At 53.6% G+C, this 142,249-nt stretch overlaps 1 non-coding gene across 1 annotated transcript; it reads right to left on the reverse strand.

Annotated features, from left to right (window-relative positions):
• Positions 1 to 36,415: 36,415 nt before the first annotated feature.
• TRNAK-CUU lies at positions 36,416 to 36,495 on the reverse strand. The gene has a single exon. It is a non-coding gene; the product is annotated as a tRNA-Lys (tRNA).
• Between the last annotated feature and the right edge of the window lie 105,754 nt (positions 36,496 to 142,249).

Consider the following 142,249-nt stretch of genomic DNA (forward strand, 5'->3'; position numbering starts at 1 on the left):
CAGCGTTCCCACATGGCTCAGCTCTGCTCCAAGCTCTTGGGTCTTCTCCACTTAGCTGAAGATCCAAGGCAGAGCCACAGACTTTTCCAGAATCAACAGCAGAGCCTCCGAAATGGTTTTGCATTCACTCACAGAGAAAGTAGATTCTTTGGGATTTTAAAATTGCCAACATGAAATCAATTCCTAATTTACTAAAAAATTAGGAAAGAACAAGGAAGGCTGTTCAGAAAGACGACTCTGGACCATTGCCAGGTCTTTACAGTATCTTATGAGTCATCAAAGAATGACTGCATTACCACCAAATGGGTGTATCGTCAGACTCAACTCATGATGTCTGCATCATAATAACGTAAAGTAATAATTTAAGTATAAATATTTTATTATTTATGATCTATACTGTTGACTTCAAAAATGAATTGTATGTATATATGTATTTTATTTGTGCTTTTGTTAAAGTAAAATGTACATTGTTTTACCAACAAAAATCCCCTCCTCTACCCCACTCTACTTTCTAAACTGCTCCTCGGAGGCAATCAGTTCAGTCATTTAAGCTGTTTTTTTCCATTATTTATTTCCATATTTCTACATGCTCATGCTGTCACGTCCTAATTTTACTTACACAGGCATCATTCGTATTTTCTGCTGGTGCATTTCTGGCTGATTAACATGGGTTACAAGTCCCAGAGTGAGCTCTCAGCATCAGGCCCAGGTCTGTGACCTGCAGTTACTTTTGCACCCTGAGGATTTGAATCTCTTGTAACTGTCTCCATCCTTTCCTCCTTTCCCATCCTCCCAATAGAATTACTTCACCAAGTTTAGTTAAACCAACAAACAGTATTTACATTAATCTATGGAATTATAATTCACTGAAGAGCCAAGTATTTTCTTAAGAAAGAATACTTTTTTTATATATATATACACCTTTTTACTTTTTTCTGGAACTAACAATTCCTTCATTTTTCCCCTTTGCACTCACATGATAATGTATATATTTATATAACTGTATGGTATGTGTGTATATGTCCTTTGTTTAAATCTTTCAGGGTCATCAACAGTTTTTGCCAGTGCTCATATAAAGCCGACAGTGGATCAGTTCTGTTTTCCCACTGTCCTGTGAGCCAATTTGGAATCTTTTTAAGCCTGGTGCACAGCGCGACCCGGGGACGGGGTGCTCGTATGCTAAACATGTTCGCCGTCGTCCTTTCCTGCATGAGGTTTCTCTTCCCATCCCGCGGACACCAGCCTTGTCCTGTGACTTCCTTTGTCCAATGAGAGGTGAGTGGCAGGGGCTTAGTTGTGTCACTTCTGAGGATAAATTTTAGAACCAAGTGTGGCTTGATGTGATCTCTTTAGTCTCTGCCAGGAAGCGAGTACTCTGTCAAGTCAGATCTGACTGAAGACATCAGGACAGACCCATAGGCCAGCAGCTGCAGATGTGGCATGGCCAGCAGGCATGGATGTGGCATGGCCAGCAGCCACGGACGTGTCATGGTCAGCCACCACAGACATGTCCTGGCCAGCAGCCACGACACCCATCCCTCCTGTCCCCTACACCTGCCTTGTTTCGGCGCCTTTCTATATTGGCCATTCCGTTTCCTAGTTGGCTTGTTCTGACTTGTTTACTTATTCACTCCCTTTTTGTTGTTTGGTTTAATCCCTTATTTTGATGATGTATAAACCATGTTAGCTTCCTGAGAAATGGTCATGCAGGTAAATTTTTGAGTTCTTGCATAATCAAAAATGTCTTTATTCTATCCTCACACTTTTTTGCTAGTTTGGCTGGGTATAGAGATCCACACTGAGTATCATTTTCCCTCAGAATTTTGAAGGTGCTGCTTCATCATTTTCTAATATTTTGTACAGTTATTGAGAAGTTTGAGTATTCCTTTGGATAGGATTTTAATTTTCTTCCCTCAAAAATTTTAAGAACTTTCTTTATTCCAGTGATTGAAGTTTGGCACAGATGTAACTTTTTTCATTTAGTTTTAATTCATTTTTCTGTATTCTAGAAAAATTCTGGATTCTGTATTCTTTCAATTCTGGAGCTCATGTCCTTACCTTCTAGGGAATGAAAACAAATACTTCATTTTGCTAGTTTTCTCCCCTCCATTTTCTATTTCTGTAATTATATTAATCAGGTGTTAGATATTCTGGATCGATCCTGACATTTCATCTTTCAGTCCTATTTTCTGACTCATTATTTAAAAAATAATTCCCCAATATTCCTTCATTTTATTTTCTGATCTTTCTATTGAATTTTCTATTTTAGATATTGTTCTAGTTTGCTAATGCTGCCAGAATGCAAAACAACAGAAATGGATTGGCTTTTATAAAGGGGGTTTATTTGGTTACAAAGTTACAGTCTCAAGGCCATAAAGTGTTCAAGGTAAGTCATTAACAATCCGGTACCTTCACTGGAGGATGGCCAATGGTGTCTGGAAAACCTCTGTTAGCTGGGAAGGCACATGGTTGGTGTCTGTTCTGGGGTTCTGGTTTCAAAATGGCTTTCTCCCAGGACGTTCCTCTCTGGGCTGCAGTTCCTCAAAAATGTCACTCTTAGTTGCTCTTGGGGTGTTTGTCTTCTCTTCGCTTCTCTGGAGCAAGAGTCTGCTTTCAACAGCCATCTTCAAACTGTCTCACATCTGTAGCTACTCTCAGCTTCTGTGCATTCTTCAAAGTGTCCCTCTTGGCTGTAGCAAGCTTACTCCTTCTGTCTGAGCTTATGTAGGGCTCTAGTAAACTAATCAAGGCCCATGCTGAATGGGCGGGGCCACACCTCCATGGAAATTATCCAATGAAAGATCTTGCCCACAGTTGTGTGATCACATCTCCACGGAAACATCCAATCAAAAGTCTCCAACACAATCAACACCAACATGTCTCCTGCCCACACACTGCACCAAAGATAATGGTGTTTTGGCGGACACAATACATCCAAACCAGCACAGATATGCTGTCTAATTCAAAGGAATAATTTATGGAAGAATACAGAGGAAATGAATTTGAGTAGCTAAATCCAAGATATATAGCTTTAAAACTTGTTTGAACCTTGAAATCACTGAGTTTAGTATCTCCCATCCTCCCTCCAAGTATCACTTCCAATTTGACTGATGAAGATGCTGGTTTCTAAAAAGGAAAAGGACTTATCTGATTTAATACAGCAAGTCTACCTGCAGGTCATTTGTCTTTCCACCACAATGTTAAGCCTTTTTACCTTGCCTTTGTTAAAGTGCTGTTTCAATTCAAATAAAGGGCACTTTTATAATCAGCTTCTAGATGGAAGGCGACAGTAAGATTGGTTGGGGCACCGTTAGAAAGCAGGCAGTTGACGTAATGTCAAGTAGCACTGCTCAGAGCTAGAGACCTGAAAATCTAGTGCATCCTCTGACCCTAGACTTACACTGTGATTTTTGACAAGTTTTTCATCTTTCTAGACCCTGGTTTCCTCTTCTACAAACCGAGGAGGTTGGAGTAGGTCATTGCTTTCCAAACTGTATTCCTCAGAGCCCCAGGGTCCCACGAGGCGCCTTGGGCCAGGGATCACTTGGGGAAGGCGTCTGGTACAGGGGGAGGGCGGTGGGTTCTGGGACCTCACTCTACCTTTGCCTGAACAGGCCCTCTTGGATCTGTTTTATATATTCGATTTTCAGGTAAGCTTTTATTTAAAAAAAAAAAAGTTCTGTGGATAAATGTATGAGAACTACTGGACCACACCTCTTTGGTTTTTCTTTCAGCAATGTGCTTTTCTGCCCCTTTGATTAGAGATGCTCTTTCAGAGACTCCCTTAGCCTCAGATTTACATCCCATCAAACTCTCTGGAGTTCCTATAAATTAGGATGCACATCCAGATAATCACCATTCTGGAATTCTAAGCACTTAAGTACAAGTCAATCCTTATATAACTCCTTTCAAAACAATTGCCTCGCTGTAGACATGGGTGCTCAATATGTATTATCGAATGCCCATACAACAAGAAACTCGATCCTGACATCTTCCAGATTGAGTAGTACTGACCATTAAAACCAGAATCTTGGCAGTGGCTCTGCTGGCAGGATCTTGCTTCTGTCCGTGGTGAGTCCATCTCTGGCTCTCATGCCAGCCAGAGGCGGACCCCTGCCTTCCCTTCCCTGTGGCAAGCTCGTGGCTCTGGAAGGGGACACAGACAGTGTGGAGGCCCTGACCTTGGGAAGGAAACTGGTTCTCTCCTATTTCCAGCCACATTTGCTAACCATCAGGGAAACAATAGATCCAGGCCACACACTGGCATCAAATTATGAGAGCAGGAGTGAGCTCCCACTGGGGCCTGGGATTACAGGAGCCAAGGTCAGGGGTGGATCCTGCTGCAGGCCGGGACACATCTGCTCGGAGCCCGGTGCCCCGGGGGCCTGAGCAGAGAACAGCACTGGGATCTAACACTGGGATTCTAACACTGGATGACCTTCCTAGAAAGCCGTTAGAGACTACATGCTCACACCTTCTCGTTGCATATGTGGAACATCTAAAACCCAGGGAGGGGACAACCCTCTTCCACGGTCACCCACGAGCCAATATTTTAAGTTTCCCCACCTACATTCGTGCACTCATCAGCCACGTCTGAACAGGGACTGGGGACGTAAATTTTAGGCTGTAGACAAGGAGCAAGGTTTCCTTGGGGACCAGCCTTGCGAGGGAAGGTGAGGAGATTTTTCTACCTTGGGCCACTGCTGGACGGGCGGAAGCCAGTGCTCCTTTAGCCAAATCCAGAACAAACACACCACACTGGGAGACCCTAGACCTCGACCAGACTTGGGATTCAGAAGTAGCTGGCGGGTTTGGGGGCACCCTCCTTTCTCTGGTTCTCAGCCGACACCTGTCCGGGCCCCTTGTTAACTCCATCTAGGGTTAAAAATGCTGCCACTGCCAACACAGTACCAACCCACAGCCCGTGGGCATCTCGGCACTGGAGCATTTATACTGTGTGTATAACTGGAGAAAGCTGGCCGCCTGCAGTGGTGGGGGCAGGAGTAGGTGGGGGGCACACACATATCGTTCACTGCCATAGATATTCTTGTAATTAATGAGCATCCACAGAGAGACGAAGGTCCATTTCCAGCCCCACAGCCACAGGCTTGGGTTTCGTGACAATGCAGATCGGGCACAGGTCAAATACAGCCACTGCCAGCCCACAGGGCCGGCTCCTGAGGGTGACCATCCCCGTCCTCTACCGTTGTTGCTGGAGAGCCATTTGCCCTTGAAACCTCCACACTGTCCCCGAGTGACAATTGCATTTCTCTCTGACCCCACCCCTAGCCCAAAGATCTGCTGAAGCCGTGGGTGCCATCTGAGGAGGCGGAGGGTGACAGGGAGCCCCATCCATCCATCCATCCATCGGCAATAATTGCCACAGGCTCTGGCGATGCCCTTTGTCTGCTGGTTTTCTGGGGCATGCGGGCTTCGGGCCTGGGGTATTTGCACTGCTTTTAAAATCCATCCCCTTGTTTACTCTCCTGCCCTCACCAGGCTGTTTGCTACATTCGCAGGGGCCTGGCCCTGAGTCAACCTGCATTAAGACCCAACATCAAAATGTCATAATGCGAATAAGCAGAATTCGGCCGGGCCAGGCCTCTGGCTGCTCTGCCGGGTCCTGTTTAGTCTGAGGGTGATGAAGAGCTCTCAGATGACCTGATTTCACTGTCACCAGCTCTGCAGCTGGCCCGCCCTCCCTGCCGTCCGCCCCATCCCAGGCCTGAATGCTTTCTGGGAATTAACTCTGCGTTTGGTCAATACTGGGGCTAAATCGCAGTGGAATAATTGGTCCTTTTCCCTCCGGCTTCCGATGTGCAGCGGCCAGGCCGGGTGTGGAGGGCCGCGGGTGGGTGGGAGGATGGGGAGGTCTGGAGCTGCCTTTGGAGGACGTGAGCGCCGGGAATGTATGAGGCCCTTGCAGCAGATTTCTCCCTGGCCAAATGCTCTGAGTCACAGCATCTTATCGGAGGGCTACACTGACGGAAGCAGCTGAGCGGACTCAAAGGGGACTTATCACGGGAACAAGGCTCCCAGTGTCCACGGCTCCCAGTGCACGTGGGACCCCCCGCGCCTCCAGGAAACTCGCTGGGGGCGGCGGCAGGAGGAGGCCTGGCTGGAGGGCGGCCGGGGGGACGGGCTGCCCGCCTTCTGGTGGCCCTGGAGGGACAGACCAGGTCCACAGCAGAGATGACAGCGTTTCTAAACCCAGAACTGTCCAGCGAGCGGAGGGGGTCGGTCAGTTGGGGGTATTTACCTGCTGCAGTTTACCACACGCTGCTGTGTCCCAGGCCTCATGCTGGGCACGCCAGTCAGCTTTTCTCTGAGCTCCACAAGGTCTCCACAGAGGACGATGGATGAGGAAACTGAGACTTAGAAATGTAAAGGGACTGATAGTTAAGGCGACAAAGCAAATACATGCCAAGCCAGGGCTTGAACCCAGATAATGTCTTTCCACCGACCTTTTGTGCAAGAGCAGGAGAACTTGGCATCACGTGTGGCTTAGATCTTGCCCCAGATGGAGGATGGACCAGAATTTTTGTGAGACTCGAGGATTGCAAGTTCAGATTTCTTGTTCCTAAAAAACATGGAGAGAAGACCCTCAGGAAGAGAAGGGACTTTTGGAGGGCTGACGCCCCTCCTGCTCGCCCGACTCTCTGCAGCCTCCCTCTCCATCCTCTGGACGGCTTCTCCCACACAGCCCTGGAGCCTCTCTGGAGCACACCCTGACTGGGCAGGGCCCCCTGGGCTCCTGGCCTCTTGGGCTGAGGTCCGGCCCCCTGAGGACTGGCCAGAGCCCTAGTCACCTTGAGCCCTGCCCGGCAGCAGGTAGAGGCTGTGGACGCAGACGCAGCTTCTGAGGATGAATCGGATGGCACGCCCCCACGCCCACCTGGAGGAGACCTGGCACCTGGGGACAGTTCTGGTTCAGCGTGGGCTCTGGCTGTGACCTCAGGCCACGTGGCTGTTCCAGAACCTCTGCCTCCTCTTCTCCCGAATGAGGCTCTTACATGCATCTCACAGAGTTTTGGTCGGGGTCATGCGAGCCCATGCGTGTAAAAGGCCTCATGGGCTGGGAAGTGCGGGTGGTTGTGAGGCTCACCCTGAAGTGACAGAAACGAACTTGAACTAACTTAGGCAAGCTAAGGGGTGGTCAGCTGATTCTAACGTGTGTGGGAGGTCAGCGGGGGTCTGCGGGCCCCCAGCCTCAGGACGGACCGGGACCCAGAATCGCCGTCCTCAGGAAGCCCGGGCAGCGTTTCCTTCTCTCCATCTCCCCTCTGCCTTCTGTTTCTTTCTCTTTCCCTGGAAACTTGCCCCCTCCGTCTGCCAGTGCATGTGGCAGAAGAGATGGCTGTCCCCAAGCCCCCTCTCTTTTCCTCTCTCAATTCCAGATTCCAGGGAAGGAATGTGATTTGGCTCCATTTGTTTGGGGAATGACTCCCGGTCCAGGCATCGGTGGCCAGGGGGATGGAGACACCTCACACGGGGGTGCTTTGTGGGAGGGGTAGCTCTCGCTGCGGTGGCGTGGACGGGAGCTCTGGAGAAGGGCTGCGGAGGCCCACGGTCCCCGGGCCCGAGAGCCATCAGTATCCATCATGCATGTCCTGGTATCTAATGCTGCCTAACAAACTGCCCCCACATTTCGAGGCTTGACGCAGAAACCGTTTTTGACACTCATGCATTCTTTGGGTCAGGGGCTCTCAGGGCACAGGAAGGACGGCTTGCTCCTGCCCCCAGGCCTGGGGTCTTAGCTGGAAGACGCCAAGGCCCAGGGCTTGTTCGGTCCCAGGCCTGGAGGTAGACACGGCCGCTGGCCGGGGGCCCCACTTCCCCCTGACCCAAGCTGCTCCCTGTAGACTGTCCATGTGAGCTCCTAAGGCTCCCCGAGACCAGGGGGGCTGGGTCCAGGCTGGGGTGACTTGCCTTTTGACCCAGCCTTGAAGGTCACACAGCGTCCCCTCTGCCAAGCCGGGCTCATGTTCAAAGGGAGGGAGATTAAACCAGGCCTTTTGAAGAGAGGAGAGGCAAGGCTCTAGAAAAACAGAGACACAGCTGTGGCCTTTTTGGGAAAATGTCCTCTGCCACATTATCATCGTCATTCCCATTGTACTCTAATACTGTTGGCTTAAACCAGAGGCCTCCCCAACTTCTTTCGTTCACAGCCCCTCAAGGCCAAAAACACACCCACAGTCCCGTTTATTAAGTAGTCGGATCCAAACAACTTCATAAGTATTTATGCCCAAACAAATAAGCTATTTGAAAAAATAATACCCATAAACTGAAAGAAATTATTTTTATTTCATTCTTATATAAATACAATTACTTTAACAGGATGTATGAGCCTGTTAGGCCCTGCACAATTTCTTGAATCAGATTGGGTGCCCCCACCCACGTTTCCTGTCCCATGCTGATTTTTCACAGTTCGTGCTCATTTATCACTGCAACCACCAAAACCCAGCTCTGCAAAGATAATGATGTCATTGAAAGAAATGTGACGTGGTTCAAAGCTGAAACAGCGAACATCACATTTGCAGTTTGTGTGTTGTCCCAGAGATGTCACATTCTGCCCCCAATGTAAAACACTCCTCTGTGCCCCGGTGAGTGTGCTGTGGGTCCCCCAGGCACCAGGGCACACTCTTTGGGAACCACAGGGGGCCAAGAGTAGATCCAGAATTAGGGACTGATTCATATGCCAGAGGGGTGTTTCCCCAGACCTCAACCTCCTGACAAGGGCATCCAGGCGTCACAGTTTCAGCAGATGCTGAATCTGGGTGGCTCTGAGTCCTGGGTGGTTAAGCCGATGTGTCCAGACTGGCCCATTTTAAGGAATCTCTTTGGCTTTCTGCCATGGTAACCGGAGGGCCAGCAGTTGCGCCTCTCTTTCAGGACATGGAGGGGTGCCACAGAGACTGTCATACACACAGACTGGGGTGATGGCATCCCATGGGAAGGGCCCTGAAGCACGTGTGTGCTGGGACTTGTCCAAGCCTGGCCGCCCCGGCAGAGGAAGGCAGTGCGGGGCCCCGTGGCCAGCTCCCGTGGGTATTCTCACCGCCACCCGACGGCCCTGCCCAGCCCAAGCCAGACGCTGCATTATACTGTGGACATTTCAGCGCCCCCATCTCCAAACCAAAACACTTTCTACAAACCCTGGGGTTAAATGAATCTAGAACATGGACATTTCCTCCAAAGCAACTTCTTACTTAGTTCAAAACTTTAGGCGGGAGCTCAGAAGGTCATTTGAGAGCTTTCAGTTTCTTTAAATAGAGTACTGAGGTAGTAAGAAGACTGTTTTCTAGATGGTTACCTAGTGAATTTCAAATGAAAGAAGAAATAGACAAGCAACTGGAGAGTTCATCACCTTACCCAATTAAAAAAAAATGGCCCAATTTCTCTCTTCCAATTCTCAACCGAGACAATAGGGGACACGTGGTGTGACTGAGAAATTGGGCCAGTTAAAAATAGAAGGTGCCCTCCACCCACTTCATCAGCACGCTGAAGTATCCTTGTTGATTGCCATTAATTTATCTCTGCCGCAGACACTGAGGGGCCGGGAAACAGACAGGAGCAGGCTGGGGGGGCTGCCGGCCCCCTGTCTTCCCGGCTCCATGGGGGCCCCCGGCCCGGCAGCAGCCCGGACAGGACAGGTGGGCACCTGGACGCAGGGAGCGCTCCTCTCCGGGGGTGGCCCGTGTCGTGGGAAAGCTTCGGCCTCTCCTCCCTTCCAGGAGGGGTGCCCGCTGTTTTATACTTGGGAACCCCAGTTCCCGGCCTCATATTCACACATGTCGCGTTTACCTTTGTAGGCACCGAGCTCTGGAGAGGGTCTAACCCATCTGTCTGCAGAGCTGGCAGGTGGCGGAGGGCGGCTGCCACATGGAGGAGAGGCCAGAGGGGGTGGCACGGGGCATGGAGGTCTGGCCGAGTCCTCCTCTCGTGCCTTTTTCCACAGCATGGACCGAGCTGCCTCCTGCTTGTCTCACCTGCAGTTTGCCCTGCATGACTCCCAATCCTGGCTCCCCATGGTGCCCACTGCACGCAGGGTGCTCATGTGGTGACTGGGCGGTGGGGACAAGTGAGCTGCGGGTGAGGCCCAGCCCCGAGCCGGTTCACCCAGGGCTGCCCCCTTGGTGTGTCCGGCTGAGGGCTGTGGGAGGTGAGCACCCACAGGTGCCGGGGCATCCTGCCAGCCGCTGGCCCCACCTGCTCTCCAGGTGTGCGTCCCAGTCCCAGTTGCGTGCGGGGCTGCTCGGCCCTGGGACGCCCCTCGTCCCCACCCGGGGCTCTTCTGGGCGGCTGCTCTGTGGGCGGCTGGCAGAGGAGGGCTTTGGGCAAGAGGCTTTGCAGAGCTGTGAGTTGGCAGTTTTTGAGATACAGATGCCAGCCATCAGCTTCCTCCACTGCCTGGAAATGAGGCTAGACCAGCGACTGTTAGAGTCAGTATCTGGGGTGGGCTGGAGGTTATTCTGTGTGGTATTTTTTTACCCACTGGGGTGGATAACAGAATCTTGAGGGTATCACTGGGAGATTCTGAGAACTTTCTCTTTTTTTACCTGCTCTTTCTAGGCTTCTGTCCCTCTGCGTGTTCCTAAACCCAACCCAGAACTGCTCTTCTTCCCTCCCTCCCCCTCCCCCTCCTCCCCTCCCCTCCCCCTCCTCCCCTCCCCTCCCCCTCACCCCTCCCCTCCCCTCCCCCTCCTCTCCCCCTCCCCTCCCCTTCCCCTCTCCTCCCCCCTCCCCTCCCCCTCCCTCTCCCCTCCCCTTCCCTTCTCTTCTGCCACAGCCCTCAGGTAAAAATAGACCCGGATGCCAGAATTAGAGAGTTCTAGTCTGTTCTCTGCCCTTATAGATGAGGAAACTGAGGCCCAGAGTTCTAGCCTCCCCCCGGGACAGGCCCAGGAGCCCATGTTTACAGGCCAGAGCACGGGGTGTAATGGGCCTGCAAGGGGAGGGTACAGATGACAGGGAGAACGTGAGCTCTTTTAGGCTGTCCGGAGAGAGAACTACTCAGAGAAGGAAAAACCCTTGTCCTGGGTCTTGCAGGGTCAGTGGGAGTGCAGCAGACGGGTGAGAGGGGCGCGGCATTCCGGGGGGAGGGGTCCCCGTCGTTTCCACTCCTCCCTGATGCCGTCAGGAGATTGCATGTGGCTGTCCGTGCTTTGCACACTGGTAAACGTGAAGGGCCGGGGGCGGACCAGCCAATCGGCCTGTGGCTTCGCTAGAGGCCCCTGCATGGGGACGCAGCCCCCTACCTGCGCTGTCACCACAGCTGAGGCGGAGGAGAGCTTGTGTCCATTTACCAGGCCACGCAGCCTTCGCTGGCGGAGGCGATCCCTTGATTCCTGACACGCAGATCATATGGTGCAAATGTTATTTCCACCTTTACCTCTCCTTTCATAATGTCAGCAAAAGACCCAACATTCCTCCACCCCTGCCCCAGCCTGCCTCAGTCCATTCCAATCAAAAAGGTGATCAAAACCCCATCTCAAAAGCCTGCGGGAATCCAGCCGCACCGGCTCTCTCTGCATCACTGCCTGCGCTCCCACCGTGGCAGTCAGGGGTGGGTCCAGCTCCCACCGCGGCAGTCGGGGGGGGTTCAGCTCCCTGGATCAGGCACTGGCTGCCCCCCCCCCAAGTGTCTCCATAAAGGCAGGGCCCGGGGCAGGGCACAGAAGCAGCCGTTAGGGTAGGCATGTGCGAGCACCGCAGAAAGGGGGGCTCAGGTGGGAGAATTGTGGGTGGGGGGAGAACGCAGAGCCCCAGAGGGCACATGTCCCAGTGGGCTTGGTAGGCAGCCCAGGGACCCAGCGACCTGGGGGCTTGCCTGTGTGGCTTGGGACATAACGGCGGCTTCAGCCTGGCACCGTGGGGTGAGTGTGGGGGTGAGGGGGGTGGATTCGGAATTACCAAGATCAGATCATTTAGTTAATTTTGTTTCAGTCTCCTTCCTGGTAAAATGAGGCTGATCAAACTCACTTGAGAGGGCAGTGGAGATCAAGCAATAAAATGAAATAAAGATGCAGGCATGATGATGGCCAGCACACAGCGCGTGCCAGGTATGTCCAGCAACCAGCATATGCTGGGCACCTGCTAAGAGCCTTCCACCTGGGACTGACAGTCCCTTTTCACTGCTGTTCAGCCTTAAGTCATTCATTCACTCAACAAACACTTCTGGAGACAAACTATATGTCAGGTGCTGAGACGTGTTCTGGGGATGGGGCATGAGTGAGCCAGGAGCTGCCGTTTGGGGCTCACACAGTGTGTAAATGAAGGTGCCCTTTGCACCTGGTTTTGGAGGTGGAATGACCTTGGAAAGAAACAACCTCCAACCACAGGGGAACAGCCCAGCAGGGGATGGTTTGGCCACACCAAGGTGCATTACTGTGTAGCGATGTAGAAAATGGTTCCATGATACGATATTGACGGAGACAAACAGGCAGTAAAATTGGAAGGATGTGTACGTGGATAAAGATGGGAGGAAATGTAGATGAAAAGAAAAACTGTGGTTGTGGGGTTACTAAACTTTTCATTATTGTCATTTTTTGCTTGTTTTTGTTTTACCATCAATACATCTCAGGACAAACAAATGAAAACCCACAAGCCTGCACTTGGGCTCTTTAACCCTCTTTCCCCTCCTTGCCTTGGTCAAAGAGCCACAACTGCAGGAATGATGCACAAATGTTCCCACGGGGTCCTCGAGCCCAGGCCCGTGCCACGGTGGGGCAGGCGCAGCGAGCAGCTGGAGCGGCCGCCCTGTGGCGCTGGACCCCTTGCCGGGGCGCCCACCCCGAGCGTCTCTCCATTTTTGTTGTAACCGAGTCCACTCCATGTGGCAACTCGGACTACCTCAGCCCCGTCAGGGGCTCTGAGATGTAGTTTCCTGTTTCTTGGATAACTAAAAACTGGGAAAGCAAATTAATTCTAACTGTACAGTTTGTTTAATAGGCTCTTCCCAAAACTTAGGCTCTTTGGAGGAAAGAGAAAAACGGGGGTGCCTGTGACTGAAAAATTAAGTCACTGCTCTCAACTCTGTGAAAGGCCCCGACTTTCCTTCTTGAAAGCGTTTGGCAAGAAGCTCGCTCGAGGCTGATGAGGACAGGGCTCTGTCAGCGTCCTCAGGGGCCATTTGAAGGAAAAGATCCAGAAATGTCTTGGTCCAAAGCTGCAGGGGCTGAGAGAAGCTTTGTCCTGACCCCTGACGGGGCAGCTCAGGAAATTCCGGGGCCTCAAAGGTTGCTAACATTTTTACCTGATTTGTCTCCAGATTCAAAGTCCTGTGAATGGCTTGTTTGTCTAACTCGGCACTGCCCGAGTCAATCTTTCATGGGCCGCCCTAGTAAAGATCACCTTGGGTCAAAGATCAGAGGCCATCATGGTTCTCAAATACCAACCCATTTTGTGAGATTTCCAAAGTGGACAATTACCCAGAAATTAGTGAGGGACTAAAGTAAGTATTTTAAAAGACTAATTGGGAAAAAATGAGTAAAGCATGTTTAATAACGTTTCCAGTCTTGTCTTGAGGCGCTCCTCAGGGAATTTTCGGTTCCGCTCGAGCCTGATGTGGTAACACGGGCTGAGAGAAGGCGTCTGGGGCCATGTCGTGCTCCCTCGTGCCATCCCCGCTGCACAGCGACGTGCCCGTTATCGTGCTCCTCTTCCTGCGTGTGCATGTGTGTGTGTGTGTGTTTGCACACAGCCGGCTCTTAAACATGTGTGAGTCCAGGCAGAGACAAACAGCATCACAACAAAAAGTTTTCCCAGAGTGATCAATTTGGTGCTAATACTGAGGTAACAACCTAGAGGGACTTGCCAAAAACTGCGTCGTTTTGTGGCTCATTCCTGGCTTCTCGGGGCGGGGAGGGGGGGGGGGATCTATTCATTTTAATTGAATAAAAAAATCAGTGCTCATAGGAGCAAACAAAACAGACATCAGGGCCTTACAGTCATACAGAAGGTCGGGACGGGGATGTGAGCTTGGGATCGCAGGCGTGACGGGTGCGCACGGCGGGGCGGTGGGCACGGAGCAGGCTGGCTGCGTGATAACAGTGACGTGTGGGTGGTTCCCTGGGGACACGGCACAGCAGCTCATGGGCTTTGCCTCCCGGAGGGCCAGGTGGCTCCTTTTGGGGAAAGGAACCACGTTCATCACGGGAAGGAGATGGCGTTTACACTGCTGCTGCTTCCGTGTGTGACTCCGAATAGACACGTCATCAAGATGCATCCTCTTTGCCTTTAAAGTCAATTTTTGGTGAGTTTCAGCATTTCTATGGCGAATGTTTAGGGCAAGGGTTAAAAAGGAAATCCATCTGTGAATATTTATTTTGCTTGTCCTTTGTTAACCGAGGATTCTCAGGAACTTCCTGGTTTAAAGGAAAAACTTCTATTCACGTGATTGAGGCAGTTTCTGCATCAGGGCTCCTCTCTGGGTGGAAAAGCCCTTAGCTGGGAAGAATTAGGGGACCCCTTCCCAGGGGTCCTGCCCCCCTTCCCTAGTCTGTATATTGAGTCACAAAGTGCAGGCCTGGCCCTGCAGGGCCGAATGGATGGAAGGGAGGAAAGCAGCTGTGGGAGCCCCCCGGGGGCCTGGACGAGAAGGGTGCCCTGTCCATGTCCTGTCTTTACGAGGTGATGCTGGGAAGTGTGCATTCCCACATCCTGTTTAAGGGAAGCAGCACAGAGAGGCCAAGCGACTTCCCCAAGGCCGCTCAGCTGAGGGCCCAGCTGGGGTCCAAGCCAGGCATCTGTGTCTGCTGCTTCTAGGGGTCACATCTCCCAGAAGCCCTGAAATGATCTTCCAGGAAGAAGGGGTCCCTGAAACCCACCGAGTGGGGGGAGGATTGGGGCTCACACTCCAGAAGGGGGTGGGGTGGAGGGACCGCCAGCTGCCCCGGCTGTCTCTCAGATCAGGTGACGCCTGATCCTTTCTCAGCTTGATTTGACCTGGAACTGGGGAGCAGATGGGCCCAGGCGGCCCGGGGGCCTGAGGCCACCGAGCAGACGAAGGGGTCCTGGCTGAAACCACCCCCATGTCGATGGCCCGGGGCTGGGGCCGCTTTGGGGAAGGAGCTGCAGCCCTCAGTTTGGGACTTACAGATCCTCAGACAGGAATTCAGCTGCCAGGCTGGGAGGCCAGAGGGCATGTCCTTTTGGAGAGCAGTGGATCCAGGGAGACCCAGGGCAAAGCTGCGGAGATAAGGCAGATGTCAACAGATGCATTATACACAGCATGGCCTGGATGCTGGAAGAGATAGTGCAGAAGATAAACAAGGGCCCAGGAAGTGTGCCTAATGGACTGCAGGCTAATTCAACAACAAAGATGGGGTGGTGCGAGGCGTCAGGGCTGTTTGAAATGCCCTCTGATGGGATGAACACGGGACCCTGCTCACAGGTTGTTTTACTATTTGCGTGTTGGATGAATGAATGATTCAGACTTAGGCATTCGTTCATTCACCATTCACTTCCTGGAGTTGGGACCCTCAACCCCGGTGTACTCAGGACAGAGGGATCTCTGGGACCTGGGACTCACATCCCAGGCAAACCAGACATGCCAGTCCCCTGCTGATGGAGGATCTAGGAGGGAGTGGGGGGCCCCGGGACCCCACTGGAGGGCAATCAGGCTCAGGCTCTGCTCCCAGTGGGTCCACAGGGTGGGTGGACAGACCCACAGCAGGTGGGTGCACAGGAGCAAGGCCACAGGGTCAGAAGCACCAGCCCTGGCTTTTAGGAGGAAATGAGGTGTGGGAGGTTGGGGGGTGGGAGTGGAGGGGCACGAGTGGGTGGCCTGTGGATGAGAGAAGGGGAATTGTGAGGCTGGAGAGGTATTTGGGGGCCAGTTGAGAAGTCGTGGGCTGTGTTTGGAAACATGAAATTTGTCACACAGGCAATAGGGAGCCATGGAAGCTTTTTAAACAAGGAGAGAGGTAGAATCAGATATTACAAAGTGTTTCATCTGCTCGACAAGTGTCTGCCAAGCCCCTACTGCGTGTCAGGCACTGTGGCAAGGGCCAAGGATAAAGAAACAAAAGGAACGAATGGGTGAATGACTGGTGAGCTGCCAAAAACAAAAAAACATTTCTTTAATTGTCCCTTTGCAAGGAGGGTCCTTGAAAACCAGAGAAGAGCTGACATAACGTTTGATGCCACGGCCTCTGTCGGAAAAGCGTTGTGCAGCAAGCAAAACTAACGAGACATCTGCCAGCGCTGGCCCCAGCCCCTGCCCCCTTATCTGTTTTTCTTTTTCCAAAGGACCTTGAGGACTGTCGTTGATTCCACTACAAAACGTTACACAACTTCCCCCCGAAGGCGCGTCTCCACCTTGGGGGATGAATAGGTCCTTTCTTCTCCGGAGGCCGGGCTCACAGGAGGGGCCCTGCAGGGCACAGCCGGCCTCGGTCTGGTTTTGGGGTAACTTTTTCCATGAAACAAAGTCTGCGTGGCAGGTACTGTGGGTGGCGAGGGCCCCCCGAGGCTGAGAGGGCCAGGAGCCGTGCGCCCACCCGCCGTGGCCACCCCGCGCGGACAGTGTCTCCCTACACACGGAGCTGTGGGGCCGCCTGTGACAGCAGACCCTCCCCGCAGCGCCCACTCGGCCACTGGGCTCTGAAAGCGGGATTGTCCCTCCCCGAGCCCTGCCATCCTGCATTCCTCAGGCTGACCATTGTCTGCAGAAAGAGGCCATTGTCGGCAGCTGACATATCTGCTGACCCAGGCGCATGAAACAAGCAGCGCTCTGGGGAGAAAGAAATCCACCCAGACAGCAAAACCTGCGCCTGGCCTGAGGGAAGGGCTTAGCGGGGCTGTCCGGGGCTGTCCAGGGCCTGATCCCGGTGTCCTGTGCAGGAGGAAAAGCCCAACATCACCGCCTGGCCTTGCTTTGTCTCTGGCTGGAAGGACGGCATCTGTGCGTTGACGTCTGGAGCACTGGGAGGCCTTGCGCGGGGTCACGCAGCCGGCACTGCAGGAGAAGGGGAACCGTGCTCCCCAGCAGCAGCCCCTGTGCATGCCCGGCCCGGGCCCTGCTGGTTGCTTCTTGGTCTGGCGTGCGGGCCCATGGGCAGGCGGCTGGCACGGCCAGGTTGCAGTGCCAGCTCCTGGGGTGTGGAAGGTGCCTCTGCCACGTCCCCACCCCGCTGCCCTGGTGCCCTCTTCCACACAGCCCAACCTCTCCATCCAGGTCCAAAGGGCAGTGCCTGGCAGAGCGGCGAACCCAGCATCCTGCTCACTGGTCCTGGCCCTGGTGTTCCGGCCAGTGCATCTGCATACACGAGCTGTTAAAGACTTTGAGTTTCACCCCTGGGGACAGGCCCTGAGACCTGCTGACCGTGTGTGGGGCAAGCCTGGGCACCCCTGCTACTTACAGTGTGGTCCTGGGGCCAGCAGCCTCGGTTCACCCGGAAGGACACTATCTCAGGCCCCATCCGGGCCTGCTGGGCCAGAATTGACATTTTTTGGACAAGATCCTCTGGCTCTATTACACCTCAAAGTTAGAGAAGCCTTGGTCTAAATCAGTGCTTCTCAACCGAGGCTGCACATTGTAATCACTTGGGAGCTTTTAAAATTTTCCAAGGCCAGGCACCATTTCTGGCCAAGTGTGTCAGGGTTGCCGAGGGAGGGGCATCAGGATTTCCTAAAGCTCCCCAGGTGAGTCCAGAGTGTCTCTGGGTTTGAGGCAAACCCAGGTTTGAAGTTGCCTCCTCTGTCTCCAGCCTTCATGTTGTGCTCGTGTGGCCACCAGACCCTCCTTTACTTTGATTCTGCTCCAGTTTCCTGAGCATCTTCTTTGTTCCTGGCACCATGAGGGTTGCCGAGGCCTTGTCAGTGAGGCGGCACACGCTCCTGTCTGCCATGCCTTTCTGGTTGAAAGGAGCTCCTACTCATCCTTCAAAACCCGGTTTTGAGCCTCCTTCTCTGTGGCACACTCCTGGCCTCCTGATGCAGGGTAAACTGCTGCTTTTGAGCTCCCATTGCCCTCTGTGGTTTCCCATCGACCCACTCTGTTGAGGTGGGATCACCCGTTTGCCAGTTACTGGACTGGGACCACTGAGGACTGGGCCTGTGTCTTACCTGGCACACACTAGCTGCTCGATGAATGATGACTGATTATGACTAGATGGGTGAATGACGGGATGGAGAGAAGGATGAGTGAAGATCAGCCCCTGCCCTTCAAAAACTAAGATTCTAACAAGAGACCACCACTCACAAAATGACAATATGACAACCCATGACTGGGGCTGTCTGCGGTTTCACCCAGTTCCGTGGGAGCCAAGCAGGTGGAGGGGCTCCGTCCGAGCCTGCCGTCCTGGGCCCCCTAGGGCCAGAGCTGGTCTGTGCTCTACTCGTTTTTGGCCTCTCTAGTCCACACCCCACGGATCCCACTCCTGCAGCCCTCTCTGGCTCCTTTCCTGGTTGTACTGGGACACAAGATCTTCCAGTTGTTGGCCTGTAAGGACTATTTCTAGATGGGGTTTGCTGCTGTGACTAGCAGGGCAGGTCCTTGTACTGCCAGGCCCCCTTGAACGGTCAGGGCCCTGACGGCCGGAGGCCAGCCCTGGTCATCCTGGCTAGGCTTGTCAATCCCCTTGCTTCTGAGAATTTATAAAGCCAGGGGTCCTGGAGGGTGGAGACAGGTTGGTTAATCAGATTCGTGGCCCCAGAGGCTGGGGGTCAGGGGGGCCGAGGGACAGCAGGTGGAAGCAGGGGATCTGGGACAACGCCCAGAGAGAAGGCTAACTCCTGCAGCTGAGTTTTTAAACCCTCCTGGTGGCCGATCAGGGAGAGGCTGGTTTGGGGAGGCCTGAGAGGGGCCTGGTCATTTGCGGGGGCAGAAGGAGCGGGTAGCGGGGCGCTGTCAGCTGCCGGTCTGGCTGAAATCCCTCCGGAGTCGGCGGTCCATGGAGCCCATTCCAGGGCCGGCTCCTGGGGAAGCCCTGCGGCCTTGCTGCAGGCAGGTTCTCCGGAATCCGGCGACGTCTGCAGGGAAGGGCTCCATCTCCCAGTCTGTTCTCATTTTCCTGAACAGGCCAGGGGTTCATTTGCTGTGTCAAAGAAATCCATTCTAGTCTTGTCAATACAGCTCTCTATTCCCAACCGCTGCACACAGACATCTCATGTGTCAGGAAGTCAAGAAGATTTTCTCAAGTGAAAATCCCCCTAGAAATCGTCAAATCCTGACAAACATGATCCCCAAAGGTTTGTTTCAGAAAATAGCCTTGAGGACTGAACGGCAGGGATTTGGAAGGTGGGCCAGGGGACCACCAGCTTTCAGGAGAGGCGGGAAGTCCAGAGGTCTCGGATGTGTGTCACTCTTTATCTCTCCACTGGGGGCTGGCGAGGGGCACAGGGGCTCCCAGGGATGGGCAAGGCGGGTTGCCAGAGAGCTGGCAGGGGGTGGCCGGTGAGTCCCGCAGGGACCTGTGCCCCTCAGCATGGCGCTGGGTGGGCCTAGTTCCCGGAGGTCCCCAGCCTGAGTGGGGAGCGGGAGCCCGGGCTGGATCAGAGGCGAAGCCCAGGGAATGGCCCTGTCCACCGGCCGAGGGGGCTGGGGACACCTTTTACTGGCCACTGCACCTATTACTTGGTTAGGGTCACACCCTCAGGTGCTGGGGAAGAGAGTCCACATGTCCTTTTGGGAGAAGCAATTTAATCCGACAGGGGCCTCGAAGGTTTTGTAAATCCGGACAGGCAGGAGGACATTCCAGAAGGGGCGAGTGTCCACGCTTACCACGTGCGTGTCGTTCACCCTTCCATGTTTGTGGGTCTGAACTCACACATGTCCCCACAACCCCGTGTGGTTCCAGTTTATAAGAAAAATTTGCCGAAGGCCAAAGCACTCAAGTGGCAGAACCAGGAGCAGACCAGGACGCCCCGACGGGTTCTGAACATCCCCTCTGTGGCCTCCCTGGGGAGGGGCACCGACAGCCCATATTCACGAATAATGAACTCAGAAGACGTCAGCAGGCGAAGTGTTCAAGGCCACAGACAGGGTCCCAGAAACGGGTCACGGTGGGAATAAACTGGGAAAGGGGCCGCAAGGCCACCAGGAGGGCTGGGGTGGATTGGACCGGGCTCCTTCCAGCTCCAAGCCAGTGGCCTGTGGAGGGACCGTCCCCTCCCGATGGAGGAGTCAGGCCCACGCAGCTGCCCCCCGGGAGAAGCACCCTGTACTCTCTGACACCCCAGACTTTCACTGATCCCCCCCATCTCTTCTCATCGTACTCTCCTTCCCCTGCCGTCTCCTGCTCTGGCCACCTCCCTCTGTCACACGGCTTCATCACATACACCATCCGTGGACTCTTTCTTCCTTTTCTCTCCCTCCATGGTCCTTGCCATCACGGAGCTTTTGGTGGGGAGCTTGTTCTGGAAGGGCCAGATTGCGAGGGTTGGAGGCCCTGCAGCTCCTGTGGGCTCTGTTGGAGCTACTCAAGCCTGCCGAGCTCTTGCAGAAATTGCCGAAAATAACACACGAGCAAGTGAACTCAGCGAATGTGTGCAAGGAAACTGCATTTACCAAAACAGGCCGATGGTGGAGGGGGACCCCGTTGCTGGGACCAGTTGTGGTGTCTGTTGTCACTCTGCTTCTCCCGCTTTAGTCTGCTTGGGGGCTCCGCTCGGTGCGGAGGGGCTGCGCTGACCCATTCCTCATGCCAGGATGCACTGCCGCCCCGCCCCGTGCCAGCCTCCCCTTCTCATCTGTTTATTTGTTTCAAGTCCCCACCCCAACCCAGTCCCCTCCCCTCATAAGCAGCCACTCTGATGGATTTGCTTTGGACCCTTGATGTCACAGGCTTTGCTGTCAAGTCTGTTGCTTTCTGGGTGTGCTTGGGGGTGATATGAACAGCACTGCTGTCACTGTTCTGTTTCTTACTCTCCTTTTCACGTTGCACTGTGTTTTTAAGGCCTCATGCTGGGTGTATTGCTTCTAAATGCCGCACAGAGTTTCAGGACAAGCATCACTGTTCTTTCCTGACCCGTTCTCCTGGCGATCCGCTGAGTTTGCTGCTGGCCTCCAGCTCCCAGAAACACCCCCCAAGCCTCCTGGGATGCAGGGTGTGAGGGTGCGCCTGCAGCCTCTCCCGCTGGGTGCAGACTGGCACGGCCTGCTCCCCTGGCCTGGGCTGTGAGTCTGCCTGTGACCCCCCTTCTGGACTGGGAGCCCCTGAGGTCAGAGTCAGGTCCCCCGTCCTCACCCTGGAGCCACAGCCGGGGTGTCTGCCGCCCTGCAGAGCTGATGATGTCGGGGGAAGGACCTGCTTTCTAGAGAAGGATGCGACCATGCCTCCTTTTGTCCTTCCCAGGGCTGGCGGAGCACTGAGGAGGTCCCGGGGGTGCCCACCGCAGGAGCCCTCCAGCCGCCCACTGCTCTGGCAGAGCCTGTCGGGCTGAGAGCTGACTGTCTTGTCACCTCGGGGAGGGTTGGGGGAAACCTGCTCCAGGGCAAGACACTCCACGATGCTGAGACTGGAAAGGGCCCTCAGGAGACTTTATTGGCAACAGTATCTGGAGCAGCTCCTGGCAGAGGTCACCTCACACGGGCATGGCAGTGCCACCCGAGGGTCCTGAAATTCCACTTGGACCAAGTGGCTTTGAATTCAGCAAAGATCCACATTACTTCTCTCCTACATCTGCACACAGGCGTGGCAGTGTCAGCCGGGAAATTCCACTTGGACCAGGGGCTTTAAAGTCAGCAAAGACCTGCAGTGTTTCTCTCCCACATCTGACTTCAGAATGTGAAAACCATCTCGTAGATTTAGGGACCAACCCTCATCATTATCAATCGCCCACCAAGCAGGCTGAGTTGCAGGGAGGCCCCGGAGGGAAAGGGGACCTGCTGTCCGAGCCACGTTATTTTTCTCTAATTATTGGAGCGTCTCTTACTCGATGCACTGCTTTCAGTGGGTGGCCTGTCCTTCCCATCTGATACTTGAGGATGCTGTCACTGGTGCGGGGCCACTTGGAAGTCGGCAGTGGAGTCTGGACCCGAGGCCAGCACCTGTGCTGATGTCACTGTGCCCCAACGGAGGTTCCCTCATTCATTCACTCATTCATTCATTCACCCCCTCCTCGGGGCCAGGCTGTGTTCCATGTGTGGGGACTGACACAGGAAAAGCTCCTTTACTTGAAGAGGCCACAGATCAGAGAAAGCTGAAGCTGTGGTGGGACAGCCCTGCCTTGGAGATGTGTGTGAAGTGAGCCCAGAAGGGAAGGAAAGGATTCTCGCGGGGCCGCCAGGAAAGTTGGGGATTTAAACGGGCTTGTGGAGTCTCTGTGGCGCTGGAGGGGGAGTGGACCGGGTGGAGAGGGGACCCAAGGGGGGCAAGGAGACTGTGGGGGTGGGGGCCCGAACCATGTCCCCACAGAAGACTCAAGCTTGGCCCTGCAGGTACGGGCCCATCTGTCAAGAGGACCTGAAAGATGTGGCTGGGGGACGAGGGGGACTTCAGCTTGCACGGCTGAAGCCCTCATCAGCTAAGGACGCTGGACACAGGGAGAGAAGCCACAGAGAACGGCCAGAAGTCAGCAGAGCCCCGGAGAGCAGTCGCCACCTGCGTTCCATGGGACAGAAAAGCCAAGGGCCACGGACTGCTGGCAGCCAGCCCCGGAATGCCACAGTCCTTTGGAGAAAGCATCTTCTTGATGTCACCTTGATTTGGGACGTCTCCTAGCGTCCAAACCATAAGCCAATAAATTCCTGTCGTTTAAGCCACCCTGTTGTGTGGTATTTGCTGCAGCAGCTGGGGAACTAAGGCACGGAGAGAGGGAAGAGGACTTGCGGAGGCCGGCTGGAGAGCTGGTGGTGGGGTGGGGTGGGCGGGTGTGCACGGTCTGTGCCCACGGAGCTGCCCCAGGAGCTGAGGCTGGTCACGCAGGCCGAGGACCCGCAGCTAGGAGCTCGGGCCTGGTGCCGGGGGACGCCAAGCACCACACGGGGCTTTCGTGTAGGGACCAGGGTGAGGAGAGCAACGAACTCGCGCGAGGTGCAAAATGTAAGGGGGTGCCCCAACCCTCAGGGGTCAAGATAAATAACATCACAACGAATGCAAAACACCCACGATGAGCAACATGCTGCACAAAGGCACGACCCGGCTCTGCACATGCAAGACCCACCTCACCCCAAACTCCTGCTTTTGTTAAAAACCCTAATTCCTGCTTCCCACCACGGACCTCTTGACCCCGTCCTTCCAGAGGAGGATCCCACTCGTCTCTCAGTGCCCCCGGTGGTTTTTAAGCTTTCGTTTCTTCTTAGACTTGCCCATTGTTAAATATCACCTGAGGGTGTGAGGGGAAAGCACAGGTTACTGAGTCACCCCCAGACCTGCGCCCACATCTGCAGCAGAGGGGCCTGGGAGCCTGGAGCTTTGACACGGGGTCATCAGGACAAGCAGGGAGACCGTGGTGAATGGGAGGGGTCCCAGCTTTGGGGAGAACCTCCGGCAGGCCCAGTCAATAGGCGCCCTTTGGCCTCAGTTCTGACACTTCAGTTTCCAAATGGGGACACGCCCCGGCTGTTTCAAGCTGCACCCACACTCCAGCCCTGTAAGTATTCACGGAGACTGTAAGGAGCCCTAAGTCCTGGCCTGGGGTCCGGGGCCTCCACACCTGGCCCCTCCCGTCGCTGCACCCCTGGGCTGCTGGCCAGCCCCTCCCCATCCCCCAGCAGGGTTCCCACTCGGGGCCTCTCCCCAGGCAGGTTTCTCTCCAGTACCCCTGCCTCCACTCTGCTCTCCCCTTCGTCTTGGAGGAAGCCACCTCCCCTGGATGCTGCAGCCATGGTGACCCTCAAGTCGGTGGGTTTATCGCTCCCCGGGGCACTCCACTCACAGCACGGTGCTTTCACGTACTCCTGAGGGGTTTTCGCTCCCTGCCAGCCACCCCCTTCCTCCTGCACCCGGAGGGTCCTGGGCTGTGCATCTGGAAACCGGGCTCCCAGTCTCAGCGCCTCCTCTTCTGAGCCGGGGTGACCTTGGGCAAACTCCCGTCCTTCAGTTACGGGGCAGACGAGTCCCCTCAGTGGGTCCTGTGGGAGACCAAGGCCACGGCAGGGTGGGGGTGAGCATCCCGGGAACACGTGGCCGTCGTCCATTGCGGGGTCAGCGTTTAGGGGAGACTGGGCACTATGTCCACGTCCCTCGGCCCGGGTGGCTGCTGTCCAGGGCCCGGCCGAGCACCCGCCTAAGGCCATGCCTCCCAGGCCTCACCTCTGCTTCTCAGCAGCTGGCCGGGGGTGATTCCAACCCTCAGATTGTTCTGGGCGGATGAGTTCTGAGGGGCCTTATTTACCTCTCAATCCGTCATAAAATAAGAAACTTTCCCGAGTTTGAAAGGGAGGTTGAGAGAGTTTATTTTAAGTCCTCTTAAATTCAGTCCCTGGCATTCCAAGGAGAGCCTGGGAAACACGCTTTCACAGAAGATGTCTGGCACTGTGTTTTCTAAACTGCCTGCAGTGCTAGCACCGTCCGAGGAGACACTGTCCTCTCCCCAGCCGAGTGTGGACAGAGCCCACAGGGCCCAGGGCGGGGTGCGGGAGCTGGGACCCCACTCGTGGGTGCGCGTCTGCAGGGGCCGGTGTGAGCTGCGCGCTTGGTTCCCGGCCGCCCGGAGCGAGGAGGCTTGTTCTTTGTGTCTGGAGCCTGTGATGACACGGAGCGGAAACCCGCTGCAGTGGGGTTAGGGGTGGGGTGAGAGGTCAGGCCTCCCCCCGCTCTTCCACGGGGCACTGAGAGAGCAGCACCGGCCTCCGCCTCGGGAGGAGGCCGCAGGGCCTAGGGTCAGAGGGCGGCTGCCTCCAAAGGTGGGCCGGGAAAGACGGGGGCCCCTCCCAAGGGCTCCTGAGTGACCCCTAAACTCAGGGCGTTTCACTCCCTCAGGAAGTTGGATGTGCCTTCACTTCAAGAACTCCAAAATTATCATTGTGAAATTTATATGAAAAAGTTGCTTTATCCCAGGGTAGCTTTCAAAGATTTAGGATTTGTCGGGAGGGGCCAGAAGCATTCTTGGCTGTCCTCCTCAGCTGAGAATTCAGAGCCTCTAGGGGAGAGAAGACACATGTCTTCCTTTTTGAGGAAAAACAATTCATTAAAAAGGTCTTTGTATGAGTTTGAACACCTCAAAGATAGGGCCCTATCCATCCTTGTTTCACATTTGTATTTTCCCATGGGAATATTTCCTTTCTAGGCAGGAGGAAAAAAGTAACTTGAAAGTTGGAAGTAAAATATGAAAAATATCATGGTCAGTGAAGAATGCAGTATAACCATAAGGACAGAAAGAAAAACAGAGTCTACCAAAGACAGACAGCGAGGTAAAAAAAAAAAAAAAAGTCAGACAGAAAGAAATTCAGAGACAGAGAGAAGGAAAAATCATGCCTGGGAACAAGAAAAAAGTGGGTTCGCGCAAACAGAGGCAGCCCGCTTACCTGATATTGCCATCAGCTGGTTTAAAATACGACAAAACCCCCAAACGCGAGACCCCCAGCTAGAGGGGGCAAGGGGCCTGCCCGCATGGTAGCCGTAGCAGCTCAACAACAATGTCTCGTTCTTCACTGGGACGTGAGAAAAACTTCTCACTTTAGTTGTGCATCTGCTAAACTTTCCAGTTGTCAGAGCAAATCGAGCACAGAAGACAGATGTGATGACACCTGCAGACAGGTGTGCCTTCCGAGCGCAGGTCCGTGTCCCCGCCCCGGGGCAGAGCGAGGGGGAAGGAGTGCCTTAGACAAGCGGTGGTCTCTGTGGGAAGGACCAAGACCGAGGGGCTTCCCCCGCCGAGATGCTGCTTGGGGACTGGAATGACGGCGGACACAGGCATCCTTAGATAAGTATAGCAGGTGCCGATTATCCGTCGGCGAGAACTGGCCCGTATCCCACAAAGGAGCCTAGAACATGTTTCTAGATTACTGAAAAATGCACACAAAGAGGATGTGGAGAAGGCACTGTGCTCCTGCAGGCTTCACTTAGGGAACTGCCACTTCTCGCAGGCTGACTCTAAAAGGCCTGGTGTAAAGGCCACCTCTTCCAGGAAGCCCTCCCCAACTGTCCCTATCTCAGCCACCTTTCTCTCCACAGCTGCCTGACTGGAAAGTCCTTGAGGTGTCGTTGGCTCATGTCTTCCTTCCCCATCTGGTTTGGGGGCCCCTGGCAGGGACCCCGGTCCTGTCTGGGGCCCTGCTGAGTTATAAGAGGTCCTCTGTCAAGAGCCTTTGACTGACAGTGGCCCCAGCAACTCTGAATTGAATCTGTCTCCTGGGTGCCTGTTTGCCTTGAGAGTAGGATAGGAATCTCAGAGGGGCCAACACCACTCAGCACGCCATTCCGCTAGGCTTCGTTTCTCATTGTTCACAGCAAGGCTTCCTGGAGGGAGGGAGCCGGCACCGAGTACACCTGGCAGCACCCTGACGGACCGCCAGCCACACCTTGAGCTGCTGTGGACTTGGAGGCTGAAGTAACTCGTCCGAGATGACACTGCGAGGGGTAGAGCTGCAACCGCCACCTGGTCCAGATCTGCAACAGTCACAAGACAAGGTCAGCGGTGGTGCATTTCCACGTTGCACTTGGAGTGACGCTGAGAATCGGGCACGGCGGGGATTAGTCTACACACACGAGGCAACGGAGCCCAGAGAGGACAGACATGCCCCAAGGCACTGAGTAGGGAAGTGGCAGAAAGGGAGGTGCTGGAACTGGATCTAGCCCCTTCGTCTCCCTGGCTCGGCACCTGTTCCGACGAGCTGACTGTTCCAGGCCTACCTCCTCGAGGACTGGCCCCGGAGGAGCTGGCTCAGGCCAAATTTCCAGGCCTCGTTCAAGGTCATGGCAGCTGGTGAATGCAAGGGCTGCATTCCGGAGGAGACTCCGGAGGGAAATGTGCCGAAGGGCTCACGGTTCCATCTGCAATAGGACTTGATTCCCAAGAGGCACCTGTGCACCTGTGTCCTCTGTAAATGTCACACCTACTAGCCCCGCCTCACATCAGCTCGGGAACAAAGCAGGGCAAAGGTAAACAAATACGTAAGAAATCCAGACAGCAGGAAGCCAGGTCTCCGATAGGAGGCTCTTTGTCGGTTGCAGCCCCCACGCAAATGGCTGGTACTATTCTGACGTGTAATTCTGGAGCAACCAGCTGTTTGACATTTCCCAATTAAAAGTATTGGGCTGGGATTCTTGCCCATTAAAAATGTAACACCACCCATAAAATCCCATTTTTTTTTCATTTTCATTTTTTAAGAACACAGATTAGGCCAATTGAGTCGTTTAACTGACTTTCTTATTTTCCTCTTTTTTTTTTTTTTTTCTCTTAAGCAAAGCAAGCAGGACACAGGAACCAATAGGCCCCTTACAAAGATTTGCTTTTGCCCCTGGAGCACATACCCACCGAAGGAACGGCCACAAACAAGTTTCTTTGCAATTTTTACAACCAAGGATTTGCCAAACTTTCACAGGCCTCCCATAAACCTCTGCTTGCACATGGTAAACTTATGAACACTTTATTTCTGTGCTCCACTTCCCGTCTGGATGAGGCGCTCAGTGGGCCTGGGGTGGGCTCTGTGGCCTCGGGGTCCCCCGATGCTCTGTGGCTGTCTGGCCAGCCCAGGTTGCCTAATGAGGCCTTGTTTGCTGTAATGGACTGAGCCAGTCTGGTTGATGGGCCTCTATTTCCTTTCCCTGGAAAAACGAGGACTCCAAAGAGCGGCTTCTGGACTTTCTGGAAGGACACTCAGCTAAGTGTGGCCCCTTGAGAAAGATGGAGAAAATGTTTGCTTTCTAGACTTGTGGTTTTTCTTAAGAGCAGCCCACAATGATGGGCTCCCTATGAGCAGGCCGGTTCCACCCAGCTCTGCTAGCAACCCGAAGCTGTGAATCCCTTGTCTGATTTTAATGCTGCTTTGCAAACTCAACCCACAAATTTTCAAAAGATTTCAGGGTCCACTGCCCCTGGGATGAAGCTGACAGTCCGGGGCCCGCTTTCGGTGGGAGTGGCATGTGGGAGCTGTGAGATCCGGGCTGCAGAGTGTCCAAGACGGAGTTAAGGAGAGCATATAACCCTTAGGGCCTCTGTGAAGATGGGAGGGGACAACAATATGACTCCCCAAAGCACGGCTGCTCGTCTCTTGTACCCCCTTCCCCCCCCCCCCCCGCCCCCACCCCTAGCTTACCCTTTTCTTTCCCCATCAATTGCTGAGCTCAACCTCTAAGCCAGGCCCTGGGGTAGACCCTGGGCTACAGAATAGACTCTCACAAGATCCCCTCTTCAAGGAGCTCACTCCTGCTGGGGACGGACAAGTGAATTAATGATTATGGTGCAATTCACAGTGTGCAGCCTGCAAGGTCCTTCCGGCTCCAGCCCGCACGGTCCCAGCTTTGTGTCTGCAGGGTGATTCACAGCCATCGGCCTCCTTGCCAGCGATGCCTGCCAGCTGTTCGGGAAGGGAGCGCGCTTGCAAAGAAGAGAGAAAAACTCTCTGTCCCTCGGGCACCCAGGCACGGTCTCCGAGGAGAAGGAGCTGGAAACAGACAGCAGTCGTTCTTCTCCTGTGCCTGGGCCAGAGTCCATGAGGAAGCACGAGAAGGTGGTCCAGAGGGAGGGATGAGGGGAATCTGCAGGGGACAACAGAGCAGGGAAGGCAGGAAGGCAGAGGGGTTTGTGTGTGGGCCACTCACTCTCAGGTGGTCAGAAGGAAGAGGGGAGAACCCAGTTCCTACAGAGCAGAAAGGTTCAAGCAGATTGGGGCTGTCAGACACTCGGCTTCTGGGTCTTCGGAAGGGCCCTCTGGGCGTCCGTGCAGCCAGGGGTCTTCCGCTGGCCTGGGTCATGCCGGGGCGGGCAGCAGGGGCAGGGGCTGGGACTCACAAGGCCGGCTCTCCACGCAGACTCGCTGGGCAGTGCACGGGCCCAGAGGCCTTGGCCAGCGGATACCACTTATCAGCCTCCCGTCCCGCTCCCCCCGGTGCTCGGCCAGGCACAAAAGCCTCTTGTTTGGCTGGGCGCGCAGGGACACACACCATCCTCTCTTCTCTTTGTCCCTAACGTAACCTGTTTGATCTTGAGGGTGGTTTTGTTTCGGCCTCTCAAGGGGTGTGGGGGAGGGGAAGGGGCATTTCTCACTTTGAAGAGCAGCATGAAAAGGGTTAAGCATGGGAATGACGCCCAGGAAGGAAGCTCATCTTGGGTCTTCATCTTGTCCAAAAAGAGCCAATGCATATATTATATGCATCTATGTATGGGATTCATCTATTCTTTGGAATGAAGTGTTTTTTTTTAATCATTGATATTAATGATATAATAATATTACATTTGTTTGCATTCGTTTATATATATCTTTCCTGCTTTTCAACATAATAGCAAAACAAGTTTACAATTAATAAATATATACTAAGAGAAAATAAGCATAGAAAAAAATAAGATGATATCAGACACAAGGTTAATAGACAAAATTCCTCTTCAAGGGCTTGGACAGTGGCTAGATTTGGGCCAGGACTCAGTTCTGAGCTTCCTAGCAGCCACAGTAATGAGGGAAACATTTATGTGGCTCACGGCATCAAAAAAGCAAACTCTTGTCTCAAGAGAAACAAAGCTGCCTCACTAAAAGAAGGTACTGTGTGACATATTGAAAAGCATTATCATTGAAATCCAAAAAGATTTGGATATTAGGGGATATGGCCCTTTGGGAACTCCTGGGCTCGCCAATAGCCCTAGAGCATTTCCCAGGCCGTGTTCTGCGAAGCCCTGGCTCTGTGAGACGATGGGGTGTCCCCTGGAACAGCGCGAGTGGCTGGGTGAGCACGGAGGGCGGGGGCTCGATTCCCAGCCTTGGGGATGCACAATGTGCTCTTCCACTGGGCGCTCAGACAGTCCTGCAAAGATGACGCCGGCTTAATTTTGTTCTAACAATCATTTCCTAGACTTTTCTGACTAAGAACCAGAACTTGGGGGAATTTCTGTTACCAGGTGGCAGGATGGCTCGTCCCGGGACACCGTTTGGGAAATGCTGCCCTTCTCCTTGGGACGGTTTTCCACGAGGAGACCCCGGTTCTAGCACTTCAGGGGAGTCACCGGTGACCAGTCTCCTGCCCTCCCTCGGGGCCTGGGCTCCCCTCAGGGAGAGCAAAGAGGCTCAGCCGGGGGCTGCCCTTGCCCCCTACCCCGCCTCGGAGGACAAAGGACTCGCTCCAGAGCGGAGCATCACAAGAGGAACGGCCGCCCAGGCTCAGTGGCCGCTCCCGTCGTCTTGCCCGTGCCAGCACGCCGTGCTCCCTGTGCTTACAAAGGCTCCTGGGCGCCGGGTGGGAGAGAGAAGGGCGAGTCAGCAATGCTGCCCTGCCCGTGGGCACCGGCCACGACGGTACAGCATGGCACATGCATCTACCTCTGGTTTCTCGGAGGGGACAGAAGGTCGTGGGTTCCAGGAGGGCTGCTTGGAGGAAGTGACACATTAACTGAGATTTTAAGGGTTGGCAGGAGTTGTATGACAGATCAGGTGTGGGGGTCCCATTTGGGGCCTGGGTGGAACAAACGGAAGGTGCAAGACACATCTGAGGGAGCGGCTGGGGAGACAGCAGGCTCTGCCAGCGAGTTTGGGTTTTCTTGTTCAGGGAGCAGGGGCGGGGGTGGGAGGCACGGAGGGAACCCAGGGTGGTGGCAGGACTGTCCCTTTAGCGAGAGCCTCCTGGTAACGACGGCCTGTGGATGGGTGGGCTGGGAGCCCCAGCGGTGAGGACCCAGCGGGGCAGGGGCTGTGGGGAGGAGACAAAGCCCTGCCCCTCGGCTCCCTCCAGGGGGATGACGGGGAGACACGATGAGCCCCATGCTCACGGGGACCAGCGCTTCCCTGGCTGGACGTCGGGACAAGTGAAGGGCGCTGCTCTCTTTGTGGGTGACCTGGCCGGGCCGAGAGGGGGATGTGTCGCCAGCAGCGTCTCTCCCCACCTTGCCTGCTCCGTGGACAGTGCACTGGGCTGCAGGAGACGCTGTGGCCACCACAGCTGTGTCCCAGGTCACGGCCGGAGGGTTTCTGGTGTACCAGAGGGAGCACGGAAGCTTGGGTACCTGTGGGCAGGGCTGGTTCATGGAGCAGGGGAGGCAAGCGGACATGAGAGGAGGGAGGGCGGGAGGAGAGAGGGGAGGGAGGGAAGAGAGAGTGGGGAGAGAACCCCTTTCCCGAGCAGCGTCTTCCTGGAGTTCCTGCCGGGAGGGTGGGGCCCCCTACACTGGGGCACCTCAGACACGCCCCGGGGGTAGCTCTGGGGCCTGAGGACTAAGGGGGTCACGGAAGGGTGATGAGGGTCCTGTTTCTTTATCAGGTGCTTCGACGTGGCCCCGAGCCCACCCCAGGCAGGGTGGGAGGTGGGTGCCTTGTGGGCCCCTGAGCGTCGCCCGAGCCGGGGTCCCCCACCCTGACACCTCCCAGCTCCTCCCCCCGCGAAGGGCACCCGCAACCTGTCGGTGTCCACGGGTCCTGCACCCGGGAGCCTCCCGACCCCGTATCTGGGCTATGGCCATCTCTGCCCACTCACTGCCCTCGGACCCCCACGCCACAGCCAGACACCCACTCCGGCCTTTCTGTCCCTTTCTCCGCCCGTCTCGGGCTCCGTCAGTGTTTGATGAATGAGTATGCGAGTGAGCGAGGGCCTTCCCTTCCCGCAGCTTCTTCCCGCAGCAGCTGGGTCCTCGGGGAGGCCCTGCTACGGGGCCCTGGGTCCGAGCTCGGGTCCGCGGTTCCACAGATGCCTCTCAGGGTCAGCCCGCCGGGAATCCGGGGGGAGCAGCTGTTTTGCCGAAGGAGGCAAGGGCTCCGGTTGCTGGAATTCCACGACGACCTTAGCCAAGGCCTGGCGGTGCTTTGGGAGGCTGGGATACAACTGGAATTTAAAAAAGAAAAACAGTTACTTTGGAGAAAGTAAGATACGCTTGCTAGAAAAGTTTTAGAAATGCAGATAAGCAAGAAGAACTAAATGAGTAAATTGCCGTCAGTCGCGGCAGAGCGAGACTGAGTCCGGGCCGTGCGTCACGTGGGGTCTTTCTCCGTGGGTCTTCTCCACGGGGTCCTTAGTGCAGCCCCGACCCGGGGGAGAGCCGGGCGGAAACTGTGCTGCCTCTGACCGCGCCTTGGGAGCCAGTGTGCTTCCTTCCTACCAGATTCCACTGCTGGAGGGGGTGACGGGGTCCACCCCTGGGGAAAAGTGGGGAGCAGAGACCCCACCTCTCAGGGGGAGCCCTGGGAGGGGACAGACACTGCCGTGGCCCAATGAAACACTGCGCTTACTTTACAACATGGAGGGCAGCCAACGTTATTTTAATTGGGAGTCCTTTATCGTTACACTAAAGTGAAAAAAAAGAAAAAAGTCTTGGTCAAACGATGCGTGACCGCCTGGTCCTGGACGCGGTGCTCAGGCTCCCGGTGCCCTAGCAGGACCCGTGTGATCTGGCGCTCACAGCCTCCCGGCGGGCTCACCTCCTGTTTCACAGCCGTGGAAACTGACGTCTGGGGTTTCGGGGGGGAGTAGAGAAGGATTTCCCCGGGGTCAGCTACTGACAGAGCTGCGGTTAGAGCCACCCAACTTGCTTTGATTCCAGCGTTTTCTCCTCTACTCCAGGTCGTGCCACTTGTAGTGGGCAAGATCCGTGTGGGGCCACATCCCACTCCCAGGAAGCCGTGAAGCTGCCCGGGGATGCTGAGCTTCCTCTTTGATGCTGTGATGTTCACGTGGCCCTTGGCCCCTGACTCCAGAGTGGTTGGCATTGCCCCGTGTGGAGGACCTGGGCCGTCAGCTGGAGGGACGCTGGTGGGGGGCTGGGGAGGGGCAGACGTGCTGGCCCAGCATCTGGGGATGCTGCTGATCACCTGGGTTAGCAGGCAGCTGAGAGCCCGTGGAGTTTCCCAGGCAGCCTTGGCGGGCGCTCACTTCTCAGGGGGGGTGTCAGGAGTGACCACCCCAGATGCCTCGGGCAGATCAGCCAGGGGTCTGTGCTCTTCAGGCCTCTGCAGGCCGTTGGCAGTCTTGTTCTCGGGGACCCTGCCCCACATCGTATCAGACACGTAGTAATGGACTTACATTCCACATTATGTGTGCGTATTTTTTTTGCTCTAAAAATGTTTGGAAGAACTTCTATAACATTGCCTTTGAAATTATTTGGATTTGGGTAACAAGTAATTATAGTAAGGTTTTTTCTTCTTATCCCTTTTGGAAATGCATGCAAAGTGAGAAAATGTAACCCACAAACTGTTTTCTAATCTAAAAGATATGTTCTCAAATGATAAGTTGAACAATTAATGAAGCGACATATGACATAATGTTACACTTTGACATCTAATTAAACATTTTTTGCACTTCAATTTTTCAGTTTTCTTATTATATTTTGGAGCCAATAATCTAATTTTTTTTTAGCTCTCAAACATTTTTGTAAGACCTGAGAAAGCTTGTAAGCTGGGCCCTGAGGCCTGACACCCAGGACGATCCCGGCTGTGATGAGGTGATGCTTTCCCTGTAAGAAGGGCCCTGAGGTCCCTGCGACTGTCCGAGGTCTGAGGCTGGAGCCAGGCAGTGGCCCTTCCCGCCCCGAGCTGCGCCTTGGTGGGCACGGCGGCTCCGCGGCTGCATGCTGCTCGGAGGTCACGAGGCAGCCTGGGCAGGGCCGTCAGCAAACCCTTCTGGAGGATGAAGGGTCTGAACCACCTGGGACAGAGAGCCCAGCGGTGGAAAAGGCCCCACAGAGAAGGCGGCAGGCCAGGACGGGAAGGGTTTTGCCTGAGTCCTGTCACGGAAGGGCTGAGGTGGGGGAGAGAAAGAAACTCACATTGTCAATAAATCAGACGAAGCCCCTGCATGCCCGGGGCACTTATAAGTTCCTTTGGCCCTGCGGCATCGATTCAAGGTGCGTATTAACTGTTTTCACAGTGTAGACAACAGGGGCCTGGAAAGATCAGTATCTGCCGTGGTGGCCCTGGAGGGGGGCCGGGTCTCCCCAGTCCCAAGTCTCTGCTTTGCCACCTGCCGTAGGGGAGGGACAGAGGCACCAGGGATGTGTGCAGGAGATCAGCAGCGTTTTGTGAGGTTGGGCCTGGAGGGCCGGCAGGATCAGGGGAATGGCAGGCGCAATATCCTTTAGGATTTTCCACTTGCAAAAGCCACAGTCCTCTAGTAAACTTCTAATATGAAAGAACCGGAGAGAAGTAAATCAAGGCTTAGGAAAAGCCAGTCTTGCCTTTGTCTGGAGTCCTGGAGCCAAGAACCAAGTTAGTTAAGTCGACCAATATGTACTGCGCTCCTACTGTGTGCAGGAGGCCCTGAGAGGTGACAACCTCTGTTCCTGCTACCAGAGGGGCCGCGGGGAGAGCTCCGGCCTGTGAGTCAGAAGCTCGGCGTTTACTAACCAGCTCCCTGCTCCCTGGCTGTGCACCCCTGGACAGGTGAGTGCACCTCTCTGGGCCACCATTAGCTCTTCCGTAAGGCAGAGGTGGTCACTCTCGCTCGACCCGCCGTGCAGTCAGGAGCTGGGATGCTCCTGAAGGCCGTGGGTGAGCGGCTGTGTGGGGGACCCCTCAGGCTTCCCTGGGGTCAGCCTCATTGAGGGCTGCAGAGCCCAGATCCCCAGGTGCACAGTGGAGGCCCCCGGCAACGGTGGGATGAGGGGCTGCACATCTTTTAATCCCCAGCAGAAACATACCCTGTCCTAACGCACAGTGGACCTCAGGGGGAATCTTCCCGCCTTGTGGTTCTCCAAGCACACAGACCACTGCTTTCCGGGTTCCAAGCTCTTGTTGCAGCACCAGGAGACTCTTCTTGAACGTGCTGAAGATGCCTCGTTAAGATCAGCTTTGTTTGCAACACGGCTTTTTGGCTCTTTCTGTAAAAACTGAATGACTCCTGCCCATACCTGATAAAAACACACAGAAAACAAGAAACAGAGGGAAACATCCTTAACATGATAAAGGGCATATACACAAAAAACCCTCAGCTGACACCACAATCAGTGGGAAAAGACTGAAAGTTTTCCTTCAAAGATGAGGAGCAAGGCAAGGATGTCTCCTGTCACTGCTATTATTCAACACTGTATGGATGTTCTAGCCAGAGCAATTGGGCAAGAAAAAAAATTAAAACCTCCAAATAGGAAAGAAAGGAGTAAAACTTTTTCTATTTGCTGATGACATGATCCTATATATAGAAAATCCTGAAAAATCCATAGTAAAACTATATGAGCTAATAAATAAATTCTGCAAAGTGGCAAGGTATAAGATCAACATGCAAAAATCAACGGAGTTTCTGTACACCTGTAATGAACAATCTGAAGAGGAAATCAAGAAAAAATCCATTTACAGTAGCAACTAAAAGAATATCCAGGACTAAACTTAACCAAGGGTGTAAAGGACTTCTACACGGAAAACTACAAAACATTGCTGAGAGAAGTTTAAAAATACCTAAATAAATAGAAGGGCATTCTGTGCTCCTGGATTAGAAGATTAAATATTGTCAAGATGTCAGTTCTACCCAAGCAATTTACAGATTCAACGCACTCCCAATAAAAGTTCCAACAGCCTGTTTTGCAGAAAGGGAAAAGCAAATCATCAAATTTGTATGAACAGGCAAAATCATCTTGGAAAGGAAGAACAAAGTTGAAGAACTCACACTTTCCAGCTTTAAACTTACTACAAAGCTGCAGGAAAATCAGAACAGCATGGTGCTGGCACAAGGACGAGCATATAACCTTGACAGCCACGGCCAACTGATTTCCGACGAGGGGGCCAGCTCCCCCAGTGGGGAAGGAAAGATCTCCTCAACAAATGGAGCTCAGACAACTGGAGAGCCACATGCGAAAGAATACAGTGGACGCCTACCCACGCCATGTACAAAAATTAACTCTGCGGGACACTGTTATCGAGTTCCGACTTGGCGGGCCTGGGCCAGGGGAACTGATCAGCCCCTAGGAAAGGTAGTGGGGCACGGGTGGTAGCGCCCTCCACGGCCCCCCGGGCCTGAGAAAGTGGAGCCGAATGCAGGCCCCATTTCCTCACCCCAAAGTACAACCGTTGGGGAGGGCTTGCCGGAGAAAACCCCCCCCCCCATGCCTTACCCGCACCCTCCACCCTCTTCGTTACCGGAGCAACTCCCGCCCCTTTTCAATCAACCTCCGCGCCCTCTCAGAACCAATCCAAGCCTTTAACCCCTACAGCTACCCCGCCCTCTAAACCGCCCGATATAAGCTTGTACTCTCCCCTAATAAACTCTCTTGGCTTCTTCACCCTAAAAGAACCGTGTCCCGCCTGTTCCTTCTCGCCGCCCTCCACACCTTGCACGCCTCCGCCGGGGACCAGGCCCAGTCCCCCGCCTCGCCTTCGCCTCCGGTACCCTCCGAGCAATCCCGAGAGCCTAGGATTTAGCAACCGGCCGCCACCCCCCCCAGACGAATCAACTGCGACCGCAACTGGCGCCCAACGTGGGGCTCGAACCCACGACCCTGAGATTAAGAGTCTCATGCTCTACCGACTGAGCTAGCCCAACGTGGGGCAGGTCCTCTCCATGCAGTGGTCCAGTAAAACCACCCGCTCGCCCGGACGCCTCTCCAACTCCCCTTCTCCTCGCCTGCAAGGTAAGGGCCACCTCTCCCTCGCCGCTCCTGGAGCCGCCTCTCCCTCGCCGCTCTGCGTCAGGGGCCGCCTCTCCCTCGCCGCTCCGGAGCCGCTCCTCCCTTCCCCAATTATCCCGGCTGCCTCTCGTCCTTTTCTTCTATGACCCCCATTCCTCCTAACGCTCTCCCTCTTTCCCTCCATTACTTTGCTGTAGTCCTTTGTGTGTTTGTTTCTTTGTTTGGCGCCGTGTGCCTCTTTGCAACCGCCCCCCCCCCAGACTGCTCCAAAATGGCGAACTTCCTCCTTCTTCTTCTACTGAGGGGAGGAAGTGCTCTAGTAATGACGTCAGCCCTAAGCCGGGCCGGAAACCGCATGCGCTTTACCCCGCCCTTTCACAGGGCGGAGCTAGTCCGCCATCTTATGCCTTAGGCCCCGCCCTTTCACAGGGCGGAGTTAGTCCGCCATCTTATGCCTTAGACCCCGCCCTTTCACAGGGCGGAGCTAGTCCGCCATCTTATGCCTTAGGCCCCGCCCTTTCACAGGGCGGAGTTAGTCCGCCATCTTATGCCTTAGACCCCGCCCTTTCACAGGAAGGAGCTAGTCCGCCATCTTGTGTCTTAACCACGCCTACCGCGCCACCATCTTGCGACGCTTGGGGCCTCCCACTTCCGCCTTCCCCTTCGACAAGCTCCCCCTCGGAGCTGCTACCGGCAGCTGCCGCCGCTCCTCCCACCCTGCCGACTAACAACCCCTGGCTGCCTTCTACACCTCAAGGCAACCCTTGGGGCAACGCTGCCCCTGCCCCCACCCCTGTGCCAGGCCCTCTGCAAGCGCGTCCTCCTTTCTCTCGTGCTTTTCGCTGCTTTCCTCTTAACCTTACCCCCACCCCACAGAAACCGTACGACTGGTATCCCATTGACTCAGATACTATCAAGCAGCTTCGCAGGGCCGTCAAGGAGGACGGGTTAGGTAGCCCATACGCTTCCCAAATACTGCAGGATCTCGCCATGGACTTTTGCCTCCCCCAAGACTGGGCCTCGCTTGCCCGTTCCATTCTTAACCCCGGCCAGTTTGTTGATTGGCGTGCTCACTTCCAGGCGGAAGCAGCTAAGCAAAGCGAGCAAGACGCAGCCACTGGAGTCTATCATCACCCCGAAGCCTACTTGGGCACGGGAGCGTTTATAAATGCATCTGCTTATATTAATGCACCTGCCACCTTTTGGCCTATCCTTCGGGGAATCGCCTTGCGAGCATTTGCCAACTGTTCCGCCTGTCGGCCTAATAAATTCACCAAGCTCTTCCAGGAGCCGAGTGAGCCTTTCGCCACCTTTGTCTCCAGAGTCGAAGAAACCTGCGCTCGAAAGGTAAGTGATCCCCAGGCCCAATATTACATGTGCCCATCCTCAAATCCTGGAAAATCGTACTGCAATTCCCCCAACGAGTACTACTGTGCATACTGGGGGTGTGAAACATTAGCCACTAATTGGAAGCCTCCTGTTCCTAATCATTACCTTACCTTAAAGTGGGCCCCTACAGGGTGCAAACTCCCTACAGTTAACTGGCTCGGCCAAGAAAGCGAGGGATCCTGCACACATCTTAATCTTACAGTGCAGCTCCCCACTGATCCCTCCTGGTTACTCGGTCGAACTTGGGGCTTCAGAATCTATGAGAAAGGAGCCGACCGAGGATCACTTATTTTCATAAAAAAGGAGGCTGTAAGCCAACCATGCCAAAATACTGCATTAAAAACACCCTCTGGCATAGGTCCCAACCAAGTCATTAACCCCCTTTTTCCACAGCTCTCCAGCCGCACCTCAGCTGCAAACAACGCATCGCCAACCCCACCACCCCAACCTTTTCTGCCCCCCTCTCGTTACTCCTCTCCCCTCCTCGACCTTATCCAAGCGGCCTTCACCTCAGTGAATTCCTCCAACCCCAATCTTACCTCCTCTTGTTGGCTTTTCCTCTCCACTTCCTCCCCCCTGTATGAGCCAGTTGCCTCCAACCTCTCTTTTTCAGAAAACACAGAGGACAGCCCCTTGGAATGCAATTGGAATACCTCTGCCGTCCCCCTAACCTTTCATTCAGTCTCCTTTACAGGAAAGTGCATCGCCCTCGCTCAAGTAACTCTCCCAACCTCACAGCTTGTGCCAACTACTCATCTCCCAGCAGCTATGCCAAGTTTCTTATTCCCCACAACTCCTCCCAATGGCTCTGCTCCTCTACAGGACTTACCCCCTGCCTTAATGTGCAAACCCTCAATACAACTAATGAAACTTGCCTCCTAATTGTCCTTATCCCTAGGGTCCTATACCACAGCGAGGAAGATTTCTTCCTCCGCCTGGAAAGAACTGCAGTTCCTGCCACTCTGCAAAAGCGAGAACCCATCACCGCCCTCACAATTACCTCCCTCCTAGGTCTTGCAGGCGCTGGCACCGGAATCGCTGCATTAGCCAGTCAAGGCTCCGCCCTAACTCACCTCCGGGCGGCTGTTGACGAGGACATTCGTCACCTACAAGACGCTATTTCCCATCTTAAAAATTCTGTCAATTCCCTCTCTGAGGTCGTGCTCCAAAACCGCCGAGGTCTCGACCTTCTCCTCCTCAAAGAAGGAGGCCTTTGCGCTGCCCTAGGAGAAGAGTGCTGTGTATATGCCAATTCCACAGGTCTCGCCGAAGACAGCCTGAAAAGGGTCCGAGAGGGACTGGAACAACGCAAAAGAGACCGTGAAGCCACCAGCTATTGGTCCCACATCTTTACCCCCCTCCTCCCTTACCTCCTCCCTCTCCTCAGCCCCCTACTAATGATTATTCTAGCTCTCACCCTAGGGCCCTGCATTATCCGCAGAATTGTCCAGCTTGCTAAGAACCAAGCCAATGCTGTCTTTTCATCATTTGTGCAAGTCCAGTATCAACAACTTGCCTCCACTGAAGAAGCTGACCCTCCGCAGCGTCGCCACCCTCATCCATCCCGCAAGCAGCGAGGCCCCTCTTGAATGCCCGGGCGCCACACCAACGTCGAGCTCCAGCCTCTCGAACTACCATCTACCCCTATCCCTTCCCCCACCTCCCCTTTCCCTCATCCCTTGGCGGATCTCTCCGGTAAGCTTCTTCCTCTAATTAGAAAAGAAGGGGGAAATGCGGGACACTGTTATCGAGTTCCGACTTGGCGGGCCTGGGCCAGGGGAACTGATCAGCCCCTAGGAAAGGTAGTGGGGCACGGGTGGTAGCGCCCTCCACGGCCCCCCGGGCCTGAGAAAGTGGAGCCGAATGCAGGCCCCATTTCCTCACCCCAAAGTACAACCGTTGGGGAGGGCTTGCCGGAGAAACCCTCCCCCCTCCCCGTGCCTTACCCGCACCCTCCACCCTCTTCGTTACCGGAGCAACTCCCGCCCCTTTTCAATCAACCTCTGCGCCCTCTCAGAACCAATCCAAGCCTTTAACCCTTACAGCTACCCCGCCCTCTAAACCGCCCGATATAAGCTTGTACTCTCCCCTAATAAACTCTCTTGGCTTCTTCACCCTAAAAGAACCGTGTCCCGCCTGTTCCTTCTCGCTGCCCTCCACACCTTGCACGCCTCCGCCGGGGACCGGGCCCAGTCCCCCGCCTCGCCTTCGCCTCCGGGAAAGAGCCCCCGCCGCCGGTACCCTCCGAGCAATCCCGAGAGCCTAGGATTTAGCAACCGGCCGCCACCCCCCCCAGACGAATCAACTGCGACCGCAAACTCCAAGTGTATCAAAGACCTTAATGCAAGAAGAAAACTACAAAACTCCTGGAAGAAAATGTAGGAAGCATCTTCCAGACCCTGTGTTAAGCAGCGGTTTCTTAGACTTTATACCAAAAGAACAAGCAACAAAAGGAAAAATTAGATAAATGGGATTTCATCAAAATTAAAACTTTTGTGCCTCAAAGGACTCATCAAGAAAGTAAAAGGGCCACCTACAGAGTGGAAGAAGATATTTGGAAACCATATACCCTATTAGGGTTTAGTATCTGGACTATATAAAATGCTTCTACAACTCAACAACAAAAAGAAAAGAGTCTAATTAAAAAATGGACAGAAGTCTTGAACAGGCATTTCTCCAAGGAAGATATACAAGTGGCCGATAAACACAAGAAAAGATGTTCAACATTACTAGCCACAAGGGAAATGCAAAATAAAACCACAATGAGATACCATCTCACACCCACTAGAATGGATACTTAAAAAAAAAAAAAAGGAAATAACAGCTGTTGAGAGGATGTGGAGAAACAGGTACATTTTTGATGGGAGTGTAAAATGGTGTAGCCACTATGGAAGTCAATTTGGCGATTCCTCAAAAAGTTAAGTATAGAATTACCATATGACCCAGCAATCCCACTTCTAGGTATATACCCAAAAGAACTGAAAGCAGGAACTGGAACACACATTTGCACACTGACGTCATACAAGCATTGTTCAAAATCGCCAGAAGATGGAAGCAATCCAAGTGTCCATTAATAGATGAAAGGATAAACAAAACGTAGTGTATATGGACAATGGAATATGATTCAGCCATAAAAAGGAACGGCGTTCTGAGACTTGTGACAGCATGCATTAACCCTGAAGACGTCATGCTGATTGAAATAAGCCAGACAAAAAAAGGATAAATATTGCATCCTCTCACGTCTATGAAATTAGCAGAATATGCAAATTCTTAAAGTCAGAAACTAGAGCATTGGCTGCAGGGCCAGGGGCAGGTGATGGATGGAAAAGGGGAGTCTCTGTTTACCTGGTGTGGGGTTTCTGTTTGGGCTGATGGGACAGTTCTGGCCATGAGTGGTGTGATGGAGGCACAAACTTGTGAATTAATTAATACCACTGGATTGTAGATTTTAAAGTGGACAAAATGGGAAATTTTAGGTTGAATATATGTTATTGAAAAAAAGAAAACAGAAGTGTACAACAGAAGACTGGACCCTAAAGTAAACTATGGGCTTATAGTTAATGGCACAATTATAATATTGTTACACCAGTTGTAACCAAAGTACCACATTAATGCAGAAAGTTATTAGGGAAAACTGTGTATGGGAAGAGGGAGATGTATGGGAACTCTGCTTTCTGCATGATTTTTCTGTAAACCTACAGCTGCTCTAATAAAACAAAATCAAAACCACAAATCCTCCGTGACTCCTGTGTTCATCTCTCCGAAAAGGAAGTTTCTCCCACTGCAGCTGAATTTTCACACATAAATACTCTCTTTCTGTCCACACCAAATGCGCTGGGATTACTGACAACTCGCGGACAGGCAGAGCCCTGGGCCGGCAGCTCTGGAAGGTCCTTGGAGTTGGACATTCCGGCTCCCCGTTTGCAGGAGTTTGCAGCAGAGCTGGGAGGACCTGCCCGAGGTCATCGAGCAGAGCCGGCCTTGGCCTTGGTCTCCCTCCCTCAACTCAGCGGAAATGACTGCTTCCCGAGCCATCCCTGGTCCCAAGCCAGGGGTCCTTGACGGCCGGCTCTGACGCGGTGGGCGGCCACAGGAATCCTTGCCCTGTGGGTTCGCCGGCCAGCAGGGACCATCTGCACGTGGTCTCCTGGCACGGCCCCTGCAGGCCCTCCAGCGACAGGCACGAGGGTGTTTTCAGGGGAAGGCCACGGCTAGAGGGGCCGTCCGCTGAGGGGGCCCCCGGGGCTCCCTGGGGGGAGGGCGCTCTCCTTCCTCCTCCAGCCAGGAACCTGCAGGGCTGCGGGAAAGAAGGCGTCTGGGATCGGGCCTGAGACACAGCTGCTTGAAGGAGACAAGGCCGTTGGGGTGTCCCCGCATCTTGATTTGGAGCACGCAGGGGTTACCAGCTGCAACCGATGAGTCGGGTTCCCGGCTGGCATCTCTGAGCAGGGACTTTGCAGCGAAGACACCTGCGACTTCCTTCCCCCTTTGCTAAACCAGGCCCGGAGAGGGGGGCCCTGGCCCGCTAACGTACACCAGCAGGAAACAAATAACGGAGACGTTTCTCCAAGTGAGGAAGGAAGGAACACCCAGGGCTCTGGGGAGTCCTGCCGTCTTCTTCTCCCGAGGCACTGGGATGATGAGAGCAGTGACCTGCTCTCAGATCCCCAGCAGCACCCTGAAGAGGTGGCTCTGGTTTGTGGACGGAGGGCCCAGAGGTGCGGCCAGCGGCTGGCGGCTGGACGCTGCTGAGTCCCCGTGGGGACGGCACCCTGGTTCTCCCGACTTGAGCTCCCCCATCCCTTCCTCCCTCCTTGTGCCTCAGGGTGGCCCCGTGGGGCTGCATGAGGACGGGCCCAGGAGGCTGGGGTCTGGCCTCTGCTTGGCTTGCCGCCCCAGGCCCTGGGTGTTCTCTGCACCTGCCCAGCATGGAGGGCTCCTTCTCTCCCACAAGGGCGCTGTCTGCTCGTAAGCCGCCTGCCCCCAGGGCTGCACCCACCTTGTTTTTACGTGCAGGCGTGTGTGCACATGCGTGTGTGCATGGATACGTGTACGTGTGTGCACGTGTGTGTGTGCACGTGTGCACATGCACATGGGGAAGTAAGGCAGCCCCTGTGGAACCCTCTCGCCCGGGGTTCGAGCTTTCCTGCTGGCCAGCCCCTGGTTGGCAAGGGCCTCAGTGGCCAGGGGCTGCCCTGGCCGCGCTGTGGGGGGTCATGGCTGAAGCTGGCCCTGGCCACTGGGCGCCCTGTGATCCCAGAGCTGAGAAAGGGGTGTGCTTCCCTCGGGCCCAGGCCACTAGGGAGGGGGGCCGGCCATGATCAGGACACCATGTGGAGCAGCCCCTTGCCCACCACCTCCCCTCGCCTGCGGGCTACGGCACATCCTGAGTGCACCGCGCCTGCTTCCCACCGTCACCCTCAGCTCTGCACTTGCGAGTCCATTGGGGAAACCTGGCCTCTCCCGCTCCCCGCTGGCTGATGCCCCCTGGCTCTGCAGGGCTCACCCTCCTCCCTTCGGCAGCCCCAGGACCCGTGGCTGTGCCCCCACAGCGTGGCTCTCCTCCAGCTCATCGAGGGACCCTCCCGTCCCTGGGGCTCTCCTCTATCACAGAGGCCCCCTCCCCATCACTGCGCCTCCATGAGGGCCCGACAGCCTTTCTCAGCCAGGCCTCTTACACCTCCCGGCGCCGGGACACGTGGTAAACGGAGGGTGGGTGGGTCAGACCTGCCGTAAGGAGCATTTGGCAGCACCGTGTCCTTGAGCCACCCCCCCTTTCCTGCTGGGCTTCGGGTTCCTTATCTGGGAGTGAGGGGCCAGGGTGGGGGTGCCCCCTTTCCCACGGGCACCCCCACACCTGCAGGTGCTGGCAAGATTGGGCCTCCATCTTCTCTCACCTCATCATCACCTTCCTGGGGTCCTCAGGGCTGCATGGACCCGGGAGTTCAGGGGTCTCCCCGTTTGGCCTCCCGCAGGAAGTGGAGCTGGGGGTGGCCTCTTCGGAGAGTGGGAACCCAGCGCCGGGGTGGGTGGGGTGTCTGTCTTCCTCCCAGAGCAGGGGTCAGGCCTGGGAGGGCAGAGGGGCACATCCTGGGGTAGCCCTGGCCTGGATCCTGTGGGGAATGGAGCCGGGCTCTGGGCTGAGTCCAGGGGGGCCTGCAGCCCTAAAGCAGGGAGGGGCTGCGGCCGGGGTCTGAGCTGAGCTTTGAGCTCTGCCCTCGAAGGGCGGGAGCCCTTTGTGAGCACAAGGATCCCCCAGGCAGCCCCTGAGCCCCCAGACCACAGGGTGAGAGCACAGGGCTGGCTGCGGAAACAGCACCCCATCCTGCTTTATTGGCTTGTAAATGACCCCATTCAAGGGGACGCGGTGGCAGGGGCGGCTGTAAATCCGGCCTGGGGGCCCTGGGGCAGCTGGGAGCTGAGGGTGGGTGGGGGCCAGGGCCCCTCGTCACCTCCACCTCCCAGCCGTGCCTGCGATTGAGGCTGGGACCATGCTTGGCATGGAAGGCTAAGCAAATGCTTCCACATAAAAAAAGAGAGAGAACACACTCCCCGGAATCTTCGAGTAGCCCAGAGAGCTGGGCCTGGAGGGAGAGAGAAGGCAGCTGCCTGAGAGTTAGCCGAGAGGGCTGCGGGCCCCCGGGGACAGGTCCCTGAGCCCCACAGACTCTGTCACTAAGAAAAGAGGTGGCACACTAGCCATGAGGGCGGCTGGGTGATTAGACGGCCACGGGGGGAAAGTCCTGCCCGAGGCAGTGTCCACGAAATGTACCTTCTATGGACAACGAAACAAAATGGGCATTTGGGATCTTGCCCCATGGCATTATCTAACACTGAAAAATAAAAGACTAGATTGCTAGCTGCTGACAGGCGGGGATGACCATGCTCTGTCCAAACTTTACAGGCTTAGTGGCTAATAAGGAACCTGGTACAGAACACTGAGAATGTTTCCAATAGTGTTTGATGTATGAGTAATACGGGAAAAAGAGAAGGAAGGAAGGGAAGAAGGAAGGAAGGAAGGAGGGAGGGAAGGAAGGAAGAAAAGAGGAAGGGAGGGAGGGACGGAGGGCTCCAGGTGACTGTTCTTCTGGACCAGGCCCAGAAGGAAGGGGTATTTGCTGACCCTTGCTGTAAGCCATCCTCACACCCACCAGGAGAGCCCTTTGGGGGCTGCCCACGCTCGGCCACCCTCAGTGTAAAGGGGAGATAACTTCTCTGTGCCTCTTTCTCCTCCTCTAAACTGGTGAGAATTGCATGTGATGCCACGTGTGGCTTGCTAGCGTGTCAGCGGTGGCGCTGGGCAGACGTGGAAGTTTTGCTGCAGGAAGGGGACCGGCTGGGCCAGGCTGAGCCCGTCCGGTTCCTGTGCTGAGCAGGGCGGTGGCCCGAGACCTCTTTGCTTGGAGACCCCATGCACATGCCCCACGGATCCCACCGGATTCTGGAGCTGGGAATCCCCAGGGGTCCTGAAGTTCCTTTGGAGACACAATTTTTAAGCTGAGCTCCTGGAAGGTGTTGACTGGAGCCTTCTCTGCCTGGTGAACACCCTCCTTCCTTAACACACACACACACAGACACACACACAGAGACACACACACACACACAGACACACACACAAACAACACACACACAGACACACAACACACACACACAGACACACACAGACACACACACAAACACACACAGACATACTCAGACACACAAGCAAGAGGGGCCAGGGCCACAGGCACTCTCAGAGCCTTGTCGGGGGCCGGGGCTTGGTGGGAGCAGAGAGCCCCCTGCTCTGTGGGGGCCCCTTTTCCTGCCGCCTCCGGGGACTTCAGAGGTGGGGGCCCTCGGTGTGCAGGGTCAGAGGGTCTCTCGCTTCACAAGCTGCGCGGCTAAAGGACTCCGTGTTCAGTGACTTTGAGAAAAGCTGGGTTAATCGGATTTCTTTCTTGCAGGTTCCCTGAATTTACAGGTTCGTTGCATGGCGACTCCAGCGGGGCCAGCTGTGCAGCGCCTCCCAAGGGCGACGCCCGAAACACTTTAACTATTTTTATCTTTTCCAGAAACACTATTAACATGCCATGGCCCTGGGCCGAGGGAGGTGGGTGGGCTCAGTGGGAGGGCCCAGGCTTCCGGGGTGCACCCAGCTCTCGCTCCCCCGTCCCCCGCCCCAGTGGTCACCTGGGCACCCCAAGCTCCAGCTGTGGCCTTGCCTGAAAGCAAGCAAGCCTCTTCCAGAAAACTCCTGGGGCGTCGGTTTCTCACCTGCGAACAGGTGCCATTTTCCTTCCTGGCTCAGGGCGGGCGGCTCTCAGCCGGGAGCTGCTGGGACGCTCTGCAGCTGGGGTTCCAGCCGGGCTCTGCAGCGGGCCGAGGACGGTAAAGGATTTGGGGGCTTTATCCTCAGGGGAAGACAACAGCTCTTGTGATGTGCAAGGCCCTCTCCTAGGCACTTACAAACACGAACTTACCTCATCCTCCCTGCAGCCCTCGAGGAAGTCGCGCGACAACTGTCCTGTCCAGGGCACAGAGACGAAGACAGTTGTCAAGGTCACACAGCCAGGGCCCGGGCGTGGGTCCAGTGGCTTGGCCCAGCCTCCCTGCTGCTGTAAGGTGACTCCTCTCAAATCAATCCGAGCCAAAGGGGTTTCGGTTTATGAAATGGGTTGCAATCTTCCAAGGAGGCAAAGACGGGGTGGGGGGGAGAGAAGACGGGGGGCAGAGGGCCAGCGTGCAGAACAGGGAGGTGGGGGGACGCAGCAGGGGGTCGGCTCCCTTGCCCACCTGGCTGCGGCCGCTCCCCGCACCGAGACGCGTCAGAGGAGTGATTTCCTGCTCCTTCCTCCAGCCTGCCCCCAACCCCCAGCACCCATGTCGCCTGACGACCCATTGGGACAATTCCACGCAGTCTCCTTCCTCCTTGCAAGTGGCTGCAGAGGCCAGTGCCCGGGCTTGGGCCTCACGCCTGATGTGGGGCCTGCAGAGACAGCCGGGAGGGGGAGAGGCGGGACTGAGCCCCTCTGAGCCGGCCCTACCTGCCACATTCCATCCTTCAGCTCTTAAAAGCCTCCAATTCTTTTACAAATCGCTGGTTCAGGCCTAAATTATCCAGATAATTGAGCTGCCTGGCCCGTCTTGCAGTTGGCATAGACACCATTCGTGTGTAATCTGAGAATATTCTCTCTGCCATGGAGTTTCTTCCAAAGGCATTATTTCTAACCTTCTTTAAGAAACAAATTTCCGGTTGCCATGGAAATCATCTTTCGGCTAATTTTATCGGGCTCGGGGGCCCGGGCTGGCAGCAGCTCTCTCTCTTCCCAGGGTCTCTACTCTGCAGCCTCCTGGGCTGCCTCTGTCAAACGACACCCCAAATCTCAACATCCTCTGAGGGAGACAGTTCAGAGGACAGTTCCATTTTGGTTTTGAAGTTTAAAAGCCTCGACACCATCTGTATAGGCATTTTTTATCTATCTGTTTTAATGAAAGGACACACAAAAAGACTCAGGGCTGATAAGCTTCATAAACGCACGCTTTCTGGAAGCTGTGGGGGGACCCTGTTAAAGTAAGAGGTTTCCAAGCTAGAAAAGACTTCAGAAAATTCAGAAAGTGTAGTTAGCAGTTTTCTAGCACCCAGCCCACACCTGCCTGCGGTGTGTTGGGGGAGGCAGAGGAACCAAACACCCAATTTACTTCCCAGGAGTTTATAATCTGGTGGAGGTTAAATTGCTTTGGAGCTGAAAGTGACCACGAGCATCACCTCTAGTAAAACCCTAATTTTACAAATTGGCAAATCCACCTGCGTTGGTCGTCCTGGGGCTCAGGGACATTCAGAATGGAAGTCTCTCGACTCCCATCTCTTAGGATAGAATCCAAGCTGGAGACCCCCCGTGCTGACCCTTGTGGCAGCTCTGCCATCTGGCCCTTCCCGAGTTCCTCCCCGCGAGCCATGCCCCCCTCACCTGTTTGCACATTCAGCTCCTGCTCCCCGAGATGCACTGTCGTCCTCTCATCCTGCTGGATATTTCTTGCAGCCCTCAAGGCTTACCACCAACGTTGCCCCTCCTGGGAATCCTCCAAGCACCCCTGGGTGCTCTCGCAGTAGGTCGTCCCGCTGCCTCATTACTGATGCATGCACCACATTGTCTCTTGGATGATGGGCCCTGAGGGTCTTGTTCTAGTCATTTCTGCCAACTGGTGCCTCAGCTAGGACCTGGCCTCAGGCAGCACTCAGTGAGAGTTTGGAGAAATCAGCAATCATGACAGTTAACATTTGAGAAGCTACTAAGTGTTTTGGCACCGTGCCAAGTGCCTTAGCTCATTTCCGACTCCTGCTGCCTCTAGGAAGTTGAACTATTATTACCCTATTTTGTGTTGAGGAAACTGAGGCACAGAAAGATAACTTGCCTAAGGCCACCCATTGGAAACTGCTGGAGCCACGACTCACATCGGGCACTTTGCCTCCAGATCTTTTACTTTAACCAGCTACAGTATACCGCCTTTCTGACCGGTGCAGGCCTCTGGTGCACGTGGAAACTGCGTTTTGTAGCTGAGTTAAGGGATCCTTTGTGCCAAAATGGCTCTTGCAGCGCCACCCAAGCAGCGGATGATGGAGCTGGGATCCGAAGCTGGGCGGCCTGACCTTAGAGCTGGTATGTGGCTGCTTCCCCACTGCCTCTGAAAGCAAGTGTGATGTTACAGGGTCCTGACCACAGATATTTTAGAGTCCACTTCTTTCACGAGACTTTCTAATTTTCTCTTACTTTACACTACTTTACTCCAATTCCGGGTCATTTCCTGCTTCACGGTGCAGAAACGCCCAAGACTTTTCTCTTCCTTGCCTGCCTGGGTCCGTAACAAGTGCCTGTCTGATGGGTCACCCCTCGCTGTCTAAGGACGCCTTCCAGGCCGGAGGGCAGGGGCTGGTTTTCACCTTTGTTCTGTTGCTTCTATCCGAATACCACCTGGACGGGCTCTTTCAGTCTGCACTTCCGGAATCGCAGGGTTAAACAGAAAGGAAACAAATCATCTCTCAGGAGATGACGAGGCTGAAGCCTGCCTGTGCAGGTGACATCTACAAACGGGTACCCACTTGCAGTATGTCCTAGATACGTGATTCTCACTTATGCAACTTTTCTTCCTCACTTGGGGCCTGGGAAATTCCTCTCGCCTAGAAGCGGGGGCCGGCTGCAGGAACGGTCGGTGCCGGCACTGTCACTGGTGCCCCGTCTCCTGGGGCTCTTGTCCTGCTCAGGTTTGTCCCCACCCACAGCCTCACGGCTCCAGCAGGGAGCTGGCCATCGAGCTCCCCCTCCTTACCCTGATTGTGTGTCACCGTGCCGGTGGCCTTGGGCACGAGATCTGGGTGCCACACTGAGCAGTGTGCCTTCCTGGCCAATCCCTGCTTGGCCCTGAGGGTCACCTTCCTGCCACCTGCTCTGGCCTTTAGTTCTCGGTGGTCCCCGAGTCTTTAATTCCAGCCTTTTAAGGGTCACTTTCTCCTGCTGCTGGCGTGGAGGAGGCTGGGGCAGGGAGTTCCTCTGCTCCGGCCGGGAGCACAGACCCTTTTCCCGAGGCCACCTTTGGTTCTGCGGTGCTGGGCGTCCCCTCCATCGCACGCCTGGGTGTAAGAGGGTGCACTCGGCAACGGTTGCGCATGGTGTGACCAGCTTCCATCTCATGTCCCAGCTGCAAAGTCCTTGGGGGCTTTTAGACCCTCAAATGAGTGACCCTGATGTCCAGGTCCAGCCCCTGTGGTGCTTAGCCTTTCCTCCCTCGAGCACAGACTGCTCTGTGCCCCCATCCCCAGGTGAGTCCAGGTTCCTCTTGGACGGCGAGTCCTCCGGGAACGGCCAGTCCTCTGCCTCCGGACCCAGTGCCGGGCCGAGAGCCTGGCTCACTGGAGTCACAAACGATACTCTCCGAATGCATGAATGCGTGGATAGGAAATCAAAGGAAGGGAACGGCAGATGCAAAAGCGCATGTTTTTATTTTTAAGCTAAACGCAGTAGAAAGTAGATTTGAGTCACGGACTTGTAATTTGCCACCTATTGGAACTGAGAATGGAACCCTGAGGTCATGGGTTTGTCTGTTTTTATTTTATTTTTCTCTCTCTCTCTTTCCTGGAGCGGGGAGTACTTTTACTTTTACTTTTCATTTTTGCTTTTTTTATGGATTGCTTACTTTTATGGTTTGTTTAGTTTTGCTACAGTCTGGGGCGTGACTCCTTTGAAGCCGGCCGCTGGCTGAAGCAGTGGAAGAGCTTCGAACCGAAGTTGGGGCCCCTGGGCTCTGTTTTCACTCTGCGTCCAGTGGGCCCTGAGATGCTCATTCCTCCTTTTGGGACATTATTTATTCATTTTTTCACTAATCTGTAAAACTCAGAGGTGAACCAGATGCTCTCTAAAGCAGCTTTACTCTTCCGCAAAGTTTCTGTAACTTTACCACTCCAGGAAAGCTGTGTGTTTGATACCTAAGTTTAGAGAACGCAGGTTTCTCATTGTCGAGGGCCTGTTTCCCTGAGCTCAGTTATGGTTAAAGGGCCTGAATGTGCTGCGGCTGAGCTTTAAGATGGGGCGGAATTCCCAGGGCCAGAGGGAGCGAAGGGCAGAGGGGGCCATTCTCTGCTGAAACCGCAGCCTGCTCAAAGCCTGGGGGGCCGGAAGCAGCCGGAGCTCGGGAGCCCTGAGCAGCGACTCGGAACGCGGAACACTGCGTCCTCAGCGTTGTGGGAGCCTCGAGTGCGAGGGGAGGCGGCCCGAGTGGGGCCGGACCACAGGCCAGGACTTGTCCCGGGAGCCGTCTGTGTCATGGTCGGGACTTTGTCCCAGAGGCAGTGGAGTCTGCAAAGCGCCTTAAGCAGGGAGGGGTGGCCATGTATGGCGATGGATGCGAGGGGAGAGGTTGGGGGCATGGCGCCTGGCCCAGGTACAAGGTGAGGAGGGCTTGAGTTAGTGCAGTAAGAGAAGGAGAGGAGACCTGCCGAGGCTTCTGGAAATATCTAGGATGTACAATGGCACGATTCAGCTCTGCTTGGATGGAGGGAGTGGGGGTGGGAGAAGAGTCAGAGGATTCTCAGGTGTCGCTATTGGGTGATCTCTCCTTACACAGAGAGCAGCAGAGCAGGAGCCAGGAGAGTTCAGCTTTGGACCCGTGGAGGATGGAGACATCCTGGAGGAAACCAGACATCCTGGTTGGAACAAGGGGAGATCATGGGCAGAGGAGGAGGGTGGGGTCATCAATCCCAGTGTCAGGCAGGGAGACCACGAGCGAGTCTGTGGGGCATGAAGAGCATCAGTTCAGGACAGAGCTGGATATTCGGGTTCTATTCCCAGATGGATGGATGGATGGACGGATGGATGGATGGACAGATGGATGGATGGATGATGGATGGATGGTTGGATGAACAGATGAAGAATGGATGGGTGAAGCATGGGTGGATGGATGGATGAATGGATGATGGATGCATGGTTGGATGAACGGATGAAGGATGGATGGGTGAGGGATGGATGGATGAACAGATGGACAGATGGATGGATGGATGGATGAGTGAACGCCTAACATGCCATTTTCTTCTGCCAAAAGAAAATGACCTCCATTTAAGGGACGGACAGAGGTACTGCTCGCAGAGCAAGAAGTGATCCCAGAGCTAAGGCTTTAAGGAAGTTTAAGGAAATGGGTTTTAAGTCAGAGAAAGTGGTTAACCAGCTCAATTACCACAGAGGGGTCTGAGTTTGGTAAGTGGGTGACCCCTGGTGACTTTAGCAAAAGTACTTTCATTGAAATATGAAGGGCAATCATTGAGATGAGAATTGGGTATGTGGAACCCAGGAAAGAGATGAATTTATAGACTCTCCTGTTTTTGAACTTGGTTTGAGAAATGAAGGAGAGGTATTAGGTAGAGATATGGGGTCAAGGAAAGAGTTTTCAGGATGGAGGAGACATGAGCATGTTGTAGCTTTAAGGGAAAGTGCCAGAACAGAGGAAACAATTGAAGATGCGTGTGTATGCGCGTGTGTGTGCGTGATGGACCCAGGTGCCAGAGGAGCAGGAGGAGATGAAGCTGAAGGCATGGCTGAGCGGTCAGCCTTGCACAAGGGGCCACCTTGGAGGGGAGAGGGGAGCCAGAAGGTGAACAAGGACCTTTTCCGGTGGCCTTCATTGTCTTCATTAAATAGGAGGTAAGGACACTGTAAGAGAGAATGGGGGGTGCGCTGAACTCGGGGCCTGAGGACAAAGGCGGAAGTCTGGAATAGTCTTGGAGAGATGAAAGCGGGAGCTGGCCAAGGACACATCAGTGGATCGATGGGCTGTGCAGGGAGCCCACAGGGGTCGAAGTGCAGCAAGTCTGTCAGGTGGTGAGATGTTCTCCTGCGGCCTCAGCCTGTGGGGTGAGTGAGTGGAGAGGCCACCAGGATGCTGGTCCACGGGGGCTCTGCTGACAAGCACAGAGCAGGTATGGCGTGGTGAGCGGGCGCTTGGAAGCTCTTCCACACAGTACAGGAGGGGAACGGAAGGGAGGGCGGCCCTGGAGCTTTGCTCAGCACACACTGCTGGCCGGGCGCTGGGCTGGAGGCAGGAGATGCTGAGGTAAACAGGACCAAAGCCCTCGCTGTGTGCCCATGAGGAGAACAGCCCTGGAGCCACCGGACCGGGCCTGAGGGAGAACCTGCCCCCCAGCCGCACCCAACGGGCAAGTTCCCTGTGCTCGTCTTCACATCAGTCCACTTCTCTGGGAATCGATGTTAGTGCTATTTCATCATAGTCGTAGTTATCAGTAATATGGAGGAAGTGATGGAGCATTTTGCCAGGCTACTGGAAGCCAAGGAGAGGGAGAAAGTCGAGACTCAGTGCTCTCCTCACCTGGCTCCCGGACGTCTCCCCGTGTGCAGTTTGCAGTAACCGCTGCCGCCGTCAGACCTGCCTCCAGGCCTGCGCTTGGTCTCGGGTTGGAGCCGACAAGGCCTCTCCGGGCAGAGGGTCCCCAGCCCGTGCCCCTGTCCTGCGGAGGGTTTGTGGGCGCTGGCCTGGGCCCCCCATCGGGATGCAGCTCGTGGTCACTCACGGTGGGAGGCTGCCAGGACTTCCCCGCGGACCACCCAGACAGCCGCCCTGCCTTTCGCCGCTGTGGGCCTCGCGTCCTAATCGGTCGCCGTGACCTTCCCCAGCTGTTCCGACATTCGGCTCTCAAGGCCGAGCGGGATGTTTACAGCGTTCAGCCGACTCCAGACGCGTGAAATGGAAGTTTGCCCGTCGCTGAAGCCTCTATTTTAGGGACTCAGCGTGCACAGCTGGATGTTTGAGGCAAGACTGGTGTCAGCAAAGGAGCCAGCGAAGGACATTGTGCGTGTGTGTGTGTGTGTGTGCAGGGAGCACCCTGAACGTGCAGCATCGTAAAGCCAACGGACAAGGAAACGAAGGTTTAGGAGCAGCTACTGTAGGCCAGGAATTTTCTAACAGTCGTGTCTCAATCCTCCAGGAACCTGACAAGACAGGCATTCTCAGTCCCTACTAGTGGGTGAAGAAACTGAGGCCGGGGAGGCTGCCGCTTAGCTGGGAGTGACAGAACGCGCTGAGGCTGACTCCAGGCCCTGCTCTTCCACCTCCCGGTCCTGTCAGAACCAGCCCTGACGAGGTGCACATTCCAAGTTGTTTAGCATCCATGGAAAGAGCTTCTGGGGCCTGTTGAGGCTGATTTGCATAATTCATTTTTAGAACATTAATTAGCCGGGATGTGCAATAGCTCTTGTGCCAATTTGTGTTTCAATTTCAAATGCAAATACAAATTAGCAAATGTTATTCCTGTGGCACCTTAAGGATGAAACATTTGCTGCTTGTAGTGAGTATTATTCTTTACATTTCTGAAACTATCACTGATAGAAGCAATAATATACTCTAATTTGCAGGCTTGAGAAAAAAAATCTAGTCTAGGTGGGGGAGGTAATTCTCTTTCAGCCAAAGGAAACAGCATTTTTAGTCATCCATCTGTACATCCATCCATCCATGTGTCTGTCATCTGTCCATCTGTCTTTCCATCCATCCATCCTTCCATCTATCTGTCCATCCATCCATCCATTCAACTGTCCATCCAACTGTCCATCCACCCACCCATCCATCCATCTATCCGTCCAACTGCCCATCCATCCATCCATTAAATAGTATCAAGCACCTACTCAGGGTCATTCCCCGTGGTAGGAGAGAGGGACACTGCCACACACACAGTGGTGGAGAGCTTTATGTAAGTAAACAATTACACTATCAAGTGACTAGCTCTGGAATGGAGCTAAGCTTTGAGTACAGTGGGAGAACAGAAAGATGAGGGGGCGTCCTGGGGAGTGGGACACTGTGAGGGCCAATTCTGGAAAGGGAAGTTAGATAAAGCCTAGCATAGTGGCTTGGAGTTGTGTATCCCAAAAAAAACATGAATTTAATCCATTCCTGTGGAATGTCAGTAGGACTTTCTGACGAGGTTACTTCCATTAAGCTGTGGCCCAGCTCAATCAGGATGGGGCTTAATCCTATCACTGGAGAACTCATAGAGAAGGCCGCAGAAAGAGAAGCCATGGGGAACAGCCAAAGCTAAAGGTCAGTGGAACTCAGAAGAGAAAGAAGATGCAGCCATGTGCATTGCCACGAGACAGAAAACCAAGAACCGAGAAGCCCCAGAACACCACAGTCTTTGGGGAGAAAGCTTTGCCTTGCTCACGCTTCAGTTCTGTACTCCTCCTAGCCTAAAAACCCAGAGCAACTAAATTCTCTTTGTTTAACCCAACCCATCAAGTGGTATTTGTTTTAGCAGCTGAGAAACTAAAGCAGCAGGAAACAGTGTGGTGGTGGTAGAGGAGATGTCCATGGCAACGGTGAGAGAAGGCAAAGCTGTGAGATGTCCGGTATTTAGGGAACACCAAGCTGTTCTGCTCAAATGGACCCTAGGGCTATTTGGAGGCATGATAGCAGTGGTTAAGTAATTAGCAGTTTTGTCTCCCAGGCTATATTGTTTGGAATTTGCCCTGTAGACCTTTGAGAGCCATTGACAGAAGTAACTGGTCAGACTGATATTTTAGAAAGCTCACTCTGGATGCACTGTGGGAATATTTATGGGGGGGAGGCTGTAGACCAGGAGTTAAGAGGCTGTTGGAATAATCCTCTAGAAGAGATGTGGTGACAAGGACAGTGGAAGAGGCAATGGAGAGAAGAAGTCACCATTAGACGTCTTACCGAGATGTCATTACTGGGAGGCCGTGGGGGCCCTGCTCAAAAGCACAGGCTGTGACTCTGCCTGCCCTTTTCCAGTCCTGGCTCTAACCATTCACATGCTCATCTGTAAAACAGGGATAATAACAAAAATCAGCACCTACCTCATAGGGTCATTGCTCACCTAGTAAACCTCCAAGAAGTGATGGGCATGATGGTGGCCGTGGTGAGTGGGACGGTCATCAGCTGGACATGGGGGCTGAGGAAGAAAGTGGAGTCAAGACAAATGTCCGGATTTCTGAAGGGGATGCTGGGGTGTGTAGTGGGGCTCTTCCCCCAATAAATTTAGCATGAGGGCAGCCAGAAAATGCAGGTAAGTGTAGAAAGGTTAGACTCTGCTTGAGAGAATCCACTCAAGTTCTAAAAGATCTTCTGAACACATTCATCTCATAACCTTCAGTTCCTATGTCGTTCCCAGCAAGTCCCCAAGTTCATACTCCCCGGCATGGGATCGAGGCACCTGCCAATCTAATCTCAGCTTCCAAAAGCACAACCCTTGGGCACAACCCTCCTAGCTCCAGCCAGGCATGGGATTAGGCTGGAAGCACATGCAAAGACACTCCTTCTGTAAGAGTGAATTCCTCTTGCAGAATATGGTCTTAGGTCTACCTGGCAGCCCACTGGGAGGACTATTGCTTTCAGGCATCAAGCTTGGGCAGGGACAGAGCCCTGGAGATCCTTACCCTGATGGAAGGAAAAGTAATACTAGGTCTTCTGCCACAGAACCGGCCTCCTCCAGCAGCCCCTGGAAAGCCAGTGAAGAAACACCTGTATGATATATTACTCAAGAGTGAGAGTGAGAGAAAGGCAACTCTAGTCTGGGACTAAGGGCGCAAAATGAGGACCAAGCGTCTTCATTTGCCACAGTAAACCGGATAGCTCTTCTTCCTTCTGGACTGTTTCATTCTCCATAAAAAGGACTGATTGGATTAATTCCATTCCATTGCTCAATTACTCAACATACATTTATTCGGTATCTGCTTTTGGCCTGTTACTATATTACGTGCTGGAATCCAGAGATAAAAAGACATAATTCCTACCTCCAAAAAGCACACCATGCAGAGGAAGAGACAGACCTGCCTTCAGCTATCTACGGTACGTAAGAAACTACCCCCAAATTTAGCATTTTAAAACAATTTATTATAATTGTGATTCTGTGGATTGCCTTTGGATTCGATTGGGTGGTTCTTCTGGCTGTTTGGGGTCCCTCCTGAAGATGCAGTTAGAAGGTTTCTGGTGCTGGAGTCCTCCAGGGGCTTGACTGGGTTGGCATCCTCACTCGCACGTCTGGCTCCTTGGAGTCCTTCCACCGTGCGGCCCCTCTCCCCATGTGCCGTCTTATCCTCCAGGGCCTGCATTCATCCTTCAGGGCAATTTTCTTCAGCAGAGTAATTGGACTTCTTAAATGGTGGCCGCCTTCCAAGAAGGTAAAAGCAGACGTTTACAGGGTTAAACAATTCACAGAGATAACCCACATTCAATTTGGGAGGGTCTATACAAAGAGGACATGGTCCTTTAGGTGCCATCTTTGGAGACGAGCCGTGACACTCACGTACACAGATTGTTTGTCTTTGCAGTAACAAAGTAATAGCTATGAAAGTTTGTGGGGCCATTTGGTGCCGCCATCCACAATAGATCCTTTACGTATAACATTTCATCTTTGCAACAATCATGCCACTCTCATTTTAAAGTTAAGGAAACTGAGGTTCTGAGAGTTTTTGTAACTAGACTGTGGTCACAAAGCTAGTATATAGTCTAGACAGTATTTGACTATAGATCACTCTGACTACAAAGCTCAGATTTTCTTCACTCCCAAATGTTACCCCCATGACAAGTGCTGCAAACGACTTTTGGAAGCCTAGGGGATAAGAGCTAACCCACTTTGGCTAACCCACACTTCATGGCAGTGACGATTCTTTATCTCCAAGCTACTTTCCAGCCCTAACATTTCATGCAAGTCATTTATAGCTTAGTGCCAACAATGTTCCACTAGGTGTTAACGTTACAGAATATGAGGCAAAAATAACTTTTGTACTCTGGCACTTAGCCTTTTATGATTGAACAGTATCCCACAGAACATGTTTATACTTGATAACACATATCTGAAAATCATTATTCAACAAACCATGGAAAACGTGTTGTGTCACTTCCCCTACTCCCCCTGCTTCTGGGATGGAGGCAGGAAACACCAGCAGTTACTTGGTTCAAGGAGAGTGCTGGTAAGTTAGTGATGTCAGGTTTCGCAGTGGCTTAAATTACCCTTCATATTGCCATGGAAAATATACCAAGTCTGGACAAGCCTAAAAAGAAGTGAAGCTTGGGTCATGTTGAAGATGGCACAACAGAGATGCAGTTGAGGGAAAATCTGCTTTTACCCAGATAATAGCTGACCAGTTACTGAAGCTTTAGCATGGGCAAGGCCAACCTACCCATGACAGTTAACGTTGAAAGCTGTGATTCTTCACAGACAGTGACTGGCCATCTTCTAAGGGCATGTATCAGAATTTAAAACCCTTGGGTAAGTCTTTAGAAGTTCAGGCTGAAAGATAGGTTAATAATAAAAATGTAGCAGTTAGTAGTGACACTTGACAAGCTAATGACACTTTCCCAAAGAATTTTTGGTAGAGATGGACACTCTAAGAAATGAACCACAGAGAAACTTTCCTTGAGTGGGTCCGCTAAAATGACTTTGGTTTGAGCCTGGAAACACTCATCTCCCCGTTTCATTTAGCAGCATGATGGGAAGGGACTGGTGCTCTAATCATAGCTTCTCTGTGACTCAATTTACTTAAATGTAGACTAAGGAAGTTAGATATGGTGATTTCTCAGGGAGCAGCCTTCTCTGTCTATGGTTTCTTTAAGAGTCTTTATTGTGATGCTTCTAATCCATCAGTACATAATTATTTTATGTATTATTTTCTGATAGTCATTTTGTATTAAAAGGTTTCCAGAGATGGGAGGAGAGGCTGCTTCTACAGAAAAAAAAGTGTCAAGGATACTTGATAGGTTAAATTCTCATGTTTTTTTAAGGCCATGTTTTGATTTTCAGAATTTTTTTTCCTCAATCAATGCCAAATACTAAACCATGCACGGCTGTGAATTCAATTTGTATTGTAATTCTGCAACCTGTAAGACTAAATTTTGGGTCTGGTTTTCACCTGTATTCACTCTGATGATACAACAAACAGAAGATCCTTTTAGGGCCAATATAGAAACTTTTTAGCTTTCAGACTGTGCCTTAAGCTAAGTATATAAAGCCAAGTCTTGTCATTCTATTCATGTAAAATCTCCAGTGGAGTCAGACACAGCTCCTCGGCACCCACTGGAGCTCTTGCAATCCTTGTTTCCAACAGTGTCAGTAACTTGATCCACCCAAACTTTCCATTCAATGAGCACTTCATCCCAGACGACCACTGGTAGTAATTTAAGTAACTTTTGTCCTGCACTATCTAGGCCATTTTTACCAGGTATCCAGATAACCAATCTCAGGCTCCCAGTTTTGAGGATCCCTTGTCCTGAGCCTGTGACTATTATGTCACTGAAGCTGCTTCCAGAAGTTAGGAACGTGTTGCTGCTAACACCCCGGGATCTTGGGAGGCCACAGGTGCTGCTTCCGCTCTGCTGCCTCCAGAGTCAGAACCCTCAGTTGTCATGCTACTGAGACAGCTGACGCACGCTCTGCCACCCCTCAAATCAGAGCCCTTAGGTGTTGTGCTCACCATCACTGTAACTGCCTTGGATCTTTGCTGCTGGGCAGAAACCCAGGATCTCGTACCTGCCTAGTACTTCTGTTACTGCTGCTAGAAGCTAAAGTAAGAAAAGCAAAAACAACTCCTCACCTCCTCCTGCCCGTCAGTCTCCTGGCAGTGCCTCCCCTTGGCAGAACCAAATCTGAAGGCAGCTGGCAGGGGAATCTGAGCTTGTATGTAGTTTGAAGGCCTCCAGCATTCTGCAATTCATAGCAGAGTGAGGAAGACTGAAAATAGAACTGTTAGAACTCTGTAAACTGGTTGGCACATAGATGCTGAACAAGTTACTAGGCACAGTATAGAATTGAAAAAAACTGACATTATGTGGCAAACAAAGCCCCAGTTGTTTCCCTTCCTGTATCCATGCAATGTACCTGTCATTAAGAAGTGGGCTCCATTTCCTCGCCTCTTGAATCTGGACTTGCCTTGTGACTTGCTTTGGCCAATAAAATACAGCATGTCAGTTCTGATCCTGGACCGCAAAAGATCTTATGTGCTTGCACCACTTACTGTCTTTGAATCCTGCCTCCATCGTGAGAGAAAGCCCAGGTTAGCCTGTTGGATGTTAACAGTGTACATGGAGCAGAGACAAGTTGTGTCTACAAAGGCCTTTCTAGACCCGGTAGCCCTTAGTCAACTCAGAAGCTAACCACAAACATGGGTGAGCCTAGGCAGGACCGTCCAGCTCCAGCCTCCCAGTCAACCCACCGCCTTGTGATTTTAAGCCACTAGATTTTGGAGTGATCTGTTACGCAGCAGTAGCTGAGTGATACACCTGCTCCTGAGAGCACACAGTCAAGCAAAGAGATAGCGTGCACATGTAGAAGGGAAACAAACGACACAGCGCAGTGTGTGTTTACTGCTCATTGAATGGTACAGGAAGTTACAGCCACAGGGTTTTCAAGGAGGAGGCGTTTCCTGAGGACTGAATTTTCATGGAGTCTTCTAGCAAGAGATGAAACCTGAGCTGGCCATGTGCAGTTAATCTAGACATAGAAAAATATCTACAAAAATGGCTGTGCCAACCAAAATTTAACACAAAGAAAATCTGGTGTATTTGGTGGAAATTTTGAAGAACTCATCCTTATCTTCTCTTTCACCTACAGAAATATTCCTTGTTGGGCTATAGCTGAGTCTTGATGGAATAATTAAATCTATTAACATACAAGTATACATTTTAAGACAAATTAAGTATTATAAATGCTTTTTCTAACTTTAACAATGATCTATAGATGTTGAAGAAAATTTGGAAATTATAAAGAAAAAATTCTCATTTATAATCTCACCAACAGATGCAGTCACTTTTATTCTTTTAGCGTATTTCTTTCCAGTCTTTCCTTCAATAGATTTTAACATAGTTGATATCAAATGGTAGATACAATTGCGTCATTCTTTCCACTTTCTATTTTAAGTATTTGCTCATTTATTAAGTTATCTCAAAAACATAATTTGTAATGTCTCTATAATATTTCACTCTCTGGATGTGCACGATTTATTTACTCTTTCCTGTTGGTTGAATGTTTACATCATTTCCTATTTTGCTCTACCATAAATAGCTCTCCGAGAGCTGCTTTTCTATATGAAACGGTGTCCTCATTTGGATCCTTTCCCTAAGGTAGCCTTGTTAGAGGTAGGCCAAAGGTTGTACGTTTTAAACTAGTGTTGGTATTTATTGCCAAATTTCTTCCTTCCCAGAAAAGGTGCTCCAACTTTTGCTGCCTTATAAATGAGACTGCTCATTTCATTGTGCCTTTCCCACATTATCATCTTACCTTCTTTTCTATTTTAGTAAACATGAATTGATAACTGGTTGCTGCTTTGCGGTCGCAGTTGATTCGTTTGGGGGGGGGTGGCGGCCGGTTGCTAAATTTTAGGCTTCCAGGATTGCTCGGAGGGTACTGGCGGCGGGGGCTCTTTCCCGGAGGCGAGGGCGAGGCGGGGGACTTGGCCAGGTCCCCGGCGGGGTGGCGTGCAAAGTATGGAGGGCGGCGAGAAAGGAATAGGCGGGACACGGTTTTTTTAGGGTGAAGAAGCCAAGAGAGAGAGAGTTTATTAGGGGAGAGTACAAGCTTATATCGGGCGTTTAGAGGGCAGGGTAGCTGTAGAGGTTAAAGGCTTGGATTGGTTCTGAGAGGGCGCGGAGGTTGATTGAAAAGGGGCGAGAGTTGCTCCGGTAACGGTGTCTGGCAACAGTGTATGCGCACTGGTGGTGATGGGAGTTGCACTGGCAACGGGGAGTGTCCGGGCAAGATAAGGGGGTGGGGAAAAGGCGGTTCCCTCCGGCAAGCCTCCCCTAACAGTGTTATTTTGGGTGAGGAAATGGGGCCTGCCTCCGGCCTCACTTTCCCAGGCCTGGGGGGCTGCGGAGGGCGCTGTCGCCCGTGTCCACCACCCTCCCCAGGGGCTGATCAGGTCCCCCAGCCCAGGCCTGCCAAGTTGAAGCACGTAATCAGTGTCCCGCATTTCCCCCTTCTTTTCTAATTAAAGGAAGAAGCTTACCGGAGAGGCCCGCTAAGGGATGAGGGAAGGGGGAGGCCGGGGAGGGGAAAAAGGGGTTGACGGTGGCTCAGCGAGGCTGGAGCTCGGCGTTGGTGTGGCGCCCGGGCGCTCGACAGGGGCCTTGCTGCTTGCGGGATGGACGAGGGTGGGGGGTTTAAAGTTGGAGGTTCAGAGAAGCTGGAGCTCGAGGTTGGTGCGATGTTTAGGCGATTGAGAAGGGCCTTGCGGTCGGCGGGTTGACCGGTGGCGGTGAGGTCGCGGAGGGTTGGTTGTCATCTCGGAGTAGGGAGCGTCAGAGGTGGCGAGTCGCTGGTACTGGACTTGCACGAACGAGGAGAAAATAGCATCCGTTTGTTTCCTTACAAGCTGGACAATTTTTGCAGGCGAGGAGAAGGGGAGCTGGAGAGGCGTCCGGGCGAGCGGGTGGTTTCACTGGACCGCTGCGTGGAGAGGACTTTTAATTTCAGGGGCCCCACGTTGGGCGCCAGTTGCGGTCGCAGTTGATTCGTCTGGGGGGGGGGTGGCGGCCGGTTGCTAAATCCTAGGCTCCCAGGATTGCTCGGAGGGTACCGGCGGCGGGGGCTCTTTCCCGGAGGCGAGGGCGAGGCGGGGGACTTGGCCAGGTCCCCGGCGGGGTGGCGTGCAAAGTATGGAGGGCGGCGAGAAAGGAACAGGCGGGACACGGTTCTTTTAGGGTGAAGAAGCCAAGAGAGGGAGAGTTTATTAGGGGAGAGTACAAGCTTATATCGGGCGTTTAGAGGGCGGGGTAGCTGTAGAGGTTAAAGGCTTGGATTGGTTCTGAGAGGGCGCGGAGGTTGATTGAAAAGGGGCGAGAGTTGCTCCGGTAACGGTGTCTGGCAACAGTGTATGCGCACTGGTGGTGATGGGAGTTGCACTGGCAACGGGGAGTGTCCGGGCAAGATAAGGGGGTGGGGAAAAGGCGGTTCCCTCCGGCAAGCCTCCCCTAACAGTGTTATTTTGGGTGAGGAAATGGGGCCTGCCTCCGGCCTCACTTTCCCAGGCCCGGGGGGCTGCGGAGGGCGCTGTCGCCCGTGTCCACCACCCTCCCCAGGGGCTGATCAGGTCCCCCAGCCCAGGCCCGCCAAGTCAAAGCACGTAATCAGTGTCCCGCACTGCTTTAATTTGCATTTTCTTGAGTACGAGATAGACTGAATCCTTTTCACGTGCTTGTTGGCCCTTCGTTTCCCTGTTTTGAGAACCGCCTGCTCATGCTCCAGGAGTTGGTCTCGCATGGACGTTCTTTTGTGGATGACCAGCTGCTCCTTCGTCCTGTGGGGTGAGGCCAGGCAGTGGGGGAGCTGTCACGTTCTATAAGGACGCCGCCCGGACAGGCAGCCCCCCACGAGCACGGTGCAGCTGCCCCGGTGGTCCTGCCAGCTCTGCTGTGGGCAGTCCTCCTGGGGGGAGGACACGGGACTCCGGCCCGAGGCGCTGGGCTCTCGCCTCCGGGCCCTTGTTCCCGGGAAGCATTTTGAGGGCTTGGATTCCCCAGTGGTGCAAGGAGCTGCTGTGTCCACAAACCAAGTGGTGCCACAGGCTCTGCTGCCGGGTGGTTCTCGGGGACGCTGTCGGCCGCTGGGCTCGAGCTCTCCCCTTTCGTCTCCGGCCGTGGTGTGAGGCCCCGACGGCGCTGGTAGAGTGCTTTGGAGCCTAATCACCCGTCGGGAGCACCATGTGGCTCCTTGGTAATGCCACCTGTTATCGTTAAAAGAAAGCCAGGACCTGGGGGCACCTCCTGGAGGCAATCCATCCCTTTCGGACCGGAGAGCGAGCTTGACCGTGTGTGGGCTGAAGACAACACGGAGATTGGCTTGTCACTGCTCTTTGCCCGACGACATTGGGCCACTCCTTTATTACAGTGTTTATCACCCTCTGGGGTAATTACCCACTTTACTCAAATGTTTCCGCCACCAGATGTTGAGCTCTGTGTGGACACCGCGTCTTATTAACCCTTGGCTCACCCGTGCCCTGTGCAGTGCCAGCTGTGCTCAGTAATATTTGTAGACTCAGAGGAAGGCCCTCCATTTGGTTTCTGAGAAAAAGAAAACCTCGTGTGAACAGGTAACTTACCAACATGGCTCTCTGGTGAGCAAGCAACAGAATGGGTCTCATCCCATCCTTCCAGCAGACTCCCTGTGCAGTGCTCTCTCTCGTGTGTGACACACTCGGCAAGAAGGCTGCTGAGCAGGAAGGCGGGGACCAATGGTTTTTATTCTTGCCCAGGCGTTAAGAACAAGATTATCCTGCCTGGCATGGCATGGCGTGGCCTGCCTCCTGTGGTAGCGAGTGTGCACACACACATCCTCAGTAGTGATCTAGTGTCTGAGGAGTGATGCGTAAGCCTCTGGCACGTCTCTGCATCTACCCTGGAGTTGCACTTTATCTCCCTTGGGTGGAAATCTAAGAGCGAGACCCAAGCTCTGTTTTATCATCCACCTGTGTGTGGGGCCTGGGACCGTCCCTGCTGGGCAGTGATGGAGAGGGAGTGAGCAGGGCCTTTGCAGGTCACGGGCGGGTTTTCCGGTACTCCTGAAGGCACAGAGGTCCTGGGCATTGCCTCTTTGGGCAGAAGCACCACCAGCTGCCCTTCCAAGTTGGAGTCTAGGAGGGGACTGGGGCGGGTGCCTGGGCCCTGACACCCGGGCAGCACCGGACAAGGGAGGGGAGCTAGGATGGGAAGCCCCGGCCACCACCCCCTCCTCTCCATGTGCTCCGGGACAAGTCGCTTCTCCTGCCCAGACTCGCGCCATCGGTCCCGGCCCGCCCTCTCGGAGTCCATGACTTGCGGGTTTTGACGTCTGGGTCCCTGAGGGCTCCGACCCCTCCTGCGGCTCTGGGCAGGGCAGGAGTATCGGGTCCAGGCAGGGAAGGGGGAGAGAGGTGGGTGCAAAGGTTCTGCTGTCATGCGGGGACCAACTCCCCAGGGACTTCAGTGCACTCGGCTTGGGGTGGTGGCCGTCAGGAACACATCGCAGAGCTGATGTCTCGGACAGTGAGCTCCGTTCTGCGTACAGGACACTTCAGGGTGTGAAGACCTCGTGCAGCTCCGATTTGCACGAAGCCCCTCACCCTCTCTGAGCCTTGATTTCCTCACCTGGAGAACCCAGATAACCATGAGTGCCAGCGGGCGGTGGCCGTGGAGAGAGGCAGGAGCAAGTTGGCGGCCACGGCGCTGACACAGGTGAGGGACGCTGCCCCTGGCGCAGCCACCCCGAGCCTCTGCGTCTCCTCCCCTTTCGCTGGGCCTCTAACAGCCTTGGCATCTGCGCGGGCCATTTCCTGGAGAGTGTGCATTATTTACGGCATGAGCGCATCTGCCAGCAGGCGGGAGCTGGCCCGCAGGAGGAGGCTGGGGTCGGCCCGCAGGAGGAGGCTGGGGTCGGCCCAGCCCCGCACCCTACTCCCCGGAGGCCCGATTCTCAGGCCCTGGCTCTCCACGTCCAAGGCTCCAGGCTGCCTGCTGGCCTCCTCCGCCGCCCCGGCCGATGCTCGCCGAGCTGGGGGTCCCTCCCTTGGAAGCAAGTGTGGCCTCTTAATGGCCATTAATAATCGATGAGCTCTTAGGGACGGGAGCTGGTGAGACCCTCCTCCCCATTAGTGACCTGCTCTCACCTTCCGATGCCCCCTCTTTGTGCTGCCCCCACCCTCGGCACACAGGTGTCCTGGCTCAGCCGGAGACTTGCAGTTGCCCCTGGCAAGCAGGGATTTTTTTGAGCTGAGGAGAAGATGGGAAAGGATGCCCCGAGAGTGATCAGAGTGCTCCTTCTGCCCACCAGGGAGAGGCCAGCGTGATCTTCTCCACCCACCTGATGACCGCGTAGGGCAATTGCCCAGCAGGGAACTGTGCAAATCCCAGGCACAGCTTTTCCTGACCTGGGTGTCGTGGTGGCGTCTGTGTGATGGGTTCTTTTGAGAGTGCAGGGAAGCCAGGGGTCCCTCCCCAGAAAGCTGCACCTGCGCACAGACACAAAGGCCTGGCAAGCGACTTCCGCTGGTTCCCAGCACGTCCCCTGCCTCCTTGCTCCTGGGGGACCCCCGACGCCAAGTTCTGACTCCTGCAGGCCCCACGTCAGCCTGTGAATCCGGGCCCACTTGCTAGTGGTGCGGGCTGCCCACCTGCCAGGAGTCCCCTGCCCCTGCTGCCCCCTCCTCAGCCAGGTCACCCTTTGGGTGTCAGTGACCGCCTTCTCAGGCTCGCGGCCGGAGTTTTGGTTCCAGGCCCCGCACCTTCCTTTCCCTGATGCTTGTCATGCTGACTCCTAACTGCTTCATCGCCTCTCTGTGAGATGGCTCCTGGGTCCGCTTTGTTTCCTGCTGCGTCCCAAGGGCCTGGCACAGTGCTTGCCTGACAGCGGGCACCAGCAAACCCCCAGCTGCAGTGACTTGTTCACGCTTCCAGCCACGACACCAGGGAAGGAGAGCCCGGGAGCCTCTTCCTGGAATGAGGTTCGGCTCCGAGGCTGGGAGGCGGCTGCCGTTTGTCTTGCTGTTCCTTTCAGGCTTTTGAGCGGGCCCTTACTTTTATCTGGCCTCCTCTTCTCAGGGGCTTATGGATCAGAGGTACCCCAAGATGGGGTCCCCTTCAAGCCACTTACCGTGGTCTTTTTTTTTTTTTTTTTTTTCCTCAGGGGCACAGAACAGAAGTACTAGGCAAAGCTTTTCCCAGTCACGACAGGATTGAATCCCGGGTAGAGGAGACTGAAGAGGCTTGTCAGGCTGCCTTGTAGTTAAGGACTCGGGGAAGGAACTTCAGGATTTAAACCAGTTTCAGGGCAGAGTGGGGCTGAGAATGAGAAGGGAAAGAGAAGGGGCTCGCCACTCCCTAGAGCACCAACCAGGGCCGGGATGGTGCTGGGGACTTTGATTTATTAGGTTATCCATTTCTCAGATGGCCCCATGTAGTTAGTACCCATCATCTATTTTATAGAAGAAGAAACTGAGGCTCAGAGTAGTCATGTGACTTGCCCGAGTCCTCACAGTGTACTGGGAAGGATGGGAAGGGCTCTATTTTAGGACGTGATGTGTGCCAAGATTCCTCTTCCCAAGGCACCTGTGCCTCTTCTGAATGGTCCCAGCCGGCAGCTCACGTGGTGGGCAGGGCAGGTAACACTGCGCCCCTTAACAGGTGGGAAATTGCTGCTCGGAGAGGTGAAGCGATCTACCCAGGATCACCTGGCTGGGAAGGTGGTGGAGACACGGGGTGACGCCTGGGGGGCAGGGAGGGAGGCAGCGTGGGGTGGAGGCGGGTGGGCTGCTGGTGCCTGAACGAGTGCCTGGAAGTGTGGGTCGGTGCTGCCCACTGACCTCCCTTGAGGGCCAGCCCCAGGGGGTCCGAGGCCTCTCCCCAAAGGCTGATGCTCCAGGGAGCCGACCGTCACCCACGTCTTCCCCCCACTCTAGACGCACAATCGTGCTCAGCGCACCCGGCCAGAGAGGCCTTGTGGGGATAATAAATATTGGCAATAGCTGCTGATGGGAAGCCCAGTTTTACGCTTGCAGTGTACCTTCCCTGACACGCTCACACGTGGCCTGTTTCCTGGCTAATTAGGAGGAGACCTTCCTTCCCTGTCCTTGGCATCCCCCGTGCCAGATTCTGATGGCTAAACGGGAGAATGCAGTGAGGGGACCAGGAAGAGATGCTGGGTAGGGGAGTTGTTTACACATGTGCACACACAGCACACACATACACAGGCACATGCACACACCCCATGTGTACACATGCACACACACGGGCATGCACCTCTACACATGTGCACACACATACACAGGCACATGCATACCCCCATGTGCACACACGCATACACACGCACAGGCACATGTGCACACACAGCACACACATACACAGGCACATGCACACACCCCCATGTGCGCACATGCATACACACGCACACATGCACACACCTCTACACACATGTGCTCACATGCATGCACCTCCATACATGTGCACGCATCTGACCACAACCCTCAGGAATCACACTGACAGGCAGGTGAGAAAATTAAAAACAAGACACTACCACAAACCGCAGAACTTGGGGTCTGTGAGTCCCGTGTGCTCCTAGGGGTGACAGAGGAAGTGGCAAGCTTGGCGGACGATTTGTCGGGCCCCGTCAGCCAGCTGGCTCCCGCAGCGCTCCATCCTCGGAACCATAAGCCCGGTGGGCTTCTCGACCAGGTCACTGGCACACGCTAACCTGCCAGCGGAGCGGTGGTGCAGCGCGTGGCTCCTACGCTGTGGGGAGGGCTGGGGAGCGTCCGCACCCCTTCCTCCAGGAAGAGAGCAGAGCCTTCCAGAAGGCAGCTCTGTCGCCGGGACACCCGCAGGTGTCTGTGTGTGCGGCGAGGGTGGAAAGTGGTGTTGCGATGGGGCCTCGGCCTGGGCAGCCTTCCTCGGGTCCTCGCGGATGGACGCCGTGCGGTCCCTGCTCCCCTTGGCCTGAGAAGCCTCCCCGTCCTCCCGCCAGGCTTGCTTCTGGCGCACTCAAATGTCCTCTCTGCACTGGGCCCCTCGTCCTGCAGAGGGGAAGAGTCCTGAGGGCAGGGGCCGCCTGTCCTGCTCACGGGCATGTCCGCAGCTCGCGCAGCACAGGGCCCGGACGACAGAGTCCAGGATGACGAGAGGGAAATGGGCACACGCTCACTTGTGCGCAGCCGGCTGGCGGGGAGCAGGGCTGTCCCCTTCCGTGCACACGGCTGCGTCTGATTCCCCGGATGGAGAGGGCACGGGAGGAGGAAAGGAAGGCCGTGCTCCCACCCGGTGGAGCCCTTGTCTGCTGTTTCACGGAGTTCCCTTCATTGGAATTCTGGTGTTTGGTTTAATTTTTCATCTGCTAAGAAGGCAGCTTGGAAACCTCTGTCTTAGGAGAGGCCTTGCCCATGGCGTCTGCGACCTCATGGCCTACGGGAGGTCCCTCCCTTCGCGGCCCCCACGGCCATGGTCGTGCTGCGCCCGGGCTGTTGCAGGCAGACGGGTTTTATAAAACGTCTCGGTGATAACGAGAGGGACATACGCACACGCACCCCGTGCCCAGCAGCCCGCCCTGTGAGGCCCAGCTCCTTCCCTGGTGCTGGAAGGCCCCTGCTGCCCCCCGGGCACTGCCTCGGTGCCCACCCAGGAGCTCTTCCAGGCTCAAAATACGATCCCGAGAGGGGAGGCACGGAGAGCTTGGAACGTGACGCCGAGCAGTTCTCTCCGCTTTGCAGCGAGGCCCGGCTGCCCTGTGAGAATCCTATGGGACGGTGACCTGCCATGCCCGCTCCTTCCGGAAGACACCCTTCCTATCCACAGGCGTGTGGCTTGGCCCTACAGGCTAATCCCCGAGCATCACCCAGTCCCGCCTCTGCTTAAACAGGAGGCCTCCCCACCCCGCTCACGCAGCGTCCGACCAGGCGGCCTTCCCTTTCATTGGTGAGTCCCCACCAGGCTGACCGTAAACTCTGGTTCTCCTGGGACGGTCCTATTTTATGCCTGCTGCCTGGGCGTAATGATTAACAGCTTCCTGTTCACTCCTGAAGTGTCCTATTTGGGGTGATAAATTATACGGTCCTCCTAATTATCGTCATTGTCATCAGAGCACTTCCCGACCCTCAGTGCCCAGCTGACACCTCACCCCTCCAGGAGATCTCTTCCAGGCAACCAGACCCAAGTGCTGGGGGGGCCTCCACACCCCGACCTCATTCACTCCACAAGTGTCTCATGAGCTCCTACCATGACCTGGAGAGTATTCAAGTCGCTGGGGAAGCAGAAGAAACACAAGGAAGGCGTGCAGCAAGCCTATGTATATATACATACATGACCCCATGACCCACGGGGTTCAAGGCTGTGAAGAAAGTGGAGCCCAGCTGGGGGAGGGTGAGGGTGATGGGAATGGGTCTGATCGTTTTACGGGCTGGTCAGAGCAGGTTTCCCCAACAAGGAGCTATTTGAGCAGAGGCCTGAAGGAAGTGAAGGAAAGACCCCATGGGATGAGAACATTCCGGGCCAATGGATCACGTGGCAGAACCGCAAGAAGGAAGAGCCCGGAGGCCTGTGTGGCCGATGAGGGTGCAGGTGGATGGAGGGCACCCGAGGGCACCTGAGGGCCACCTTGCTTCGCCCCCCTCGCCTGGCCTGGCTGCGCCCCCACATCTCAACAGCCGTGGTGGACACTGACTGGTTTGTGGTTGGTGGGTCCTACGTGGCCTGTTCTCTTGGGCACTGTGGCTTCACAGCGCATCCCTGCCTGTGTAGTCGGCAGCTGCCATCTGGCCACGGGCTCACCCAGGTTAGGAACTCGCTAAACCCCAAGCCACCCCGCAGACAGGCGTGGAGGGTGCCCACCTCCAGTGGCAGCTCAGCTGCTCCACAGAGCGAGGCCTAGGGGGACCCCTGGGTCCCGGCGTCTTCACCTGGCCCTGTTCACTTTAACGTCATAAATTCGGTCACCAGACTTTGCATGGGGAAGGCGGGCAGTGTGGCCTGCTCCTTAGGAGAAGCCGTACGTTCAGTGTCTGCCCCAGGGTGCTCTCTGTTAATGTCGTGTCAGCTTCCCAGGGTGGCTGTGACAAACTGCCACCCACCTGGCCTCATAAAACCACAGGATTGTGTTCTCTCCTCGTTCTAGAGGCCAGGGGTCCGAACTCAAGTGCCGGGAGGGCCATGCTCTCTCCGGAGGCTCGAGGAGAGGACCCTCGTGCTCCTTGCCTTGTGGCCTCTGCCTCCACCTCCATCCGGCCACCTTTCCCGGACTTCCATGTCTTAAACAGCCCTCTCCTTTCAGCCGTCATCGTTGGATTTAGGGACCACCCAAAATCCGAGATGAGATTATCTCAGAATACTTAATTCCATCTGCAGGGTCCCTATTTCCAAAGAAGGACACAGGGGTTAGGAGTTGAACATGTCATTTTGGGGGACAGAGTTCAACCCACCACAACTGTGTGCCTGTTTTTAGGTGTGTTTAACTGAATGGTCTCTGGACAGTATAGGTCTGCAGCTGGCTGTGTTTCTGCTTTGCACTGGCTGCCAGGAAGCTCCCTGACATCTCTGAGGACCATTGACATGGATGGGCAGGAGCTGCCGGCAGGAACCTCGCTGAATTAACTCACCCCCGGCTTCAACTCACTCTGCAACTCCTAAGTTTCTTCTACATTAATTTTTCATTTTAGCAAACCAACTTAACTCTTCTTGACGTGATCAGGGTCTTAAATTACTATATAAGCAAATCGATTTTTCAGGTACCTTTATTTGCAAATATGTTTAAGCACCTGCTCTGTGAAAAGAAGTATGTTTTCAGTCACTGAAGGGAGAAGGGGCTAAAAAAGAGGGTTGGGGGCTGCAGAGTGCATGCCCTCCAACTTGAATTCCTATTAGATTCCTCTGTCGGTTTCTCATGGGTTGCAGCTCAATGAATGAAGAAACAGACTCCCAAGTTCCATCCCTCTAAAGGATTAATTATTTGCCTAATTTACTTCGTTAGTAGCAGTGCTGGGCCTAGTAGCTGCAGAGAGGAAATAGATTCCTAAAAAAGAAGATGGTTGGCTCATCGTTATTTCACCACGGATGTGTTTGCTTCTTTGTCATGAGCGTAATTAAGAGCCGTGGTACGTTTACAAACGTCTCCCCACCCGCCCCCACTCGCACCCCCCTGGTCACAGAGGAGGGGCGACACTAATTCAGACCAGAGCCCGTGCCTGGCGCAGGCCTGCGGGAGGGGAGGAGGGTCCTGGGGGATCTGTGAGGGGCGCTCTGATGGGCTCAGGGCCCTCTGCCTTTACCTGGGGGATTAACGGTTCTCATTGATGACGCTCGGCTTCCTCCCGGCCTGGGCCGGACGAGTGTTAGTTGGACAGTACAGCGGGGACAGTGCTAATTCCCTCTCGGAGTGCCTTTTCTTGTTCAGTCACATGGAAAGGCCCATTGAAACAGCAGGGAGAAGAAGAGAGGACGGGTTTACAAGGGTAGTGGGGGCACACCTTCCCCCTTGTCCCTTAGCAAGCACAATGGCGTCGGCTGAGGGCAGCCCCAAGCCGGGAGAGGAAGGGACACAGCCGGCTGGAGGCCCGAGTGTCACCCGGGGTGGGGTCAGGGGACAAGGGCCAGAGGTTCTGTGTGTTCCTAGACCAGGGGGGCTTGAGGAGGGAAGGGGTGTGAGGGCAGAGAGTGGGGTGCAGGAGAAGATGAGGACACTTAGAATCCAGGGGGTCCACCGAGCCTGTGGACCGAGCCCCCTGCCCCCAACCCCCAAAGAGGTCAGCACGTGCAGGGTTGAAGGCAGGAGGCAGGGATTCTAGAAGCAACACCCTCACGTAAGGGTTTCTGCAGTTAGTTGTCCTCCTGCTGGATCTGAAAACAGCTCATGTTGGGTTCTCTGGGGCCCCTGGAGCCCCCCGCCTGCTCCTTCACCCGCATAGAAGCAGCTAACAGCTCCCTGCCGGGCTCACAGTTAATTCTCTCTCCACAGAGTCTTCCTCAACTCCAACCGACACACTGTCTCCAGCCCTGGTTCTTATGACTCATCGGGCATCCCCGGGGCACCGGCCGTATGCCGGGTACTCAGCTGCGGGCCCTGGAACAGCCCCCTTGGCCTCCTGGGCCTCACGCATCTCAGAGATGGGAGCAGCCAGACAGGCCTCTGGTCTATGGGGTCTCTTTCTAAGGGACTAGGGGAGACACTGGATGGAAAGACACCCTACAAGCTGGCATGGTGGGTGCCTCCCTGACCTCGCAGCCCTTAGGCTCCAGCGAGCTACACGCCTAACCAGTGCGGCCAATTTCCAAGTTCTTTGCAAACCTCCTAATCACTCTATTTTCTGTAAATGAGACTTGTAAAGAAAACCTAAATCTGCAACTTTTAAGCAAATCAAATGATTTTTTGCTTTTTAAGGTTGGCTCAGAAAAGAGAAGTATCTGGCAATCCATATGTTAAGACCCTGGAGAAACGTAAGAGGGTTTTATTTTATGATGAAACAGCAGAAAAAAGTGGGGCGGGCAGCTTTAGGTGTCGTTAATCTGGCTTGACCTCCCCAGGTGGCGAGGGGCCTGTGCTCGCATCACCTGCTGTTGCCTGGTTCCACGCCCACCTTCGTGGACTCTCGTGGAGCTGGACATCTGCAAACTGCATTTCTTAGGTTCCCATTGCTGATGGGAATTCTGTTTGCTTCTGCCAGTGGGAGCCGCAGGCAGAAGATTGGTCAGAGGGTGGAAGGAAGAGAGAAGAATTCTGCTTCTGCCCGGCAGTGTGGCACGGCTGGCAATTGCCGCTGGCTGCTGCGGTGCAGCTGGGTTGGGAAGACTCCGGATTTCAGCAGGCCAGGAAGAATCGGCATGTTGTCCGGCCACTACAGCTCTCATTGAGGAGACATCTCCTTGGGGGAGAACAACTGAGGCATCGTCTCTAAGAAGGTGGCAGCAGTGGCAGGCTTGTGAGCTTTGGCCTGGGAAAGTGTTGGCAGCATCTGTTCTCTAAGGGTTAGCCCGTCCTGGCTGCCGGGTCTGCTGTGACAAGTACACGGACTGGAAGGGATTGTCTCATGGTTTGGGAGGCTCCAAGTCCAGCATCCAGGTGTCAGCAGGATCCTGCTTTCTCTGAGGTCTGTGGCAGCTAGACGATGAATCATACCTCGGTCTTTGCCTCTGTCACGTGGCTGTCTGTCTCCTTGTCTGTGTCCTGCGACGGTGTCCGAATTTCTCTGCGTGTGAGGACTCTAGGCTTGTTGGAGAGGGGCCCACCCTGCTGCAGTTTGGCCTCAGCGTAACGAATCGTGTCTGCAGAAATCCCTTTTACGAGTGGGTTCATACCCACAGGATGGGGGTCAGGCCTGCGTCACGACTATGGGGACACAGTTCAGTCCATGTCACCCCCTTTTCCTTGTAGGTCCATTGATTGCTCCTCTTTCCCTGTTTTGCTCATCCAGTCCTTCCCGATGGCGATTTTTAGGCTGGATGTGGAAAAGGCAACAATTTTTTTAACGTCGTTTTGCGTTAGGGCACAAATTGCGGTAAGTAGGGTGGTAATGGCTCCCAGGCATATGGCTAGTGTGAGAACCAGTTGTTGTTTTGTAGGAGGGGGTAAAATCGTACGAGTAGGAAGATGTCCGCCACTACTACAGTGCTGGAGTGCAGCAGCGCAGACACTGGGGTGGGTCCTTCCACGGCTGAAGGCAGTCAAGGGTGTAGGCCGAATTGGGCGGATTTTCCTGTTGCTGCTAGGAGCAGGCCCAGGAGGGGGAGGGTGCTCTCGTTCAGGTTAAGTATAAAGATTTGTTGGAGTTCCCATGAGTTAGAGTGGAACAGGAATCACGCTGTGGCCAGGATGAAGCCGATATCTCTGATGCGATTGCACAGGACCGCTTGAAGTGCTGCCGTGTGGGAGTCGGCCCGTCCGTACCATCACCCGATTAGTAGGAAGGATATAACACCCACTCCTTCTCATCCGATAAATAGTTGGAATAGGTTGTTGGCAGTTACTGAAATGACTATGGTGATGAGGAATAGAAGGAGGCATTTGAAGAAGTAGTTGATGTTGGGGTCTGAGGGTATGTATCACCTTGAGAATTCTATGATGGATCACGTCACAAAGAGTGCCACCGGGACGAACATTACTGAGAAGTGGTCTAGTTTGAAGCTTAGGGTGAGTTTTATAGTTTGGATTGTTATTCAAGTGTCAGTTTGAAATGATTGCTTCCTGCCCTGATCAGATGAATATAGTGGTTGGGATTATGCTGGTCAGTAGGGCGTATATAATAGATGTTTTTACATAATTTGGGTATTGGTTGGTGTGGTAAATTTTTGAGGTGGATAGGATGGCAGGTGTGATGAGGATAAGAAAAGTGATCAGGATGAAGGTGGGGAATAGGTTAATTACTTTTACCTGGAGTTGCACCAGTTTTTTGGTTCCTAAGATCAATGGATTGCTCCTATCCTATAAAAGTAAGAGAGCCATACTTTTATGTATGGGAACTAAGAGTTAGCAGTTCCTGTGTAGCTGTCTTGGTTGGCAAGGATTTTTGGGGTCCTGTTTAGTTTACTAGTGTTTTTAGTAAACTATGCCTACAGTAGGGTGCTCCCAGGATGAGTTTGGGGTTGATTGATAGGAGAGCCAGTGGTAGCAGGTATATGAGTATTAGTGCATTTTCTCGTGTGAAGGTCGGTTTAATTGTGTGGATGTGGTTGGTTGGGTTGCTGCGTTGTGTAGTGATTAGCATAAACAGTGAGTATATGGAGGTAATGATTATGTTAAGTCCTAGAAGTGCAATTGTAATGTTGGATCACAAGAATGTTGGTAGGATTACAAATAGTTCTTTGATTAGGTTGATTGTGGGTGGGAAAGCTAGGTTGGCTAGGCTTGCTAGGAGTCATCACAGTGCTATTAGGGGCAGGAGGGTTGGAAGCCTGCGGGCTAGGATTATAGTACGACTATGGATGCGTTCATAGTTGGTGTTGGCCAGACAGAATAGAAGGGAAGAGGTGAGACTGTGTGCGATTATCAGGGCTGAGGCCCCTATAAAACTGGATAGTCCCCTTGGCTAGGTTATGGAGCCTAGTTGTTTGGTTACACGCTGGCCTGGGTGTTGCTGCGGAGCATTTCCTAGATGGCAGCAGTGTCCAGTCAGTTGACCCAAAGTCTAGGAGCTCACCCTCCCTGCTGGGGTGGCCTCATCCTATCAGGAGGTCTTAACAGCAAGAACAGGAGGTTTCAGGGATCAAAAGGATTTCTTCCTAAGGACGCCAACATCAGCTGAAACTGCAATCTCCAGACTTCCAGCTTCCCCTAAGGAATGTGGACTGAAGACTTGAGCATAACCCTTTCCAGAGTCTCCAGCCTGCAGCCTGCCCTCTGGAACTTCAACTTTCTAGTCCCCACCGTTGTGCAGGCCAATTTTTTAATAATAAGTTTCTTACATAGCTGTGTGTGTGTGTGTTTGCAAACACATATGTCCCATTGGTTCTGTTTCTGTGGGAAACATTGACTGATGCATCTTCTAAACCCTTTGTAACCAATCCCCCGTATTAAATTCCCTCTGTTCGAAATAGCTGGAGCAAATGATTTCTTACTGATACAAAGACTGTACAAGAATTCTTTGCTCATGGTGCCCTTGGTGCTGAAAAGAAAACAATTCCTCCTCAAAAACAAATCCAAAAACTTGGTTAAAGCCTGGGGTGGTTCTCTCCCCATCCCTGGGGCTCAGGAGTGAGCTCACGAAGCCGAGATCTGCATTTCTCCCGGGACCAGGCGCCCGTTGCAGATGGACAGCCCTGCACATCTGTCCACAGTCCCAGCACTGTGTGGTCAGGGCATCGGGGTGGACATGGGCCTGGTCCGCTGGCTCCTGCCTCGTCCCATGTGCATCTGCTCCATCATCTGGTGTCCGGCGTTTGACGGGAGCCTTCTCTGCACTGGGCCGAGAGCTGCACGCTTCAGACTCTCCAGCCCTTAAATATTTCATAGCAGACAGGCTGGAAATTAATATTTAATCACCGACTTCTTGGCACATAAATATTTAATCACTGATGTGGCTGGTGAGTGATGAGTCAGGGCCCGGGAAGACCTCTGGTGTCTGGTGCCAGTTCTAAGGGATCTCTGGTTCCGGTCTCGGAGGACAGAGGGACCAGCGGTCGGTTTGCTTCCACGCCAAGTTTACTCACCTTTAACATTTTTAAGAGAAAAAAAATACCCCAATAGCAATCTGAGACTCCGGATCAGAGACTTCCGTCCTTGAAGACCACAGCCAGTTGGGTGTAATCACAGTTCGGGAGAACTGGCTCAAGCCATCCACATTTATATCCAGTTACACCCGAGCCAAGACAGGGAGTGAGGAAGAGCTGCCCTCAGAGGCCTGGGAGCAAGGCTTGGGGTGGGAAACCGGAACCCCTTATGTTTCCAAAGCTGATTTAGGGTATGGAGCGAAGAAAAGGTTTCAGTAAAAAACATGAAATTCTTTTAGTAGGAGCAGTAGACCGAGACTGGAGAGGAACATGGAGGTTAGAAGAATTCTCAGGCCTCCCTGATCAAAAAGTTAGGGCGGTAAAGTGTCTTGAACATTCTTTCAAAGACACTGCTGGTGTCTACGTGCCGTGGTAAGAGCTGCTTCACCCCCAGAGTGAAGGTTGTTTCTAGAATTCCTACTTAATAGACTTCCTTTTTCAGCAGTGGCAGATACCCATCTTTGCCTACCCCGTAGCCGGCACCCTATTCTTTATTGCCCCAATTTTGTTTGTCAGTTCACTCTCCCACGTGCGAAGGAGAGACGAATCCTTTCATCCCCAAGTTGAGTGCTGATTGGTCTAAACCTTCCATGGAAATTCCATCCCCTTTTCTCGGCATTGCTTTAGTCGTGGCCCTGTGAAGCCGTCCTGACCAATACGGTGTAAAGGGAGATTAGGAAAATCTGGTCCGGGCTTCTGGGAAAGACATCCCACACAGAACACAAGAGATGGAGGAGGACCCACCACTTAGCCTGGGGGTGCAGTTGTGTGGAGCTGAGGGGCAGCCCCTTGTAGTTGAGGAGATGGGCAGACAACCGAAGCTGAGAAGACGGAGAAAGAAGGTGGACACCCCAGGTCCTGGTGCCGTGAGGTGACTCAGCTCTGTAACTACCCTACCTCTAGGCTCATTATTACATGATTAAGCTGTGTTTAGTTGGGCATCTTGCCTTTTGGAGCCCAAGCATTCTAATCAATGCACCCAGAGTCAACAGACGGCAAAATAGAAGGTTTAAAACAAATAGCAGGCCAAGTCAACCAGAACAATAATGGGTGGCTTTTCCGCATCCATCAGAGCGGCTCCACATTAAGCCTGGCATGTGCTGACCTTGGTGAGGGTGCAGAGCCATGGACCTCAGATTTGCTGCCCAGGAAAGTGTAACTTGTCATCTGAGGGAGCCAGGCAGCAAGAGCTTGTAAAGCTGAAGATGCCCGTACCCCGTGATCCAGCCCTGAAGCCCTCTCTTTGGCATATATGTGAGAGAGGCTCATGCACCCGTCTGGAGAGAAACGTGCATAATAAGGCTCACTGCAGCCCTGTTTGTGATAGAGGAAATTGGAACCAGTATCACTGACCATCAACTCAAAAACAAAGAAGTCATATATCCAAAGTACCCACGCTTTGAGATATTACCTAGTAGGTAAAACAAGTAAACTACAGCTACACGCTTAAACCCCAAAACACAAATCCCAAGGGGGTGGACAGCTGCAGCTTGGTTGGTACAGAAGTCCTGTTGGCAGGGGTGGGAAAGTCTTGGTAACGGAGAACAGTGATGCAGCACGATATGGTGAGTACAGTTGACACCACTGGACTCTATATTTGAATGGGTTAAAGGGTGAAATTTTAGGTTGTATATGTATTACTAAATAACAACTAAAGGCCCATGATTTTTTTGAGTTTTGATGGTGGTTCTGGGATTAATGGCAGTTTATGTGAAAAGGAGTCAAGGGGGTTTTGTTTGTGTTTTTGCCCCAAGGTTATGGTGAACTGACAGGGTTTTGCCATTTCTCAGTAACTCAGTGTGAACTTGGGTTATGATGACAGACATGTGCTGGGGCCATCAAAGGCAGTGAGAGCCCAGCTTGATTCTGCAGCAAACAGACCCAGCCCAGAGTTCACTGCTCGGCCTAGAGGTCACACTTTACAAGGAATGTTGTCAGAACAGAATGTGAGAAAGATGAATAATTTGATGAAAGTCCTTGAAACAGTGTTGTATAAGGAATACATCCTCGAGGGGCCATCATGGAATGGGGAGAAGATAGAGCACGTGGGGTGGGGGCAGAGCTGGGCCCTGCATTGGAAGGTACTGGGCGTGCGTCAGAGGACCGTTTCAGCTCAGGATGAGTCAGAGCTGCCTAATGTCAGAGGTGTGATGTAACGGAATCGGTGGCCTTGTGACTCCTAGCAGCAGTCCTGTCACCTGGAAAGTCTGCAGGAATGCTGTGGTGGGGGTCCTGGCACCCAGCTGATGGTTGGACTGGGTGGTCCCGAGGTTGTACAGACACAGGACAGAGTGCACGCAGCTGTTCCTGAGAAGCAGGAGGCCGTGTGGCTTAGAGAGGAGAGTTGTCAGGCCCACCAGGTTGGAGTCCTGGAGCTAATTCCAGACTTGGCTTGTCCATCAGCCACGAGGTCAGGGGCTTCAGTTCGTCTTTGGTCTTTGTCTTTTCCTCCCTGCATGATGGAGCTGAAAGGTGGAGGAGAAAGCCTTGGACATAGGTGAAGACTGTTTCTTCCAGATGGAGCGAGCTGCTGCAGAGGTGTGGGTAAATGGCCGCATTCTCTGCTACTACAGCGACACTGCCTTCAGGAGAAAGTTAAGGTGATATTATGGTAGTCGAAGATGGTTCATATCTGTAAGCTACAGCTGATGGGACCTCGTGGCCAGGAGAAAGGGAAGTGGTGGTTCCTTGGAGAGCAGTAGATGCTTAAAAATTGTAGGACACCAGTCTCAAACAGCCTTTGTTCTCAATGACGATTTTCAGGAATTGCCATCTCTACAGAGGTACCCTAGGGTTTTGCTTTCTGAGGGTCGAGGGAGGTAGATGGGAAGTAAAGAGAAAACGTATCTCACAGAGTGAAAATGAATGTGTCATTCTCTGTAAACCAAATTTTCTTATGAGCAGTGTTCTCTATTTCTCTGTTGTTTGTGCAAAGCCTTTCACAAAGTTTTGTTTCCCTGTCCTGGTTGGCTCTCTGCTGGGTTTGGGTGTGTGTGCTCAAAGCCGAGTGCCAAGAGACCCTAAACATTAGGAGTCAGTGAAGGAGCCCCCCCCCCCATGGTGGGGCCATAGCCCCTCTGCCCCAGGGAGGAACCCGGGTCCAGCAGAGGCCCCTTCCAAGTCCAACGGGGAGGCCATGAGTGTCATTGCTGCAAATGAAAGGGGTAAGTCCTCCTGGATGTGTGTTTGCACACATTCAGTGTGTGCAATTTACCTTGGCCTGGTTCTGCTTACCTGCTCTCGGAAGCCTCCCTTTCCTCGAGGTGCTGGCTCGGGTGTGGGAGCAGTGGACGTATTAGCTATCTATGGCTGTGTGACAAATTACCCCCAAACTTAGCAGTGTAAACGACCACATTTATCATCTCACACAGCTTTTTGGTGTCAGGAATCTGGGAGCTCTCTGGCAGTGGTTCTGGCTGTGGTCTCTGGCAGTGGTGGGAGGCACTGCTTCCTGGCCCCGTGGGCCTCTCCTGAGAGCTCAGGCCCCCTCGGGGTGAGTGATCCGGGGTGAGAGGGACAGGGCAGGAGCGCTGGAGGCTGCAGCTCCTACAACCTTCCAATCTCGGAAGCCGCTCGCATCGCCTCTGCCCTGTTCTCCCGCCACACAGCCCAGCCCCCCGCAAAGGAAGGGTGGACCGGCCGGGGCAGGGGGCCTCGCGGATGATACCACTCCTGACAAACAGGGAGAGCCGTGTCCCGGGATAAGGAACGTCAGTGATTCCTCACGCACCCCACAGGCTCTTGTTATGCACCTTCTTTGTGCCGCTCACTGTTCCAGGAGCTGAAAACACCACGATGAACAATTCAAAGCTCCTGCCTCCAGGGAGACTACATTTTAGTGAGAGAGACGGAAAATGAACAAATGCCCAAATGATTAAGAAGTTCTAAGTGCTAGGAAGCAAATAAAATAAGGGATGTGATAGTGATGGGGGGCGGGGGGGAGTCTATCATTTGGCTTGTTCGCTCACGAGCCCATCTTTCTTCACGGCAGCCCTTGGGGCTGATCTTATTAGAAACCGCCTTTTCCAGATGAGCGAGCCAAGGCTCAGAGAGGGGACCCGATTTTCTCCGAATCCTGGCTAGTAGGAAGTGAAGTTGGGATTTGAACCCAAGTCCTTCGCCCCTCCCCTGGGCCTGGGTCGGCCACTTCCGGCCTCATGAGCTGGGTGAGCGCGTGAACACGTCGTGGAAGGCCGGGCGTGTGCCAGGCTCTGGACCCCCAGGCTGTGGCTGGGGACAGGCTCTGCGCTTTCTCAGCCCGGCGTCCCCCAGCGTGCAGGCGCTCTAAGTGGGGTGCCCCCCAGAGCCTGGCAAAGGTCCTGTTCTTCCCGTGCCCACCGCCCACCCCCCGCCACCCCCTCTGCAGTTCATTCCTGCACGGGAGGCTTCCCCTGGTAGCTTTCCCACTCCCCACGGGACACATCCTACTCGAGTTGTGGATGTCAAGGAACTGCGGCCACATCGCATGTCCTCGTTCCCAGCAGGAACACTTGGAAAGATGAGAGCGTCGGCTGTTTGTGAGCAAAAGTGGGGGCTCAGAACAAAAGCGCTTCCCCCTTTGTTGTCTCAGGGCCCCTGAAAACAGGCTTGTGAAGTAGGCAGGGTGGGATTGATGGAGCTGGTTTTACAGATGGAGACATCGGGGTCCACGGAGATGGAGCTGCCTCTCCTGGGCTCGTCAGGCGATGCTCCCATCCTGTTGCCGAGCTGACTCTCCTCCCCGGCTGTGCCTGTCCTTAAATCATCACCTGCAGATCCTTCCAATTGCAGATCCAGGCTCAGAGGTTCAGGTGAGGCCCAAGAGTCTGTGTTTCCAACAAGCTTCCAGAGGATTCTGCGGTGGGTTCCAGGACCACACTTGGACCAACCAGGATCTAGAAGGCCCTCTCCCCTGCCCCTGTTTCCATCCTTTGAGTACAGGCTGGAGTTCCCTGCACCCAGGAAGCCTCCGTGACTATCTCCTGCTGGGGCTGCCTCTTCCCCCCCTGAATTCCCGGCTCCCTCCCGGGTCACCAGCCATACTCTGCTTATACTAAGTGACCGCTGGCCCCAGATGCTCCTGTCAGCAGGACCCTCCATGGGCTGGACTCACAGTGGTCCCTTCTTTGACCAGGTACCACGTGGAGGTGGTTGCAGTGGCGCAGGAGTGGGCCTGGTGCTGAGCGCTGAGCTGTCTTCATTCCCGTCTCTTTCCTGCTTGGTCACGTCACTAACTGACGTAATTGCACAGTGACCTTGGCAAGGCCGTGCTTCCAGGCCGTGAGGCCACGTCAAGTTTAAACCAGTGAGACAGCTGACAAATGGCGCTGGGCGTAAGCTTGGTACACTCTTTGTAACTGGAACATTGTGAGTCAGATGCAGTTGACCTTCACTTAGGGGAAAAATCTCTTCTCAGAAAACCAGAGACCTTCGCTTAGCTTCTTTGCTGTGCCAGGCTCAGGGCTGCAGCAGACGTGAGCTCCTTGGGGGCAGCGACCAGCCACGTTCATATCTGAACCCCAGCATCTAGAACATGTGGGCGCACTCAATAAATTCTGGGGTAGCTGATTAGTGTTGAGGAGCAACTGTGCCAGGAGTGTGCATACATTATTAATTAAAAAAAAATAGACAGGGAAGTATTATAGCACATTCTTGGAAATTTCGGTCTTTTGAGTCTCTCTTTTGAATGTCTAGGATTAGGGAATCTTGTAGGTGAGGAAGTTGGTTATTCATTTTTGCTGGACAGATGGGCACACAAACGCTCCGGGGATTTGATTAACCCCACTCTGACATTTTCGCAGTCCCGGCTTTGTCTTACAGTGGATCTTGGAACACGTCCAAAATATACTTAGACATACTTCTTTGGGAGAAAAGCTTTTACCCTTCAGAAACACACACAAACACACACACACACATGCATGCACACATTCTTAATTTGGGGTTGAATTTTTCGGCCCTAATTAGCCGCGTCTCAAAGCGTCAAGAGCTAGTTTCCCTGTGGTTATTAACCAATCTCTGGTCGCTGGCCTTTTTCAAAAGCATCCCAGCCCGCTAAACAGTGGCTTTCATGATTTACAAGTTTGGAATCTTTGCGAGTTTTCAACAAAGAAGGTGCTAACTCTTCACACTTGCCGGGTCTCCAAACTTCTGAATCACAAAACCCTGAAAGGACGGGGGCCTGGTGCTGGGCCTCTTGGAGGTGGGAGGGTCCGGCGAGTTTGGGCACAGGGCTCACAGAGAGGGTGCTGGCGGGAGGTCCTGCTGCTCCGAAGGACGCCCCGCGCTATCCTAACCTAGGGCAGGTGCACAGAGAGACCCAAGGCCCCCCGGAGGCAGCCCCTCCCTCTAACGAGCCATCTGAACCGTCATCAAAGTGCCTGCAAACTTGGAGGCTCATCTGGTTTTGACGACGAATCTGCTGGTGCAAAGGTAAAGAGCTCTTGTCCCTGAAGGGGCAGAGGGAGGCTCAGAGGTGCACGGCGATTTACCCAAGGACACACAGTCGGCGGCAGAGCTGGGAGCCGAGGCCAGGGTTCGTGGTTCTCAGTCTGAAGCTCGTTCAGCAGGTGTGCCAACTCCTTGGTCAAGAAACGCCCCCTTCCTTTGTAAAAATGCTGGCTCAGCCATGTAACTTCTCTCCCACAATCAATGGTCACATTGCACTTCCACGAGACGTGTGTGGATCCCTTTGACGCCCCATGGCCCTGTTTTGTCTAACATGAATCTCCTGGAGAGGACACTGGTGCAAAGTTAAAAGATCAGTGAGCACATGTTTGAAGGCACTTTTCTTTCACAGAGAAAGTTCATGGCTGGAGTTGAAAAATGTACACTTAGGTGACATCATGGAAATGAAGAAAATTTAACGGGGCCAACATATGGGACCGTGGGCTAGGTAAGGACTGTGTGATGCGATAATAGATGCACTCTGGCTCAGTGTGTCTTCTCAAGACAGAACAATACCCATTGCCCGGAGGTGGCTGACGTGCCAAAGTTGCTTCAGATCAACGTGCAGATGCTACATGTTTCCTCAGCTTGTTGGTTCCCACACTAGCCTGCAAATCCCACAGTGATCTAGGGGTAAAAGCCACCATTGGCTGGTTTGGCTCTTCTAGAAAATCCACATAAAATAAATATTAAATAAATGAAGAAGTCAGAGAGAAGGGAGACAAAGAGGGGAGGAACCATTTGTCTGCAGATCCCTGTATTCAATGTGCTCAAAGAAAAGGCATTATTAGGCAATACTGCAGGGCTGAGTGACTGAGAATTGCAAAGAAGTGCAGGGCAGCCTTTTCCAGGGGAGCCGGGCTCACAGGGCCAGTTCACGGGCTCCTGACCAGGCAGCCTCCCCATCTCCTCTGAGCATGGCCTGATCACGGGCCTCCGGACGTACACTGTCGTCTTTGTTAATATCCTCTCTCCCCGCTCCCTGGTCACCTCGCTCCAGGCTGGTTTCCACCTTGGGCCATCCATGCCGTCCATTCCATTAATCCGAGTCCCCTCACCTGACCTCTGAGCATCTCTCAGCACCCGTCAGCCAGGCCTTTCTCCTTGAAGCGCTCTCTTCCCTGGGTGTCCTCCACGCTTCCTATTTCCGTGAGCTCTGCTGAGATGGTCTCACACCTCCGCTTCAATGTCGGGGTTCCTTAGGACGTGGTCCTGGGACTCTTCTCTGCTTCCTACCAGGCTGTCTCATCCCCCTCCCTGGTCCCCATCCCCATCCAGACACTGGAGGAGCCTACATTTCGGAACCATCTCCTCAGGCAGGGCACAAATCACCTCAAACCCAATGTGTTCAATACAGAGCTCACACATGGTAGAACTCAGCAATGTTTTCCTTAAATCTCATCTTCCTCCAGCATTTCCTGGCTCAGGAGTGTCCCTGCCAGCATTCATATTTGAAAGCCGTACACCCCAGGGCCATCGGTGGTGCCTTCCTTCCTTTCTGTGTCTTCATCGTGCCTGTCCAGCCAGCCACCAAGCTCTGCTCTTCACCCCAAGGCCGGTTTCCCTCATGATGCCAGAATGGCTGCAGAGGTTATTTAGGCTTGATACCCACCTTCCTCTGTCCAGAAGGAAGTGATGGCTGGCTTGGGGTAGCTCCCTTAAAAGACTGCCCCCTCTTCCTCCTCAAGAAACCACTGCAAATCCTCCTTTGGTCTCACTGGCATCCACCGCAGACTCCTGAACCTGTCCCCCAGCTGGGGAATGTCATGCATCAGTTAGATTAGACCTGAATTACCCCAATCAATGGCGGGTGCAAGGAGGAGGAGATGACTGTGACCACAGGGATCCACTGCTGGAGCTGGGAGCAAGGCGAATCCCCTCTTCCCCCACCCTACTACAGTACCCCAAAACCAACCTCCTGACTTCTCCGGCGTTGTGGACAGGGCAGAAGGAACGGTCAGGGAGCCCTGGAGTTAAATGCCATTGTCCCAGCCTCCTCCTGCTCTTATCCAGGCTGCTCCCACTTGTCACTTGTCGTGCAGAGCTCAGGACAAGCGTCCCATCCTCAGAGAAGCCTGCCCCGAGCCCTCCTCTGTGGCCCCTCCATCCACGCACTGGACTTCTGCTATAATTTTGGAGCTCTCCCAGTGTAAGCAGCTCTGTAGTCAGCTTTGCAGTGCTAGGAAGTAATTGTTTCCATAGCTGATTGATGTCTGGGCCCTCCCACCGCCCCCCCAGCTGCTCCACAAGGCAGGTTGTGTCTGCCTTCTTCATGGCTGGAGCTGGAGCTTGCAGCCCAGTGTCTTGCACACAATAGGTGTTCATTAAAAATGTGTGAATAAACCAATCAAAGAAATGAAGAAAATCTGGAGATTACAGAAAAGTATAAAGCAACAGCAAACCCCTCATTCACCATGAATCACTATCCCAAGATCATCAATGCTGACACATTTTCCAATTTTCTTCCACTTTTTCCTATCAATATATACTTTTGCATGATCTGGTTTATGTGGTGCATATATGCTTTTGTATTCTGCTTTTTCCAATGATATCATAACATTGACTAATTTACAGAACCATTCCCTTATAAATGGACATATGCAGTTCAGTTTTGAATTAATTATTATTATTTTTTTCTTAAAAGCAACCCTGATGAAATAGAAAATATCTGCATTTCAGATTGGGCATTTTCTTGGAGGTGGAATGACAGGGACAAAGGACATGATGGATTTTAAATTTTATCTTCATGTTAGGAGCTACCAGATTACAAAATGCTAGCCATGCTACTGGTGCGGGACGCACATGCGGCAAAACTACCTTTTGGCCTAGAGAATGGAGCCGACAGGTATCTGCAAAGGGAAGTGAAAGTGGCCTTCAAAGTTGCTGTTTGTTTGTTTTGCCTTTGTCCGGAAGTAATGCTGTTATCCTGAAAACACACCTTGCACTTGAGAAGTAAGACATTCATTACCAGATGACATAAATGTGGGATTATTCACTTGGAGATTCCCGGGACTGTTGGAGGGTGCAGCTATCCTTTTAACAACCCTAAAAGTGCAGTTTCTGTGTCCCTGTCGCTCTTCATCCTTAGCACTTGCACCCTCATACCCCCTCACCTCACTTTTTAAACTTTCCTTTTCTTTTTCTTCCCTTCTTTTCTTTCTTCCACTGTAATAAAGCATTGAATCCCGGGGGAAAGGCATTTGGGTTCATTCTGACCAACAGAAAGTTTGGACTAATTTCTCAGAAAACAGAAAGCAGTTCTTTACTGTAAAGCAGGCGAACGCTCTTTGGAGCTCTGCATCGGCGGCTGGATGAGAGCTGTTATCACTGTTTGTTTTTCCTTTCCATTCCCAGCAAGTGCACCCACAGAACTGTCCTCTTTCTCCACTGGTTCATTTTGATCTCTTCCAAGCAGAGTTGCTGGACCGTGTGGTCACGTGCACAAAAATTCTTTTTCTCAGAAAGATTTCCAAGAGACGTGTCCCACATGGCACAAAAGCTATCACCTGCTCATTCCTTCAAGATCGTTTAGTGCGTGTGTGGTATTTGTCAGGTCCTGCGCTGGGGTGCGGTCGGGGTTACTGCTTCTAGGGGGAGTGGCGGCCGGTAGCCGAGCCCTCAGCTCTCGGGGCTGCTTAAAGGGTACCGGCGGCGGGGGCTCTTTCCCGGAGGCGAGGGCGAGGCGGAGGACGTGGCCAAGGTCCTCGGCGAGAGGCGTGCAAGGTGTGGAGGGCGGCGATAAGGACAAAAAACACTCTTCATCCAGTAGGAGTATGCGCCAAAGAGAGAGAGTTTATTTAGGGGGGTTACAGGTTATATAGGCTGGTAAGAGGGGCAGGGCTGGAAAGGAGGTGAAGTAGCCTAAAATGGCAATATTGAAGGGAGAGGGGCTAGGATTGGTTCTGAGAGGACGCAGGAGCCGTTGCAGCGGGCGGGGGTTGTTTTGGCCACGGTGCATGCGCACTGGCGGTGGCAGGAGTGGCCTTGGCACAAGGGAGTATGTGGGTAAGATAAGGAAGTGGGGAAAGGGCAGTTGGGAGAAAGGCGGTTTCCTCCGGCAAGCCTCCCCTGCCAGTGGCATTTTGGGTGAGGAAAAGGGAGCTGCCCTGACCTCGCTCCTCAGGCTCGGGGGGGCTGCAGAGGGCACTCACGCCCGTACCTACTACCCTCCCCAGGGGGTGATCAGGTCCCCTGGCCCAGGCCTGGTAAGTCGAGGCACAAGCTCAGTCCCCGCAATTCCCCTTTCTTTTCTAATTAGAGGAAGAGGCTTTACCGGAGAGGCCCGCTAAGGGTGAGGGAAGGGGGAGGTCAGGGAAGGGAAAAAGGGGTTGACGGTGGCTCAGCGAGGCTGGAGCTCAGTGTTGGTGTGGTGCCCGGGCGCTTGACAATGGCTTCGCTGCAGCAGGCTGGGCGAAGGTGAGGGGTTTAAAGTTCAGGGGTTTAAAGTTCAGGGGTTCAGAGAAGCTGGAACTCGAGGCGAGAGCGATGTTCAGGTGATTGAGAAGGGCCTCGCGGTCGGCGGGTTGACCGGTGGCGTTGAGGTCGCGGAGGGTTGGCTGTCATCTTGGAGTGGGGGGCGTCAGAGGTGGCGAGTCGCTGATACTTTTGAGCGCAGGTTTCTTCGACTCTGGAGACAAAGGTGGCGAAAGGCTTACTCGGCTCCTGGAAGAGCTTGGTGAATTTATTAGGCCGACAGGTAGAGCAGTTGGCAAACGCGCGTAAGGCGATGCCTCTGAGGATAGTCCAGAAGGTGGCAGGGACATTAATATAAGCAGACGCATTTAGAAATGCTCCAGTGCCTAAATAGGCTTCGGGGGGATGATAGACTCCAATGGCTGCATCTTGCTTACTTTGCTTAGCTGCTTCTGCCTTGCAGGCGAGGAAATGGGAAGCTGGAGGGGCGTCCGGGCGAGCGGGCGACCTGCCAAACTGTTGTGTGGAGACGTTCCTCACACGGGGCACCAGTTGCAGTCGGGGTTACTGCTTCTAGGGGGAGTGGCGGCCGGTAGCCGAGCCCTCAGCTCTCGGGGCTGCTTAAAGGGTACCGGCGGCGGGGGCTCTTTCCCGGAGGCGAGGGCGAGGCGGAGGACGTGGCCAAGGTCCTCGGCGAGAGGCGTGCAAGGTGTGGAGGGCGGCGATAAGGACAAAAAACACTCTTCATCCAGTAGGAGTATGCGCCAAAGAGAGAGAGTTTATTTAGGGGGGTTACAGGTTATATAGGCTGGTAAGAGGGGCAGGGCTGGAAAGGAGGTGAAGTAGCCTAAAATGGCAATATTGAAGGGAGAGGGGCTAGGATTGGTTCTGAGAGGACGCAGGAGCCGTTGCAGCGGGCGGGGGTTGTTTTGGCCACGGTGCATGCGCACTGGCGGTGGCAGGAGTGGCCTTGGCACAAGGGAGTATGTGGGTAAGATAAGGAAGTGGGGAAAGGGCAGTTGGGAGAAAGGCGGTTTCCTCCGGCAAGCCTCCCCTGCCAGTGGCATTTTGGGTGAGGAAAAGGGAGCTGCCCTGACCTCGCTCCTCAGGCTCGGGGGGGCTGCAGAGGGCACTCACGCCCGTACCTACTACCCTCCCCAGGGGGTGATCAGGTCCCCTGGCCCAGGCCTGGTAAGTCGAGGCACAAGCTCAGTCCCCGCACTGGGGGCTGGAGACACGGATATGGGAGCTCTGCCCCACCCTCAGGGAGCCTGCAGTCCAGCGGGAAGACTGACTCGTCCACTGAGAGTGACTCCAGATGTGATCGGAGGCTGGGGGAGGGCCGCCCGGACAGCGAAGGGGAGACCCAGAGGAAAAGGCACCCGAGGGGATCTCGGGCTTCATGGAGACGGTGGGCCGGGCATGCACCCTGGCGTCTGGTCAAGTGCGCCTCTGGCCTGCTTTGTCTTGGCACAAATCCCGCCGCTCCATTCGGAAGCCTACCCAGGGTCCTGGGCCCCAAGCTTCAGAGAGTCACAGAGGGTATTGGAGAGAGACGGAAAGCTCTGGGTGAGAACTCAAGTTCTGCCTCTGCCTGACTCTGTGACCACAGACAAGCCCCATAAACTTGTACAGCCTCAGTTTCCTCCTCTGTAACGGCACCAACTCAACAGTGTGAGGCTGATGGAGGATGGCACGCTCAGAGCTCATTGCAAGGGGCTGGAGATGCTGTGCATCTGAAACACGGGGTGTGACTGTGATGCTCCCGTGTCCTACCCAGGCTGCTTTCCAGAGGCTGCGGTACCCTCAACCCCACCCAAGGGGTGGGTGGCAGCATGTAAATTCCTCCCTCTGCGATCCAGTGACCTCCTGGGCCTCCAAAGCAGGCAGGTCGTTTAAAAAATGTAATTTTCGCACTGACATTCTGCACGCCCCGTCCGACGGCCAGCATGCCCGTTCTGCTCCGGGAGAGCTTGGGGCACTAACCCAGAAAGAGCAGGCAGCCCTGGCTCTGCCGTTCCGCGCCCAGGCTGCTGACAAAAGCATTGTGCAAATGAACCCTTAAATCCGTAAATAGTGCCCCCACGATGCCGGGAAGAATGCAGCGGCGACAAAGGGCAATATTCACAGTTTATCTCAGGGTGATGGATCTGAATGGACGCATGAACACGGGTTTGTTAGAGAAAGAGCGGGCCACGGCTCCCCGCTGGGCGCCCAGTGGCCACAGTCTGCCGTGCAAACAGTCAGTCTAAATCCTCAACAATTAGGGGAAACCAAGCTGCCATTATCTGAACTTCAACTTGTTCTCGTGATTGATATGGGAAATGAAAAGTTGTCCGCGGCTCGCGGAGGCCGTGCCCGGCGCTCCTGGCTGCACGCGGGGCCGCGGGAAGGTGCCTGACGCCGAGTTCAGACCATGGCGCCGCCGGCCTGGCACCAGCGGTCAGCATGGGGACGCGGCCCAAGCACCACCTGCCCCGGCCGTTGTCTTCCTCTGGCTCTCACTGGTCTCTGGGCAATCAAGTACCCTCGTCAATCTGAGTTCCCAGAAGAACAAAAATCTCACTCAATAACCCCAGTAAATGGTCAGACTATCAAAAGCTTCCTTGGGCAGGCTAAGAGGATTTCTTTATTGGTGGAGGTGGCATTAGATGGTAGCTGTGGGGCCTTGGTGAAGTCAACGAATCTGTCTGTGCCTCAGTTTTGTCGGCTGTAAAATGGGGGTAAGGCTGACAAAAAAGTGTGCAAGTGTGTGCTGACTGGCCTGGCCCTTGGCAGCCGTGGATGTGAACAGAGCGGGAGTCCCCAGCGTGGTTCCTTCAGTGATGCAGACGGTGGGGCGGTGAGAGCAGGGTGAAGAACTGAAACCCCGCGAGCCTTTGTGGGACGGGATGGGGGATTGGGAGGAGACATACACAGGTGGTCGCCAGCCCGGGGCTGTGGCTTTACGAGGGCGGGGACCGGGGCTTACTTAGCCCCTTCCACGGCCCAAGCAGCAGCTGGCTCAGGTGTTTCTATGGTCGGAGGGAGCAGAGCACGCGGGGACGGGCGAGGGTCTGGGAGGAGGGGGTGATTGCGCTGGCTCTTGAAGCAACAGGATTTCGAGAGGCTGAAATGAAGGGAACCTGAGGAAGCAGTGCAAGCACAGGCTCAGAAGCATAGCTGCATATGACCCTTTAGTGGAGTTTGGGGTTCACAGAAGGGAAAGGAAGGAGCCAAGGCTGGAAAAAGTGGCCAATAGTGAAGGGCTTGAAAGCCAAGTTGAAGAGTGTTTCTTTTATCTTGTAGGCAAGAGGGAATGATGGAATGTTCTGGAGTGAGGGAGTGACGGAATGTTCTGGAGTGAGGGAGTGACATCTGACTCACACTCTGGGAAGAGTGCTCAGATGGCAGCGAGATGGCAGGGGTCAATGCAAAAGGGGGCACGGGCTGCTTGATGAGGGCATGGGGCCTGGAGCCGCCTGCAGAAAGCTAAGCCAACACGGCTTGCAGGGAGAGAAGGGTCAAAGGTGAAGAAAGGTTGTGAGCCTTTCAATTCATTCATAAACAGGAGTCCTCTGATTCCTTTCCATCAGAAACCAATGTCAAAATCCCACATACCAGCTCCCTGGTTGCCAGGAAACTGCATAATCAATCAATCAATTAACCTCACATATTTTTTCAGGGTGGCAAGCAGGGGAAGTGCACTTCGTGTCACTTTACAGCGTTGCAACAATGTGCTTATGTGAGCACAACACCTCGGTTTCACAGGAGGGAAACTGAGGCTGGGGGATTAGATGACCCACTGCTCAAGGAGGAGTCTGCGCTGGGACTCGAACCCGGATCTGGCTGGCGACAAAGCCACTTGCTCTCCTTCATGCTGACCCTCCTCCGGAGGGGCCGGCCTGGAGGCGGGATGGGACTGCACAAAAAGACCGGCCCGGGGCCACCGGGACAGCGGCTCAAACACCGACTTCCAAGGGCCCTCTTCAAAGCGGGCAGGGCCATTCAGCCAGCGGCTTTCAGGCTGCAGGGATTTCCCATTGTCCCCACCATCAGAGGCAAGTGACATCTTGAGCGCCTCAAGAAGATTAAATAGCCCGGCTCTGTCGGAAGCTTGAAAAAAAGATCGAGAGAGTGAGAGAGAGAGAGAGAAGAAAGGGGCCAAGTTAGCCATTATGGAGCTGGTCCTTTTTGTTGGGGAAAGAGCTTTCAAGGAGCACGACTGGAAGAAGCGGCCCGAGAGAAGACAATGCGGGGAGCCGGGCAGCTCCGGGTGGAGCTGGGATTACCGCGGCTCGCAGCCGCCCCAGGAAAGGGGAATCCTGGTCTCTAAGAAAATGAGAATTCCTTTCTTCCCCTCCCCTGCGAGCCTGCAGCTCAGCGCGGCAACAATGCCTGACGGGAGGCACTTGACATGCCCCCTTCCAGGCCGCGATGGCGCCCGGGGGGCTCCCGGGGAACACGGCGGCACCAAGCCACACAAAGCAGATTTTAACCCGATAAACTCCCCCTGTGTTCTCCAAGGGAAACAGCTGGAGCTTGTGCTGCCAAGTCTGTCCTCTGCCCAAACACAGGGACAAACAAGGAGCTTGGATTTGCATATGTCTGAACATACGTAAAGTTCTTGGGGAAAAAATTGTTTTCAGCTTCCGATGAGAGGAAAACCAGGGGTCCTGATGGCACCGTTTGCCACCTCCTCAAAGGAGCTTGTTTCTAATAGGTGAACAAGACGTAGCCTGTGCGTGAGGAAGGAATCTACTTTGCTCAGTGATTTGCTTTTTAGATACAGTGTCCCAATCCACGTCTGACTCACTGCACTGCACACTCAGCACACCCAGCGTGCATTCAGGAAGCATGCACAGAGAGGCGTGCTGAAAGAGCTTCAGATCGCAATGCAGGGGATCCGGGTTCGAGTCTACCCACAACCTGCTGACGGTTTTGCACAAGTCACTTAGCTTCTGGAGTCTCCATTCTCTCCCTCGATGCTTTGTGTGCCCTGCTGCTCGGGCACGGTGGTTACGAATTCACAGTTCTGTTCCCACAACACGTTCCTTGGCATCCCCATGGAACACGGCACACAGTAGGTGCTTTGTAATCGCACGTACAAGGGCAGAGTGCTTGGTCCTTCTTCCTCCTCAAGGAACAAACAAACAGGGTGCAACTTGCAAAATTGGTTTTGAAATTTTAAATGCTTTTTATAGATGGGAGATACGTTATTTTTCCATTTTTTTTCTTTGTGAAAACCAATCATTCAAAAACACTAAGAACTAAGACAATACGAAGTATTTACAGAGCCTGAGTTCCTGAACAAAATCGGGCAATGACAATTCAAAACTATTTTTATTCACGTGGGATCATGCATGGTTTTAAAGCCTCCTGCTATCTTAAGAACCAGCATGGAGCACGTGTTGAAATCAGAAATGTGGCCGAAACCTGAATAACGAACCAGGCAAAACTTTATCCTTTTTATGGCCCTAAAACTTGCCTACAAAGCTGCCCTTTTATATCCGGTTTTCACTCATCCTATTAAGTTTGGATTTCACTTCCTGGGTATTTATTTTTATTAGTAATTATTATTATTACGCTCCGCATGCCTCTCCCAATTTAAGGCCAGAGTGGGAAGGGTATTTCACTCTTCACGTGAAGAAGGGCATGTGTACCACTTCCTTAAGCGGGAACACAAGTAGTGAACACAGAGTCTCTCCGAGGGTCCGCTTGTCTGTCTTGTGCAAACAGAGGAGGGGACCCTCATCGTAGCTGCTTCACCAGGCCCGGGGCTCCCCTGCACTGAATTCAAAACCAGAAGCACCCCTAGGCGGTAGCCGTGTGCCCTGACAGCAAGGCCAGTGTGTTTTGGAGAAAGGCACATCTGGAATTAAATCCCGGCCTCTGGCTGGGGAGCCCTGTGCACACCGTGTAACTGCTCCTAGATCAGTGCCCTGCCAGGGCCTCAGAGCCACCATGAGGGTGAAAGGAGCTGGTGCTAGTGGGGGTGCCATGAGGTGCCGCGACGAGGAAAGGGTGTGAACAGGGAGGGCTGCAGCAGTGTGCGCACAGTGGGTGCGCAGGTAGGGCCTGGAGCCTGAGTGCCTGGGTTGGAATCCTGGCTCCATCCCTTAACCAGGCATAGTCCCTCCCTGTACAGTGATGGGGCCTGCACCACAGACTGCTGCAAGCATCCAGAGACAGCAGATGCCAGGGCCTCGGCGCTGGGCTTCGGTGAGGACTCCAACAGCACCAGCTGTTACAGGGCCCAGGGCCCCAGTTGGAGGAGTGGGGCAGGAAGTAGGGGAGGTGACACCCAGAAGAGAGGATTAGCTGTCGACAATTCTGACCACATCTCCTAAAGGCCTACTTCAGAAGACCAGCGAGGACGGTGGACGGAGGCAGAATATCTGACCTTCTTCCTCTCTTTTATCCCTGTAAAGATAGAGGAGAATCTTTCCAAAGCAGAAGGAAATGTCAGTGACGCATGTGAAGAGCTGTGCACCTATAAAATCCAAGTCACAATTACTTCAGAAAGAGTCAGAAGAACCACTAGGGCTATCCAAGGCTTCCTATTTCCCAGGAGAGAAAAGCTGATGCTCTTGGGATAAGGGGTCTGTCGGCTGGGAGATATCTTGATTCCGTAAGAAAAGAAGATGCACGCATCAGGCAAACCTCAAATGACGAAGAATACAAAGGTTTGCAAAAGCACATTGCATCCTCGATGTTCCAGATGGGGCGTTGGGCAGGGCGCAAGCAGGGGTCTTTGGGGTGATGAGCTCCCCGAGGAAGGAGGCGTGTCAGGCTGCGGTGGTGCGGGACTCCCAGGACCTCCAGGTGGGCCCACCCCACCCCGAGTCAGCGGACCCTCCGCCGGAGCGTGTCCTGGCTCTCCTGGAGCAGGCGGGAGCTCGTCGGCTTCCTCTGATTCAACCACCCCACAGCACGGGGAGCAGCCGGCCCAGGCTTGGCTTTTCCGGGTCTTGCCACCAGAGATCCGAGGTTGAGGAGGGGCTCCAGGAGGACGTCCCGGAGAAGAGGACAGCCTGTGCTTCCTGCTGTCCTGGGAAGTGCAGAGGCAGCTCGCCAAGTCCCCTCCTTCAGGCTCCTCCTTGGCCCAGCCCTGTTCAGCACTCGGCTCCCGACTTGCAAGCCGCTCCTCTGTCCGCACAGCCAGGACACGGAAGCGGGTCCTTTCCGGGTCGGCTCACCTTCCACTGAGTCTGCTGGGAAGATTCAGAGCAACAGCAGATGGTTTCGTCTCCCTGCACCAAAGTATTTTTGATTTTGTTTCTTTTGGTTCTATTCTACTGAAGGATCACACAGTGGCTCAATTGGAAACCTGATAGGTTAAATTGTTAGTGTAATGAGTTAGAACTCTAGAGTATATAATACGCATCTTACTCATCAATTGCTCCCATTTCATTCTGTTAGGAGATGGTGTGTTTAGAGTATTTCTCTTTGCCATTAACTGAAATAAGTTAGAAATGCAGCATGTTGATATTTGTTCAACATGTCCCCCCACAAAATGAACTCTAGTAAGAGTTTTACATGAGAAATTTCACTGGTGGGAACATTTGAGACTCAAGGTTTATTTCTACATAATAAGAGCTCAAGACTCTCCGCAAGAAGATTAATTTTATTTACCATTACAAAATTTGGTTAATAAAAAAAGCCAAAAATCTTTTTACAAATAGAGACAACACACGGAGCAGAGCAGAGCTCTAGCAAACCAGTTGCCCAGGGACCACATGGTGAGAAGTGACCACCGCGTAACCCTGGGGAACCAGCCAGTGCTGCCCGCGCCCACCGAGGTCTTGAAGATGCACCCCACATTTTCCTCTAAGGGTGTCCTGGTCTTAGCTCATCTATTCCCACTGCCGATCCATTTTGAGTTAATTTTTGTATATGGTGTGGGATTCATGTCACTTCTCCATTCCGGGATCCACATCCTCCTTTGAGAATGTGCCGTTCTCATGGCAGAAGGAAAAGAAAAATGCTGAGCCATACGACGGCTTTTAAAAACTTGGCTCAAGCGTACTCCAAACAGAAGAGATATGAATAGGCCTACGCCAAGACACTTAATAATCAGATTATCAAATGTCAAAGACAGAATCCTGAAAGCAGCAAGAGAAAAGCAATCCATTACATACAAAGGAAGCTTAATAAGACTATGTGCGGATCTCTCAGCAGAAACCATGGAGGCAAGAAGGAAGTGGTGTGATATATTTAAGATACTGAAAGAGAAAAACCACCAACCAAGAATCCTGTATCCAGCAAAGCTGTCCTTCAAATATGAGGGAGAGCTCAAAATATTTTCTAACAAACAGACAATGAGAGACCTTGTGAATAAGACACCTGCCCTACAGGAAATACTAAAGGGAGCACTACAGAATGATAGAAGACAGGAGTGCTTGGCTTGGTACACAACTTTGGGAGATGGTAGCACAACAATGTAAGTACACTGAGCAAAGGTAACTATGAATACGGTTGAGAGAGGAAGGCAGGGAGCATGTGAGACACCACAAGAAAGGAGGAAAGATAAAGACTGGGACTGTGTAACTTGGTGAAATCTAGAGTATTCAACAATTGTGATAAAATGTACAAATATGTTCTTTTACGAGGGAGAACAAGCAAATGTGAACCTTGCAAGGTGTTAAAAATAGGGAGGCATTGGGGGAGGGATGCAATCAGCATAAACTAGAGACTGTAGCTAATAGAATCATTGTATTATGCTTCCTTTAATGTAACAAAGGTGATATACCAAGGTGAATGCAGATAAGAGGGGGGATAGGGGAGGCATGTTAGACACTTGACATTGGTGGTATTGTCTGATTCTTTATTCTACTTTGATTTAAGGTTATTTTTCCTTTTGCTGCTTCCTAGCTGTCTTTTTTTTTCCTCTTTCTTTTGCCTTTCTACCTTCTTTGACTCTCCCTCCTGCCTTGTGGAAGAAATGTAGATGCCCTTATATAGATAGTGGTGAAGGTGGTGAACACACAAATGTATGACTATACAGAGAACCATCGATTATTTACTTGGGATGGAATGTATGGTGAGTGAACAAAACCATATTAAAAAAAAATGGGTTGATGACAAATCCTCGAGGGCAATATACTGAGTGAAATAAGCCAGACGCATTAGGACAATTATTGCAGGGTCTCACTGATAGGAACTAATTATAATATGTAAACTCATAGACATGAAATATGAGGTACCAAGATATAGGGCGAGGCTTAAGAATGGGGAGTGGTTGCTTAGTATGAGCAGAATGTTCAATTAGGATGAACTTAAATGTTTGGAAACAAACAGGGGTGTTGGTAGCAAGATGTGAGAATAACTAACAGCACCGAATGGTGTGTGAATGAGGTGGAAAGGGGAAGCTCAGAGTCATATATGTCACCAGAAGGAAAGTTGGAGATCAAAAGATGGGAATGTATAAAACTGAATCCTATGGTGGGCAATGTCCATGATCAACTGTACAAATACTAGAAATCGCTTCCATGAACCAGAACAAATGTATGACAATACAATTAGAAGTTAATAATAGAGGGGCATATAGGGAAGAACTATATACCTATTGCAAACTGTATACTACAGTTAGTAGTATTTCAACATTTTTTCATAAACAGTAACAAACGTACTGTATCAATATTACGAGTCAGCAATTGAGGGCGGTTGGTTAGGGATAGGGAAGGATTAGAGTTTCCTTTCCTTTTTATCTTTTTTCATCTTTCACTTTATTTCTTGTCTGGAGTAATGAAAAGTTTCTAAAAATTGAACAAAAATTAAGTGTGGTGGATGCACAGCTGTATGAGGGTACCCAGGGGCAAGTGATTGTACACTTTGGATCTTTGGATAATTGTATGGTATCTGAACAATCTCAATAAAAATGAAAAAAAAAAAAGTAGAAAACAAAAACAAACAAACAAAAAAACTGGCTCAGATGTGTTCTGTGTTGTGTGTGATCACGTTGCCTTGGCCAAGCCTGATGACAAGGGCAGTGGGTGTCTCCCCCCACAGAAGGTCCTTGAAAACCCCTAGAAATGTCAGGAATGTACTATCTCTTACAGGGAGGAGAGAGGCAGATAACTGAGAACAATAAATCAGGCCCTGGAAATCACAAATAAAATTATAGTGCATGGGTCAGAAAAGTACAACTCGGAGTACAAATAATTTATTTACAGGCAACTTTTGAGCATTGCATATACAGTTCTGCAGTCTCTTACCGAAAGCTACTGAGGACAGAAGGCTTTAGACTTCAGAATTTTTGGATTTGATAAAGGAAATATAGTGCATTTACTACTATGTGTACAATGCGTAACCGTCCAGCAGAACCGAGGGCAGTGTCTCACAAATCTAATGCGTTAATATTTTTACATCAAAATAGATGACTTTTCACAAAATAAAGACCCTAAGTAGCCTCACTGTAGTTCAGATCAAATTTCACTGCCAAGTAAGTTTAGTTAAATCAGGTCTTGCTACCCAATGAGCTCAAGAAAGAAAACAAAACAATGATTTTTTTGGTTGTTGAGCTTTTTGGATTTTGGAATTGCAGATAAGGGGTCAGGGGTTGTTGATTTAGAGAGTCAGACACAGTACTTGAAATAATTTAGGAGGAAGAAAACAGCAACCAGAAACCTCCTTCTCAGATTTTTCTGGGCAGTCATCAGACAAGACTTTTTCCAGACAGATGGATTATAAGATGCCCCTTTGATCAGCTGTTATGTAAACAGCTGGAGACTTTGCGGTGGCCACGTCGGAGCAGCCCGTCGAGTGATGTCTCCACTGCGCACAGGCTCCAGGTGAGGGACTCTGAGGGAGGTCAGGAGGCAGGTGGCCTGGCCCCTGCCCTCATGGAGCTTTCGGCCTGGTTGGGGGAACACAGGATGCCAAGGGGGCTATGCAGCGGCACAGCGGAGTCGGAGATGTGAGAGGGGTTCGGGAGCCCAGAGATGTGGGCTCATCAGGGATGGCTCCTGGTGCAGGGCAGAGAGAGGCCGGTCCAGGGAAGGGGGTCTCCGAGCGTTCCAGGTGGGGAAGCCACTGGAGTGAAAGCCCAGAAGCAGGGCCTTGCGGGGAGGTGGAGGCCCCAGGCGGAGAGACTCAAACACCACAGGGCGGGTACAGAGGCTCATTTATCTATTTTAAATGTTTGTGGACAGACGGGCCTCTTGATAGCAATCCCTTCTTTGGTGGAGTTGTTACAGAGTACAAGACTTGTTTGCCAGCAATTTAATTAAAATATATTTCCTTGGGAATTACGACCAGGGAGCGCATGGGTTTAGGCAGGTCGCTTGGCACTGGCGGGTTGGGAAGGGCTGATCCCCTCGTTCCTGACTCCAGGGAGAGGTGAGGGGCCCTGAGCGAGGCAGGAGGGGACGTGAGGAGGGCCAGGGGTGGGAAAAGGGACAGACGTCTCTCCGAGGTTCCTGCGGCCACTCCTCTGGGCAGCCTTTCCGGGCTGCGGATGTGCGACTGTTTCTACTGTCTGGGGGTCTGTATGCTGTCCCCATTTCTGCCGTCTCCAGGGGAACTTTCCAGACAAGTTCTCCCTGTCTGCCTGGTTACGAGTCAGCGTCTCCTCTTTGTCTATGGCACCTTCCTTGGCCCCGCAGAGGCCTTTGAAACGCGAAAATTCCCTCGTGGAAGCAACGCCGTAGGAGGGCGGACTGTGGTGGGAGATGAGGTAAGGAGGACGAGGCAGCCCGGCAAATCTCATCGCCATCTCCTGCCGCCTGGGCCCTGGAGAACATGTGAGCAGACATGAGGTGTGGTGTGGTCCTTGAATCACTCTCTTCGGGGGGAAGCAAGATCTTCTAGAAATATTTATGGAGTCTCCAACATGGTCTGAGCCTTTTCCAAACTGGCAGGGGAGAGGACCTAATCTAATTGCTAAGTGCTTGGTTTAGCACCGATGGTACATCTCTGGAGAGTTCTAAGAAAGCTCTGATTGAAGAAGGCTCCGGGAGGAAGTGGACCTCGGCCTGGGGCTTGGCTGACAGGAATGAAGTTGCTCACGCCACCGGGTTGGTGAGCGGTGGAGCAAGACTTGGACCCGAGTTCCCCGACGGTGAGGCTGTGACCCTCCACAGGGTTTCCAGAGAAGGGTGCCCGGGCACAGAGAACCCCATCCTCTCATGGGGGTTTCTAGGCCTTTCCACACTGTTTCCCCGGCTTCATTGTCCTTGTGTGCCTCCTCTCTCTAAAGGCCTCTTGGAATAAGTGACGTCCTCAGCACTGCTCCCCACAAGACCTCCCAGGCGGAGGAGTGACCCTCCGGCTCCACGGTGCAGGGTCCCCTTCACCGTTAACGCTCCCGGGTTTGTCTCCTGCGAGGCCCTGAGCTTTCTGAGGACACCCAGGCACCCAGAGGTGAGCTGAGGGTGCCCTGGGGCCGGCGTGTCCTCAATGACAGATGGTGGCCCTTGGACTCGAGCTGTCTCGTTGCTCCAGGTCTTGGAGCCCCTCACACAGCTGCCCGTGGCGGGAAGCGGGGTGGCCTGGCTGGGGGACGGGGCGCATGTTCCCGATGCTGGCGTTCCAGATGAAGAGGGACTCCCCAGGCTTCTCCCACACTGTGGCCCGAGGGAAGGGGGCAGCGAGAGGCCTGCTGGGGGTCTGGCCGCCTCGGGGAGCCCCGGACATGGAGGGAAGTGTGCCGGGGCAGCCTGGGCAGCTGGAGGAGCCTCCGCCCCGGCTCTGAGCCCAGGTCGGGCGGGAAATCCCTGCCCCCACCCCCACCCCCACCCCAAAGTCCTCCCCCGCCTCTAGAGCCTGCGTCTGGTGCTTTCGGCCTCGCTCACCTCTGCTGAGGACGTGGCTGTCAGAGCATCTTCATAAAGGCCGAACAGTCCACTCTCCAGCCCCACGCCTGGCAGTGGCTGCCGTTGTCTGCCGGGCACGTGGGACGGCCAAGTGCACCACGTCTGGCGGTGGGAGGTGGCCCGTGGGCTGCGCCCTGTTGGCAGAAGGAGGTGAGGTGGCCCATGGGCTGTGCTGTGTTGGCAGAAGGAGGTGGGGAGCTCCTAGGCAGGGGAGCCATCGTGAACCCCCAGAATTGGGGGATGGCTGAAGTCCAGGGTGGGGAGGTGAGCAGGGGCTGCACCCCAGGGGTCTTAGATAATAACTCAAGTTCAAATGTCGAGAGGCCCTGAAGGTCATTTAGTTTCCTTTTGTGCCATTGTGTACAAAGTATAAATTAAAAAACAAAAGCAAAATTAGGATTTTACTGTATTTCCTTTTCTAGCCTTCTTTTCCATTCTGTTATATTGTGAGCATTTTTACACATCATCAAAATATCCTTCACAAACATTTTTGTGGCTACATAATAGTTCACCAAAGACACATGCCAAAAAGTGTTTATCATTTGCCTATTTCTGGATATTTTAATTATATTTTAATACTAAAAATAATTTTGGAATAAACACTCTACATTTACCTTTGATTTATAAATAATAATCTCAAATTATTTCTCAAATAATAAACAATCTCTAATTTATTAGTAAGTTAACAATAATATATTAATATCAATAATACAATAATAATAATAAATGAATGTCTAATTATTTCCCTAGAATAGGTACCTAGAAGGAAAATTCCTGGATAAAGAGACATGGATGTTTTTAAGGCTCTTGAGGCCAGTTATTAAATTGCTTCCCCAAAGTGTTACCCACATTTTACACTCTCCACCCTCAGCGTACAGATTGCCTATCTCCCTGTGCCCTCCTGGACAATGAGCATGATCATTTGGGGGAAAAAACCTTGGTATTTTGAGAGGAAATAGTTACATTGATTTGATTTTCTTTGATTTTTGAAGTATAGAAAGATTGGCTGTTCAGAGGCCTGCTGCATTTCTCCTGTAAACTGCTTCCTTTGCCCACGTTTTAGGCTTTACCTGTCGAGGCTTTACATGTGAGGATGCTGACTCTTGGTGGTGACTGTGAATTTTCCCCTAGTTTTACAATTGCTCCTTGACGTTGTGGCTGCTGTGACTTAGGTATACAGATGGCGCCTTTTGGGGACGTAAGGACCGTGGGTGGTGGGTGAGGAAGGCAAGGCGGGAAGGAGGAGCGTGGGATGATGTGCAGGGAAGACGGGGCCCTTGGCCGGCCAGGGGCCCTCCGGGAACCACGGTTAGGTCCGGGGTGAGCGCCGCGAGCGTGCCTGTGGGAACCGGCCGAGACTGCTGGGACGGGGCTGGGGAGCCACGGGGCCCTGGGCCTGGCGTCCGTCGAGGAACAAACGGGAGCTCAGATGGAGAGCTCCACGGAGGTTCTGCTGGGGCCGGACTGGGACCCAGGTGGCTGACACCCCTTCCGGGGCTCCTTCCCGAATACGTGGATGTGGGAGGAAAAATCAACTCCATGAGGGCCTAAGTTTTCCACTTGACTGTGCTTCTTTCTCTGCGGAAATCTGGTCGTCACCCTCCTCTCCAGTCCACAATGGCCTTTTCTTCCCCCCAGGGAGGTGGGTGGTTGTCTGGACACCTAAGCACCATGGAACTTGGAGGCAGCACAGAACTTATCAAACTTTTATTATAATGAATCCACTCTCCACCTGCATTCATTAATTTAGTCATTTCTACAACAACTGGGGTTAATATAGCATAATTGACTTTTCCATTATAGTGGATTAATTAATAGGAATTGATATGTTAGGCACACTAGCAAGGTACAGAACAATTAAAACCTTTGACGGTGAGTTCCTATGCACCTGTGTTTCTATGAACTGGAAAGGACAGGAGGAACCACCACCAAAACCACAACAACCCACCCTAAAACCATCCCTGTGTGAACAGAAATGCAATATTTTTGCTACTGCTTTGGGAAAATCAGATAAAAGCGTGGCACTTTATTTTACAGCATGCTTATAACTTGGTGTTGCTAGTATCAAAATGCTCTTCAACCAGATAAACCATGAGATAATGATTTTTTGGAAGCTTTGTCATTTTTAAGGGTCTTTGTAATGGAGGATTTGCAGGATTGTGTAGCGCGGCCGGGAATGGCCTGCTCAGGCTGCCAAGCGAATGTCAGTCATTGAATGTCAATCATCAAATGTCAATCGTCACCGTCCAGCTGTCAGTCGCCTCCGCTTTCTCCCCCTTCCTAGAGGCTGCCGCTCGCCCCGCCCTGGAGAACAGAGAGGAGGAACCCCAACCTGTCTGATCTTACGGGGGGTCCACAGGAGACCTTCACTTTTATCCTGCTCCACTCCTGTAGGTGCAGGTTCTCACACAGGGGATCAGAATCTGGGCTTGTAACCTTCCGGAAAGGTCGGTGATTCTCACGCATGTTGAGCTTCTGGGCAGTAATGGAAGGGCCGAGGCTCGGTTAGAGAGAGGAGCTCCCAGCTGGAGGTTTCCTGGCAATAGGGAGGCTGAGCGGGGGCTGTGGGTTTTGGTAAATGCTCAGCAGGCGGGGAGGTGGCTATCTGAGACGGAACTCACGCCTCTTCCAACTCAAACCTACTGTTTGAAAATGAACGTCAAGAGTGTCCGTTCATGCCAAGCTCCACGAGTAACCCTAAACTTTGGCTGGAAACTCACGTTTGGAAAGCAAGGCAAGAGCCTGGGCTTGCAGGTGGTTATTCTTTTAAAATGTTTTGATGCACCGTGTACAGTGGAGCTCCGGATGTGTTTATCGGCTCTGTCTGGGGCTCCTTGGTTATTCCAAACGGAGGAATCACATCTCGGGAGTCAAGGGACCGCAGCGGGAGGCATGCCAGCTGGCCGCTCTGGGGGCCCCCACCCCTCGGGGCCTCCTCGGCGTTGCCTGGAAACCCGCAGCAATGCCTCCCGAGCCGCCCCGCGATGGTCTTCGCTGAAGTGGCAGCCCCTTCTAGTATTTTATTTCCATTATGTTATGTTAATTAAATGAGCAAAAAGAACAGAGCACATGCATGTCCCAAGTGGAGTGGTGGTGAAGGGTTAATTGTAATGGCCCTCGTCGCAACGGGTGAGCAAGAAGCAGCAGGCCAAATGCCCACCAAGCGGACAGTGTTCCGATAGGCCCAGGACCGGCGCCTGCAGGGAGCATGAGGGCCTCGTGCCCGCCCATGTTTCATCCTGCACAGAACAGGGTCCTCGGCCCTCAGAAAGGTACTTAATGGCGACCCCACCGAGAGCCTGCACACCTCCGCTAATCGGTGCCAGCGGATGGCCCTGTGGACACATCACACGACACTCTCGGGCAGCGGGTTTCAAAGCCCCAGAGCTCGTGGCTGCAATAAAACTGATAGTGCGTTCCCAAAATAAGGGACAAGTAACGGGGGGCAATTTGGATTAAAGCCAGGGCTGGGGTGCTGCCTGCGTCCCCTCACCCCATCTTTGCTACAGGGCACAGCAAGAAAATCAGTGCTTTCAAGGACAGAGAACGGTTGGAGAATGGCCAGTTTTACCTCGAGACAGACGTCTGACCTCAGAGCTCTCCTGTCCCAAGGCACCGACTCCTGCAGAACTGGGCTTCAGGGGGTTTCATGCTGAAAACAGAAGCCACCCTCCTGCCTCAATTGACCTGTCTAAGTAATGGACAAAAGTAATATGGGGCCCCCTGGACTCCTAAACTTTAAGAACGGGCCCCCGCCGGCTAGCCCTGACCTGTACTAGGCTCTCCTGTGAAGGTTCCCAGGCTCCCACTGGGAGGACATGTGTTTTGGTAAACGCTCCTGCCAGAGACCCTCACCTCTTCCGCTTTACCGTGGGTGGTGAGGCTGCTGTTCGGGTCGGGCCGTGTTTTACTCTTGTGGCTCCTGCCTGTTCTGTCCAGCGAGCCTGGGCACCTGCGATCTTCGTCTGACCTTGTCTCTAACTTGCTGTGAGGCTAGCAAGGGCCCTGCTCCTCTCCGGCCTGTGGTTTTCTGCTCAAAGGAAGGCCTTTCAATCAGGGGTCCCTTAGGTTCCCTGCAGCCTGGCATCCTCTCACCTGAATGCTGTCAACAAAAATAGCAATGCAAGGCCTTATGTTGAAAAGACGACTGATCAATACTTGAAAGTATATTTCCCACTCCCTTGCCTTTCCAATATCTCCAAATCTCCACGGTTTCAAAATTAGGTTGTAAATGAGATTTGTGTTCCACATCACTTACTTTGCTCTTTCTCCAAGAGAAAGAGTTGAATAACCAGTTCAAAGAAAGCATACACATAACAGTCTCAGCGAGGGTTGGAGGGGCTGTCTTTCCCCTAATCTTGGTTTCTGGGCTCGCTATCTGATTGACCTCCCCTCTCGGCGCTGAGACGAGGTTTCCTGAATGGACACTCTCAGGCTCTTCCTCCTTATTTGTAGAAAAGAGTCCAAAAGTAGCACTGCCAAGGAAATAGCAGAAGACACATAAAGTGCTCACCATGTCAGGCCTTTCATATATGTTAAGTAACTTTTTAAAGCCTCTCAACCACCCTTTGCAGTGGATAGACATCCCCAGCTCGCTGTTCGGGAAGCTGAGGGGCAGAAGGTTAAGCAGTTTTCTCAAGGTTTTCCAAGAGGGGCATGGCAGAGCAGATTGGAACCCAAGCTGTTGCCTCCAGAGTTCTGTGCTTCTGGTCACTGAACTTGAGCCACGTGGCATGAGGGGGATAGAAGGGGGCCCTAAACCATGTTCCAGGCAAGCTTCCCTCTGCGATGTCACCGGGCCTCCTGGCCAGTGGCTGTGCAGCCACATTTAAATACTCCTGGAGACAGGCAGTTACTCCCCTTGGAAAACCATTGTTCATTCATTCAACAAACTGGCCCAGGCTGCATCTTCATGCCAGACTTCCCGCCCAGGCTGGGCAGTATAGACGAGTGCGTCACCGTTCCGTCTGTTGAGGGACCCAGTGGTTCGAGGCATCCTGCCTCCTCCTCGAACGGCTCTGGTTGCTAGAACACTCTGTCTTGACTCAGTTGAACAAGATCTCCCTGTAACTCAAGCGAGCACGTCATTAGTCTCTGAACCCAGCCACGGGTGAGGGCATGTCAGGGTCACTGTCCCCAGCAAACGGATGCATGTCCCCCCACCTTCACCCTCCACCCTGGCGCCAGTCGGCCTGTGGGTCCTCTCTGAGTCGGCCCACATGCTCTTCTGACGCTTGGCGGCCGTCACCTGGGCTCCAAGCCCTGTCTTCTCCAGCTCACCTGCAGGGGCTTGAGTCCTCACCATTCTTGCTCGCCCCCAAGCATGTCCGCTTTCCTGGCTTGGTCTTCTGGTCTTTCCCTGCTCTGGCCTTATCTCGTCAGGAGGGGACGGGAGTCCAGCCCTGCATGGGTGAGGGGCATGGGGACAGCGAGATGTCCACTGGAGACGCCCGGGAACCTGGGCTTCAGAGCAACGGTGGAGAATGGCGGTGACAACAGTGAGGGCCCTGTGATTGGACAGTGCTTAGAAATTCAAGGCAGAACAGTTTGGGGAGAGAGGTGAGAAAAATATGTTTCTCTGGCTTGAAAAGCTTTGGAAGAATTTATTCGTTTTTAGGAGAGAGTCTTGTCTTACCCAGTTGTTCTTGAGACTGTTTGAGACTCTTGCTTCTGCTTCCTCTCTTGGGCGCGTGGTTACCGACTGGCAGTTATTCTCAGGATGGAGAAGTTGGTCCTTGTTCTAAGAACTCAGAGCTCAGGTGGGGGCAGATCGGAAACAAAGGGCTCCCACCTGCCAGAAGCCTCACTGGGGGCACGGGGCAGGGTGCCGGGGGGTGCTTCCCGGAGGACCCCTGAACGGCTCTTGCAGGGTGAGCGGAACTCTTCCGGCTGGGAAGGGAAGTGGGTGGCTCTCTGCAGAGGGAACAGTGTGTGCGGGAGACCCGAGGTGTGTCCGGGGCCTCCGTGTGGCTCGTGGGGACGGGGTGGCCGGGGCGGAGGGACGGGGAGGTGGGGTGTCGGTGCCATCCGCAGCCTGGACCTGTGCCGGGACAGTGCCCAAGGGCCACACGGCCACACTGGAGACGGGTGGGTGGGTGGGTTCAGACGTCCCCGCAACTCATCAGGGTGCGCACCAGCCTGGGGCTTGGAGGAGAAAATGCTTCCAGTCAAGAGCCGTGGTTTTCCAACACTGTCCGGCTGCTGGCTGACCGGGGCCTCTTAGCTTTCTTCAAGCTCCATTAATCTGCCCATTTCTTTTTGCTTCCAATCCCACTTCAAACACTCAAATTCATAGTGAAATAAATGATTTCTGATCCTGTGGGGGCTGGCTTCCCATCAGGTGGCTGGGGAACTGGGCTGATCCAGTAGAACTTCTGAGGCACGTTGGAGGAAGATGGTGGCTCTCCTCTCCTCCTTCATTTGCACACCCACACACACCCCCTCACACCCAAGCAGGACCTGCTGTGGGCACATCTGCCCGAGCCCCCCAAACCTCTCTTTTGGAGTCTGGGGGCACCAGCAGCCGCCACCACTGAGCATTTCTGCTGGGCTTGCAATCATGTCGAGTGCTCCATACACATCACGCACCACGTGTCCAAGCTCACGGTATAATGCAGGTTAGGACGGTGTTAATTTAACCCCTTATAGCAGAGGGAAAACTGGGATTCAGAGAGGCACGTGACTGCCTCCTGCTCACTGTAAGCCAGTAGAAGGTGGGAGCGGGATTTGAACCTGTGTCTGCGGGGCCTGTAGAGAATAGTTCACCTCCTCTCACCCAAATCTTCAGCTGGGCGTGAAGAAGCTGAATCACTACCCTGGCCTGAGGAAAAGGTTCTAGAACCCAGGATCAGATGTAAGATCCGAGAATTCATCGCTTACCTGCTACAGCAGACTTGGTGTTCGGGGTTGGGATGGCAAGAGAAGTGGTGCAGCTCCCACTCCAGACTGTTAGCCTCGAGCGAGAGTTACAGGAAAGACCAACACGGCCGCGCGCTGGGCGCTGGGCTGGTTAACAGCAGAGGAGGGCTGTGGGGCTGGGGCCGTCAGCCTTGCCCCTGCAGATACCACCAGGGCTCCCCAGAAGAGACCACCCGGGAGCAGAGTCCTAAGGGGTGAGCTGACGGCCTCAGGTGGGCACCCGGGGAGGGAGCTCTGGACCAAGGCACAGCTGGGGGAAGCCAGTGGGTCAGGAAGCTCAGAACCATGGGTCAGGGTGACCAGATGACCGGACAGTCCGTTGCTCTGATTGGGACTTGCTTGTCCAAATGTTTATTTTGAAAAATTTCAAACTATAGGAAAGTTGAGAGAATAGTACAATGAACACTAGCATATCCTTCACTTAGACTCAGGAATTGTTCACATTTTTGTCATACTTGCTTAACCTTCTCTCTCTGTCACACAGACACAGTCTTTGAATGTACACACGTATTTTGCTGAATTATTTGAAGGTAAGTTGCAGACATAACATTTCACCCATGGCACTTACTATCTATGTGCAAAATGGCAATAGCTTCATTGTAGTGTGTGAAAATGATTAATGTCATATAGCTTATGCCTGAATCCTGATGAGATTCCTTAAATGATAGCAGGTACCTAATGGAAGTCAGTTCACTCATTCGTGCCCCGAGAGTGAGGGCCTCACTGAGAAGGGGGGGGAGATGCTTCCACTCGCTGGCAGGAGGAGACACGAGGTTGTGGGAGGAGAAGGAAGATTCTGAGACAAGAGCCTCCCAGGAACCAGATGGGATTTTCTAGTTACCTGAGACGTATCCTCCTCCACCTCTGTATCCAATGGCCAAGTTCTGGCAATTTCTCCTCTGAAACATGTTCTAACCCGTGTTCTCCTTCCCTTCATTAGTTCAGACCTCGTCTTTGCTCCCAGGTGGGAAGTAGTCTTCTCTGTTTCCGGTTCATCCCTGTATCCCTCTGCTTCAGGAAAGCCTCAGAGCTGTGCACAGATGGAATAAACGGGAGGCGTGACGGCAGAGCCCCCTCCCCGCGGCCCCATCCTGACCACCCTCCCACCCCCCTCAGATGGGCGCAGAGGGCAGAGGCGGGGGGCTGGAGCACTTGTTTCTAATTAAGCTCCAACCTTTTAATAATTTTGGAGAAATCGAAGGGCTTCCTGACCACCTCCTGGTGGTGGAGCCCAGATGGGGAAATGCAGTGAGGGCAAGAGAGGAGGTGGAGACCACCAGGTGCAGAGCACCCCCGCCCGGGCCAGCCGCACGTGTGTCCCACCAAACAGCACCCAGGGACCACCCGTGGGAGCCCAGTGCAGGGCGGTGCGCACAGTGGGACTGGCCGGGTGAGGCCTCCCATGGGTGCAGCGGCCGCGTTTCCCCGACCAGCCCCAGGGCACTCAGTCAGCATGGAAAGCGCCAGAACGAGACTCCGAGGGAAGGCAGGCCTCGCCACTACTACCTACGTGGCTTCTGGGTAATAGACCTTTTCTAAATCTCAGTCTTCCCTCCTGTGAAATGGGGTGACAGACGTATCCCAGGGGCTGTGAGTCTCCAGCGAGGCAGACAAGCCAGGGGACTGTGCCTGGGGCTCGGCTCCCACGGGCTTTGAACGAGCCCATTTGCCCCGGATGTGCGGGTTCATTTTTATGACATAATGACTATTGGCGAGAGCAAAGGAAATCAAGGTGTTTGGTGGCTGAACCATGAAGATGCTTTGGGCCCAGAAAGACCCTTTCAGCTTCAGCTACTGCAAAGCCAGCAGAGTCCAACACGGAGCAAGAATGCCTCTTGTCAAACCCTCGGCTTAGGGGGAGGGTGCCGTGGAGGTGGGAGGGCCCCAGTGTGGTGACTGTGCTGACACCTCAGAATTCCAGGCTGCTGTCACTCCCTGGCCCCGTGGGCTGTGGCTCTCTAAGGTGGAGGGGTGGAAGGTGGCAGGATATGGTGTGTGTGGGGGTTCTGTACGGAGCCCTCCTCCCCTCGGCCCAGTGGCCCAGGCCTTTCAATCTTCTGATTTGTTGAAACAGGAAGTGAAGGCTCCCAGGCTTCCCCAGTTCGTTGGCCGCTCCCTGTTGCAAAGAGCATGCTGTTAAGCCTTCCTTGGCACTCACTGCATGGAGAAAGGAGGGGTTGCCCGTGATCCCTCTTCCACATGCACAGGCCCAAGATGTCCAACAAAGAGGCAGAGGGTCCTTGAGAACCTGAGGCTTGGAGTCCTGGGGCCAGACTGAAGGCTCAGGGTCTTCAGGAAAGGAAAACCCCCAGGAAGCCCCCAACTGGCAGTGATTCATAGGCCAGGCCATCTCCCTGCCTGAGCCCTGCAAAGCACGCTGGCTGGAGGGGCACTGCACTCTCCACCGAGCACCTAGCGAGGCTGGCTGCGGGGCGGCACCTCCCAGGAGAAACATCGTTTTGTTCACCCAACCACCCCGTAGGCAGGGGCTGTCTATCTCAGTCCACAGGGGAGGAACTGAGGGTCTGAAAGGTGAAGTGACTTGCCCAAGATCTCGCAGTTTTAAGCACTGAAGCTTCAGTTCCAACCCATGCTTGCCTTACTGCAAAGTCCGTGCTCCTGCAGGTCCCCTTGGGTGCAGGTGAATGTTCTCCCTCCGACTTTGGGAAATGGACAAAAACGGGCTTTGGCTTGATTAGAGCTTTGCCCTTGTTCTGATGCAGATCTTTACATTGTAGCTGGAGAGGATCATAAATAGCACAGGGGAAAATAAACAAAAATTTGCTCCAAAAATTGTTTGTTCAAACTAACATCATTTGTATGTCGATGAAGACGGCTCATAAACACACATCACCTTCCCAATATGTATCCGAGTGGTTGAGAAGATGGCACTGCCGCAGCCTTGGGCTGGGAGCCGGGGCACCAGCTCCGCTCTCCTCCAAAGGACTGTGTGAACTTGAGCCCATCCCTTTCCCTCCCTAAGCCTGGGTTTCCTCAAATGTAACATGGGGATGAGAAACCCTAACTCGTCTCCTAGAGGTTGTGGGAGGACAGAACAGATGAAGATGGAAACTCTGAGCTGCTGCACAAATAGGCTGTGTTATTCACAGACCAGGTGGGCTTCTGCCGGGGTGGGGTCTCCCCTAGCAGGTGTGAAGCTCCAACTGTAATCCGGTATCCTGTCCTCAACTTTTGAGATGCCCCCATTTATTTCCCTTGGAGTGTGTGTGTGTGGGGGGGTAGGTGCGGCTTTGTTTTCGCAAGCTCTTGGAATCGTGACCTGCCAACGGGGCCTCTTTGAACTTGTGAGCTCCTGCTGACAGGTAAGCTCCAGAGGGCCCAGACTGCTCTGCCCGCCACTGCAGCTCTAGCACTAAAACCACAGTGAGCACATAGTCGGCATTCAACAAACACTTATGGAATGTGTATATCAAATTTTTAGCCATCACCTTTAGATTGGGAGACGGAGAGAGAGGGCAGGGAGACTTTTCCATGTCTGCACACACAGGGCTGACCACGGCATGACACGACACTTGTTGAATGGCTGCAGGACTGAGTCATTATTATATCCCACCCTTTACGCTAATCTAAAAAGTTCCCAATGCGATCGTATTTCATTTTCACACCAATCCCATTTCCTTCAAGCAAGGTGAAACAAACCTGTATTAGTCAGCTTTGGCTAGGTTATCCTGCAGTGACAAACAGCACCAATGTTTCAGTGGATTGCACACAAATATCCACAGGTTTGCACAACTGCTCTCAGATCAGCCCGTGTGCTTTTGCTTTCTGGAGGAGGAGCCTCTGCCGTGAACCGGTGGTGCAGGAAACAAGGAGAAACAGCCAAACCAGGCGATGACTCTTACAGCCTCTGTTGGATGTGGTGAAATAACTTCTGCCCATAGTTCACTGGCCAAAGCATGTCACACCGAGCAAGCTGGATGTCTGTGGGGTGGGGTGTGTATCATGCACAGGAGGCTCTGCAAATCGCCTGGGGGCGGTGGGTAGGGGGAGTTCAGTCTATCACACTGGCCTTAAAAGTATTTTGACCATGTGAAGACCTAAAGCCCTGGAAACCACCAATCCACTCCCTTCATCTACAATTTTGTTATTGCAAGAATGTTATGTAAATGGAATCATCCAGTATGTAGCTTCTGGGATTGGATTTTGTACTCAGTAATTCTCTGGAAATGCATCCAGTTGTTTCCTGGGTCAGCAGTCTGTCCCTTTTCACTGCTAAGTGGAGTTCCCTGGCATGGATGTACCACAGTTTATTTAACCATTCACATTGAAGGGTATCTGGATTGGTTCTAGTTTTTGGCTATTGTGAATAAAGTTTCTATGGACGTTCACGGACAGGGTTTTATGTGAACTTAAGCTTTCATTTCTCTGTGGTAAATTGCCCAGATAATGCAATTGTTGGTTCATCTCGTGGTTGTCTGTTTAGTTTTTAAAGAGACTGTCAAATTGTTTTCCAGAGCTGCTGTACCTTTTTACATTCCCACCCGCAGTTCACGAGTGATCCAATTTCTCTCCATTCTCACCAGCATTTGGTGTTGCACTCTTTGTTACTTTACTGTTCTAATGCGTGTGAATTGGTATCTTGTGGTTTTAATTTGCATTTCCCTATCAACTGATGTTGAACATTTTTCATGTGCTTCTTTGCCATCTGTACAACGTCTTTGGTGACATGTCTATTTCCCATTTTCTAACTGGATTGTTTATCTTTAACTGTTGCATTTTGAGAGTGCTTTATGTATTCTAGATACCAGTTCTTTGTTGGATATATAATTTGTAACTATTTTCTCACAGACATCTTTTCATCTACTTAACAGGGTCTATTGCAGAGCCAAATTATTAAATTTGGTGATGTCCAATTTATCAGTTTTCTTTGATAGTGCTTTTCGTGTCAAATCTAAGAATTCTTTCCCTAGACCTAGATTCCAGAAATTTTCTATTTTTTTCTGAAATTTTTGTAGTTTTACAGTTCACATTTAAGTCAGTGACCCATTTTGAGTTAATTTGTATTCATGGGGTGAAGTTTAGTTTGAGGTTATTATTACTATTTTTTTGCTTCTGGGTGCCCAGCTGCTCTAGCATCATTTATTGAAAAGCTACTTTTCATCCATTGAACTTATTTTGTATTTTTGTTAAAAATCAATTGGGCATGTCCGTGTGCACTGTTTCTAGTTCTCTGTTATGCTCTAATGGTCTGTGTGTCTATTCCTGCCAATGCCACTGAGTCCTGGTGACGGCAGCTGGGCGATCACCCTTGGATCAGCCCCTCTCCTTGCAATGCAGCCCCTTATGGAAGGCAGGGGGGGCGGGGGGAGCACGTGGTGCTGGGATTGAACAAGTCTGAATGTCATCCTCGATTTATTAGCTGTGTGGCCTTGGCCTCTGCGAGCCTCCATAAAACACCTTCCTGAAGGGTTGCCATGAGAATGAGAAGCGTTAATACGCGCTGTGCACCTGGCAAGCTGTGGGAGCTGCACAGGTGAGTGAAGCCCCTTCTCGGTGCTGACTCTCCCCCACCCTTTTCCCCTCAGCCCTGCCTGACCCCCACTCAGGACTATTCTTGGCTCCTTGCTGGCTAATTCTATAGTTATTTGAGCTAAGGTGCTAATGACTGACCACACTTGTGCGTTTTAATAAGGCCTTTCCCTCTCATACCTTACTCCAGGAGGAGGCCCCAGTTGCCATTTTTGCAGCACTGTCACCAGGGGAGTGAGGACAGGGCTGCATTTATCCAACCTGAACACCCTAGACCTGGATGGGCAGCTGCACCCACGGCCAGGCCGTAGCTGGTCCATGCCATGCGCCGGTGCGGATTAGGAGGTAAGGCCCTGCAGGGCCCCTGCTCAGCCCCTTCTCAGCACACACACCTGTTCAGGTATCCACGGTACACCTGCAGCCTGGCCCAGGCTGCCTCTGCCTCTGAGGACCCCTGACCCCCGTCCTCTGCTGCTCCCCCATCCCGACAGAGGACCCCAGAAGGCGACGGGGACTTGGTGCGGCCGCAGCAGGACGCCCGCTGGAGGCCGGCACCTCAGAGCACTGCCTGAGCTCCCCCACCTCCCCGTCCCAGCAGCTCATGTCCTGCAGCCTCGGGACTGTCCACAGAAGGCAGGGTGGGCTCTGTCCCTCTCCAGGCTCATGTCCGGCGGGGCACTGAGCCCACCTGTCCTGTAGCAGCCATCATGAACCTCTCAGGTAGAAGGGCAGTGAGCAGACCCCACCTGGGGGTTGGCTACAGGGTCGGGGGGTATCAGCCAGGGGCCCGGGGGCCCTTCTGGGAGGCCCTGAGAGCTGTCTTTTCTCATGCTGTCTTAAGCAGAATGCGACGACAATTAGAGGGGGTGAGGGCTCTATCCTTTTTAAAGCCCATTTCTTAAATTATTATCACTATTTTGTTAGACAGTCCAATCACTTAGGGTTTGCTCCTTTAGAAGAACCACCAAAATAATAGCATAAATTATTAACAACAACTTCTCATTGTGAATTATAAACTACGGATGCAACTGCCCACGTATGCTACTCTAAGACGTTCTCTGGATGCTGGAATGAGCCTGCTCACAAAATTCTCTTCTTAAAAGTCTTTAGGAACCCAAGACTGTGTCATCTGGGATATTCCCAGTCCTGTGGAGCCTGGGGCTGGTCTAAGAGGCCTCTGAGGGCTCCTTCTAACCTTCTGACACCAGTAGTGATATCAATTCTAGATTAAAAACAGATCCGATTTTCACCAAGAGTAATAATTGTGTTGGGCAGTTTCCCTTTGCAAACAGTATTGTTAATAATTTTTCCATTAACTTAACTCTGGTCTTTATCTGGGAGGCCCTGAGATAAAACCGGTCAGTACGTGTCTGTGTCCACTGATGGCCAGCTCTCTCCAGATGCAAGTTAAATTTGGGCAATGCCTGTTGGGTGTCAGGCCTCTGTGAGGCTCTTGGGAAGACACGGAAATAAGTAATGATAGCCCCTGCCTTGGGGGAGTGCTCTGTCTAGAGCGGACACAGGAGACATCCCCAGCCATTTTGGGAGCAGTGGCTGGGGAACTGGGGCAGCGTGGTGGTTGATCATTTTTAACTAGAAGGTTTGGCAGAGTCTTCCCAGGGAGGTGGCTTTGGAGATGGACCTCAGAGGATGCTGGGATGTCATAGGTAGATGTGGGTGAGGCAGGTGTGACGGAAACTGCAGGAAGAGCAGGGCCCACGAGGCAAAGGCCAGGAATGGTGGGTGGGCTGGTGGGTGGGGCCTTTGGAAAGCAATTGGGGGTGGGGGGTGGGTTGTGAAACCAGAACCAGGTCTGCAGGCCTGGAACTGATTCATTCACTAATGCCTCCTTGTCCTGTGCCATGTCTTGGGAATCCAAAGAGCATCTTGCCATGAAAGAGCCTATGGTTTAGTTGGAGGAGAGGAAAAACTACAGAGCTGTAGGAATATAACAGGATAAACCAGACGACAGGTCCATAGTGAAGGCCAGGGGAAGAAGCAAGCACTCTGCTCTGGGAAGGAGTCAGGACCAGCTTTACAGAAGCAAAGCTCCCTGTGGATTGAGTCTTGATGGTCAAAAGGGAGTCCAACTTGGATTTGCTTCATCTTGATTAACCCAGGGGCTCTCAAGTGGGGCCAATCTTGCCCGCCACCCCCAGGGGAGACTTGTCTCAGACAGTTTTGATGGCCATGGCTGTGGAAGGTGGTGCTGCTGAGCTTCCCACGGTGACAGGGCACCCCACCGCGGAGGAGGTCCAGCCCCAGATGTCCACCGTGGGAGATGGAGAAGCCCTGCTTGGCGAGGGCATCACATGTCCCAGCCTGGAGCCAGGGGGCTGGTGAGCGGCCGAGAACCTCCCGTGGCTTTGGCTTCGTGTGTCTGTGTGGGCCTCAGTTTCCCATCCTGAGACAGTGAGGCTGGAGTCTCTCTAAGTTCTGCTTCAGCTCTAGTTTACTGGGATAGGCTTGTTCGACAGGTGTTCAGCTCTCCCGTTTTCTGGCAGAGCACAGTTCTCATCCGTCTGCCGAGTTCTGGTCCATGCATTTAAAACGTTTCTAGTGACAATTTTATACATCACTTTGCTAAAGGTGGTTTGTTTGTTTGTTGGACAGAGTGTATTATTTATATGGATGGATTCCTACAACACCCAGAAAAATGCAATTTAAGGAACCCCCACTCCCACTCCACTCAGCCTAATTTCCTTCCTCGGTTCTGCAGTCCCATCCACCTGCAGAGCTGCTCTCCTGGCTCGTTGCCCCAGCCTCCAACAGCCTTGCCGCCCACCGGCTAGAGCCCCATCTCCTGGGCCCAGCTTCCACTTGGATTCCAGAGTCCACTTGGCATCACCCCTGCCCTCTCCCTTCAGACGGCACCACATACTTGCATCAGCACAGGAAACCCAACACTGCTTCTCAGAGGAGCACTCGGCGGGGCAGAGGCTGGGACTATTTCGTCCAAAAGCCCAGCTCAGGAAGGACCTGCGAGTAAAATGACAGAGGAATGGATGAAATGCTCAACAAAGCTCCGGGGAGCTCCTGAACTGGCCTCTGACCCAGGAGGCTGGGGCTGGGAAGGCAGCAGCACCCACGGAAAGGAGCAGGGAGACATTTCCTCGGAAAAGCAAAAGGAGGCCGTCTGTGTTGGCAAACACCAGGGGCCAAAGTGAGGCCTCGGCCCGCAGAGCTGGACCCCGCCCGCCAGGAGTGGGCAGCTCGGCCTCCCGGTGCTAACCTGTGAGTCTTCTGCTTCCCACTTGGGGGTGGAAGAGGCTGCCCAGCATCGGGCTTCACACTGGCACAGCGGCCCTCAGCGGCAGGAGTGTGTTAGTCAGGGTTCCCCAGGGAAACAGGACTGGCAGGAGGTGCATATATATGTAAATATTACGAGATTTATTTTAGAAATTTGTTCACACGACTGTGGGGATTAGCAGGTTCGAATTCCATCGGGCAGGTCACAAGTTGGGAACTTGGATGAAGCTTTTGATGAATTGATCCCCCAGGAGAGGCTGGCTGGCTGAAGCAGAGATGGAAATTCTTCCTTTTGACTGCTGAAATCATCAGTTCTCCCTTTAAGGACTTCAACTGATGGGGTGAGACTTCTCTCGTGGCTGTAGGCAGTCTCCTTTGTTGTTTGTAGATGCAATCAACCATAGATGCAATCAGCTGACTGATGGTTTAAATCCATGACCTACCCTCACAGTAACAATCGGGCCAGTGCTTGCCGGACCAAACAACGGGACACTGTAACGATGCTTGATCTTCACCATCACAGTTAGCTAATGTCACAATAACTGTAACAAACCACTCTCAAACTCAATGACTTGCAACACAAACGCAACAAAGCCTTTATTTTTCTTTCCGTAGCATCCATGGGCCAGCTGGCAGAGTTCTGTTCCAGCTGAGGCTGGGGTGGACCCTGCTGGAGGCTTTAGGCCAGGCTCAGGTCCACTCCACACGTATTCTAATTTTCTGGTACCCGCTGGCTACCTGGGGCATGTTCCCCTCACTGTAGATCACAGGAGGAAAAGGGACAAGTCAAATCATTTAAGAATATTTAGTCTGTGCATCATGTCAGCTCACAGTCCACTGGTCAAAGCAAGACCAAGTCTGGAGATGGGGGTGGAGGTGCTGGGATGTGTCCCCTCCCCTAAGAGGAATGGAGCAGGGGACTAAGAGCTTGCTGAACAAAATCTCATCCATCACAGTGGGATGGCAATTTTCTTTTTGTGTTCCTCCCTTGTTTGTTTGTTTTAATCAAGGAAAAATCCTCCCCCAGAACCCTCAGTGTCCCCCTTGTGCTACGTTGGCAGAACCGAGACCAAGCCCACCCCAAACCAATCCCTGGCAAAAGAGAACGAGGGTCCCTGCAATTGGTTAGAGCAATCATGATTTGGCCCCTGGGCTGGGAGCCTCCTTCCTTGATCACTGCAGGGAGCTGGGTCCTGCCAGCAAGGTGTCAGGGTAGCGATTCTCAGGAGGCAACAGGCAACAACGGCCACGGCCCCCAGCCCGCTGTGGTCACCGAGAGGGCATGTTCCCTCTCGGGTCCTTGGGAAGAGCTGGAGTGGAAGGTGGCAGGGGCCTTGCAGCTGGTGGGCATGTGCCAGGAGAAGTCCTTTCAGGTGTGACCTGCTGAAATAATTTTACCTGCATGTCCCCATGAGGTCAGCGGCTGGGAGCCTCTTGCTTCAGAGACTCCTGCTGTGCGAGGCAGCCCCCATGCCCCCTGGTCCCCATGCACCCAGCCCCCATGCCCCACGGCCCCCATCCCGAGTGTTTGTGTGAAGAGCTAAACTCAGGTGTGCTGGGCAAGCTGACCCCAGCAGGATGCGCCCTGCCCGTCTCCCTGGCACAGGCACCACCCGGACCAGCTGCAGGGGCCTGGGGCTCCCACCCCAGCAAGGAGAGCTGGCAGCCCCTCTGCACCGGGAGGAATCGGGAGGCCGAGGAGCCCTGGCTCTCTCTGCCCCGAGCTGCCTCTGGGCCTCGGGAATGCTGTGGGGGTGACACGTCCCTCAATGTACTGTCCTTTGCAGGAAAGTGGGTGAGAAGTGAAGGGCATCTGGGTGAAGATGTGGCCAGCCCAGCAGCCTGGAGCGGCCCAGGCTTTCTCTGGGCATCTCTTGGGTCACCTGTAAATGCTGGGCAAGGGCAACAGTGGGGCAGCCGCTGTGAAGCTGTGACCCTATAAGACCTCTAAGTCGCTGTGTGACCATGGGTAGCTGCAGGTTTTCAGAGGATGAAGCTGCTATAATTAGGAGGAAAAATAATACATAATGCAAAATAGAATTAGGGAACAGGGCTTCGGAAGGGTCCCATATGCTTAAGGTTCATTAGCTCAATTGTGAAATCCTCCCTGCAAGCAAGGAAGGCCCCATACCACTGAGGCCCTCTGCATCCTCTTCTGCAAGATGACAAAGGGGTTGGCTGCCATGAACTCTGGCTCTTTTCTGCTCTGGCTGCAATGGCACAGACTGGGCTGCCCTCCTGGAGTGCACGCCTGCAAGTCTTTGGGGACCTTCTCCAGGGCATAAAGTGTTGGGGTCTCTGGCCTTGGGCTTCAGTTCTGCCCACGTTCCCAGGGCCCACACCCAATGTCTGAGGCAACGAGACTCCTCGAGGCAGAGCAGGGTCTCATTCTCCCCCTGAATCTGCCCACAGACCGAGGAACCAAAGGCTGTCCCGGGCTGCAGGCTCCAGCCACGCTGTCCATGTGTCCATGGAGCTCGTGTGTGTCTGCTGCCATTGAATGTCTCCTGCTGTGTTTGGGGGCCAGTGGTCAGCGAACTTGGCTGTAATGAAACCCTCATGCCAGGGGCTGGTTGTTGTTTGCCTGTGGCTACGTGTGAGTCCATGTCTTCTACAGAAGCCTGCTGAGATTAAAGACTCCGGAATCGAGCCGGGACTGCTCCAGATCAGCCGCAGGGGCCTCGCTTGCTGGCCTTGCTCCCTGGCCACGTGCCTGTGGTCAAGTCCTACCGACCCTGTGGGCCTCAGCTCAGGTCACGGGGCCTGAGATCTTTCCAGCCACAGACAGACTTACAGTTTGCTCTGTTGCCCCCGTTGCTTAGTGACCTGGCCCTCCAGAGAAGAGAGCTGGGAAGGGAAAGCCTTCTTCAGCGGGGTGTGTTCACCAGGGAGTCAGACATCCCGGAAAACAGGTGAGCAGGTACGCCCGGAAGCAGAGGTGCAAACTCCCTGGTTTACATGTTTGGGAAACAAGCTCCACTCCGTGCTTTGGGGGCGGGTGTGTGTGTGCAGGGGTAGGGTGGGGGTGGTGAGGAAATGACCCTCGCTTGGCAGGGATGCATTAGTGGGGACCCCTTTGAGCAGGCTGGCGAGGTCACGGGGCCTTCGTCTTCAGAGCAGGAATTCCTGGGTCTGGCTGGAGAGGAGACAGTGCATGAAAAATGGTGGCAAGGGGTCAGCAGGGGAAGGCAAGTGAGAAAACCCTTTCATCTATTATCTCGGGGTCAATGGGCTCCCATCAGGGGACCTCGAGGCCCCGATGAATGGCCCGTGGCAGGGGGTGCTGCGCTGTGTGGAGCCCCCCACCACAATCCCCAGCTCGGGACAATAGCGCCTAAGAAAGCGGTGGGTGGCTGGGCTCACAGGGCCGCTTCCTACCAAATGGCTTTCCCGGGAGCCGGGCCTGCTCGGGGAGGCCCAGGGCCACTCGGCCCATCGCGCGGAGGCCCTTCAGGCTCCCTCCAGAGTCCCTGTCATGGCCATTAGGGCGGCCGTATTGAATTTCGTCCAGTGTGGGTCTCTCAGCTGTTGCTAGCCCTACAAGCCACACACCCTCTCTGAATTGGGTAATTTTCATTTGAAGAACAACACACTCCTGTTTAAACTAAAGCCCAAATCCTATACTGAAAAGGAGACGCACATTCTCTCGGGAGAAGATGCCGGCAGGCCTGCCCGTGTCCGTTCACCAGCAGCTCAGGGAACCAGCTCCTTCCGGCACTAATCCTGCTGCTACATGTTTTAAGAGAGCCTGACGTGGGGATTTCCTGTTTAGTTAGGGCTGGTCTGCTTCCTCTGTTTGTAGCTATAAGCCAACGGAGAGGAGGGGCTCAGAACCCCGCCGTGCCCTGGATGCTGACACCCCAAGGTGTGGGATGAGGCCTGGGAAAGAGGCACCCGTGGCCAGAGATGTGATTTTGTAGCACGATTGTTGCCTGTGGTCCGGAGCCCGGGAGCTCAGATCCCGATGTGAGCACGCCTGGCACTCCGTCACCGCAGGGGCGTTCCTGGAGGGGAGAATGACTGGACACACTGTCGATCGTGATTTCTGCCACACAGAGGCCGCAGAATAGCAACAGGTTGATGGAGGCCACAGGGAAACACAAAACGATGACGCTGCAACTTCTCAATGATAAAAAGTTATACAGAAAAACAAACAAAACAAGTGCCAGATCATGGTGGTGTGATATGCACAGATACAATTTTAAAAATAACATAAAAGTGTACATCTTAGAATGATCTGCTTACCTTTTCCATAAAGACAGAGCCCAAAAGGAAATGGTCTTCTTTATTGGGAGAAATATGCCACCAGGGGATCTAGCAGAAATTCCTTCTCAGGAAAATTTTATTTGAAAGCAGAGAGGTGCATGTTTCCTGGACCTGTTCAGTATGGGCTAAGTTACAAGGATCTGAAAACCATGGACTCGTGTAAGTTCCTTGAGCACTGGAGGATTGGGACGTTCCCATTAATGACTGACTGAAAAAATTCATGAATTCATCCAAACATCCATCCATCTCCTTCCTTCCTTCCTTCCTTCCTTCTTTCCTTCCTCCCACCCTCCCTTCCATCCAAGGTAATTCTTGACATCTGTCCTGCTCCAGGCACGGCTCAAGTCCTCTAGGAAGTGCAAAGAATCAAGTTATTGTCCTCCCCTTGGGAGGGTCACAGTAGAACCCAGGGGTCTGAGCCATACACTCAATGCCTTGTATATGACAAAAGGGAAAAATGACCCACTAAACAATTTACTTGTGGTTTGTGCACTCAGGGATCCTGAGATTTGAATATTTTTTGAAAGGAAGTTTCTGCAGTATTCTTTGGTGGCTTGTTCTTTGTGTCACGGAAAGCTGATTCCCCTCCCTCCCCACCATCCTTCCTCTGTAGAAAAGGCAAATAGCCCAGACCCTTAAAACACCTGAGTGCCCGCACCTTCTGAGCCCTCGGCCGTATCTGCTGAGGCGTCCTGGCGACCCCCTCCACAGGGCCTCACCTGCCCACAGGGAGAGGCAGTAGCTCTGCATTCTGTGTTCTCTGCAAACTTAGGCTTTTCTTTCTCTAGGGTAAAGCCCTAAGAATAAGATGGCTGGTTTATATGGTAAGTGTATATTTCACTTTGTAAAAACAGCCACACTGTTTTCTGGAGTGCCCGCATCATTTTTACATTCCTGCTAGAGATGCACAAGGGATTTATTTGCTCTACATCCTCCCCAATACCTGGTATCATCAGGACTTTCCATTGTAGCCACTTTAATAGGTGTGGAGTGTTATCTCCTAATGGTTTTAATTTGCATTTCTCTAATGGCTAATGATGTCAAATAGCTTTTCACATCTTATTTGCCATCCATGTACCTTCTTTAGTGAAATACCTGCTCAGTTTTGCCCATATTTAAATAGGGCTGCTGGTTTTTCTACTATTGAGTTTTGAGAGCTCTTTATATATTGTGCACACAAGTACTTTGTCAGATATGGGCTTTGCAATCATTTTCTCCCAGACTGCAATTTGCCTTTTCATTCCCTTAATAGTTTATTTTGTAATGCAAATGTATTTAACTTTGAAGACCAATTTATCACATTTCATTTTATAGGATCATGCTTTCAGTTTTAACTTTTATCTTTTTAATCCACTATTTTTCAAGTCTTGGTTATTCAGGAAAAAAACTAATTTTGTTTGGACATGTCACCAGCATATAGGCGGTAAACAAAGACATGGAATTAAATGAGGTCGACTAGGGAAACAGGGTAACTTGCACTGGCCACGGTCAGGGGTTTCTCGTCTCCACGCCAGAGCACCTTCCACCTGTGACTCAGAGCTGGCATTTCGAAGCAGGAGGTGGAGGGGACACTGCTTGCCCCGGCAGGGAGCATCAGCCTCAGAATCTCAAAGCGCTGTTAGCACCTGCACCGGGGAAAGTTCCAGACTTGGTCTTGGTGTTCGTTTAATCATTCTTCAAATGTCAGTTGAGCACCAAATATGTGCTGTGTTCTTTCACGTGCCAAGTATAGAGGGATGAATGAGTCAGTGAGGTGTCTTACAACCTGGAGCAGGGAGACAAACAGCAAGCAAATAAATAAGAAACTATTGAGCAGTGGTAAATTTCATTAGGAAAATAATGTTGGGTGATGTGATGGTAGTTATGATAGTTCTTGACCAGCCTGGTTCAGAGAGGGCCTCCGGAGCAGGCCGCTTCTCACAGCTCCAGGGCCGACACTCAGCTGGCGTCATGGTGTCAACCAGCTCCATGACACAGAACTTTGAGCTGAGAAGGGCCATGAGCTGGGAAGGGCCACGAGCTGGGAAGGGCCACGTGCTCTAAAGGGTCCCATGTTCCGAAGGACCACATGTGAGAAGCGTCGTGTTCTCAGTAGAGCCGTGTGCTCAGAGAGGCCTGTGCTTGGTTTAACGCTCTGTTCCTGCTGTCTGGAAATTCTTACTTTTTGAACAAGTGGCTCCACCGTTTCCTTTTGCAGCTGGCACTGCCTGCACTGTGTCCAAACCGGAGAACAAACACAAACAACAACAGAACCTGGTGTTTTTGTGCCCAATTGGTGTCCTGTTGAACAAACAAGGAAATTTATTTTGATTGCACTATTTTGATTAAAAATAGATCCTTCAGGTGCCCTTCTCTCCCCCCCTCCAAAAAAAAAGTATTCACCAAACAGGCTATTTAGGGTTGCTGGGTGGGCCCCGGTTTACCGTTTTTTCCTGTCACTCTCTGCATTGCTCTCCCCTAATTGATGAAACCAACAAGTGTTTGCAATTGTTGGTGAAGATGAATCTCATCATTAGAAGGACATCGAAAGCCACATGTATCTTTTGTCTCAAGATATATTATTAAGAGAATGATTATCAGGCTCCCAATCCTTTTCCACTTTGGGTGGCTTTGTAGCTGCCACCCATCTCCTCCAGGAGCAGGGCATTGTCAGCCTTTAGGCTCTAGAATCCCACTGATGTGGGTTCAGATCCTTTCCGTGGCCTGCCAGCTTCTTGGAAAAGCGGCCTAAGCTGTGTGCTTCTGTCTCATTGGTTTGTATTTTCTCCTCACAAGAGCCCATTTTAGAGATAGATGACCTGCAGCCTGGAGAAGCAAAGCAAAATTTTCAAAATCATACAGCTAATAAGTCAGTAAAACCCTCGTCTGTTTGGCTCCACAACCGGCACGAGGTCTTTCTGATGTAGCTTGTTTGTATCCCCGGTTTTCTCTGTTGAAGAGGCTTGGGCATTCTGGGCAGGGTTAACCACCTTTTGGATAGCGCCGGCAGCAGCTCCTAAGCAATCGCTCGTTCCTTTCAGATGGATACTTTGACAATCGTTGCTCTATTGCTAAGCATGATTGCTGCATCAAGAATGTCGTGTTTCCGAGTGGAATACTGGAAGGAGCACTGTCATCCCTTCGAGTGAGGCTCCACGTGAAGAGCGCCATTCATGGAGCAGGACTCCCTTTTTAGCTTGGAAAGGAAGCTTTGTACAGTCTCCCGTTTTGGTTCCTCGCTGCCCTCAAAGAGAGAGGGATCGGGCAGGGCCGGCCGAGCTTCAGGATTCCGGGGAACAGAATCCGGCCGCGCTCCGGCCCCTCCACCCTGCCCTTCTCCCAGCCCCTCCCTCCTCCCTGGGCTCTTCTGGAGCTTCCGGAGCCTGACACATGTTTCTTTGTCTGGCCCCAGCTGTTAGAATCTGTCTTCATTCATTAAGCAGGAAGGGAGTTCTCAGAACTGCTTCTGCAGTCTGATGTCATGGGGCGGCCACACTCCAACGCGGGCAGCGCCAGTGGAGAGGCTGAAATAAGCCACTGCGGACCGCTTCTAGCACCCTCCGACCGGACAGCCAGTCACAGGCTGGATGGGGCCTTTTCCGCGGCCTCATCTTTAGCCCCCTGCTGTTAGCCAGCTGCACGTGGGTGCCACGATCCTCATTTGCAGAGGAGGAAACTGAGGCTCGGAAGTTAATGCACTCGGAAAGCAGCCGGAGCAGCACCCGAGCCCAGGTCTGTGAATTCCCAAGGGGCTGGCACAAATCAGACCGGCAGCATCTTCCCCGCTCCCAACAAGAAGAGGACGCATCCTGTAGGAAAGAGCCAGGCTAATTTTGGGGGAGAACCGGGTTCTCTCGGGGCTGGGCTTCTGTCCTGAGTCTGGGCTCCTCTCTCCAGAGAAGCCTCGGTGCTCGGTTGTGGCGAGGGGGCGGCCAGCGTTGCCTCTGCTAATTGTGCAGCCCCATTCATTTATGGGCATCCTATTTCAAACAGCGCTCCGACGCTAATTGCACGAGAAGGGTGAAGCAAGAGCGGTTTAATTAATTCTGATCTCACAGAAAGGGGCTGCCTCGTTGGGGAGGACTGCGTGACGCCAGGCGGGAGGAGCCGCACGGCAGTGAGGCATCCAGGCATCCAGACGGTCCCTTAATGCCTTCAAGATGCAGAACGTGTGTTTTAGTAAATTCATGGGAGACATTTGTTTTCATTGTTTCTGGGAAAGTGTACGTTTTAACCTGGAGAGCAGCGGACATCTTTGATCTCATTCAGACCAACGGGAGGAAATGAGCAGCTTTGCTTTTAGCCGGATAACAGTATCGCAAATTCTTGTACACTTTTATGATAAAAAAATTAAAATTTTAGAACATCCATCCACGCAGTTCAGTTACCCAGTCACCTCTGAGGAAAAGCACGGGAAAATAGCATTTGAATTTCAAGGAAGGAAACACGTGGCAGGAGACGTGGGAGCCACCTTCTGCTAAAGCACCCGGAGGCCCCCACTGCCCTGTGATGGCCTCAGCGTGTCTCAGAGACTTCCCAGCCCTGCTGTGAAGGAGAAAGTGAGCGTCTCCACCACCAAAATCATCAGGATTCAGAGGGGCTGGGGGCTGCCCACAGCAGGAGTGTGGGAGATTTGTGAGTTTCTGCCCCATAAATCACCTCATTTACAACTCACAACTGTTCTGGTGGTGGGGAGGTGGCCCCCATTAATAGGTGAGGCAACCATGACACATAGACATTAGACAATTGAGAAAGGGTCAGGCAGCTACCAGATGGCGGATCAGAAGATGTCCCCATGCTCCAAGCAGACCCCTGACGTTTAAGGTGAGCCTCTTCCCTGCTCCAAGGCCCAGCTGCCCCATGGGTGAAATGAGAAGCCGGGGCTGTGTGGACTCTAGATACCTTTTATCAACATTGGTTACTGTATCATGAAGACTCTTAAGTCTGTTTCTGGGAGTGAAAATTGTATGTTCCTCTCCTTGGGGAAGGGGGGGAGAGGGTAGAGGAGGGGAGAACAGCCCCTCAACCCCTTCCCTGGCTTTCCCACCATGTTTCCAGCATTGTGAGCAGAGCCTGGGATTCAGAGATGGCAGATGCCAACCCCATCTTCCAGGGGCTCACGGTCGCCTGGGGAAAACAGACACATTGAAAAGGAATCCACTGAAAATATGAGCTAAAGGCTCGAAAGTGACGGACACAGGGGGTCATGGGGATGGAGGAGAGAGAGCAGCTCACTCTGCCCGACCCTGGGAAAGTCATTTAAACCACTGTGGCCCTCGGTTGCCTTATTTAGAGTGGGATCCTAATGACCCTGCTTCTCGGAGGGTCAGGAGTAAAGGAAGAGGTCGAAGGGGCACGTGCCTCGGCCCTCGGTCCCTGGGGTGGGATCTCAGCCAGTGTATGAGGAGTTGGGGAGGGCCTTGGGGCCTTCCCCAAATCCCTGGAATCTTCTAGACCAAACCAGCCTGCATCCTTCCCCATCCTTTCACCCACAGAGGAGCCAGCAGGGAGCCTTTGGGATCCCCTCTGCACCCCAGGAAGTGCCTCCTGCCGTCTGTTTCCTGTTCCCCGGTGATTTGCTCTCTGACTTTTCTGTCCAGATTATGCTGGGGTATTTGACCTTTTATCCCCGGTGGGCCGGAGCTGGGAGCGGTGAGGAGCCGGGGCTCAGGGTGAGGCGGACACGGGCTCGGGTCCAGCCTTGCCCCGGGGCTGTTAGCCCTGGGGGGTGTGACCTCGCTGAGCCTCGTCCCCTCCCTGTGAGGGGCGCCGAGGAGGGCTCTCCTTTAGCTGGGCTGGGAGGGAGCGCGCTGACGCACGCAGGGTGGTGTCTGCGAGTTAGGCAACCCCCACCCCGTCTCCCCTCCCGGCCCTCGTCCTCCTTATCATTATTTCTAAGCACAAACCTGCGCAAATGGATGCTACTTGGGCCCGTGTCCTGGGCCTGGAGCCCACGTCTGCTCCATGTGTCCAAGGCCTAAAGAGGGCATCGGGGAGGCCCTGGGGCACTGGCTTCGTCATCTCGGAAGCCACAGTTGTCCCCAGGCCTGAGCCCCCCAGTGGGGAGACAGGGAGGAGGTGCTTCCTCGGCTCACTGTGGAGAGCAGGTGGGACCTCGGGAGCTGAGGCCTGGCCCACGGGGGACACGCTGTCCCTTCCTGGAGCTGGGCAGAGGGCAGTGGGTGCTGAATATCCCACCAGCCGTTTCTGCCCAGGCTGGAGGAGCTCCGGGGCTTCCTGTGGGTCTCCTCTGCAGGAACCCCCCTCCTCATTTGTCGCCCTCACCCCGGCTTCTTGCGGGGCGATGTGACTGAGGTGACACCTGGGTAGAGGTGGGCTCCTCGGCAGGGCTGCATCTTAGAGGGCACCCCGTGCCTTGCCCCCTTTCTTGTGTGTCTCACAACAATGATTCAGGGGTACAAGAACAACGACAACAACAGTGACGATAAAGTCGGGCTTTACGGTGTGCAAGGGGCCATGCGAAGCGTGACACTCTCGGATAGGATGGGAGAGGGTGGGCGCAGGGGGCTCGCAGCCCACTTCTAACCTCCTTCCCGGAAGAGGACACCCCAAGTGACCTGCCAGAAGCCAGCTGCTCGCCCACTGGAGCCGGGAGCTCGGTCTGGCTCTCCTGCAGCCTCCTGCTCTTTGACGATGGGCTCCTCAGTGGAAGGAGGAAAGGGACAGAGAGCCCCAGGCTGGGCTGGGTGGGGAAGTGTGACTCTCGGCTCTTTAGGTGCACCTCATGTTTATGTTATCATCTGCCTTCCTGGGCCAGGTCCTCGGACCTGTGTTAGCGAGAGCTCAGCCCCTGGGGCCAGCACCAGCTCCTAGCCCCTCACCCGCCGTTCCCCCATCTGCTCCCGGCAAGCCATGGCCTCCCCAGGCATTGGCCCCTGCCCAGCTCTCGCCCTGCCAGAAGCCTGCCCTGGCCGCGTGGACAGTGTCATCAGCCCTTCCGCGGCCACTGGAGTAAGCGGCTCCTTCCCCGCCTTCCCCGCTCTCTCCTGCTTCTCAGGGTCCACCAGCCACAGCCCACCCCACCCGTCCACAGGCCACGTTCTCTGGGAGGCTGCCCTGGGAACCCCAGTCTAGGGGGGCACCCCCAGCCCACCCCCAGCCCTGGCCTTCCGCTGGGCAGCCCCCGTGACTGTGCCCTGTGGCTGCCTCCTCCGCGGACGGCGGGCTCTGAGGGCAGAAGCCGGGTCCTGGGGGGCCTGGATCCAGGCCGGTCCAGGGGAGAAGGAGCCACTTGCAGTCACCTTGGAGCACCGTGGGGTGCGTCAGGCAGGACGGGCTGTGCCGCAGGGACGGACAGACTGCCGCCTCAGGACTCCAGCACAGGCTTCCTTCTCGCCCCTCAGCCACACTCCCTGGAGGCCCTGGGCCCCTCACTGTGGAGCTGCCTCGGGGCTCGTGGCGTCCTCCTTGCCCTCTGAGGGGAGCGGGCAGCTGGGGATGGTGAGGGGCGGCGGGAAGGACCCCGTTCTTCCCATCCCTTCCCTCGGGGCAGGACCCAGCCCCCGGCCCCACCTGGCAGCGAGGGCACCGGGAAATGCTGAGAAGCACAGGGGTATCTGCCGGGCCCTAGACACCCCGGATTCAGGGCTCGGAGAGGTGGGCTCGGCCCAGCTTCAGGGAGCACTTCCTACAGAAACGAGACTTCCGGGACCAGGAGCCCCGGAGCGAGCCGCGGGCACGGAGCTGCTGCCCTTCCCCTGGGCCGAGGCCCGACTTCCGGCAGAAAGCAGCTCTCAGGGACACCGGGGCCAGGCCCTGGCGCTGCTGCTGGCTGGGACGAAGGGCAGCTCCCAGCTCGCGGCGCCCTTTGCTCTCTGGGTGCCCCCTTCTCCTGCAGAGGTGACTTCTTTATTCTCAGGAGCTGCTATTTATAACTTGCAAAGGACCCCTACTCCTTTGGTTCTGTACCGAGCTCAGAAAAAGAGCCTACCCTCCCCGCAGCCTCCCCCAGCACCAGGCCCCTCTGCCCCCAGAGCAATCCCGTAAATAAAGGATGAAAGGGCCGTAATTATTACCATCCCACCACACAGAGGCTGTCAAAACCAGGAGGCCCACAAAGGCCTTTACAGAAATCACAGCCGATACAATGGCAATCAGCCGAGGGGAGGCCGCGCCCCAGCGCTGGGGAAAGGAGGTTTGTGTCTGGGGGAAGCAGTGGCCCCGCATCAGGCAGCCCCTGGGGACGAGATGGGGGCGAGGTTGGAACTGAGGAGGACCCATCACCCCACTTTCCTGATGACAGACTCCATGGAACAAGAGTGAGAATTGGGACGGGCTCTGATGTGGCATCTCCGAGGTGCCACACGTGGTGCACACACTCGGGCCCCACGGGTCACACCTCCACGGCCGGCTCTTTGTGATCTGGCCTGGCCCCGGGACACACCCCTGGAGCACGCCACGGCTGCAGCAGTGCCGGGCAGGGGCAGTGTGTGCCCAGCGAGCTGCGGACCCACGCATAAAGGGGTTCGTGAGACGTGCGTTGTGGGGAAGGCAGTTTTCTGAGAGGCAGGGACAAGGGTGGGACCCTCTGGGGACGAGCGATGTGCTCTGAATCGAGGGTGCGTTTCTTGAGGACGTACACACGGTGCGGGAACACCACCGGAAGCCTGAATTTGGAGCTCAGGCCTGAGGACCGAGAGATGGGCTCAGGGGTGGCGACCCCAGAGCGGCCGGGAAATTGGTCCTCGATGTCCCGTGGCATGTTGATAACAGACGCTGGTGCCACCCTGTGCAAGGTCTGTGCCTCGCCCGCTGGCTCTTCCTTTAAAGGTGAGAAGACACCGTCCTCGAGACACATAGACCCCAGGGAGGAGGGTGACACGGTGACGAGCTGCTGGCAGTGGAGGCCAGAGGCCAGGCTGAGACCTCCCGGGTCTGGACCCAGCCCTGCTGCTCGCCAGCCGGGGCCTCATTGCGTCAGAGTATCCAAGGGGGTTCCGAGGGTGGTCGGTATCACAGCGACACCTGGCATCGAGCGACTGCGGTGTGGACATTAGTCTTGTTTTGAGCAGCTCATGAAGCATCTTAGCGTCTGTGCTCTGATCAGATCCTGGTATGACCAGGATGAACGGAACCCCCAGCTAGGAGACAAGGAGACCGAGGGCCACAGAGAGCAGCCACGGTCCCAGGAGAGCTGCAGGGCCAGGCCGTGTCTGCACTGCACGTCCTCCCATCTGGGGTCCGGGTGTGGCCTCTTTGGGCCCGGAGAGCTGAATGGGAGACTTCGGGAGCCTGGAACTTCCCAGTGGGGCTCTGAAGCAGGTTAGACCCGATCCCCTGGGCCAGGCCCTGCTGCCAGGGGCTCCTTCGGCCCCTGCAGGAGCCCACACCCCTGCGCGGAGACACCCTTTTCTGACAGCCATTTGCTGGGGCCCGGGAGTGGCTCCGACGGCTGTGCTGGGTATGGCTTGGAGCCCCTCTCCGGCTCCAGGGGACATCGTGCTGGGGCCCCTTGCTCGGGAGGCTGCAGGTATCCCCTCTGGACCCCTGAAGCCCTGAGCTATTAGCCACATCCTGGAGCTCGGAATGTGAGCAGGGCCAAGGGTGGCACATGGTGGCTTCCCAAGCAACACGCTCCCAGACCTCAGTGATGGTCTGGGGGAGACACATCCCTGGGAGGACCGTGTGTGTGTGTGTGTGTGTGTGTGTGTGTGTGTGTGTGTGTGGTGGGGGCTTGCACACCCTTTGTGAGGGCAGAGCTGGTGGACAGAGCTGGAGGTCTTCAGGTGGCTCAAGAAGCCAGAGGATGGAGAGGGAAAGGGCCCTGTGGAAGCTCACGGGGTCGTGCTTTAGAAATAAACTCTGGAATGCGTCACACCAATGACCTCCCAGACAGTGCCCAATTCTGCCCACAGGAGGATGTGCGATGGCAGCCCCGGGGACGGGGCCCTCCAGCCCACCTTTCCCGGGCACTCAGCAGGGAGACGAGCCTCCTGGACAGCATCCCCGCGGCAGCCCGTGGATCGTGCTCATCGACGCGCCTTGATACCCGTTTGACACCTCAAGATCAGCATTGAACTCTGGAGTAGAGAGTTAGCTGCACTGAACACCGTAAGGGACGTATTATTTCATGAAACTCGTGGGCGTCTATATCTGAATCTATACTGGGCTATGACACATTTATTTATACTTGTAAGATTTTAAAAGTTTGAACTCCCTGTCAGGTGGCATTTTGGTCTGAAGTCGACAGGGCGTCTGTGCTTGGGTGGACTGGGAACGCTGGGACACCGGGCGCACAGCCCCTTCTCGGGCATCACTTGCACATCTGCTAAATGAGGCCAGCGAGGCAGGGGCCCCAGGCCGCCAGGAGGGTCAGAGGCAACAGGGCGAAGGTGCACACATCGTGTGACTGTCACATGGGGAAGGCTCACACATGCCCACACCCCTGGCCCCTCGTTCCTTCTTCTCCCACCACCTGGGCCGTGGGAGGGTATTTCCCGATGGAGCGGGTGGGGCTCCAGGCTCCTTCCTCAGCTGGTGCCCCCGTGCAGCCTCCCCCAGGTTAGAGGGCCCCGGGCCCCAGCCCCTCTTGGTCGGTGGGGGCTGCAGACGGTGCAGGCCGAGGTGCACCGTGCAGCAGCCAAGCCTGGTGCCAAGGCTTCTGGGGGGAGGGCCAGGATGACATCTGTCCATCTGCCTGTCTGTGGAGCCTGCACTGGCGATCGGGCCACCCTCCGTGTGCCTGTCCTCTCCCCTTCACACCACCTGACAGACGGGCACAGAAGGCCTCTCCAGCCCTGCCCCCTGAGTCGGTGGCACGGGGAAGACGAGGGAATTAACTTCTGGCCTGCCGACAGCGGAGCCGCCTGCCAAAGCCGCCCGGGTAATTTGGTTCCTTTCCTTGGCTGACTCGGTGCCAGCGCACAAGAGCAGATTAAGCCGGGAGAGTCTGCGAGGAGAACGCCCCCCTCCCGTGCTCCAACCCATTGTCTCCTGAGAATGACAGCCGCTGGCGGTGCCAACGCGCACTGCTCTGCTGGCACGTCCCTGGGACATATCAGCTTCCAGTTCCTGAAAAGAGGGATTTGTCAGAGAACTGGAGTTAAAAGAGAGGGAGAGAGGCAGGAGAGGATGAGGCAGGGTGTAAAAGTTATGCCTGGTTTGTTAATTAAAGGACCAAAGTCTTCTAAGCCCCATGCCAAGGTGGGCAGGGGACGTTTGTGCGCCTCCAGCTCTGCTCATTCAGGGCCCGATTTCCATCTGCCCACATGCCCTCTGCACCCACTGTGCGCCGGGCACTGGGCTCTGCACCAGCTGGGTGTGGAGTCTCCCTAAGAGAGGTGACTAAGGGAGCTCTTCCTCACTCACGAGAGCACAGACATCTGTACAAATACCTGGGATAAGGCTGGGGCACTTTCAGAGCACTCCTACTATGCGCCCACTGCGTTGTAAGCCTCTGTACATGTCTACTAATTTAACTCCCAGAGTATCTCTACGTGGGCCGTCCTGCTGTTAGGACTGGATTTCTGCTTTACGGATGGGGAAGCATCGGCATAAACAGGTGTGGGCTGGCAAATGTTGGCAACAGGCTCTCCAGAAAAAAATAAAGCCCCGAATGCAGGGTTTTCCTACTTCTCTGGTGTACATGCTCCCACTGGGACCGATTTCAAGCCACCAATGTGACATCACCGGACATGGAGTTGGGAAGAGACACCCATGATCGGCTCACCAGCCGCTACGAGGCACCACTGGAGGCTTAGACATTTGTCCAAGCTCACACAGCACATGGCACAGTTAAAGTGGGGTCACCTGCTTCCAGAGCCTCCACCTTCCACCATGGCGCTTCCCGAGAAGCACGTGCCTGAGAGCATGGAGCGAACGCTGGAGGCAGTCCTTTGGAACTTTCCATGGGATCAGGACTGGTATGCGCCCACCCCAGTGCCCAGCTCACAAACTCAGTTCCTCTCTCTCCCCCACCCCAATCCCACTTCATCGTCCTCCCCACAAAAAATTGTGTCCCAATAACTCTTGGTTCAAAACACCTGGGTACACAAAACAAATGTTCTGATGCAGAATGTAACATGTCGAGATACTTTTGATGCCCCAAGAGAAAAATTGTGTAACCACGCATGCTGTGTTTAAATCCTCTCTCCGTCCATCATTTTCATTTCATCATCACAGCGTGTTTGTGAGTTGCAATTCTTCAGCACAAGAGTAAAAGGGAAGTCACCGGCTGCCTGTCTCTCCCTTCAGCATCTTTTCCACGTTGGCTGATTTATCTCCCCAAATCCGGTTATCATCCTCACAACCTCCTGCCAGAAAACATTAGTGGCTCACATTACCCAGAGACTAAGACTAGGGTTTTTGGCCTGGCATTCAAGACTTACCCAAATCTCCTGCATCTCTCCATCCATCCTTCCATCCATCCATCCATCCATCTGTCCACCCACCATCCATCTACCCATCCATCCATCCTTCCATCCATCCAGCATCCACTCAGGAAACACCAAGTGCCTTCTATAGGACAGGTGGCTACTCTACCAAGCAGAATATGACTGCCCCAACATATCTCCCATTACTTTCCATTCATTCATTCACACAACCAATAATCATCACTGAGCATTTACTAAGGGTAAGAAAGACACAGTCTCTGTTTTAAGGACTGTGGGTTCCAGGCAAACATGATGGTGGGCTCTCACCAGAACATTTTCCTATCACTGGGCCTTTGTTCACACTCCTTTCTCTGCTTGTAAGGCCCTCTCCACATTTCTGAGCAGCGAGTTTTACTCCTCACTCAAGGCCACAATTGCATCTTCTTCATGAAGCCTCTCACAACCCCCAGCCTCACCCCCCCAAACTGGAATTGACCATGCATTTCCAAGCTCCCACTGCCATCTTTTGTCCCTTTTATGACCTTACTCATTCTCTCTTGGAATAAAGCCATTTGTATCCATGTCCATTCTCTGTGGCTGGGCCCTGACCTCCTGGATCTCTGGGACTTGATGGAGTCACCTTCACCCCCGGCACAGCAGGTGTGCAGGACGTGCCCATTGAATGAACGAAGGACGGAGAGAAGATGGAGAGGAGGTGAGGAAATGCTGCTTTCTCTGTGTTTTTCATACTTTTGGCAGGAGAGAACAACTTAGTCCCTTCCGAATAGAATAACTGCTACTCTCTGGCCATTTGTCTTCTTACAAATTAGATGGCATATCCTCTCTTCCTCTTTTAAAACTTTATTAAAATGGGAATCACCCCAGGAGAAAATGAATACATTTCAAAACTTAAACCTTGAGTGGTAGAGCTTGAAGGACTTGCAGGCCCTTTAGTTTTAGATCCCATTTTACATTTGAGAAAATTGGACTCAGAGTCAAAATCCCTTCCTCAGATTACCCTGAGAGTTGGCCACAGTTTGGCGCACACGCACCGTAACAATTGTTTATAAAGCTTCAGTCAATCATCCAGCAACCCTGCAAGTCATCTCAGTGCCAGGCATGGATTCCAAGTCACGAGGAAAAGGTAAAATGGATTGGCTTTTATAAAAGGGGGTTTATTTGGTTACACAGTTACAATCTTAAGGCCATAAAGTGTCCAAGGTAACTGTGGCAGTTGGAATGTATTGTGTCCCCCAAATGCCATTATCTTTGATGTAGTCTTGTGGGGCAGACGTTTTGGTGCTGGTTGGATTTGCTTGGAATGTGCCCCACTCAGCTGTGGGTGATGACTCTGATGAGATATTCCCATGGAGGCGTGGCCCCACACATTCAGGGTGGGCCTTGATCAGTGGAGCCATATAAATGAGCTGACTCAGAGAAGGAACACAGTGCAGCTGTGAGTGATGTTTTGAAGAGGAGCAAGCTTGCTAGATAGGAACGTTCTGGGAGAAAGCAATTTTGAAACCAGAACTTTGGAGCAGATGCCAGCCACATGCCTTCCCAGCTAACAAACGTTTTCCGGACGCCACTGGCCATCCTCCAGTGAAGGTACCCGATTACTGATGTGTTACCTTGGACACTTTATGGCCTTAAGACTGTAACTGTGTAGCCAAATAAACCCCCTTTTTATAAAAGTCAATCCATCTCTGGTGTTTTGCATTCCAGCAGCGTTAACAAACTAGAACAGTAACACATCAGCAATCGGGTACCTTCACTGGAGGATGGCCACTGGTGTCCAGAAAACCTCTGTTAGCTGGGAAGGCATGTGGCTGGCGTCTGCTCCAAAGTTCTGGTTTCTTGATGGCTTTCTCCCAGGATGTTCCTCTTTAGGCTGCAGTTCCTCAAAAATGTCACTCTTAGTTGCACTTGGGGTATTTGTCCTCTCTTAGCTTCTCTGGAGGAAGAGTCTGCTTTCAACGGCCATCTTCAAAATGCCTCTCATCTGCAGCCCCTGTGCTTCCTTCAAAGTGTCCCTCTTGGCTGTAGCTCCTCTTCAAAATGTCGCTCACAGCTGCACTGAGTTCCCTCTGTTTGCCAGCTCCTCTATATGGCTCCAGTGATCAACTTAGACTCACCCCGAAGGGGCAGAGCAACACCTCCATGGAAATTATCCAATCAGAGTCATCACCCACAGCTGGGTGGGGCGCATTCAAAGAAACACTCAAAGAACCACAATCTAATCAACACTGATAACGTCTGCCCACACAAGATTACTTCAAAGCTAATGGCGTTTGGGGGACAAAATATATTTAAACTGGCACACAGGTGGACTGCCCATTCTCCACGATTGTGTGAGCAGGGTGTCCGCGTGGCCTGGTTCGTGCCCCCGCTCCAGCACAGTTATGAGCTGTGCCTCCTTTACTCTCAAAAAGTGCTTTGCTTTGGACAATGAATTAAATGTGTAAATCTCAGTCATTTTAATTCAACTTGTACCTCTAATATCGCAGAGGCATTTTTTAAATTAACAGCATGTTCTGAGCAATGAGCGCGTGTCCCGTTGCTATGGAGCCTTGGGCATCTGGAGACTGAGCCTCGTGTGAGCATGGCCAGGGAAAGCGGACCTGGAGGCCCAATGGGGCATGTTTCCTCTCGGTGCCTCTCCCTGGAGAAGGTTTTCCATGCACAAGCTCTGTGTCATATCCTTTCAAATCTCAGGAAAAAGAAAGGAACCTGTAGAAGTGGCTTGATCAGATTTGCCAGAAATAGAAGCCACAAGCGGTTTTGGGGGTGGGGGGTAGGGGACGTTGATGGAGTGGGCTGGGCCAAATGCAAGTCGTTCCAGACATTTTTGCACAAAAATCCACTTCCAGTGCTCCTACATGAACTTGTCATTAGGTAAATTGCTTTAAAGTATTAAATGAACCGTAAAATCATCCATTTGGGAATTACTGAACTTCCAAAAAATGTGCTTTGCCGATTTTGGATGCTAGAAAGGTTAGGATGCTCTTTTTCTGTCTCACCCAATCCTGGGCCTTGGTGGGCGGCGGGAGGGGCGGCTCAGCCCCAGGTCCCAGGAGAGGGCCTGAGTGACACGGCAGCCCTTCCTCTATGGCACATCTCCGTGGAGACGGGGTGTCTGGACGATGCATCCTGGCTGGCTGGGAAGCCGTCAGAACCCAAGCTCCATCTACATCTTGCTCCACGGCAGCTGTTTGTCTCCGGGATTCTGGTTTCTGGTCTGTTCCTCACAGCCCACCATCTCCACTGCGGATCCTCTGAGACTGGGACACAGGCAGGCCGGGACACTGCCGCACCCTTCCGGGGCCTCGCTGTCTGCAGAATGAAGCTCAAGCACACTGTTGCCAGGCTCTCAACAACCAGACCCTGGTGTTTTTTTTTTGCTTCATTTCCCAGGATAAAACTTCTCTTACGCACTTTAAAGTTAAAATAGAGACACAGCCACACACTAGAATCCAATGTTTCAACCCTTACTGCCATTAGCAGCCACTTGTAAAGTATATCACTTTGGGCTTCTGAACAAATGAATTTAAGAAGAGATTCTGGGAACCAACTTATCTGTGAGAAGAAGAGCTTCTTTGTGTCCAGCTTTTCCATGTATCTATCCAAGACTCACTGACCCACCCATCTGCCTACCCACCCATCCTTCCACCCACCCACCCACCTATACACCCACCTATCCACTATCCATCCATCCACCCACCCACCCATCCATTCACTATTCATCCACCCATCCATCCACCATCCACCCATCTATCCATCTATCCGTCCTTTCAGTAGTTTGTTGATAGCTTGTTTGTGCCAGATACTTGAGCTCCATGCTGGAGGCACATTGGGAGAATAACATAGACAGAACCTGTCCTTATAGAACTTAGAATCTACTGAGAAGCTGCTCATTATTTCCCCAACATGTTATCTGGCCACCTCTGACTATGTGGTGCCTTCTACCTCGAATGTCATTATTCCTGTTCTCTCTCTAGGAAATGCCTCCTTTTCCTTAAGACCTGGCCCCAGTGCTTCTTTTTGAAGTCATCTACCTCTCCCATGAACAAGAGTGCAAAATTAGATCTGCAAAAATTCTTGTTTTTTCCATCCATTATCCACGGGAGCTTGGATGAATCGCTTCATCTCCCAGGACTGCCTCAGTTTCCTAAACTATAAAATGAGAAAAATAACAATTGTTCGGCCCATCTCATGAGTAGTTGTGGAGTTCAAATGAATGTTTAAGTGCCTTATAAGCACCGATTCATTCATTCCTCGAACGTTTCCTAAGAGCTATTCTGGCTGAGCTCTGTGTTGGTGCTGGGAATCCAGACTCAAATAGGCGCTAGGATCTTCCTACAGGAAGCACGTGCTCTAGGATGGGCCGCCCACACGGATCAGTTGCCGCACGGTGGAAGACGTGCCATGAGAGGAGCCAACACAGGGCACTGTGGGAGCACGAGGAGGGGAGGCTCAACCGTGACAATCGTGCAATTTAAAATTCCTAGAGCCAACACTCACAGCACACTTCCCATGTGCTCTGCACTGTTCTAAGGACTCTAAATGCATCGACCCATTTAATTCTCATATTTATTATCCCACTTTCAAGTGGTTGCATTGATTATCTCCATTATACAGATGGTGAACATTTTAGCACAGAAAGGTTAAGTAACTTATCTAAGATCACACAGCTAGTACATGATATAGGGAGGATTTAAACTTCTGCCTTTTAGGAAAAGAAAAGGCCCATGGGAAAGGGTGAGTGGGCATCACACACAGATGGAGCAGTGAGAGAGGGGAGGGGTCCCAGCCAGAGCCAAGGAGGAGAGCAGGGGAGCAGGCCACGTACCTGAGGACATGCAGCCAGGCCGGGAGCCTACAGATCTGAAGGCGTCTCCAGGCAGGGACAACGTGGGGCAAGGCCCAACCATGTAGGAGCTTGGAACTTCCTTCCTTCCCTGTCCTCCTTCCCACCTCTTTCCATTCCTGGGGACACAGCCATGCTCGGAAGTGACCTTGAGCAAGGCTGGCTTCAAGAAATGTCTGGAGAATAGCACCAGTTTTGGTTTGGAGATGGTAATGGTCAGCGAGGCTTGCACATTATGAAGCCAGCACACCTGCAGAGGGTGTGGACAGAAAGCAGATGCTTCTCTAGAGTCTTCCTTACTGATTGGACTCAGATATATGATAAAAAGTAGGTAAGTGGCTAACGGACAATCCTTTCTTGTTCTTTTTGTCTATATGACCCCCACATTTTGGATGTTTGCCATCTTCTAGTCAACAATTGCTGCTCTTTGCTGCAATTCCAGGCAGGGTTAAATCCACGATCCCTTTTCTCACCTCTTGAGTTGTATTGTGTGGGGAAATTTTTCTTTGAAGAGATTTTATTGACTTCTCATAAAAGAAGAAGTGACACATTGGATTCTGAGTGAAATCCTATTTCAGAGGAGCTCTGAGGGCCGCACGGCAAGTCCACGATAACCAACATTTTGAGGTTGAAATTGCTCTCAGAGGTCATTCAGCCCAGCAGTTCCTGAAGCTGATCAATCGCCAGAGCCATGTGGGAGCTTCAGAGAGACAGAACCACCATCACCACCACCTTGACGAAGACGACGGCACCCGGAAGGAGGGGATCGGTCCTCTGGAGGAGGGCCTGGGTCTGCTGGTAAAGAGGCTCCCCAGATGCCTCCGTGGCAGCAGCTGTGTAGAGCCCTGGAGCCTCTAGATGAAGTTCTGGGGCCGCCACGCAGAGTTGTGCCGTGTGAGCACTGCTCTCACTCAGGGAGCATGTGGGGATGGAGAGCTGGTCCTCACCTGGGGGAAGGACACCTTTCTGTCTCGTGACGGTCAGCCAGCAGGGGTGCCTGCAGGACAGCACCCACTCAGAGAGGCCATCTTTTCCTAATTCGCATGCAGGCTATCGGCCAATAGGGACACCACCAGTGGATCCCAAATGGATCCCATTACTGCAACTATGTTAAGGGCTGTCCTGATTCAGGGTTCCATTGGCACCCTCCAGAGGCAGCTCATTCCACCGTGGGAAACTTGTGATCTTCAGAAAGTTCTGCCTCTTTCTCTGCTCCTCTATCACCTGGAGCCGTGAATCTGGCTCTCGACCCTTGGAGTCACGCGGAGTCCGCCCAACCCCTCTTTGCCAGGAGAGGCCCTCATGTCTTTGAAGACAGTCATGTTCCTTTCATTCTTATGTTTCTAGGTTAAAGTTGTCCGACTTCCTTCCACCATGTCTTGAAGAATCTGGCTTTGGTTTTTCTTCTCCATTTGGAAGAACCCCTCACAACCAGCATGTTCCACACGGATGGGTGCATCATTCATTCGTTCATTCATTCATCAGTGCTTTCCATTCACTGAGTGTTCATCGGTCACTCGGCTTATATTTACGAAGCTCCTGCTGCATTTCAGCTTCTTTCCCAGACTTTGGGGATATGGTGGTGAGCAACGTAGATGTCTCTCATCTCATGGACCCTAGAGGCTCGTGAGAGGAAAGCTGATGACAGGCGAGTAACCAAAGAGCAGGAAAACAGCCGAGACAGTGCCAGGCCTCGGCATGGCACGAGGCATTAGGGGACGTGGCGGGGAGCGGCTTGCAGTCTGGTGGGAAGCTAAGCTCAGACCCGGGTTCCGTCTGCATGGCTCATGCTGAACTCAAGGCGGGGAGGCGGGTAGGGGAGCACCGGGCAGGGGAGGCTTAGGGAGGAGGCTGGGGCTCCCCTGGGGTAGCCCAAAAGGCGCTGCCCGCTCCCCAGTCAGAAGAGGCTTTTCCTCTTTCATCCGAAATAGCTCTGGTCAACTATTGTCGTTAAGGTCAGGCTGGATGGACTTGAGTTTAGAGTCTGTGTTACTCTGGGGGAGGAGGGAATAGTCTATGAAGAAAAGAAGAAGGAGTTCCATGCTGCAATTTCCACTGCAGTCTGGCAGGCGGGGGGCCAAATCGTTTGTGCTCTAACTCCTGAGCCAGGTGGAGACGGGCTGTCAGGACCTTGGTCCGGGAGGACTTGGCAGGCGAGCTCTGGGCAACCAAGCTTCCCGTGTGCCATCCGCAGTACGGAAACCGCGGCCTGTGCTGGGTCTTGTTCACTGCCCTCCGGGGCCAATTTCAGTGCCAAGCACCCTTTGAAGTCTGCGTCCCTGCTTCATGGGCCCTGCAGGCAGCGGAAACGAGCTCATTATTAACTGGGCGAAGCATGTGCACCCTGCACAGCCCGCGTGGGTGGCATCGGGCTTCTGTGGGATCCCCTAGAGCAGTGGGGCAGAGCGCGAGGAGACCCAGAGCTGGGCGCGGCTGTGTGATGGCGGAGGGGCAGTGGGCGTGGGTGACGGGGGAGGAGCGGTGGGTGCGGGTGACGGGGAGGAGCGGTGGGCGCGGGTGAGGGGGGAGGAGCACTGGGTGCAGGTGGCGGGGAGGAGTGGGGGTGACATCCCTGCATCCACTCATGAGCGATGGGCCTTGGGACTCCCACCTTAGACAGCCAAGTTCATTCATCGCTCTGTCAACCGAGTTGCTCATTCCGACACTTCTGGACCCTGCGCTTTGTGTCAGGACCACCCTCCCCCCAACCCTGCTTCCCTGGGGACAAAGATCAGTAAACCTCCAGTGGACATTATGGGCATGTAAATAAATGGGTGAAGGCTGCATTATGCGCTCCCTGGTAAATATCTGGGGAGGGTGCCTTGGCTGAAGTCATCCGTTCCTCCTGGGTGGGAGGGTGGGTGGGGGCTGGGGCTCCCCTGGGAGGTGGCGTTTGGACCCAGTTGTGAGAGCTGCAGCAGAAACAAGGCAACGGCTTAGAAATCCGGAGGTTTGCATTTTGGTCAGACGCACCCTCCTCTGCTCACAGGGTCATCACTGAGCGACCAGGGTGACTCGGCACTGAGCCCGGGGTGGGTTAGCGACCCTTCTCTCAGGTCAGGTGCCGTGGAGGGGGAGAGAGCCCCGTGCTCATGGCCAAGGAAACTGCAGTGGAGAGGAGTCCTCACGTCCCATCTCTGGCTTCGATTCGAGACATGGGCGACCAGTGATGCTTCCTCATTTGGTGGGAAGGTGGAAATGGTTGAAGCCGGGATGGAGGGAGCCTCCCAGCCCGAGGGCCCCTCCACAGAGATCCCGGCTCGGCAGGATCCGCATGTCGACCTCGCAACCTTGCGCTCTTTAAGACCCCTTCCTGCCTGAAGTTCGGGGCCCTGAGCTGGTGCCCACACTGTCCGTTCTATGCATCCCTCCCCTCCTTCTCTTGGTTCCCCCATTGTATGACGACAAGGCTGGGCCAGAGGATCTGGAGGCTCTACTCCCCTGGCTACCACGGTCTGAGATCTACAGATCCAGCCCCAGCTGAGGGGGGATCTGGGTACTGGGAGGGACCTTGGTGAGTCTATCCAGAGGCACCTGACTTCATTTAACCAGCACAGATGCCTCGGTACAGACACCATTTCCACTGTTTTAGGCCTAAGAAAACAATCCCAAAGAGGTTCAAGATCTGGGCCACATTCTCTGGAGTAACGTGGAGGGTGCAGAGCTGGGGCCAGGTCTGTGGCAGCTCTCACAGTAGGCACCCGCTCTACACGGAGTGGGCTTCTCCAGGAGCTGGGCCCCGGGCTGCACCCTGGGGAGCCCCAGGACATGATGAGGCCCACCTGCTGGCCCAGTCACCTGCACACCTGGGAGGATGCGATGGAAGATGCTGGGAGAGTCTGGGGCTCAGGGTGAGGGCAGCTCCTCTTCCTCATGTGGGTGGTTGAGGAGGCAGAGGCTGTGGGTCCAACTCAGGAAAGAGAGAGAGACCAGGGGTCCAGAAATATCAGCCTTGCGGTTATCCTTGGAGCAGTATATGTCTTCTGGAAGGCCGAGGGGAGGAGAAGCAGCAGCTCAAGCAGGAACAGCCATGCGCAGGGGCCGGCATGGCCCTTGGTGGGGGTGTGTGGTCCTCTGTGTGTCATCACATCTGCCAGGAGGAAGGAGCTGGAACCCCCACGCTGGGGCTGGGCCTGCCTCGTCCATGGGAGCACTTGGTACCATGGCTCCCAGCCTGGTGGGTGGGGGGGGGGGTCCCCAGTGGGCTTCAGGCCCCGAGGAAGCCATGTCCACCCCACAGGGACCTGCGGGGCCTCATCTGCATCACCTCGGCCCAGACGTGCTGGAACTGACGGCTTCTCCCTGCTGAGGTGAGGCCCAGCCAGGCCACATCTCCCGTGGGCCTGGAGCTCCTTTGGGAAAGCTGCTGTGAAGCCAGGGGTGTTATTACCACGGGGGGCTCCAAAAGGTCACAGGAGCAGGTCTGCCCATCTGCCGGTCAGGGGCAGCTGCGAGGGCCGTGTGCTGTTCGGACGCCCAGCTCCTGCGGACTGCAGGCACTGCCGCGTCCTCCTGCACTGAAGCTCCCAGCTGGGCGCCTCGAGGATGCAAACGCTTCGTCCTGGCGACTTCCTTACCCGATCGTCCAGATGAAGCTGCGGGAATCACTAACCCCGTGTCCTGGAAAGGCAAACCGAGGCACACAGTGGAAACTACAGCTGGAGACCACAGAGAAGCGATGCAAGGTGGGGATTCGAACCCAGCTCCTGCCGATGGCGGCTTCAGGCTCCTTGCGCTGCAGGCCGTGCGTCCAGCGAGTCTTCCCGTCACGCTCGCCTGCTGGCTCCACCTCCCTTGCTTGCTCCCACCCTCACCATCTGCAGCCTTTCGAGGGCTGTTTGTCGTTCCAACCAGTCCACCCCGTCCCTGCCCCATCGCCCCCCAGCCTGAGGGGGTCCCTGGAGCAAGGGAGCCCGTGGCCTCGATGGGCCAGTGTGTCCCCAGGGAACCGGCTCCCCTTCTCTCTTCGTCCCCACAGCCCGCAGAGCCTGGTTTCTGAAACGGTCCGATGACTTCACGGCAGAAAAGTGCTGGTTTCTCCTTTAGTTTCCATGTTTTGAATTGTCACAGTGAATTTGTTCTTTCATGGACACTTGCCTCTGGGTGATGAGGGTAAGAAGGGGCGATCCTTGTCCCCACGAACCCCACAGTGTGACTAACCCTTACCGAGCTAACCCTGCGCACCAGGCACGGTTCTCAGAGCTGTGTGGACAGACCGTAGCCCACTTCCTTCTCACATCGCCCTTTGTGGCAAGTTTGCTGGTTGCCGTCACCACCGTGTCTCCAGCCTGGAGCCGGCCCCGAGTGGCCACGCACCCCGCACTTAGCCGCGCTGCTCTCCTGGGTCTGGGCAGTGGGCAGTGCACAGA

Source organism: Choloepus didactylus, chromosome 20 (assembly GCF_015220235.1).
Source record: "Choloepus didactylus isolate mChoDid1 chromosome 20, mChoDid1.pri, whole genome shotgun sequence".
NCBI lineage: Eukaryota > Metazoa > Chordata > Mammalia > Pilosa > Megalonychidae > Choloepus > Choloepus didactylus.